Here is a 104,616-nt window from a genome sequence, read left to right as displayed (position 1 = left end):
TGTATTATTCTTTTGACATGCTTTTTTTTAAATATCTCTACTGTCAACACTCACTGTAAGGCAGGAATACAGATTGTAAATCCTCTCTGTTTGCTCAGGAGACATGTGCATTGAGTTCCCTGTACCACTCAAACGAATCCTGTAATAGATACATTGAAATGGTTTCATTTCATTTGTCTTTGATTGACCTATGTTTCCCTCTGACCCTCAGAGATTTGTGGAGAATGCCAATATGATGGCCTGCTATAATGAGCTGCTACAGTTGGAGCATGGAGAGGTGCGGGCGCAGTTCAAACTCAGGTGAGTTGTGGCAGTGTTGTACTTGCAGTATATTTTAGATCAGTTGCATACAGTACTAACTTTATTCAAAGTTGCACCTAGAGCAAAGCCTCACAAAGAGTCTCTGCTTTTAACGATTTAACTATCATGCCAATTTTAACTCTTTCTTTATAAAAGTATAAATGTATATAAATAGAAGCTGGACACTGCTTGTTGCATATGTTAACAACAATTATTCTGCTGTTGTTTCTTCACCTGCACAAGGGCTGGAAATGCTATTTTCACTGCTCTAGAACAAAGCCAAGAGGCCATAGAGATCACTTCTGAAGATCAAGTAATTCAGGTGGGCTTCTAATAAACTTGAATACTTCTAGTTGCTTTATTGTGATGGACAGTTCATCACTCTCCTTCACGGTGTCCTCCCCCTCCTCCTCTTTCGTTCTTTCTCTCTCCCTCCTTCTCTGATGTTTTAGAGCCTGCTCATGTCTTGTGATCCCAGATCTCAGTAGTGATAGCTGAGGTCTCTGTCTGTCTCAATGACTCCTTTTGTTAGCATCAAAGATGTTGTTGCGTTTATTAATTTCCCTTAAAATATGTTTCTGAGCACAACGAAACAAGCAACGAATGTGTCCGCTTCCCTGAATTGTTTTGTTCGGCAAGGTTCATGGAAAGCCATCATTCTAACTGTGTCTGAACTCACTGTGTATTTTATAAACCGTTGTCTCAGTTCAAGCCTGAACGCTGTTGTGTTCTCTCCTTCGCAGTATGTGAACCCTGCCTATGAGTCCATTATGGGCTACCAACAAGGCGAGCTAATAGGGAAGGAAATAATAGAAGTGCCTAAAAGTGAGAAGAATAAGCCTGATCTCCTTGAAACAATAAATTCCTGCATACGGAAAGGAAAGGTAAAATGCATTCATCAAATCCTCTACACTATACATTCCAGCACAAACTCAATTTTCCGTGTGGTTAATCAGTTAATTAGGAACCCATCAGAAAAATCAATCGTCAGCTTCCCTTGGTTGTTGATACTCTCGCATACATAGTTTGACATGAAGACAATCGCTTCACAATCAGATCGGTCTGCAGATATCTGCTCCTGCCTCTGTGCATGCATGCGTGCACATGCATCCATGTGTGCTGTAAGTCTGCACCGCTGGCCATCCAGCAGCTCTGTTTCATGTGCATAAGAACAGCGGTTGATGGCGGTGCAGTAAGCTTACTACACAGAGAGCGAAGGTCAGTCTCAGACAGGCTAACAGCGGGACGGGTCTTTTCTAGCTGCCACAGCAGTCTGTGGGTGGGGGGGGACATGAAACAAGCCCGCCGGACTCCAGGAGCGCTCACCCTACCCATTAAAGCACCTTGCTGCTCTCTGAACTACTATGACCCATCCCACTTCAGCAGCTAACCTACACCACGAACACTGCCATGCTACACCCAGTCCACACCCACCTTTAAGACATTTTCAAATGATTATAATTATGTTCTCAATTATGATGATGATTGGTTCTTTACATTTGGCGTCAGTATGTTTCATTCCGTCTCTCTCGGTTCTTTCCTGATATGTTCCAGGAGTGGCAGGGGATTTATTATGCCAAAAAGAAGAATGGAGACAGCATTCAGCAAAATGTGAAGATCACACCTGTAATTGGGCAGGGAGGGTAAGTGACAGGATGTTGAGGCTTGGCTCATTCAGTCTTGCTTCGTGTAAAGTACATTTCTAGTAACTGAATAACTACACTGCATGATTATGATTGTAGGCCTTTGTTTTTTTCCTGGTGTACTAATTAGCTTTTTCTTTTATTCACAGAAAAATCAGACACTATGTGTCTATCAACAGGCCTTTAAATGATAATAATAAGGTGAGCCGTGTTTTCACTTTTGCCAATTTAATAATGAATGAAAGGAGCTTTCTGGCCATCTAATCAATGTGCTTCTCTATTCTGTCCCTGCAGAGTGATAAATCCACTGAATGTGTGCAGGCAGAGTCTCAAACAGGTAAGATCCATCTGGAAAATGCTCACTCTAGTTGCAAGACTGCTCGGTCGTAACTCTACTCTGTATTAGAATAAAGTTAAAGGTGATTTATTATGCTAACGTCTTGCAGATTTGAGTAGTTCAGGTTCTCTCTGCTGGGCAGTTAGCAGCATTAGTGATGGAAGTTATTTCCATGACGTTGTCACTTGTGATCTGTCACAAGGTTCGAGGATGTGAGAGCCAACAGTGTGTTTTTCATTAGGAAGCACAACATTAGTTCCAGTTTTATACAGATGATACACTCATTTTAACTGATCAAATATCTGTAAGAAGTTTTTAACAATAAATTGGAGACACATTTGGGAACCTGAGCTTCGTGAACTCCAAATCTTTGGAAATATGTCAGCAAAATGTATTGCACCCTGCCAGAAAACCATTGTTCTCTTTAATCATGACCCAAGTTTCAAATGGAAGACTACCCAGGCCTGCTTTATCAAGCTGGCAAATACCTCAAAAGAAATTAATTCAGTCTTTTGTTGACCTCGAAAAAGTTATATCCACGTTTTTATTTCCTTTAAACTAGTCCTTGCTGTATCGTGGTATCAACCGTAAAGCCAATTCACAGCTGCAACTGATTACAAAATATAGTATAAATATAGTAGCTAACACTCCTGACAGGCCAACAAAATAGGGATCATATCTCTCCTGTGTTGGTGTCATTTCACCAGCTCACTGAAAAGGAGTGACTTGGAAATCTTGCTGTTTGTTTATCAAGCTTTGCATGGTATTACAGCACAATATATTTTACAATAACTATTATCCTATGTCCCCTATGTCTTCTGAATTAAGGGTTGACTGTGCATCTAATGTTATGGTACAACACTACCAAAGAGTTTAGTCATTTGCCATTTTGAAAAATGTATTTAAAGAGTTATTTTTCTTTTCTTTAGTCTTTCAAAGTCTCGGGCGTTTTTCAGTTATTTTCTTTTTTAATTTTCTTTTAGTTTTATCACATTTAGTGGATTTAGAAATTGCAAAGAAAAATGTAACGTCCATGTTTTTGTAAATATAATGCCTACTATTTTCTGTCTATGGATTTGACTTGTGAGGTTGACTTGGCAATCACCATTTTTCTGGAACTTTGCAATGGAGAATGCTTATCATGACGAAAAATTATTACATTTCACTCCATTGGGTGATTCATAAAGCTCACCTTTGCTCCTAGCTTTGACCAATTATTACACATTTACCGGATTAAAATCTTCAAACTTCTGTGAATAAATTGAGTTTCAATTTTAAAATTCAGACTGATTAATTCTGGTTGGGCTGATTTAATCTTGAGCCATATTTGTATGTATTGTATGTATTGTTTGCCTGTTGATGTAAGGTGTTTTATTTTCCCCAGACGTCCAATCCAGTAAGCACAAAGACCGGAGGAAAGGCTCTTTGGATGTAAGATCCACGACTTCTCGGGGGAGCGATGGTGAGAGTGAAGGGAGATAGATGATGGAAACTCTGGGCGTTACTTGTCAGCTATGAAACCTTCCCTGCTGCCTTTTTGCGTCAAGTGTTGATTGGATACACATGCAAACACACTTGTTAAATGGAAAACTTTTCTTTTCTTCTCCATCCTGCCAGGGAGCACACAGCGAAGGCACTCCTCAATGGCCCGCATCCACTCCATGACTATAGAAGCTCCTATCACCAAGGTGAGTTCCCATGATCCCCTCCAGCCTCCATCATATGATTACCATTTTGTACTGACGTTTTGTATCTCATGACTGAACTCTTGGGTTATAAAACTGCCAATAATGCCAAGAGCACTTCTTGTAAAAGCTACTAGCATCAAAGGCTAGAGGCCACGCATACCATGTCAAGTGCAGATGGGCTGATAAAATGCCACATTTAATTTCATGCATAAGACTGGAAAAAGCTGTGTGTGTGTGTGTGTGTGTGTGTGTGTGTGTGTGTGTGTGTGTGTGTGTGTGTGTGTGTGTGTGTGTGTGCGCGCGCGCTAGAGAGTTAGCTAAAACTTGTGTTCTTGCATAGTAAAAATGTAATTATCTCTGTACGTTTTCTGAAGATCACACTACTGGGCTTGTTTTTTTATCACTTCAGAAATATTTTAGAAATATGATTGCCTCTTTATTTAATAAATAGTTTAGGTTTTTAGTCCGGGCATATATTTTGAACCTGAATTGTCTTTATTTCTTTAATGTTATGTTTTGCAGAATTTGCTTTGCTTATTTCACTCTGGTCCAGTAAATGTTTTTGCTTTTATTGTAGTTTTTTTTTTTTAAAGTGCTTTACAAATAAATATTACCTTATATTTCGCCACCCAGGTAATAAACATCATCAATGCAGCGCAGGAGAGCAGTCCTATGCCCGTGGCAGAGGCCTTGGATCGGGTACTGGAGATCCTGAGGACAACTGAGCTCTACTCCCCACAGCTGGGCACCAAGGATGAAGACCCCCATACGAATGACCTCGTGGGGGGGCTGATGACGGTAAGCAGCAGGCCTTGTAGAGCATGAGGGTCCTTCGAGAAGTACGAAACACCCAAACAGCTTCCTTCCTCTACGAATGAATTGACTCCCATATGATAACACACGTCAGAGCGTTTGCTGAATTCCACAGTGATAACGTGCACGTCTACGTGAGTGGTCATTCACCATGAAAGTCCATGATAATTGTGTTGGATGAAAGAAACAGAGAGTCAGGAGTGTCCGCAGACTTTTGTTTTTGTGAGGATCTCTGTTCATATTCGGGGAAGGGAGAGAGACAGACAGACAGACAGACAGAGAGAGAGAGATTAACAGACAGCAATGGTGAAGCACAGAAGTAGAAAGAGTGCCAAGTTGGCAGTCTTGGCAACAACCCCAGAGGAAGTGTTAGATTGTCCTTTGTGCTCCTGTAGGCTGGAGAGGAAAGCCTGCCCCGCCCTCTCTTTCTCTCTCTCTCCCCCCTCTCTTCTGCCTCCCCCTCTCTCTCTCACTGCACACATGCACACGCTCACACATCACATGAACCTCTTCCTCCTGGAAACATCCTGTTCTTTGGATCAGATGAATACGCATGGCTTTACTTATACATGTACTCTCTGAATACAAAGAGGCGGGGAGGCATTACACACACAGTTCTTCTCCAGAAAGATTTGTTCTGCATGAGTGATAAAGGCTGATCAAACCAGAAAACCATGAGGCGTGAGTTGAGGTTTAGATTGTTATCTGTGTACGATCATATTGGTTTATGAGGTTCCCTGGTTGCATATGTATTTGTATGTATGTGTTAGGGTGAGGTCTGAACTCAGTGGAGGCAGTAAACATTAAGAGAAGAGCTGTCATCTTTCTGGGGAGAAAGTCTTAAAATAACCAGTGTGTACAGATGCAGTGCCACCATGAGACAATGCTGGGGTCAAAGATGAGCCACTATCCTCTTCCTTTTTCAGTTGTGAAGTAAACATTTCACTCTGCGACACCCACCCACTCAGTAACGCCCTATATATATATATATATATATATATATATATATATATATATATATATATTTCCCCAGAATGACATGACATGACATGATATCACCCAGATATAGCTGACACGTGACACAAATACACCACATAGCACATGTTAGCTTCTTGTTACAGTTATTATTTAAAAGACACATTTAAACATTATTGATGCATGTTATTAACTGTAAAGGATGCAAAACTGCTGCAGTGGTTGTTGCTAACATAAAAACAAGAGTCTAGAGTGACACTATCTCTGTGAGCTAAATGCTACTGTCAACATGCTCACTGCAGTGACGAGCTAACATGCTGATGTTTAGCAAGTATATTGTTTTTGTTCTGTTCATCATCTTACTTTAGCATGTTAACATGTGCCAGTTAGCATTAAACACAAAGTACAGTGGAGGCTGATGGCAACGTTGTTAGCTTTGCAGCTAACTAGTCATAAACCAAAGTATATTTTACCTGACTGGTGCTAGAGGAAGGGGTTAAGGGTTCAACAAAGTTTCAGTTCACTCTATACCAGATTTCATGCCATGTTGAGATATTTCACTCCAATCCACAAATGTCAGCCTCTTGGTAGCTATGGGGAAAAGGTCAGGTGACCACGTTGTCAGTAGGATCCGTCCTCAGTGGCTGATGAATGTTGATTGGTCAACCAACTGTTAATGTTTTTAGCCACACCGCTAGTGTGGCTAAAGACTATTTGTACTACAGCTGGTACAAATCACAGTCCTAGAAGACCCGGATCATATACGTCTAACCACTGAGAAGTCTTTGATTATTTGTGTGCCCCATTTGCTTCCACAGCATGTAGCACTGACCATTGGAAGACAAATGTCATAATTGAATAATTTACTATTATCTGACACGTGCACATGAATTATCATGGCGTCATTTCTGACACAACTATTGCGGTTCATAAATATGGTAATGATTTTCTAAACTGCATATTGGTTTCCATTAATAAGCTCAGCTTGGCTGCCTCATGCCTACACTCCCTCTGTGAGCTGGCGGTGTCAACATAGCATAGCTTCCAAAATATTGTGTCATGGCACAGCTGAAAGCTCACTCATAAAAGTGTTGATATCGAAGATCCGTGTCTTTGTTGGCTCCTATTGTTATACTGTCGTAATCTGTTACGCTCTCGACTTGGTCAAAATGCTTTTCCTTTTGCAACTTCGTCAAAATGACATTCAGTCACATTGACATATGAAAAACAGATCATATTTGTTCACTTTGTTGGTAAGATAATTGACCTATTGGGAACCTAGTTATGGATCAAGGATTTTAGTTGGATATGAACCTTGACCTGTCCAAAATAATACTTTTGCTCTGAGGGGTTCAAAAAGTTTAGTTTTTTTAATCTATATTTCTCAGAGGATTTCGACCTGACTTGTGGCTTTATCCAGGTGTCATTTGTCTTGTGTCAATGAAATATCAGTGATGGGTGATGGTTGATACTGTCCCAGTAACATGACTGGTCTCATCTAGCTGTCTTTACTCTATAAAGTCCTAGCTGATGTTTGTGTCTGTGTTCGTGCTCCTAACAGCTTAATTTAGCACAGAGGACTTTTGTATCAGATCTGATGTCAGAGCAAATGTCTCATAGCATCCAAACAATTTCCCTATCCAAATTTATTTTGAAGGCCCTTGCAGTGTTTTGACAGACGTGACGCTAATGCTGTTCACACTTGAGCTGAACTCCTTATGTGGATGCGCAACAAGGATGAATGATGCAGTACGTTTTTCACTCCCTGACATGTTCTGTCTTTCTTCTTTACAGGATGGTTTACGCAGATTGTCAGGAAATGAATACACTTTAGCCACAAAACGTGAGTTTACATGAAGCAGACAGGGTGGGCGACACAAAGTGCTGTGCTATGTTTTTAGCCACTCTCTTTACCTGAATGCCTCCTCTCTTGTGTCTTCGTTTGCTCACAGAGGTCCACCATATCTCCAGTCACCTGACAACTCCTCTGTCTTTAAATGACATCCCCCCTCGTATTGCCGAGACCATGGAAAACGAGGACTCATGGGATTTTGACATCGTCAACTTGGAGGCTGCAACCATGAAACGGTGAGGCAACAACAGAGTTGAGGGATACCAGAAGAACAGTGTCAAATGATTTGGGATGAGAGTTTTTGTTAAACTACCTTGCTGAATCCTCCTGCAGGCCTTTGACTTACTTGGGCATGAAGATCTTCTCCCGATTTGGGGTCTGCGAGTTCCTAAACTGCCCTGAGGCCACTTTGCGCTCCTGGCTACAAGTAATTGAAGCTAACTACCACTCCAGTAACTCCTACCACAACTCTTCTCATGCAGCTGATGTCCTGCATGCAACGGCGTACTTTCTCGGCAAGGAGAGGGTCAAGGTAAATTAATACCACTTTAAAAATACATACCGAACTTGCAAGACATATAACAACGTTTGCTTTCAGAATGTTGCTGCTGGTCCATTGCTAGCCAACAAAAATGCCAGAATTGGTTCCAGTGTATGAAATGTGTGCTTTTACGACCTTTCTTTCTTCTATGTGATACTAAATACAGCAATTCATAGTTTTTTTAAATTAGTGGACAAAACAAGCACATCAAAGATGTGGCCTTGGGTTGCCATGTTGTTGTGATTACCATGTTTCTGTTTTCAGTTAATATAAATGAATTGATTGAGAAAATGATGATAATCGCTAATGAATAAAATCAGTAATTGCTGCACCTTATTATTGCACCCATTATTAGCTTTTGTCAGGGAGGCTTTTGAAAAGTCAAGTCAAAGTTAAGGCTACATATAAAAAACATATTTCCTCCTATAAACTTGAATGTTCTGTTTGATTTGAGAGAAAAACAAGGTGTCAGAACTTGATGTGAAGCTACATGGATGTTCCTGTAAATCAACTTTGGTTCCTCGCTGCTTTGGTTGCGGGCCCAAACAACTACAGGATCTAGATGTTGGGATTTTCTACTATCAAACGCAGCTCTCGGCTCAGTCTTGAGGGTCAGATGTCCCGTCTGAGCCTGTGTTATCCAAGAGAGTCTTGATTTCAGCCCAAGTGTGCCAGTGACTCAGTAGCTAGTGGAGACTGTGCACTGTCTATTTCTGATCTCAGTGGAGGGATCTTTCATTGGCTTAGCCAGTGAACTGTGACGTTGCATCACCCAAGGTTAATGAATCCCTGGAAATCTACAGACAGGTTAGCAGGTCTGTTATGTTGCAAATTATTGTTTTGAAATGAGGAATTAGTTTGATGGTTTTACGTTTTCGATACTTGTACTGTTTAATCCATTCTATTAACTATTTCTGTTAATATTTAAGTCATTATTTTAGAAGGGAATCTTCAAAATTAGGGTCAAAATTTGATTTAAAAACCTTCACATTTTACACACATTCAATAAATGATTCTCTGTATTTGCTTAATCTAGCACTTCATTGTAGCTGCATAATGCTGTCATATTGACAAGAGAAATGATTGTAGCTCTGGATCACCTGGAGATGCAGCTAGATTAAGGTGAACATTAACTGTTATTATCTTAATTATAAGTCACAACTGCCTTTTACAATGTAGAGCTACTTCCTGGTTCAACCTGCAGGCTAAACGGGAAGCACGTCACAGCTGTGTTGATCGCGGGATGTGACAACGTAGTAGAATATTATACTGTGCCACTTTGCCCTACAGTTGTTCATTCAGAACTATAAATATATATATATATATATATATATATATATATATATATATATATATATATATATATATATATATATATATACACCTGACTTTTCCTTTAATTGCCCAACAATTCGTCCAATCTGCCCCAACAGCAAAGTTTGGATCCCATCGACGAGGTGGCTGCCCTGATTGCTGCCACTGTGCATGACGTGGACCACCCGGGACGCACCAACAGCTTCCTGTGCAACGCAGGAAGCGAGCTGGCCATCCTCTACAATGACACTGCTGTGCTGGAGAGCCACCACGCAGCTCTTGCCTTTCAGATCTCTACCAGAGATGATAAGTGCAACATCTTCAAGAACATTGAAAGGTAGGATATTCACTACACGAGGAATAGGTCACCCCCAAAGGAATTAAAGTTGTCATCATCTGCTCATGCCCAAGCTGTTCACAGGATAACCAAAGACGAAACTAAACATAGTCGTTCTCCTGAGCTATTGAAGTTACGTGGTTGGAGAAGTATGTTGCTGCAAGGCCTGAAAACCCCCCTTCGTTGCAAAGACCTCAAGTAGTCTAATCCAACTATCAAGAGATAAACTAACAGTTTTTACTGACATGTGGTTGAGAAGATGATTGCTATATGTCTGTTTTGGGCTGAACTATTTCTTTAATTTATTCAAAATTAGATGAATTTGATGACTTTTGTGTTTAGTCGTACGGACATTTTTGGCAAACTCGGCTACTGTAGAAAGAATAATTGTCTCTATCAATATATGAGATATAGAAAATGAATATTGTATGTCTTGAAATTATTTTGAAATGGTCTGTGATGCAGACATAACCTGAGGTATCATAAGGGGATAAATTAGGTCTGCATATGTGCAGATGAAAGCAGTACAGTGTGTGTATTAATGTGATTTGAGTCCCAAAGCAGAATAGCTGACATGTGCTGGTCCCCTCGGAGGGGGAAGGTGAACAAAGCATCCATTCATTGCCACTGTCACTGCAGTCAGAAGGGGAAAACTGTTCACACGGGGTTCCATGCTATTTACCACACTGTCATCTCACCCGCTCTGTTTTCTCTTCTCTCTCTCTCTCTCTCTCTCTCTCTCAAGGAATGAATATCGAACACTTCGACAGGCCATCATTGACATGGTGCTCGCAACCGAGATGACCAAACACTTCGAACACGTCAACAAATTTGTTAACAGCATCAACAAGCCACTGGCTGCTCTGGAGGAGAACGGGGTGAGATTAGATTGACTGAAACACTTACTAAATGTTTTCATATTTCAGAGCTGTGTAGAAATAGTAGTTCTAATTTTGGCGTCTTCTTTTTATAGATAAGTGTTGTGTGCATAAACACAATTATTGTAATCTCATTCTGTGGCAGAACAGTTCAACAGTATGCAAGCAACAATAGATTGCACGCTTGAGAGATGGTGATACTGGTTCAGGGGACCTGGGGCCTGTTGTTGCCTGGGCACTGATATCTTTGTGGGGAGAGAATTTTGCAACTTGGTACCATCTTTCTCGTCTGTGTGTGGAATGCTCAACACAGACATTTAAAAGTTGTCTTTCCCTTTTAAAGGCAGCAATGAGCCGAATAAATGATTTGAGGCCAATCTTTTTATACTGAACAAAGCCATTTTCAGAACATTTAAGTGTTTGATGTAAATTGTAATGGAGTTTAAGTTTAGTTGATAAAAATAAAAAAGGGTTCTTTGGTCTCTGTGTTACGTACACTTTTATTCAGTTAACCTCGAGACTCTGATAAAACAGAGACCTCACTCATCTCTGCTTAAATGAACCGTCTGTACTTTTGCTTAACATAATTGTCAGTGAATTAAATCTTGAACACAGAAGGCTGCAAATCATGTGACTGCAGGAACCATGCTCTACTCTTTTACATGTAAGTGTTGGGGGAGCCCATAATGAACATGTGCTGAAAACCTTTATCAGCTGTCAGTGCCATATTTCAACTACCCGGTTTGGTTCATGTACAGACACAGTGAGTTATTTTTAAAGTTGTGCAGCTGCTGTGTGTGCTATAAGGGGCTGTCTATTGCCACTAAAAAGTAGAACTTCAGTTGTCATTGTGCTAATAGTCTTCATCTGTGTTTTTTGTTTTGTTTTTGTGTTTTAGGGAAACAATGATGAGGAATCTGCCAAAAGCATTCTGACATCCCCTGAGAATCGCATCCTCGTCAAGCGGATGCTGATTAAGTGCGCAGACATCTCCAATCCATGCAGGCCTCAGGAGCTCTGTATAGAATGGGCCGGACGCATCTCAGAGGAGTATTTTGCACAGGTAATTAGAAGGAGAAAATAATACAGTGCTCATGTCGTCGTCCCCCCCCTCCGTAATTTATGCATTAATTGTGCGTGATGATCATTTGTGCTGTTGTCTCTGGTGCAGACGGACGAGGAGAAGAGACAAGGTCTACCGGTGGTTATGCCTGTGTTTGACAGAAACACGTGTAGCATCCCAAAGTCCCAGATTTCCTTCATAGACTACTTCATTACCGACATGTTTGATGCATGGGATGGTAAGACTGCACAGCCTGATGCAACACACTAGAGATACATTATAAATCTGCGAGATTAGCGCTAAATATTGTATATTGAGACCTGCGTACAATAGTAGCATAAACAAACACACAACGAACTGTTATGATAAGAAAACGTCTAAAAGTGTGACAAACTTTCAAACTGTGAAATCTGATATTGAACTTATTTTTTTGTCTCTCTAGCTTTCGCAGATCTCCCCAATCTTATGCAGCACATGGACAACAACTTCAAGTACTGGAAAGGCCTGGATGACAGGAAGCTGCACAGCCTGCGACCGCCTCCGGAGTAGGCCGCTGCTGTGTTCAGCCCTGGGACCTTGGGGTCCGGAGCAGCCCTCCTCCCTCCTGCTGGGGCGTCTCTCTCCCTGCCAGGCCAGCCAGACAAAAGGCCTCCTCGCCTTCACTCTCCTGATTCTGTAGCACGCCAAGTGTTCACATGTCCGTCCACACAGAAACTACAGAGGGACATCCTGACAGGCAGTTTGCAGCAGTGACACTGCTGGCTTTATGACGCTGTCGGATGAAAACTGTGACAAACAGACACACAGCCTCCTGATGAACTTCTCGTGCCTCTCGGCCATTCGCAGTGTAGCCGGTCAAGTGATATGACTGAGAGAGGGTCCTCACAGGCCTTCTGGCAAAGCATCCGTCCTCTAATTACCACACGGGCACTCCTTTCCGCCTGTGAAGTTGCTGTTTGAGTAAAAACTGCTTGTTTATTGAAGGAGCGAGCAACACTGGAGGAGTGGGTGGAAGTGTGGCCTGGATATGAAGGTGTCCAAACCACGTCAGGCCATGTAATCACCTTTGACCTCCATCACTGTGTTCGCAAAAAGGCAGAACTGCTTCCTTCTGCCCCTGGAGGCCACACCATGGAATAACACTCCACTGCTCTTTTTTTCTTTTCTTTTTTTTGGCAATATTTTCATGTGTTTTTCAGAAACAAGTTGACATGACGCTGTCATAACAGACATGTGGGAGGAGATGCTTTCTTTATGGGTCAAGGAGTGGATCTTTACTTTAAGCCACTGCTGAGAGACGAAAACCTCAACATCATGATCATGGGTAACTAATTACAGATGATTTGGTTTGTTTATTTTTCTTAGATGTTCCATACTTTCTATATTAAGATTCACAAACAAATTAGTTGATAAATAAATAAGAACAAAATTAATTTCAGAAAGAGAGCGAAAAGCCAAAGCTGATAAAGACAAATAATACTATAGCTCACAAAAATTAATAATCACAATTATTATTCATATGAAGCATTACCATAATAAACATTTTTATTTTCTTATCAAAAGTACAGTACCAGTTAAAATGAACACTTTTGTATTGCACTGTAAACAATATTACAAATGTCTACGTCTCAGTGATTTGTCCGGGGATGGGATGTTGCATTGTAGAATAAGCTGTTATTGTTGATCATCAGGAGTTTGTGTGTGTGCATGCGGGGCGGGTGTGTGGGTGTGTTTGGGTCGTAGGTGTGGGCGTGTGTGTGTGTGTGTGTGTATGTGTGTGTATGTGTGGGTGTGTTTGGGGCGTAGGTGTATTCATTGTTGCAACAGTCCCTTACTCTTGGTTTAATGCTGTAAACCGCTTGACATTTGACAACAGCAGAAATATGTGAAAAACATTTTGGACTTGAAAAATGTTTCTCCCAGAATTTTTTGTATCTGGTTTATCCTACTGAAAAGACTGCCTTATTTTATACAATATTTATACAGTACATCCCACTGTGCAACTGCAACGGACATCTGGAGTTTTTATTATGACATAGTCAGAAGGTTATGTTCAAGTAAATCTCAATATTTTTATAGACAATGAATTTTACACTGGATTTGCAGCAAATGAGATCAACCATTATAGCTATCTGAATACTTGTGAATTATATGGTCACACTCAGCATGTATACAGAGAACTAAATGGTTCGGAAGGATGTGGATCACAGAGTTGTCTATCACTGTCTTGAAGCAGTCTCCTAGAGGCCAGCTTGCATTGAGTTTTGATCAAACCCATTCGATTTTGGCCACTTGTCCAACATCCTTATGCACAGACCCAGGGAACCGCTTTATGTTCAAGGCTGGTTTCAGATTAGGATACTAATATATGTTAAAGATTGTCGCTTACTAAGAATTTAGTTAATTTCCTCTTTAAACAGTATATAAATGCCATAACAGCTAAGAAAATGATGGTCAATGAGATGTTTTGACCACGGTTATCTTTGTTTCTCTCTTATGACAGAACTGTACACTCAATCAGGGGATTGTTTGTTTCTTCTGATTCACATTTTGGTCTGAAGGCACGGGGAGGGGGGGGGGATAGAAACTATTCAATGAAAAATAAAATAATGTCAATTATCAGTTTGCAGTTTATTTCCTGCAATTATTGAGCCTGTGTCCTTCTTACTTATGTCACCTTTCTCTTTTCTTTTCTCTCTCATTCTTTATTAGACTACAATATGCCTTCTAAATGTATTTGATATTTGCACTGAGTCTGTCTAGCTATCTTCCTACCTCTTTAGGTTACTTGTTTTACTCGTTTTTAGAGCAATAAGAAAGGACCATATTTGAGTTTTTTGAATTGAGGCAAAAGATATATCTCAAACTACATGGTGGCTGGTTTGAACATCGACTGTACCTTCTGGTAAAATGGACAATAGAGAACAAAATTAAACTCATTTCCTATCACTGAGATGGCCCATTGAACAAATGTGCTTTTCTTCTTCCAGACATTAGAATACCTGATCTCAACAGGTGTAGGAACAAGTAGTATAAAGCATACTCATCTTTTTGGGGTCACTCAGTATTCATGCCTTTTTTTTTTAAGAACACATAACAGAGTGCTTAGTGTATTGAATTGATCAAGTGTGTGTTTGATTGCCTATGAAGTAAACTTTTCATTTGTAACTGTTTGTTTCTTTTAAAGGTTGCATATTCTCGCTTTAAGGTTGAGGTTAGGGAATGATCGTGGTTTGGTTTAAAAAGACTATTTGATTAACATAAGGAAATGATTGTGGTCATGGTTAAAAGAACACTATGTTGGCTGATAAAAAGAAAATGGGGAAATAAACAATGGTCTCCCATGTCTAAATCACTTTGTGGACCCATCTATCAACTGCAAACTCTTCTTTCATGTTTTTTTCAATACTAAAAATGACATCATTCAACTTCTAAATGTGTTCCTGGCAAACAAGAGTTAGTTATTCCCACTGCTGCTGGAGGTACTTGTCAGCTAAATGTAGCTAAAATTGTGAGCTTTTGAACAACCAAATGCTTTCTTTTTCATAAATGTAAAGTCATGTTTGTGTAGAATATGTGTTTGCTCATTCATTATGCACACTTTATGGCATACTATCTGCATTGTTTGATTACTCCATCGACATGGAGTGCTAAATGTGTTGGAACTAAGTCAGACCGGCTTTGCATTCAACAAAATTGCCCCACATTCAGCCCTGACAAACTGGACGTGATGTAACACCTCTGATGTAGGTAATATGTAGCCTAAATATTGATTTGAACGATTACAAACTTTACACAATCTGTAAAAGTGACGCTACAGTTTGTTGTCTCGCATGTTGTACTAATATTGCTACATTTTCTATTTCAGACAGTGAATGCCTGTCTTGATAATTTGATTACCTTGACTATTTCAAAGACAATAATTAAAACAAGTCCTGGAAGTTGTCCTATCCATGACACATTTTGACTATGTATTATTGGAATATTTCCAATGAAACAAATCAAACCAAGTAGTTGGAATAAAAGTGCACTCTGAACTGTGATCTGCTGGAGTTTGTAAGTGTAAAGTGACAGCCTTTTTAGCCCCAAGCCCCGCAGCGACCATTATCGGACAAGAAAAGAGAAAAATAAGTCAAGTAACGTTACCTAAAGGATCTCCGGAACCACAACGTTGATTAACTTCATTTAAATTGCTGAAATACAGTAAAGCCTTGTGGGGAGAGGTCTATCGGCTCAGAAACAATTAAACTTACTGTTAAGTCTATGTAATTACATAAACCCTGTAACCTCGCCGCAGCGTTTCACTAGATCATTAATAAGTCGGATTTCAATAAAAGACACCTCTTTGTAACCCTACGCGCTTCTAGGAGTCTAATAACGCAGTGTGTACTATATTAGTACCTGAAAAATCCAAATGCGGCCGGACTGTTTTTTGCCCCCTACTCTCCTTCGACATTTTCGACTGCGCTGGCTTTCATGATCGAGGGAGGTTTCTCAGAACGCGTCCCACGTCTTAAGAAAATGTATGCACAGTTAGATACCCAGCATGCCACAAACCGACCATGTTTAGGCATAACCGAACAACACAGTTTTTGGACTGAACTTCCTTCGTAACACCCCAAGGCTTTGTTTTATTGTGATTTTTCTTTACAAAGAGGGGCCTTACAACTCTGTAGGTTGTTGTTTAGGCCTTGAAGCATGCATCTGGAAAAACTCGGGCCGGCTCGAGAAGGCCTTTTTGGGAAATCTTGATAAAATTTTTCTCAGATCATGCTAGATGTTTATAGTTATGATCAAAATATGGTATAAAAGTTTCATTTTTGGAAATATACATTTTATTCAATTTGGGGCTCAGAAGCTTAATGTTGGGCCCAGATGCTCTTTATTGGCTCCACTAGCAGCTTAATCCGGCCATGACGCTCATTAAAATGGGGCCTTAAAGGGTTGGATTTTTTTATGCTGAATCATACATTTTAAATCAATTGTATGGTAACCCTGAGCCAATCTCAAACTTTATTTTCCGATGACGTCAATCAATTGTCTGACTCCAACAGATCGCGTGACAAAGCATGAAAACAGCTTAACTTCCGCCAAGTCAGACTTTGCGACACTCGTCAGAAGAAGGCGCCAGAAAGAGACCGATGGCTCCCGTCGTCCGGCGGTGACTCCATCAGAAACTGTTTTAATTTGACTGCAGAGCTAGCGGGTTGGTGCTATGTCTTCGGGAATGACTGGACACACGCCGTAAGTTAGTTTTTGTATGCACACAGAGGCTATCTAGAGTAATGGGAGATAAAAACCCACTGCATAGTAAGCTAGCTAGCCGAGCTAACTCTATCTATCGTGTTCAGCGTTAGCTTGGCGCAACCCACAAGCTAGCAGACTTGGTTGTGGCCTGCTCGTGGGGGTTTATTTAGCACGCGTGGTATCACTTGTATACCAGGATGAGGTTGACTAGAGTGCATGCTACCAAAATGCTCGAACATATATTCAACTCGTAGCGTTAGATGGATTTATTGGTGATACGATTGTCCAGAAACCGGATCGGAGGTTTAGCAGGTTAGCGCAGCATTAGCTTCAGTTAACGGCAGCGTGGCTAACGTTGGCTGTTTGTTAGCTTAGCTGACGATAAACGGTTAAGATATAACTAACTGCGCGTGTTATTCTGCGCTAAATACAAACTGCGTTTTTATCTTCTTCAAAACCTCAAATGGTTTAAACCCACAAACGAGCTTTACAACTCTTAACTTTTATCGCAACATAGTAACATCACACGATTGGCTGCAATGAACCGCCGTCTGAAATGTTGAGGTGCATGCTTTTCTTTGTGGGTCTTTTCTTAGTGTAAAGTGTTTTCGCGAACTTTAAAAGTATGGACTAATTAGTGTTAACACGTGTCCGGTCGGGACATACTTCATGGTCACCACCACAGTGTCCTTATCGGACGACTCTCATTCATCAAACTACAATTGTTACCTCAAGTATTTCGGCGAAAGCACAAAAGCTGCCATTTTAATCTTGAAGAGGTTTTGCCACTCGGCTAAGGTTCTGCACTTCAACATTACAATGGCAAGTCCATTACCCAGATGCTTTCTTGTTGTTGAAATAATTTAGTAAATGTGATTTTAGGAATGCTTATTTATTTGTTTTTAATTTTGTAGGTGCCTAACCAGCCGATGGGATAAGACGACTCAACCTAAACAAAGTGTAGATGTGAGGCAGCAGAGGAGTGAAAATGCGGCCCACACATTGCCAGGAGCCGTCGGCACCTCTGGTTCAAACAGCTCAGTTTCCCAGCCGCTCCAAACGGGAGAGAAGCCCGCACCCCAGGGTGGGGTTGAAATGGCCGCGGCTATGGCTGCTAAAATAAATGCCATGTTGATGGCAAAGGGGAAACTGTTGACTCCTCCACCGTTACTTGCAAAGGTGCACATGATTTAAACGGCTGTAGCAAATAAGTGTGTCTTGTTTGTGTCGTTATTGGAGGGGCTTACAGTTTCCTTGTTTCGTCCGTCTTGTAGACTGCCCCAAATGTGCCTATGCCAAGCGCCACAGAGGAAATGGCAATTACAGAGGTCGACATAAACAATGTGCCGATGAATTGCAGGGACCTTCTTACTAAAGGCAAAACGCAGGAGGAGGTAAGTGGACATTGGTGGTGTTGCATTAGGCAATAGGAGAATGTGAGATATGATTAAGAAGGGTCTTAAATGTCTTTAAATAACCATATTCTCTACAAATCCCTCTTAGGTCTTAATCAAATTTACTATACTTTTTTTTTTTTTTTTTCTTTTTTCAGATCCGACAGTTTAGTGGAGCGGTCGTCTCAACTAAAGGTCATTACATGCCTGATGCTACAAAGGGAAAAGCAGGGTATGTATTACAACTAGGGATATCCTCATAATACTGATCTCCTGATACAGGGTTATAATATTTACTTGTATTCACCTAAATATGTAATACATATCTATTCAAGACATGATCTTGTTCCTGCTAAAGTAATATTCCATATATTGATGTTTCATGTCACTCTTGTAAGATGGGTTAACTTGGTAGACTAGACAATATGGTATTTATTTGTTTCAATGGGGGAATTTATGTTATCATAGTTCTGACTCGTAGTCCTTCAAATCGTTGCAATTATGGCTACACTGTCTTATTGTTTCTTGCTTATTGCTCGCCAAGAACATCTCAAGAAGTGCAATGTCCATCTAATTAAAAGTGATTGGATCAGTTGCCATATAAAATAAATTCTCAAGTAAACAAGTGTTTGGCGTACAGAGGTGATTCACTGTCCATGACATTTCTTATATGCTTTCTTTTAGACAAAGAACTTTGTATTTACATGTCCAGGGAAAGAACCAGGAGCAGGTCAACAGTAAGTAGCACTTTTACCAAAATATATATAAATCTGTTTAATATGTAGAGTCTCGCATTGTCTTCATCTCATGTAATTCACAAATGTTTGTACGCTGATGTCCAAACATGGTTGGTTGTTCCATCAGAGGCTGTGCTGAGGATAAAGGAGATCATCTCAGAGGACCAGTTGAGGGCCTCGGCTATATCAGGACAAAAGGTGCCCTTTATGCCTCCGCTCACAATCTACCCCCAACCTCCTCGCCTCGTCAATACCTCAGCCGTGCCACGGATGCCCAACACCAACTCAGTGTCAGGACATCGGCCTGCCGCTCCTCATTCTGGGGTAGGAAAGACATATGGCGTCTATATCAAAGTTCGCCCCTCTACAAGTGGTGGTGCAACTTTGGCACATGACATAATTACGTGCAAAGTAAAATTGGGGTTATATTAAATGCAATTCATGAGACAGCTCAGGTATTTTGTGTTGGATATTGATTTTCTGTGAATTGGGATTGTCCCAATGGAGGTTAAGAAAGTGAGACAAATGAAGACCATGTTGCCTTCACTGATACCCACCTCCCAAATTAAGCAGCAGAGAGAACGTCCTTGGCCTGAAGGGAAAAGCCTCGTATTTCTGCATCTGCTAACAACGCTGTGCTACTTCTAGTGAAACTTATTTTCAGATATCAATATACAACCAAACATGCAGTGCATTATAATAATCACATTCCCCCCCCCCCCATCCAGAGTTTTGTGCACACAAAGATTTTTGTGGGCCTTGGCCAGACGTTCCCCTTTTTCAACGTGAACGAAAAGATTGAGGGTCCCGGAGGTTCGTACCTGAGTCACATCCAGACGGAGACGGGGGCTCGAGTCTTTCTCAGGGGAAAAGGTTCCGGCTACATTGAACAAGCATCAAAACGAGAGTCATTTGAGCCTCTTTACGTCTACATCAGGTATGTTCATTCCAAATACTCACCGTTGGCACACTTTGTTTTCAAGTTTCCTATTGTGAGTAGTTTGGCTCACTTGTGACTGGCACAGCCATGCTAGAGCCCCATTTGCATATAAATGCTAAGCATCTCTCCATTTGCTCTCCGGAACTTCTGTCCTGAGTCTGTTTAACACGCGGTGCCTTGTGTGTTACAGCCACCCAAATTCCACTGGTTTGGAGTCGGCGAAGAAACTTACTGAGAGTCTGCTGGAAACTGTAAGTTCACTATACCGTCGCCACAAACAGTTGTGAGTTTTAACTGAATTCAATGATGGAGGTTTAAGAAGGTGAAACTATTGAAGTGTATAGTTTTCACTGATACCCACCTCCTAAAGTGAAGTGGTAGCGTGAACCACCTGATCTCCAGAGATAGGTTTAGAGTGCTCTGCACCTACCCACAATGCAACTCGGCTGTCAAAAGTTAATCGGCACACTCTTTGTGGATTTGCTATCTAGCTCCTTACATTTTTTTGTTTTGCTCAGGTGAGGGATGAAAATGAGCGCATGGTGACGGTGTACACGGCCACCGGCTCAACACAACGTAAGTATTCTTTTATGTCTCTTAACTAATTCCAACAGGGTGACCAAATATCAGCTGACTGCATTCTTCTTGTGGGGATTAATCATCCCTTGACGTCTTTAGTGGCTCAACAATAGGTTGAACTAGTACCTCACAGTTATCAAAACACCGTTATTGATTCATATAATATATGCTATTAACTTCACGTTCTATACTTTCATTTCAGCATACGCAGCACATGGATTTCCACCTAATAGCAATTACTCTAGCCAGGGGTCCTGGTATAACTACCCAGCAAATGGGTATGCTGGCGGCTATTCAGCGTACTCAGGAGCCAGTGGTTATTGGAGTAATGCAAATGGTCCCTCAAGTCATTCTAACATGTCGACAAACCCTCCATCTTCTCAGGCAATGGTTCAGTATCCTGTGTGTCCTAGGAAACCACATCCCTATCTCGACCAGGTAAATGCCAAAGATGGGGGCTGCCACTTATTATGGTTTTCGGAGTTCATGTATTTGATTTAACTTGTAAAAGGCTATGCATATTTTTATTTTATCAAGCAATAACCATGTATACTCTATTTTTTTTTAGACTGAAAGCTTAAACAAAAAGTGTTCTCTGCATGGCTTTAAGTGTGCGGATATATATTCTACCAGTTTGAGCTTTTTGATTCTTCCAGCACCTTATTTTAGGTTACGCGGTGGTTATCCTGCAAATATATATTTATTTATTTATTTTTTCATCAAGAGTTTATATCGGCTCACCACAGACTTCCCTCTATGTAATGTTCCCTATTATGTTTTCAGGACACTTTGAGAAGTTTTAGCTTTTTTAAATCCTGCAGCTGCATTGGTGTGTGTCTGTTTGTTTGTCTTGCTCGACTTAAGGATCCCGACAGCAGTGACACAGTGGAGCCAAAAGGATCGTTAAACACACCCCCTGACTCGGGAAGTCCCAGGCGTCATTTCCAGGAGGCGGCTCTGGAAGAGCATGTAAGCTGTACCACTGGTTCATATCTCGGAAGGATATTTTTTTATTAAATTAATAACATTCTTCACCATTCAGAGAGAATCACTGCTAAACGACAAATCTTAGAATTGCAGTTATATATTTCAGTGCAAATCATCGAGTCAGTTTGTTTATCCTACATGCATGCTGCCTCTAGCGCTCGTCTAATTGAGTCAAACTACCGTCCAACACAAATGGCCTTTTTATACGACGCTGAACCGTGTTTTCTGACCACAGACGAGGCTTTAAGCTGGAACACTGTTGGTGTGAAAATGGATACAATGCTAGTGATTCGGACACTCTAGTCATCAGCCCTGAAAACACTTAAGGCTCTGTCAATTTCATATTTTTGTCAGTCATGAGATACATCTTTAAAGGTTTTACAGGGTTCTTACGGTCATGGAAAACCTGGGAAAGTCATGGCATTTTAAAATGGTTATTTCCAGGCCTGGAAAAGTCCTTGGAAAAAATAAAATCCCAAAAGTTTTGGAAAAGTCATAGAAATTTGGTATATTCATGGCGTTCCTTTACGCTGAGTTTGAAATAATTAATATGCTCTTTTTTTTTAAAGACACTCAAAATATAAGCAAGCAAGCATACATACAGGCATCTTTTCATGTTTATTCTTTTAATCAAACTATTGTCTTTCATTTGTCATTTAAGGTTTACTGGATGCTTTGGAATCCACATTGTTAGTTTAAATACTGCATTTTCTCACTTTCATGTATATACTGAGATTTCACAAAATGTTTGGTCATGGAAATTTGGGTTAGTCATGAGAATCCATTGGTCAAAATGTGTATGAACCCTGTTTTAATTAAAAACCTCAAGTGGTGCCGTTTAGAAATGGTTTGAATGAGGCCTTTGCTCTTATGCGACTTCTCGCCCTTTTCAGATAATTAGAAAATGTTTATTTTGAAAATAAAGCCCTAAGCATTTGGAAAGGTTTTTACATGGGGGAAATTATGTTTTTCCTGTGGGTCAAACCTTTTCATTACAACGTTTTGAATAGTCTTCAATATTTTGTACTTTTCTGTTTAGCCTCCCAGCAGATCTCCAGAGGCTCCTGCTCATCACGAGTCTGCACTTTCTGCCTCCAGTGTTGGAGACGAGAAAGTAGTACAACGGTCTGTTAATAGATCTTATTCCCCTTGTATATTCTTCATGAACATGGTGTGGTGTAGATGCTGATGTTTTTCCTCTCTCCAGGATTCTCATGCCTCCACCGCCGCCCGTCTTCGTGGCTCCTGCCCCCGTTGCCCGCAAAAGGCCGAGGGACACGGTGACAGAAGATCCAGCTGGTCTGCCTGGCAGCGCCGCGTCAAAGGGTATGCATTTCTTCATCTCTGAATATTCTGAGAGTCTTTAGTACTCAGACACGTCTGTTGCATGAAATGGCATTTTTTTTTGGCCCTTCCAGTTGTTCAGGAGGAGGAGAGCGAGAAGAAGCCCAAAGTGGACGAAGATGCATCCGGGCTTGTGCCCTACGGAGGAGATTCCTCCGACGAAGAGGAGGAGAGGACACGCAGCAGTAAGACTGATCGCTCATAACCCCTGCCCCATCCAACACCACTGGCCAGGATACCCAAAGTCTACTTTCATTAAATCAACACAATTCTTAAACCCCGTAAAAGGAAAAATCCACCCTCACACTGTCATACAGTTTCAGGACTAAACCAGTGTTTTAACCCCAATTAGTTCAAAGAACAAATCTGTTATTGCTGATTCTTTTCCAGAGCACTAGATTTTAGGACTAAAGACGGGTGACCAACTTCATACACTGTCTGGTTGACAATCAATTCAAAGGGCAGAAGATGCAAAAACACTGGTATAGTCTTTGATTTATCACTAGTTTCTGATGTTTGGTGCTTTCCTGGACTCTTAAGGGAGATTATTTGTCTTATCCTGTTGTAGCTTTTGCTTTGTCTACTTCTGTTTGTTGTAGTCCCCCACACAAACAATGGGGATGGGAAATTTAAATCTATGCCCATTTATATAGCCGCTGTAAATCTAAAGGGGCCCGTCAACGAGTTAATTGTGGAAAGATGTGTGTAGCCACATAACTTCAGATGCAGCACATCATGTGGCTTCATGCTAATTAGGAACATTTGAGGTACAAATCTTTTCAACACTTTTCTCCCTTGTGGTATTACTGATTTGGTAGCAGCTCTTTTTTTCTTAGTTTCTGACTAACATGCACTTACCAATGTCTTAAATGCAGATACATTTTCTGTTAATGTCAAACTATTCACTTTTAACAGTATTCAGGGTGGATTTTTCCTTTTTTAAGATGTGCATAAAATGGTCTAATATCTACAAATGGATTTTTTGTTCTTAAAACTTAATTTTCAAAAGCATCTTTTTGTTAATCAAAAAAAGCAAGTCTCTTATATCCTGTTTGAATTAAAACACTTGGTCTGCTGCAGTTACTGATGCTATAAATACATATTGTAAAATTCAGTGAAATGTTTTTCTCATCTTGGAAAATGGTGTATGCCTGTTCCTATGGAATACTATAATAAAAACACCTGAAATGCCCTTGTCTTTGGATCCCCCACATACTGTACTGCTAAGGTAGTTTGGCAGATGTTTTTCTTTGTATGAATTTGGGTATTCAAAGTGGGTATCACCCAGAAATTTGGTAAGTAATATTCAAAAAAACAACAATTGTCGCTTCCTTCCAGTCGTAGGTTTTATTCCATGTTAAATCTGGATCCCAGTGCTGCCGTTAGGTGAATGAATACTTGGGAGCCTCTATGCTGTTGTGTACAGTAAGAGCTCCGGGGTTGTCCAGGCCAAAGCAAGGGTGCACATCATTTCTGAAGTGGCATTGGAAGGTGTGTAGGTGTTGTTTCAGATCCACATTAAAAAAGGAGAGGGTCCCCCTCTCGTAGTCCAGTGCCACGCCTATCCGCACTGGGTTCACTGTAATCCTCAGGTCAGGACTCAAGCCATTGTGCAGGAACTCATATTTATGCCTGAAGGGAAAGAAGGGCAACTTTATGATTGTGCAAAGCAAACTAGTCCTGAACATTAAGCTCATCCTTTTGGGATAGTTTCCCCCCCTCGTAAAGCAGATGCTAAATCTTGAGCCAACAGCAGGATTTCAATTGGCTGCAGATTAAAGGAAATGAGAAATGTGGTTGTTGGCAGAATCACCAAGAAGCAGCCCACAAAAGGAACCACATTCAGGGCTTGATATATGCTGCATGAATGATTTGCTAAATGTGACAGCTCAACTGTCCTGCTTCCCAAAAAAGTTGCCATGGCAACACTTATGAAGTAACCGATATTCAACTGGGCTTGTCTACCTTCGAATGGAGCGGATGCACAATTTATTTTTTGCTTAGGAAAGGAATATTTCTGGTGGCTAAAAATAAAGTCTTGGCCCAGTTTCCATGTACTGCAATAGTATTTCCTCCGAGGATCAGCATATTAAATGTGGTATCAAATCTGCATCTACCTGGTCTGTAAAGTCCTTGGTGCATTCCTCCCAGTTTGTACATCAAATGGGATTTCAAGTGACTGAGCAGAAAACCAACATAAGAACCTTTTGTGTTTTGAGCTTTGTTTGGGATCCAAAAGACCCCACTGCTGTTTGTCTAAAATGTATAACTACAAAATCAATAGTATTTCTCTTCTGACCCTATTAAAACAAAAAAGGCATTCAATGTAGGACTAGTAACGTATTTAGTGGTAACCCTTGCCTCTGCCACAAACTGACATTAATGGAGATAACCATAAAGTAAATAGTTTGTGATTATGAGCCACAAACAAATGTCTTCCTTTTGTTTGCTGAAAAGTCACAAAGAAATTAACAGTATCTTACCTGTGACGTTGCCTTTGTTTGGGGGTCAGCTCAGACTTATAAAAAGTAAAAACATAAATCCTATAGACTTATTTGAAAGCAGTGGTGCTGCTTAAAAACTACTAATAACCGTAACCAATCACAGACATGGAGCATATGAAAATCCATTGTATTTAACTGTTTTACAGCCGGCTTGAGGACCCCAAACAGAACATTCAAGCTATTACCGTTCACAGAGATGGTGCCCCGTTACCTGGATGGAGTGAGAATGTGTCTCATGCACCAGGAGGTGTTGTTGGCTCCGAGGTACGAGTTCCTCTCCGTGTCCCCGGACGCAACTCCAATCCTAAATTCCGTCTCATCGTCCACCTCAACCTCCCAGTAATGCCGGCCTCTCACTGGGATCAGATCGCCCAGGACAGCAACACACCTGAACCCACACAGTCTTATTTTACATATCGGCATTCTCCCCCTGAATGTTCCCTTAATCTTCTGCCACACAAGCAGCCGTTGTATGCTCTACCTGGTAAAAGTGTTATCATCCAAGGCCATGGCGCTAATTGGCAGCTCCTCGTCTCCATAAAACATGGTGAAGCCGTCTTCAGAGATGGACAGGCAAGGATGGGCGGTGTCCTCCAGGAGGTAGAAGAATGTACCTGCGCAGGTAAATGGCATTAGTCATCATATGAGGGTGCAAACAGCAGTGACGGAAAGTAAGTAAGTGCATTGACTTAAGTACTTTACTTAAATACACTTTCAACGCACTTGTACTTGAGTATTTATATTTCATCCTGCTTTAAACTTCTACTCCACTGCAATTATTGAACATGATATTAAGTTAACAAAAAAAAGATCATGATAAAACCCCAAAAACTCAATATAATGAAAAAAAGGAAAATAAGTAGTGTCAAAAAGCTCATGGTATAATATGTAAAAAAAATAAGTAATAGAATAGTAGGTTGGAAGAAATGATAAGAAATATGTTAGGAAGTAGGAAATGACCACCCAATCACTTACATGCCACTTCAGTGGTTCCTGACCTGGGAACCAGGACCCACAGAGGGGTTGCCTGATACTATGAGTACTTTTACTTCAATGCTTTAAGTACATTTTGTTGCTCGTGCAAAAGTACCAGGGACAGGCCGATCCACGGTGCCTCTCACCTGTTGTGGAGACAGTAATAACTTCACTCCTGCTGCTGGGCCCGCCGATGTTGACGGCTCTCACAGAGATGAGGTAACGGCGTCCTGTCTGCAGCTGGATCAGACACTGACAGGTGGGCACGGCTACAACAGACCTGAAGGATTAACCAATGAGACTGATATCATTTCCATTTGAAATATACTAAATTCACAATGATGTCAACCTTTTGGATTGTCTTGTATTCCCATACCTCTCCCAGAGTGAAATAACATCTCGTCTCACAGCTTTTGAAACACTAGGTGGATAAATGGGGTGTTTCGCTAAGAACTGTGTCATATTTGGACCACAGACTCATTTCAGTTAATAAAGTTAACCTCCTATGTGCAAGAAAACACAGACTAACAAAAGGTTTGACTGTTCTCTGAAGTCACCCCATGAAAAATGAAAATTACCCCAAATGTGACGATATAACAGTGCTGCAGGAGCTGAGGCTAAGAATAGCTTTTCTAGGACAGAGTGATGCAGCAGCTCTAGAACCACGGGACCTCAACAACCCCAGGCAAGCACCAACACAGGCCTGTTTATGGATGAAGTAAAAGCCTTATTGAAGGACAGGCCGGTGAAGATACATATCTGGGAGGGCTGTATCTTTGAGCTTGTGTCAACGTGCAATCTATCGACTGCAGATTCACAGTTCTTACTCAGCAATGCCGCTGTCTGTGCCATCAGTGCCCATCTCGCTGAGCTCCACAGTGTACGAGTCGACAGGGTTGGTGTTGCCCGACTCCCAGCGGATCAGAGCAGCCTCTGGACAGCTAGTACACTCCCTCTGCTTGATCACTGGAGGAGACGGCACTAGAGCGAGCGAGCGAGCGAGAAATCAACCATTTATCTCTCCAACATCAATCATGTGAGGCTGGAGCGATTCGGAGACAACAGAACATTTATTTCAACCATCACGAGTTTAATAACTCCTCGTGTAGTTGCAGGAGAGCAACATTTATTACCTGTCACGTATAAAGTCTTCTCGCTCGCTGGACTGATGCCTGTGGTGTTGGTCGCAGTCACCCAGAGTTCATACTGCGCATTCGGCAGCAGATCTGTCACTGCGCAGTGGGTCTCTTTCACTTGTACCTTGCTCACTGAAAAACAAAACAACAGCAGAGATGTAAAGTGTGGCTGTCCTGATTAAAACATGTCCCCAGCTTCCTTCAGAGGAATCACACATCAGTAGAGATACCATTTCAACAGTAGATGGTGTTATCATGCAATGGGAACGTGCAGCCTCAGTGTTATACCGAGTGGTGCACAGGTGCTGTCTGCTGGCGTGTCCTCCAGCACTGGTCTGTAGTAAAGCTCATAGTACTCCACCGTGTCGTCGGAGAACAAGCTCCAGCACACACGCAGGGACGTCTGGGTGGCAGAGTTGGGAATCTGGGGGTTGATTACCGGGGCGGACGGAGCTGGTTTTATATCAGAGAAACATTGTGGACTTGTTATCAATTTAAACCATCAAAAGCATTAAGATAACGGTACATGATGATAGTTTAAATAGTAATTCTGTGTCAGTGTGCGACTCAGACCTGGGACAACGTTGATGGAGTCCATCATGGTTTTGACATCCGACAGGTCAGCAAGTGGTGTGTTAAATTCAAGACTTGTAGACAACGTGAGGTCAACCTGCTCTTTGGCAAACTCCTCTATTCTGGTTTAGGACAAGAAGAAAAAGAAGAAAAATCAAGCTTTGAATAATACAATTTATTATCAAGGGTAAAGCTGCTTGTGTCAGGTCCATTTGGATCCCTCAAAATATAGGCAGTAGTTTGACAAAAGAATCTCAGTGCTCTGCAAAATAAGCGAGTACGAGGCCCTTGAGCACAAACTTTAGAACTTTTTCCAAAGTCGAGAATTTACTTTCACGCTCAAAATGTGTCTACTTAAATAATATTAGTCTGAAACGAAAGGCAAAAAAATAAAAAATAACACACGGTTAGTCTTTTAGATCACACTGCAGTCACGGTCAGTGCAGGGTCACACCATGTGGCATACTCACTGAGCAGCTTCAGAATTACCTTTTCATGGTGGGCATAACTGCCTGTCAAAATATCAAAGAAAGCAATAAATAAATGCTAAGAAATCCAGATCCCATTTGTCATGTTTTTTTTCCTCTATGACAGGACTATGACAGCTAAATCACCTTCTGAAACCATTCATCATCACGTATACGGCTGTATTCTGCACACATTCAAGCACACAAGACCAAAATCTAGGACACCTTGAGGAAAAGCCTCTTGTCCTGGCGGCGGTAGACCTCCTGGGCCGTCTCAATGAGATCCTTGGAGGCGTCCATCGCCTGACCACAAGCCAGCAGCTGCTTGTACAGGGCCTCCAGCTTGCCCTTCTTCTCCTCCTCCAGGCCAGCCGCCCTGTCGTCATATCGCTGAGACAACGTCTGCAGCACGTCGTTGTAGTGCTGCTCCAGGTGCTGCTCCTGACGGCCAAAATTCTCCTGCAAGTGCATTTATATGATCACAGTGAGAGATTTACACGTGTTATGTGTTAAACAAATTGGGGAAATAGAAGAAAAATGAGGAGAGGATGGCGGATCAAGGGAGGCAATGAAGGAAATGTTTCACTCTTGAGATCATGCCGTCCAGGAGACGCACATGGATTTACAAAAATCATCATCTAGAACTTAATTTATAGTTTAATGAAACAAAATAATTTAAAAAAGTAAAACCAAACACTCAGAGAGAAATACAATAATAAATCAATGTCAAAAGACAATACGACAGACGATTTTCCCAAACTGTAAGTCTTTTGACGAAGACATTTACCTCCACAGTCAGAAAGATTTCCTCCAGATGACTTGCAAAGTTCTCCATCTCAGCGACCTTCCCTTGCAGACGACTATTGATAGTTACGATCTCACTCTAAAAAACAAATGAAAGTCATACTTTTATTTCAAACCAGTAATAAATAAATACAAATGTCAGCCTCTGCTGTCAGGACTTTCTACTCATGTCTGTGTTTTGGTAAAATAAATAGCTGCATCTTCTGGGAGTTAGCTACAAAGAAATCTGAAATAATATAAGTCCACATTCCTTAAGCGGAATTGCATTGCCGATTTTAGGGAAACAATAGGGTGTATAGTTGTTAAGAACTGCAGTGTTGCCATTTGCACCGAGTCCCCCTTGAAAAAGTGATTTAAACTCAAAAAACCTTTGAACAGAAAATGTTTCGTTCATGCATCAAAGCCAAGTTAGTGTCCCCACCTCAGTTTCTCCCTCCTTAAACACATCATCAAGTCCATCTTCTGCCCCAGTGGGAGATGGAAGGCTGTCCTCCCAGGGCTCAAAACAAAGGGACTCGTTGGTGTCAACAGAAAACCTCTGGAAGGTGGAAACTCCTCGGGTCGCCCTCCCTCCCCCGTCTGCCATGGTGGTCGACTGTTTGTGGTGCTCAGCTTCCTCTGAAATCACATCCAGTCTGCCTCCTCTGATCTCATTCAAGTCCATGAGGAAAGGGACTGTGGGAGGTTTACAATCCATTTATCAATCAAGTTACGGATAATAATAATTTTACTCCAGCCCTTTGTGTTCTCACCGATAACAATCTATAGGTCACTATTTAGACCACTGTTCTAAAATAATCTGCATCTAATAAATGAACAGAATGAACACAATATGACATTTCAAATCTACTCTTTTCAAACTTGAACCAAGCATCAGGTTGTTCTTATATTATCAATAATGAACGAGCAGCATTTACCTCGATAATTCAGCGACAGTCTGTTCTAAACAGCCATTTCAGGTCCGACCAACCCGCTCTGTACGCAGTCCAGCCCTCAGCCAGGAGCTGCGACACAAATAGACCGGACTCGGATTGCTCAGATGCCATAGGCATGCCAAACACTGTTGGAAGTGTGTTATTTATTGATAAATAAATAAAAAGAAACATAAGACAACAATTTATTCTAATTATATGCATCAGTTTTGTTACAGTGTAAACCTTGAAACCAGTTTCAGCTTTCATTTATCACTATAAGGAGGGGGAATTCCCCGAACATATGTTTCAAAAGGTCGAAGTTGAACACAATACAGGGGACATCATGGTGCCTTCAGGGCGCCTCGTAAACTCTAAAGTAGGTCATTCAAACGCCTTCTTGCGTCACAAGTATCTGGATGAAGCCCCCGCTTAACCTTTCAGGACCTCGTTCATCGAAATTGAAAAGATGGCACCTTTTCCAGAACCGTTGCTTTGACAGAAATTAAGCAACACTGACCCGCTGAACACGAATAAGCGAGACTGTAGCGTAATGATTCAACACTTGGAGTGGCGGTGTATATATGCCCGAGGTCCTTGAAGGCAGCTTACGTCACGCAAATGGCGGACGTTGTAAACAGAGCCAGCAGCTTCTCGGAGGCCGAAGTGAAACGTTTGTTTTCGAGATGAATAACGTAGAAATCGAGCGGATGGACAGCCTGGAGGGCTGGGTGGCCGTGAAGAGCAACATCTTCGAAGAGCCCGAGACCTTCAAGCTGGGCTTCATCGTTCAGTGGAACGTCATCGAGTGCAAGTTCGCGGTCACCTGCCACAACCGGACGCTACAGCGGCAGAGACGCAAAGCCGAAGAGGTCCCCGGGGACCCCCAGGTGAGCTGGGCTGGACTCTTCTCCGTCTGCGACCTGAAGCACGTGCACCAGCAGTTTGAGTGCGTGGCCGACGTCCTGGTGACCTGCTTCCCGGACCTGTCGCAGTTCGAAGACGGGAACATTTGGGACTTGCTCTTCCTGAACCGGAGGTCCGGCGGTCCGGAAGACGACAATCACGAGGAGAGGGACTTCGATGCGCCGTGTCGGAAACTCGAGAAGTACTTCAGCACGGCCATCGACATCTGCGGGCGGAAGATTGTGCTCGACACGTTGTTCACGCAGGATGAGCGGGACGTCGAGGAATACTTTGAAAACCTGCAGGAGTTCAGGAAGAAGACCATGCAGGAGGAGATCTCGAGGGCGAAGCGCCTCGTGCGACAGGTGAGGAGGGGTCAAGAGATCAAGGTGCTCACGTCCCGTTCACAGCATGCAGGGGCCCCTGTATTTACACTCCAGTTTATTAGGGACACCCATCAGTCCGAGACAACGACCCTGCAATAAAGACGTGCGTGGTGATGATACCTGGAGATGTTTCTAATATGTTGTCAATATATCAGTGAGGACCGACTAAATATTGTGTGACACAATAGCAACATGTTGTTGACATCCTTTGTATCCATGAGGATGGACAACAAATGTAACATTATAGCCTTTAACAAGGTACGTTTTGAAAATGCAATGGGACCAAAGACGATGGTCTGTTTTGACAATATAATATCAATAGATTTCTGCTCTTTTTCGGCCTGTGTCACCGTGTTCGTTGCCTGTTGTCCATCACAGCCATATGGCTAAAACACAAATGGGAGAATTCTATCTTTGATGCACTCAGACATACACCTGCATAAGCCAGATGCGTATTTTCAGACAGAATGCTTTACTTGAATTAACTAATAAGGATGGAGGATTTAGGTAAGCTTGGGAATCCTCCGTAGCAGGAATAGCACCACACAGTGGTGTCACAAGTCTACTATGACAAAGCAAACCTTTTGCCTGCTCACTGTGTTAAACTAAAGCTGGAGGTGTTGCAACACCGGCAGCACTGTTTGTTTTTCCAGTCAGATGTTTGCCCTTTGACACTGATTTGTACAAATCAGTCTAACTTGACAACTCCATTTGCTTGTTCCACAAGTAAATATGATGATGAGAGATACATTACAGTATGATGACGGCCATCAGCTGCACGTTTTAAAGCCCAGAGATACGAGACACTGGAGAAAAGTACATCAGTACCACCTGATGCAGCCAAATACAACCATGATGCCTTAAATACACACTTTTAGATCACGTGATGCTTTTGTTGACACTGCCAGAGCAGATTTGACACCATAGTTTGTGGCGTTATGTTTATTTTGTATTACATCTTACAGCTACACCTTGCTATTGTGCCCTTCAAATACATCACCTCCCTCTCCCCTCCACCTGACAGACAAATTAGTTTGCCTTCAGCGGCGAGTGTCAGCGAAATGACTCCGGGAATCCAGTGGTGCTGAACCACTGACCTCACTGGTCAACGCTCAGCCCTTCTGCTGGTTATGAACGTTTTATTCTGAAAGGACTTACATTATCTGTATCAGAATAAACCCAGGTAACCGTGTGTGTGTGTGTCTTCCATGTTTGCAGCTCTTACAGAGTCACGGCGGTGCCGACCGAATGGTCGCGCTGCTCAGCATCTACGAGGAAGAGGACGAGGCCTACCAGGACCTGGTCACCGTGGCCACCACCTTCTTCCACTATCTGCTGCAGCCTTTCAGGGACATGAGAGAGCTGGCCTGCCTCTACAAGATGGAGATCCTGGTAATTACAGCCTTGTCTTCAGCAGCTGTGGCCTTTTTAGGACATGGTGAATTATTGTATGCGTATTATGCAGCTTGTTTTGGTATCTGAATATTTACAACATGGTCTAGACACAAACCCATACACACATGATGGTAAAGTGATTGACACGATTCAATATTTGTATGTCTCGTTCAAGCAAACAGTGAGGTCACTTTTGATTTTCTCACCTACCAGACTTTGACTAAAAGCTGAATTTGTAATACATGCTGATCAAGTGTCTGCAGTCACTCACAGAGCCTGAAGTTGTCCACTGCTTTTCTTGCCGTGTCTGCAGAAGTCTTTGGAGTTTGAGGACTTGGGTCCTAAGAGAATTGCAGCTCTGGAGAAGGAGGCAGAGGAGTGGAGAACGAAAGCAGAAGACGCAGTCGCCTCGATTCAGGACATCACCGTCACCTACTTTGCACAGACTTCAAAGGCTCTGGCTGGTACACGTTGCTGTGTTTATTTCTCTTATTTGTGTTTGGATGAATTAATTAAGGACTTGTATCTGTCATTCCTCAGCACTTAGGACAGGAAGTGCAGTAGAGGCACAAGCTGCATTGCAACGGCAGACAAAATATATGATTTATCTTATATTGAAATCAATAGTCCATACAAAATACATTGTCATATTAATCTAAAATAGATTAGCACTTATATAATAGTACACCAGATAATTGTGCTGTGGGATAAACATCAAGCTCAAATCAAGCATTTTATATTCCTGTTGAAAGGAGATAAAAAAGGATAGTTGGCACTTGATTTAAATTGGATAAGAATTTCACTTCTTTTAAGCGGGCGTTATGTGGATTCCCACCTTGATCTGAGGGAAGACACTTAAAGAAATACACCTTTTTTGATGGATACACTCGTTCCACAATCTATATGGCTGGCATTTGTTGCTATATCTAAGTGCCTGTAACACAAATATATGCCTAAAAAATTATGTGAAGGAACAGGGACAAGGCCGTTCCATCAGTTTGGGAATTACAAAACTCACATAACAGTGTTTATAACCCCTGAAATTCTTTGAACAACTTAAATTGTGTTAAATGGTGTGTGTGTGTGTGTGTGTGTGTGTATATATATATATATATATATATATATATATATATATATATATATATATATATATATATATATATATATATATATATATATACACTCACCTAAAGGATTATTAGGAACACCTGTTTAATTTCTCATTAATGTAATAATCTAATCAACCAATCACATGGCAGTTGCTTCAATGCATTTAGGGGTGTGGTCCTGGTCAAGACAATCTCCTGAACTCCAAACTGAATGTCAGAATGGGAAAGAAAGGTGATTTAAGCAATTTTGAGCGTGGCATGGTTGTTGGTGCCAGACGGGCCGGTCTGAGTATTTCACAATCTGCTCAGTTACTGGGATTTTCACGCACAACCATTTCTAGGGTTTACAAAGAATGGTGTGAAAAGGGAAAAACATCCAGTATGCGGCAGTCCTGTGGGCGAAAATGCCTTGTTGATGCTAGAGGTCAGAGGAGAATGGGCCGACTGATTCAAGCTGATAGAAGAGCAACTTTGACTGAAATAACCACTCGTTACAACCGAGGTATGCAGCAAAGCATTTGTGAAGCCACAACACGCACAACCTTGAGGCGGATGGGCTACAACAGCAGAAGACCCCACCGGGTACCACTCATCTCCACTACAAATAGGAAAAAGAGGCTACAATTTGCAAGAGTCAGAATTTGGCGTAAACAGTGTGAGAACATGGATCCATCATGCCTTGTTACCACTGTGCAGGCTGGTGGTGGTGTAATGGTGTGGGGATGTTTTCTTGGCACACTTTAGGCCCCTTAGTGCCAATTGGGCATTGTTTAAATGCCACGGCCTACCTGAGCATTGTTTCTGACCATGTCCATCCCTTTATGGCCACCATGTACCCATCCTCTGATGGCTACTTCCAGCAGGATAATGCACCATGTCACAAAGCTTGAATCATTTCTAATTGGTTTCTTGAACATGACAATGAGTTCACTGTACTAAAATGGCCCCCACAGTCACCAGATCTCAACCCGATAGAGCATCTTTGGGATGTGGTGGAACGGGAGCTTCGTGCCTTGGATGTGCATCCCACAAATCTCCATCAACTGCAAGATGCTATCCTATCAATATGAGCCAACATTTCTAAAGAATGCTTTCAGCACCTTGTTGAATGAATGCCGCGTAGAATTAAGGCAGTTCTGAAGGCGAAAGGGGGTCAAACACAGTATTAGTATGATGTTCCTAATAATCCTTTAGGTGAGTGTGTGTGTGTGTGTGTATATATATATATACATACATATGTGCTTCATGTGATGCCTTTGTGTGTCTGTTCAGGTATGTTAAAGCAGATGGTGGATGATAAGTGTCGTTTTGGAGCTGCTGCCTGGCGGTGTGCAGCTCCCAGACTGGAGAAACTGCGCTTCCTTTTGGCCAAAGAAACGCTACAGCATATGAGAGCTGCAGAGATGTGCCTCAGCCGCAAGAAGGACAGCATCAGACAAAGGGTGTGTGCACCTTACCATTTATTTAGTTTTTCACACACACCACAGCCGTTCTAGCGATTCTGTAATTAGTCATCAGATTCTATGATGGCGTATCAAACTCTCTGGTTTTAAGGCTTTAGTTTAGAGAGTCTTTATCTCCAGTGCCAAGGCCAACGCTGCTTTTGTGGTGCTTCTGAGTGTGTAGAGATGTGACACAGTGAATCTTTCACTTGGTATTCCAGTCTGATGTAAATATCTGGCTGCTATAGCCCTTTGATCTATTTATATAGCCTCTGTAGAAGTAGAGAATCCCCTCGATACACCCAAAACTTGCATGCATGAATAAGTGAGTGCGTCTGTGTATATATCCAGACTCTAAAAGTGCCAGCTACTGTATATGCATACCTTTGAGTACAGGGGTGGGGGGGTTTTTGGGGTCAACCACAGCAAAGTATTTGCTGCTGTAGGGCGTCGAGCTGCACATTTGAGCGTTTTGGAAAACACCTTCAGCGACTTCACCTTCATGCGACTGCATTATTCATCCGATTAAACGCTTTAAAAATCAGAATGCTGGTGGTATCCACTGCTGTGAAATCAAAATGAGCCCCTTACTAGACGGCTGTGTGTGAGCAATGGAAATGAGATCAGTAAGCTACACCTACGCGACATCTCAGAGAGTCCTGTCGCTTGTGGCAACACAACTCCGTGGCTCTTTTGAGTGCACCAGTGTGCGCGTGCGTGTGATATTTTACATAATTCAAAAAGAGTTTTCAAAATAGATCAAAACTGGCGTACGGTAGGTTATCCAGCCCAGATCCTTTGTTCTTCACCTGGTAATTGAAAGCAGAGTTTACTTTGAAAGCTCTTTGTTATCGTGTTTTAGGACACTTCCAAGCAGTCTCGCAAGCAAACGTGTCAAGAAATCCAACTCGGAAGGCAAAAAAACGAAAAGAATCACAGACGTCATGAGGAGGGATGCTCTTTCACTGAACATGTTTCATTTTGACTCTAAGGTAGATCATTCAAGGTCGCTTTGAACACAACACGAACAGTGTTGTTGTTTTTAACTGCTTGCAAATGCCTCGCCTTTTCTCCGAGAGAGGTTAGCGTATCAAGTTCATTGCATACTGAGACTAGAAAGGAGCAATCGGCAGAGAGCAGCTGTGGCGACCACTGCCCTGTAGACGGAGCCTTTTCATAGCAGCTGTGTGTCCTTGCAGGGTAAACACAGGTGTAATTAATACCATTATAATTATGGTGAATAAGAAAGGTGCCATGATAAATTATATTTAATTACACCTGTTATGTTATGTCAAAATGACTGAATGAATAGAAGCCATGCTTGACTAGACACTAAATGGGCTCTTTGTAAAACACACTTAATTCAAAACCAAAAACAAGGTGCGATGCATGAAGGTCGTCGTGTGAGACTGTACGGCGTAAGACACGTCTTAGAATATTGTCCATAAAATAAATTACTCACCACGCTGCCTGGCACCACAGCAACGTGTTTACTTGTAGTTCTGTTGGCTGTTGGATAAACACTCCGTCCTAAACAGCGCAAGAGAGGCGGCTCGCGGCCGTGAGGTCAGCCGCCGAGTGTTAGTTCAGTCACGCTCGCCGCCCCTGAAAATGAAGTCGAGGGCGACAGACGCACAAGCTGCCACTGCGCCTGCACACGGGGCTTCTCAGACGTGACTTTCACAAGAAGTTTACTGATAAAAGGGTGAATATCTTGTCTGAGGGTTTTTGCAAAGAAGACCAATTATTGCTAAAAGCCTTTAGCAATAGGTCTTGAAATTTGACATTTCAGTGAATATTTTGCTTGTTAAATAAACTAGTTTTCAGGATAGTCAACCTTTTTGTTTCCTTTTATAATAAGTTTAAAACTTGAATTTTATCCGTATTGTATAAAGGCAAAGTCCATGAGTATGAGATACGAGTTTATTACAATTCCCCCTCTGCATTGAGGAGGGTGGTTTGTGGAGTGGCACAGGGAAGCGGTAAACAACTTGTCGACTTCTTGCTTCTTTGGAGAGCATTTTGTGATGATGTAACGAAACAGCGCGCCGACCGTAAACGCTAAATGTGCGTCCTCGTAGCTCACGCGCCATCCGTGGAGGCCCGCTCAAAGGTGCCTCGCAAAGCTTTAGCCAAACACACTGGCTGTTATAGCTGTTAGTTCGTCCTCCGATAACATAACAATTATATGTTTGCTTCAGCAGAATGAGTTTAGCTGTGGACAGACACAGAGGTGCACGCCCACTCACGAACGTATACATGCGCATGACCTGCGGGGGGGGAGAAAAGTAAAAAGAATGGAAACCACCAGCAGCTAATTCAATCAATGCGTATGGTATTCTCACAGGTGTGACCTCTTTGGGCTGCGATGTGCAAAGCCAGAAGTATGATCCTATGATATGTTTCTGTCGCGGTGCAGTTGGGCAGCCTGTCTGGAGGAGTCAAGAGCCACAGAACTGATTCCAGGTCTGAGGACGACGAGCAGCAGGACACTGTGGACCAGCTGGAGCTGAAATTCTATGAAACCCAACTAGAACTGTACGACACCAAGTTTGAGATCCTGAAGAACGAGGAGCAGCTGCTGGTGGCTCAGATAGACACGGTGCGGCGGCAGATCAAAGGTACACGACACACGACCAGCAGACGGGCGCGCGCTGCTACTTCCTCTTGAGAGGAATGGAATCATTGCGAAAGACCGTGGTGTCCTTACGGCTCACTTTAAAACACTCAAGCAGTATTGATTCAAAGATATATGAATGAGTCTGTATTTAATAGCTCGTCCTTTTAATGAAAGCATAATACCAGAAGCTGCAAGTACAAAATACTGTCGCCAACCAGAGAGAAAAGGCTCAAGGTCGCCTCCCACTGTGAAACTTATTGGAATCCTGACACAAATTGCTATCTTTTCCCTGAACACTGTGTTTAAATGACTGCAGTAACCGCAAACACATTAACACTTGACCTTTGTGATCAATATTGGCTCACCTAGAGGATAAGGTTCCAGTTTTCACTGTAACCATGGACATGTTTTCCTTTTATAGTTTCATTTTAGTGAAGGGGCCCTTTTTAAAAACATCTTTAGCGTGGTTTTATTGGACTGCGTTACATTGTAATGATGTAATGACATAATGCTACACTACACTTCCACCTTCCTGACACAGTGCAGTTAGAGTTGCACAATGTTGCACATGTTCATCAAACAACCGATGTATTGAATTGCATTTTGATATTCAAGGGTTTCTGTTTTTCTGGTCACTCGGTGTCTTGTGCACAGGGTTTACTCTGGGGAAATATTTTGTGCATGTAAATATTTCCCTAATTGCGCCTCCTGGGACCAGCGATGGTCGCTTCCCAGTGGTGTGTACGTGTGTACATGCTGTTCGTCTGCCTGTCTGCTGCTTTGGCTGCTTCCAGGTGTATTTTCTACCCAACCAAAAAGCAGGAAGGTGTCCTCTACCAGTTGCTGCTCGGTAAAGAAAGAAAGAAAAAAATACGACTGCTGCAGAGTTTATGAGGCCTTTCAAAAGAGTTAAAAGTTTATACTGTTAATAAAATACCCATCATTGGGGCAAGGGTTTTCCCCAATGCCCTTGTTGGAATATATAAATAATAAAAAAACGGCTAATATGCAGATCGCCCGGTTTCTTGTATGCATGTGCATGCAAAAAAGAGCTGTTGTAGTCAGATTACTCCAACATTTCCAATTTAGATGCAGCTGGTCAACAATGAAGTTTCTCCCTGAATACTTACCATAATGCTGCATCAGTACTTGCTCTGAAAATACATATTTGTCATGCAAAAACCTTTGAAAACTCTGCTCAGTGGCTCTGGAATCTGATAAACCTGCTGACATGGTTTTGCATCAGTAAGTTTCCCACCAAAACAATAATTGTGCATCATTTTAAATGCATGTCCAGTCAACCAGCTGTGGTTGGCGTCCCACCTCCTCGGCTTGCTTCGTAGTGCACGTTTGTGTAGTTGAGACGAGCTCATTACCAAAATGATCCCCGAAGCATCACGCCCTCACTGCTGAATACAGAATGGGCAGCGACGACGTCAGACCTGCACTTGTTGTGAATCGACAGGGCGGCTTTTGAAACGGGTGACGGGGGAGTTTTGAGTGATCGGACCTTATTTGTGTTGCAGAGCTGAAGGAGGAGGTGGTGTACTATGATGTGTGTGAGGATCCGGAGGAGCTGCAGAGCTTGGGCCACGCAGGTGTTCAGCAAACCGACCCTCCGGCTGTCAGTACGCTCAAAAGACGCCTGCAGACCTTGGAGACCAAAAGAGGCAACATCTGTGCCCGCCGGGCTTATCTGCGCAACAAAAAGGTGAGTGGGCGATCAGAATGCCATTAGAAATTATCCTTAGTTTCAAGGGGTGAAGGTGTTTTGCTCACTCCACCCCCTTCTTGCCTTAAAAAAAGGGTGTTCACTGTACTGTTTTATTTTTAGCCGACAGACTAATTGTATTGAGAAGGTACAGTTGGCATTTACTCCCGCTGCTGGCTGCATCTTCATTTGTCTGATTACATGAAAGCATTTTACTGCTCAGAACAAAGTGGAAACAGAGGCGCTCACGATTCATTCAAAATGAGGTAAACAAAGAGGAACATTGTTAAAAAACTAAACACCTTTCTAAGTAACTGAGGTGTTCTTTTTCCTTGTTATCAGTTTTACTGTACGTTTCTATGGTAATTTGTTTGTACATTTGAGTGTACAAGTGTTGATATCCGTGTCTGTCTTTAGGATCAGTGCATGGAGGCCAACGAGCAGAAGCAGCTTCCCGCCAAGCAGAGCTCCGTACTCTTCAACCAGCATCATCAGGTCCACCTGGTACGTCGCCACGGCAACAAGACAACCCCCCACCCCGACACCAGCAGAAGCCACAAATGAAACCGGGTCCAATCCTTTGACTCCTAATGCCCCTTGGCTGTCTCCCTCTGTTGTCCGTAGAAACGAGAGAAGAGGAAGGAGGAGGACGAGAGGAGGAAACAGTGGGTGGACGAGGAGCGAGAGAAGACTCTGAGCAGATTACGGTCCTTCAGAGAGGTCAGGCTCGCTCACGGGCTTCGCGCCGCCTTCCGCCCTGCAGCTTCTTCTTCTGTTCGAAAAAAAAACTCCAGTGCCTTCTAATTCAATAGTTCACCTCGAAATTAAAACTTTGACATTGCATTAAAATGTCAATTTGAAATTTTGAAAATACTGATCCAACTCGAACAGTGTGTGTGTGTGTGTGTGTGTGTTCTAACTTCTGGTTAAACTCAATGTATAGAACATTAGCGTGAATGCTCTCTCTTCTCTCTCTACGTTGGACATGATAATGTCTGTTTTTCTAAAAAACATTTTCTGCCATCTTTTCCAAGAGGCGACCGGGCCAGTTCATCCTGAAGACTCCTCAGTCCAGGATGTCTCTTTCGGAAGTGCCGTGTCCCTCCCAGCCGCTGTCCATCATCAGCCTCGGCCCCCCCGGAGGACCGCCCTCCATCCGCCCGGCACCCAGACGCAGTAAAACGCCCAAGAAGCAGCAGCCGAAAGACATCCCCGTCCAAATCTACTCCGCACCGCCACCTCCGACTGCACCCCCTCCACCTCCTCCTCCTCCTCCCCCACCACCACCACCACTACCCCTTTCCATGCCTCCTCCGCCTGTCCAAGCGTCGCCTTCCTCTGAAGACACACCAAGGCCTCTCAGCGAAAAAGAGGACCCTCCTTTTCCAGCCAAGAACATGCTCAAACAAAATATAGGTGAGATTCCTGCACTGTACACTTTTTATCTATCTATAATACAGTAGACACAGGGATTTTCTATTTTACCAAATCCTCCTGGTGGATTGAGAAAAAAATGTGTGAATCTGTCAGACTGCAGGGAAGGTTGTTTTGTTTGTGCCAGAGAAAAGTGTGTGTGCGTGTGTGTTTGCGTGCGTGCATGGTGTGCTGTCCTGAATTTCCCTTCATCCCCCATGAGGCCAGAGGAGGCATTTTACCTCAGTTGTGGCCCTGCTGATGCTCACTCTCAGCTCCAGGGGAGACTGCAACGTCTAGCACAACTTGATATTTTCTGAGCTTCTGTGAAATGGAGGTCATTCAAAGGGAAGCGGCTGTTAAAAATGAGGTGGAACCTCTGTGCCGTCCGCTTCGTGTGGTGAAAATATGAAGATGCAAGATGACAAGGCGATGCATTCTTTCTCTCTCGTGCAGCTTCTTCCATCGTTTTTGAACGTGTCCGTTTTCCTTTTATTGTCGTTTCACTGCAGGAACAATGGATGAAGTGTTGGCCTCGTTGCAGCGTGGGAAGATTCAGCTTCGGAAGGCCCCCGCTCCCAGGGCGGCGGCCCCTGATGGGGGCTCGAGGAGCGGTCTGATGTCTGCCATCCGACAGGGAGTCACCCTGAAGAAGGTGAGACGTTCTACCGCCGATGGACATGTTGTATCTGTGCGTGCGTCAGCCAATGAGAACATTTCAGTCAGCGCTGCAGTTTGCACCGTCACACCCACACGGAACAGAGCCGTCGCTATTAGTTCCACCTGTGCTTTCAAAATGAGTACAAACATATCTGCATGAATGTAGTTCAAAGGCACAGCAGGAGGTATTGTTGAACCTGAATGCAAAGTGGTATTGAATTGCCTCTCGTCGCGCCGTAGATGGTTCCTGCGCACGCAGACCTGAACAGCGGAGACAACGATCTGGAGCGCAGCATCAAAGCCGCCATGATGAGGATGAAGAAGGTGGCAGCGGATTCTGACGACGACAGAGGAGACGACGACGAGACGCACAATACAGACTGGGACAGCTGAGAAACGTGTGTATATATATATATATATATATATATATATATATATGAAGCTGTTCTCCTCCATTACCCACGCTCTGTTTTCTTCACGGTTCTGAGCGACAGCTTACGTTGCTTCCAAATGTTCAGCGAAAAGGCACAGCTGGGATTATGCCTCTTCCTCACGTAAACATTGCAGTTTTCAAAATAGCCCTGATATGTTGTAATACATCCCAATCCAACCAACCAGTTTGTGGCTGCTGCTCTTTTTCTTTTTTTTAAATCCCAAACTGAGCGAATGAGGCATTACGCTCCAACGCTCGTTAAGAAGAAAAGCCAATCAGCAGTGCTGTATGTAGAACAGCATGGAAATGATTACAATGTCGCCCAACTCGCCATATGAAGGCCTTTTTGAGAGACTGTCACACAGCTGGGGAGCCTGAGAGACGGCCACTCGACTCCGATGTCTCGAAGTCGAAGCTCGGCTGACTTCTCTTATTTTGAATGTAATCAGATTTTTTTATTTAACTTGACTTCACCCCAATCAGGGCTCAAGCACACTGAGGTTTTTTTGTCTTGCATTTTATTACTAAACAAAGGAAGAGTTGTGTGCTGAAGTGCAGCAGTGTTAATTATTTGCAGCCTACATGTTTTAAAGTCTACGTCACTGTTTGTATTACAGGTTTGATGCACTGACCCTCTGTGCCTGTCTTTCTCCGTGTGAATGTGTTAGGTGGTGCAATTTATACGTGTGTTTCTTCCTCTGTGATGCCATGGCGAATGAAGTGACAAGTTAAGAACACTAGATTTATTTTTTCCTTCAGATAACCAACAATGTACACAGCTGTGTTTAGTTGTGACACAAAGCACTTACCTGAACAGACAAGGCTAGGATGTATTATGTGCAAAAAAAAAAATACAATACTTTGGCAAACGGTAATAAACGGTTTGCAGAAGAAATGATTCATTGATCGAAGATATGAAACTTGATCCGGTTTCAGCTGATGATGTCTGCGGCCGAGACGCACTTAAACGGCTGTGTTTTAATAATAAATGAAGACACGTTGGATCATAAACACGATTGCTCTGTTGGGTCAGATCTTTCCTTGTGGATTGCTCGCGGCGTGGGGTCCGCTGTGCCTGTGTCGTAATGAGCGACCGCGTCCTTTAAATGAGTCACGCATCATCTGAAGAGGTGTCTTATTGACCTCTCCCGGTGAGTGCACTTTGGCAGATTTGTCGCCCACCTGAGGATGACGAATCACAAATATGTACTATCCATCCAGCAGCCATCGTCCTCTCACATACCTCTCTCTCACATCTCTCCCGCGGTGACGGCTCACTTGTGATTGGGTTTATTCAGCGCTGCGTACTTTAAAGTGCGTGCGATCGGTATCATCCAGGTGATATTGGGGAGTCATGCAGCTCGGGGAAGGCGCGCGCGCGCACACACACACACAAGGCATTTAGACGAAACCCGTCGACGGAGCGTCAACCTGAAATTCCGCAGCCTGTTACTATGGCAACAGGAAGTCTCAGTGGTAGTGGCCTGCAGTACCATATCTCTCTTTCTCTCTCTCTCTCCCCCGGACACACGCACAGAGCAGCATAGTCTCTTAATGATGTTTCACCAACTCGCCCACTCATCCCCGGTCGCACAATGAGCCTCGCTCAGTTCCGCAGCCGTGAGCAGCAGAGACGCTGCATCACTGCTGCGTGTCGATTTGAGTTTGATCGATACAAGAGAGGGTTATTTTAGTTATTCATCTTTCACTTATTTTTCATTATAATTATTCATAGTTTAGTCTCTTAAAAAGTCAGAAAAGTGACTATCCAGCCCACAATTAGTTTTTGTTTCGTTTTGTTGCCCGAACAAGACGCACCAAGAGGAAATGTCAGGGGGATCACCAGCATCATTAGGATCCGTCCTCTGGGGAACATGAATGGCAATCCATCCAACAGTTGAGATACTGAAGTCTGGACCAAAGTGGGGGAACAACAGACATCCCTGGGGAAAAGTCCTAAAAGTGACAAGATCCAGAGCTTCCAGTAACGTACTTTTTTTTGTTTTTGTTGTCAGTTTTGTCCATAAAACGTCTTAAACCTAAAGGTATTTAGTTTACTGTTGTGTAAAAACATCTCTACATTAGAGAAGCCGGAGCATTTTTTGGCTTTTTTTAATTAATGTATTAATCAATAGTTGATTTATCAATTGACAAAAAACTAATGTATTTACCACACAGCGTTTCAGCTCAGTATGAGCATGTGAGCAGCTGGAACCAGAAAAGATTGATGTCACGCAGTGTCCATGATCAATCGGTTGTTCAGTCGTAAAGCTTCTGTGACTTTGTGTCAGTTTGATATCATTTATACATTAAATATCTTCAGATTCTGCACTACTGATCAGACAAAAAAAAGAAGCAATTTCAATAATCCATTATTATCCACATTATGCTTGGCAGGGGCATTTTTTTTCTTCATTTAGACTTTTACATACGCAGTTTGTTTAAAAAACAAACAATTCGTGCAAATAGTTGACTGCAGTCCTACAACAGTTCATTTTCCCTCAACTGACTTAATTGGTTAATCACTGCTGCCCTAAATGAGTGCTTACTCTGCATATTAATAAGTCGTCCACCCAGATGCAGCTGGTGAGTGAGGAAAGTCGGCCTTAGCTAGAGCTCAATATCCAGGAGCCTCATTGGCTGAGGAAGATGGCCGACTGTTGTGTAATAAAAAGAGTAATCGTTGGAAGGTTGCGTTGGATCTATACTTCTCATTGTCAATCACTCAAACTGTTATTCATAACAAAAAAACAGGAGGGAGTGAGATTAAGTTGCCACGGAAACATGTCCCCTGATCCACCCCTGCAGTACTTCCTCAGCGCTGCGATGACGTTGGAGTTTAAGGCATTTTCCATCCCTCAAACAAGCTCATGTCTGTGCGCTGCTTTATTTGTTCTGATCTAAAAAAAAAAAAAAAGATACGTGTCACCGACTGAATAAATCCCACTTCTTTGGCTGCGGTTGTGTGCGTCTGTTAGGATTACAGCTATATTTAGTGCTATGTAAATCAACATCAGAGACGCAGACGTGCGGTGGCGGAGCTTCTGTACTCGAAGCCTCAATGGGATGCAGCTCTGGCGCTGGAGGTTCATCCACCTCCTCCTCTGAGCTCATCCAGGAAGAAATGCCTCACGACTTTAATTGCAGCACATTAGCAGGCGTTGACAGCATCTCCGTCTCCTCCACAGAACCCGCAATACTGATTTGGGACTAAATGGGGATTAGGCAAACCTCATCGCTTAAACTTCAAAAGAAGACACCACACTCAGCGTTGTAATTAAACTAAATTTTTAACAATTGTCAGTTCTATTGTACAATATTGAACAGGAGTCACAAAAGTGCACAAGAGGCATTGGTTTTAAAAGAACGGTTCATACTTTGTGTTCCAGGTTCAGGAGACTTATGAACGGTGGGGTTAAACAGAGAGAAGCAAAATGTCCCTTCGTAGATCAAAACAGTGATGAAAAAATATAGACTTATAACATCATAGCATTCCCCCGTAAATATGCCACGACAACATACGCCTGTGATTTCAAATGTACCAGGTTTCAAGATGGACTTCCCCAAAAGCAGCTGCGACACCATCCCGCAAACAAATCCTCAATATTATAAAACCTCTAAATCCTGACAGTTTGGTATGTTTGATATATTATCGTACATCTAAAGACATTAGGTGAAGGTTGATTTACTTGGTTTGTTCTAGAAACACTGGTTGCAAAGAGGCACCAAAAATAAATATGTAAAACAGAAACCAAGAATCTGACGGTGCCAAACCGACAGTCATCAGTGAAGTACACTTTCACATTATTCACCACCGAGTCCCCTCGCCCACAAATAACCACCCCCATAACAAGAACTAGTGTGGAAGAAGTACATCCACGGCCTCGGAGACATCTTTGTTCTACACATGGACAAAAAAAAATAGATACTATTGCGCACACAAAGTCCTCTGAACACAACACTACACTCACGGGAAAAGGGGGGGGACCCATTATTGTTTTGGGATGTCTCTGAAGGAAAGGAAATCACCCACAAGAGAGCTGATGACTTCCTGCTGCGGTCTCTCCTCGGACTAACACCATTTTTGTCCGTTGAGTTTATCCCCGAGGTAACACCCATTTACATCCTCGGGACGGGCTTCTCGTCTCATTTTGCAAGCGGATGTTCGTCAGATTTTCTGACAAAAATCGTTAAGTTAATATTATGGCGATGGTCATCACTTGGCCAGTTCTCCTCGCCGGGTAGGTCTGGACTCACCTGGAGGCACTTTGTGTCACGGCCGTTTGTCATGTATGTGCATATGATCCAATGAGTACAAACTGTCTTCTGACACACCTGAGATAGACGAGAGGCAACGGCGAGGACAGTCTGGAGAAATATTTCATCTCTAATCGTCTGAGGGGGCCACAAGGATTAACACCAATTATTACTAGTGATGCTGATCAGCATCGCCTTTGTGTGTTCTTCATTTTAGCCCTTTAAGTCCTCTCTTCTACTCTAAGCTGCCTATAAAGAAGTGCTGCAGCCTTCAAAACAAAAAGACAGATGGAGAGAATCTAAGAACCCACCACCAGCTTTTTAAAGCAGTTTCCCCCTCCCTCCTCAACAGATAAGTAAGCTCAATTTGTGACTCTTGATTTAGTTTCAGAATGCCAGCGCACAAAATGGAGCATTTGGTGGAGCATGCTGGCCTTCCTCCTGCCAGTCTCTCTCTCCGAAAAACATCTTTCTCACAGGGTAGTGTTTATTAGAAGCCAAAGCTGATAGTGTCTGAGTGGACGTCACCTTGGGGGGAGTAGGTGCCGCATAGTTTCTGCCCTGAAGACACACTGTAGTGAATCCCTCGTACCTGACCTCTGACCCTTTCAGCTCAGTGCCACTTTACTCAGTTATCAACACCCAGTTTGGAGAGCCCCTGCCTGAACTCATGCAGCTCGTCTATCTTTCCATCCAGCATATCCATGAACTTCTTCAGCTCGCCCTTCATGTTGCCCTGCTTCTGTTGACTGTCTTCTATGTCCAGCTGAAGACCCTCTATGCTGCCCTCCAGGTCTTTGTTCCTCGTCTCAGCAGTCTGTGGACGGAGATTAAGGAAAAACAAAACAATAGTTACATTACAGCAGACGGTGAATACAGGGAAATCAAATTCATGTCTTAAGAGAGATGTCAGATGGTTTGATCTTTTGGGCGCATCTTAGTTGAGGAGCCAACCCAAAGATAAAGCTTTTTACAGCTACTATCAGAAATGAGTCATTTCAACTCAGCATTCAACTCCTTTGCATTGAGCAAGTGTTTCAGACTAGCAGGTGACACGATTGGCACATTAATGCCAAAGATACTATTGAAGGGAGGGGTTTAAAATAGGAGTGCTAAATGGGTGTTGCGCCTGCATGTCTCCTCTAGCGGACTCCTGGAACCTGATCTCCACGCGGGGTGTCGTCTTTAAATAGAGAGGAGCCATGACCACATACAGGGGTAAAATAAGTGGATTATTTTTCTTAAAGAACTAAAATCACAGAAAAAAAACCCCACACATTAGCAGTTTTACTTCACCCATTCACTTTCATCTGAACGAACTGTGGCTGCGTTTTCATTTTGGGCCTCGTGGATAAATGGAGGTATTCGAGAAATCCCATTGTCTATGCTTCTGCTCCGCTTGGGTGGCTGGCTAGATAAACCCCTGCTCTAGCCGGTTCTGTTCTCACTGTCATTCATCCAGCTGGCTGTTGCAGAAACAAACCAGGCGGTCGAGCTTTGTGAAGCACAGGAACTTCAGGCATGCCACTGTTGGTTTTATTCTCCTCCATGCCCTGGCTGGATAACCCAACACATGCATGACAGCTCGGATGATTAAATCCTGCTCGGAGTCAGTCAGAACAGGGCGAGATGAGCGTCGCTTTCCATGCAGCTCAAGTCAGACTTGGCACGAACGGGGCGTACAGTCATGCAGCAAGCCTGGCACTTCCGTTTTCACAGAGTCTGATATTACTCAATAAGGAATCAGACTTGTTGGACAGGTACTCTTTGTTACGAGGAAGACGGGAGATGATGGGCGTGAATCTTTATTGTTTTTGGCAGCAGCAGATACTCACACCCAACAACCCACACACCTACAGAGATGTTACCAGACTTGGTCATTAAAGCTCTCATTCTACTTCAGCTGTTTCTGCAGTTGGCAAAACAAATTAAATCTGCACCACTGTGAAACTAATAAGCCATGCCAGAGATGTAGCATCTCACAGATGAGGAAGAGGAAAACTTTTCAAAAGGAGCAATAATCCACTCAGTGTTGCGCTGGGGATGGACCTTTATTAATAGATACATTAACCACAATGTGCGTTAGTAAACACGTGATGGAAAGGTTGTGTCACCAGCCTTCAGGCAGAATAGTGAATAGGAACTCTCACGCCTCAGAGCCTGCGTGTAACCTCGCTGTGGCAGACAGCATGTACTCGCATGTGCTGTGAGCTCGAGCTTTTATACTCTGCTGTACTTCACAACAGAGAGACAAGTGTTGGGTTTCCTGGGTGCTTTGAACGTACCTGCAGTTTTGCAGTGACGCTCTCGCACTCCGCCATGAGCTGAGGGATTATCTCTGCCTGCTTCCTCAGGTTCTCCAATTCCTGGGGAAAATAGATACGGAAACTGGTTATACAAAAGCCAACAAAACGTCAACATCAGGTTGATTCTCTCTACGTCGTTTTCTTAAGAACGCAATAGGTCATTTAACAAAAGAAGCCAAACTTTTCAAATGTTCAAGAAATTGTTCAATATTTTGGCAGACTCCTATGCTTTCTCGCAGAGTTTGATGATAATATTGAGACCACTCTCGCGTCAGTCTGTTGTTTCTCCAGTCTTTATGCGAAGCTAAGCTAAATGTCTTCTGGCTTCAGCTTCACATGTCGTACAGAGTGTGGTATCGATTTGCTCATCAAATAAGTTAGCTTATAACTAATAAGTTTAATTTCACAAAATGTCAAACTAATCCGTTTAATGTTGTGCAGCAGCTCAACAAGAAACTGTGTCTCAATAAAATATTAGATTGATATTATTTCAATCAATCTGATCAAAGAGTAAAAATAAAAAGGGTCCAAGTCGTGGACTTGATGCCAGCTTCTCGATACACGGTGCTACAGACACATTTCAGGAGGACACAAACAAAGATGGAAGCAGTACAAAGCAGGTACGGAACAACGGAAAGCCAGGTAACAGAAAGAAAAACAGACTAGAATGAATACGGCGGCCTTATGCGTTTATACATGTTTACATGCCTTATGCGTTTATACATGTTTGTTTTCCTTTTAATCAAAACATTTATTACTATTGCTCTGAAAGGCCCATCCCTCTGACACACACACACACACACACGACTGGCCAGCGGTGGGGTCAACACCACGTGAACGCTTAATAATTCATAGGCTCGTTTTTAATTGGAGGAGTGAAGCGTGTGCATTTCTAGACGGGGTGAGTCACTCGGCAGATGAGCCTCTGTGGGTCGCCTTCTGGATCAGTGCTCTGCAAACAACGAGACTTCCTTCTGCAGGCCAATCGGTCACTGTTAAGAGCAATAAGGCTGATACACAGGACTGTGGAAACACTGAAGCCCCCGAAGGACACGACTCTTTGCTTATAATTTTTCAAATATCAGAACTAGCTCTTTGAACTACTTCCTTCCTGTTGTTGTGTAAGATATACAGCCCTCCGAGGAAAGATGTATATGCTATAGTAATACTCAGGCTGCCAGGTGCTAAAAGAGAAAATAGAGATTAATCGATTAACCTTTCAAAAATCCCACACATTTGAAGCTTCAAGTTACTCGTATGTGAGAGTTTCGTAATAGTACATTTGTAGAGTCTGGAAATAGAACGAGACATTGCATGAAATCAACTCACCGTTTCCTGGCATATTGTATACAAAATATTCTACAGATGAATCGATAATGAAAATAATTGTTCGTTGAAGCCTTGATGAAGATGTCACCTTGGGCTTCTGGAAATTGGGACAGATTATTTTTTCTGCCCCTTATTTAAAAAAAGATGTGATTGACACAAACATCATGTACATTATAAGAGCTTCATCTGCCGCAGTGTCCAGGTTTATAGCCTGCTGGTTTGTGTGCCCCTTTTTTCGTGATCAAAGTATAAAATATCTAAAAGAATGAAAATAAATAAATAAATAAATATATCTATATATATATATATCTATATATATATCTATATCTATATCTATATATATCTATATATATCTATATATATATATATATATATATATATATATATATAGATATATATATATATAGATATATATATACACACACACACACACTAATACTTATACTAAAAATATTTTGCTGTAGAAACAGAAATATAGAAACACCTCATCAACTATTTTCCTCTTATCGGAAGTGAATTTGTTTCGTTCATCTTTCACTCTGCTACACACGCGGCCGACTGCATCTCCCTTTTATGACGTTGATGGGGAGACACAATCACTATCGAAAAAAGAAAAAAAAGGCAGCCAGACTTAAACATTGCCACAATTCAGTCCCAATCATTTGTCTGCAGACAGAAACAGCATTTAACCAGCAACGAGCAAAGGTCAAAAGACCGCGTGGGGCTCATCCTCATTAGCAATAACAGCACCATTAGGCTCGGCTGAGCTGACAGTCAGCTAGTTTGTATTATAGATGACTGAAGCAGTACATACAGGGTGATGCCGCTAATGGCATTTGTGCCCAAATTCCCTGCTGCTCTGACTACAGACAAAGTCAGTGGATGCATTACATACTCCCAGTCTGACTATTTTCACAGTGAATTTCAAGTGTACCAAAACAGAACTGATATCAAGTAAACTCCTTTAGAAAACAAGCAACAAAGAAAGTAAGATAAAAGGAAATTGAGAAAAACGTCGGGCAGTAGAATTATCTGGGTTTAGCTGGGTAGGCGAAAGCAACAACACCGATCCATAAAGAGTGATACTGAGTAAGAACACGAGGTGAAGGGCTTGTGTACAGTGAACACACACGCACACACGATCTGCAACTTCAGACAAGGGGGGACTCTTATTTTTGTGATGAATGGGACTGAGTGAATTATAAACTGCCAAGGTAAAATACCACCGCTATTACAAAAAAGCATTGCTATCCAAACTCTTACAGACACCCCTGTATTCAACAGTGGCCCTGTTGTTGCAAGACAAATGTATTGCAGACGTCTCACCTGCTCTTTTTCGTGCAGCTCCATCTCTAGCTCCTGCACTCGCACAGACAGTTGGGAGTTTTTCTGTTTCTCCTGATCGGCTTCGTTACACTGAGCTTCTAGTTCTGCAATCTGCAAAAACAACGAAAAAGGAGACGTTTTGTGAAAAGTAGTCAATGTAGACAACGGGTCATCAAAACATATTCCCATTTTGTTGACCTATAATATTTGTTCATTTGTATTTGAAGAATCCTAAATATGCTGCATTTTATAAGCGATGTCTTGAGAACTGACAGTGGAAATTAGACACAAAAAAAAACGTTACAAAATGAATGAATGCAACCCCAGCTCAGCTGCAGCATTATGAAACTAAAGTAATTCTATTCATAGTGGACTCTGGTGCAGGAAACATAGAACTAAGACAATATATTGTACTTTGCTCACTCGGATTGAAGAAACTCTAGATTTATCAAAAATGTGCTGTCCTAGTTAGATTAACCGGCCACTTTAAATCTATAGTTTACTAATTTCGTGACAGTTTGCAGTGCAGTTTTGTTCCTTCTATAAAAAGAGGCAACCGTGTTTCTGACCTGCCGCATTGTCTGCTAGCAGGATTAATGTGTTATTTAACTCCCCTCACTGACTGTATTACCTTTTCCCTGAGCGCGTCACTCTCTTCCTTGCAGGCAGCAAGTTGTTTCTTCCAGCTCTCGACATTAGCCGAGGACTCCTGCAGTGCGTCCACCAGCCTGGCATTATTTTCTCTTAAAGTCTGCAGCTCTGTTTCCCACTTCTTGGCGTTGGTGTTGCTGTCAGACAGGAGAGACGGAGAGAGAGATCCAGGAGGAGCGTTATTAATGGAAGTAAAATGTAGACAGGTTAGAGCTGAAATGCCTGAGGCTTGTGCACACCGACATGGCACATAATGCTACAAAATCCTTCTAGTCATGACTATTTAATTAGACGTGATGTACATAACGCTGTCAAGAGATATATAAATCATAAAAAAAGAAGAAATAAGTGGGAAAAGTCTCAAAAGGGCTAATGAGCTGCTGATATGCTCCAACATACAGTTTGTTATCTTTTCATGCCACAGAATGTGTGTTTCTGTCTCATCAATAAGGTCCAAGAGGTTGTGATGTATATTTAGTATGCATCACTGTTCCCTTCCTTATGCATGGCTGGTTTGAAGTGTGCTGCTCTCCATCAAAAGCGGACAGACTTGCATCGCAGCATTCTGCAGTCCTCGGCTGTTTCACTGCTGTGACACATTTCCAGAAAACTAAATCTCAAGGCCTTGTGAAGGCACGAAAAAAGGGCAAACAAAGCAAATGGTGGACAAACTGTGTTTTACAACAACAAGATGGAGAAGTTTAAAGATGCATGTAGGCTTGATGCACTCGTTTGAAACAAATGTTTCTCATTTGCCAAAGTTTTGTTGAGAATCAGTGTTTACACACACACACACACACACACACACACACACACACACACACACACACACACACACACACACACACACACACACACACACACTTTATTTTACTGTTTATACACTTTCCGAAGATGTTTCCTGGAAAGAACTTTCCAATCTGGTACATAATATTAGAGGCAGATGTTTTAGTTTAGTTAGGTGTCCAAAGAAATTTCTTTAACTGCACTCGTCATACATACATGTTATGCTACATACCAACCAAAATAATCTACTGATTACATTTGCAACATTCCATATACTTACATTGTCCTTTTATGAATGTATGATTACGTACCAGTTCCTTTTAGAAGATGATTTAGAAGTACTGGTAAATAATGCTTGAACACACTCCTCATGCAGGGATGTTCATTTAATACATATTTTCTTGTGTGAGTAAAGTCTGAAGTATTATCAGGGAAGGTCTGCTAGTGGGTCTTTAAAAAAAAAGAAATGTTTATACCTCAGAGCCTTTTATCCCATCTGGCTCAAATATGTCAGTCATTTTTGTTGTGTTACTATCCAGTACAAATTCTGGCTAAATGTATGTACTGTAGTTTTAGTTGACTCAGATGCCCTTGGGCCATTCTAATCCCATCTGGTGTTTCATGCAATTAGTGATTTATACACACAGCATCTGGATTATAAAAGGCCATATAACCAAATGGTGGAGTCGAGCAGCTTCACTTTTTAGATTAGAGCAGATGATTTCGGAGCCCTTAGGGGCCATGATATCATCCCAGTAGCAATAAAATGGAGAGGGAAAACATTTGAGCACAGCTTGGTGCAGAGACAAATAGAAGATAAAAAAAGAAGAAATAACATGAGAGCGATCAGGAGCTGCTGTGAGTTAAAATGATGCGATGCCCCTTGAAGAGAGTGTTGCTGTAATGTGAGATGATGTGGCATGTGATGATACCATGAAGGTGGAAATACATTTAGATTCATTTCTCCTTCATGAGGTTGTTCTAAGGTGTCCGTGAAAGGAACCCGTACCTCTGTTCTACAGCACTCTTGAGATGTTCATTCTCCGTTTGCAGCACAGCGGCCTCCGGACCGACATGAGAGATTTTCTCATCATCCGTTCCGTTAATGCTGGACGCCTGGTTGGTTGTGGGCGTCTCACGTCCAGACTCCTGGTAAGGGAGGGACAGAGGGGACGCGTTATGGTTCAGGGCAGGTTTTGATTCGTCTACCTGCAGCTTTTTAAAAGTTCTGATGGCTTAAAATCCACAAATGCGTCTCATAAATCATGCACCGACTGTGGAAAAGGGTCCTGGGCTTCTTTTGGTAAAACGCTGAAAACACTGTGGACAGCAGGGGGGTGGCAAAAAAATTATGCCAGTATTTATCATGTCATATGGCCCAGCAGCGTTGTGTCTCAGAGCCGAGTTTGATCCCTGCATCTGGAGTCAGATCAGGCAGGGAGCAGGCAGACTGCTGGATCTACCTCCAGCCAATGCGGTTTACTCACTGACGGAACATTAATTGGATATAATTTGTGTTGAACTGAGAAACTTGTATTGTTTTATGACTCACACTGGTTTCCTGGTCCTCTTAATTGCTGTGGTGCCTTCCAGGCTGTAAAGTATCTTAGGGTGACCTTTGACCTCTCTTTATGGCAATTGCAGTTCATGAATGATTGCTGTTGTGTTGACATGGTATATTCAACACAAGCCTCATAGGCCTCTATTCATTTAAATATTTAACTTAACTATTTGAATACTTGATCCTGCCAGGAGCTTTTTCTAAAACACAGAATCAGAAACACACAACACCTACCTGATGGTGTTTAAAAAAAAATAAAAAAAAAAAAAGCTTTTTTTTTTTCTCTGTGTTACCAGTTTTCTGGCCAACGGTGCCTGTGGAGAAGACAGCATTTCAGACAGCAGAGAGATATAATTTACCTGGGAGTGATTACTCAATGTCTCCGCCTTGTCTTGAGATTTGTCCCTTGCCAGCTTGGCCGCTTCTTTTACCTCCTGGAACTTCTCAGAAAACTGTACATTTGAGAGAGACGTGAAAGAGCTGTGACGATAATACAAACTGAAATGTCAAACGCAGTGTGGCTCATTGAAACACATTTTGGGAGATCATGGAGCCAATTATCTAGTGATAAACCCCAAAATACTTCTCGGGTTGCTTCATTTCCCCAGCTGGCATCTCAATAATAACAAAATTGTGCACCAATGCACTCCAGTTTTAGGACAAATACATCAAATCAACTGTCTCCAAGCTTTTTGTGATGCTGCAGAAGTGTGTCCTCTCACCTTGGCCAGTTGCTGCTCAGAAGCGAAGCCCAGTCCGAACACGGTGTTGGCCCTGCTGTCCGCCCACTGGCCAAACTTCTGCGATGTCTTGGTGAATGTCATGTTGGGCGTGATGGTACTGTTGATAATCACCTGTTAGGACAAATAACATATGGTAATCATTACACAGAATTCCAGCATAGATCTCAAGTCCATCTGACGGGCAAATCCCGGTCATAATGCCTGCTGTTGGGTTGTGAAAATTGTGGATCTCGTTCAAGACACAATAAAGGAGCTCCAGCATCTGCTTATACATGATGAATCGTGAACAATCCCCTATTGTAGCTCCATTCATACGGAGTAAATCTGTAACACCGTGCTGAAGTCTTTCACCATGCCCACACTGTTTGACTACAATTGGCATATTTATCTTTTTTCTTAGAATGATCCACTTCATAAATACAGTATGATTCATGTACCTTTTTGGGAACGTCTCTACAATACAGAGTTATTTTGTATACAAAGCAATCTTTGGAAGCACTCCAGCCATGATGCTGGATGGCGAGCGCCTCACAATGTCTTGTGAATCAAAGCATCCATCTTCAATCCACTGACACACTCCAAGAAGCCAACCATCACATCACTCATTTTATGTTCATTACAGAATTTATCCTGCAGGTTTCATATCAGACAAGACTTGTAAAAGGTGCCAACCTCATTCATTGGAAAGCATTAACACACGAGCATCTAAAGTTTTGTCTGAATTGACAAATAATAACTAACTCCACACAAAAAGACTTTGCTCCTACTTTAATGGTAAGTCGGAGTCAAGTGAAAGACGGATTCTGTTCCACAATTGCTTGCAAATACTCAATAAATAAAAAGATAGATCAACAGAAACAAACACATACTATGCAGTGATGACCCACTGACCTCTAAGAAGTCAAATTACAGTCTCCGTATCGGTAGCAGTAGAGGTTCACCTGTCGTTGTAGCTATGCAGTAAACCATCTGGTGGGAAATATCTGCTGCGTTTCTAAAATTGGAACCAATGGCGAGGCAGCGACAGCAGAAACCAAGAGATTCCTAAAGATACTGTCTCAAATTGTGTGTGTTTACCGCAACACTGTAGCTGTAAACACTTCTAATCAATATATGAACAGCTAGATGTAAACACAAGCAGCTTGAACTTACTTCTGTGCATGTACACTCACCCAAGCACACAACCAAGATACAAGACAACTTAAACAGAGCACATGCAAATTACCCCAACAATTAAGAAACAATAGAAGACAGTTTAATCACAGTGCAGCCCTCGTTTCATAGCAACATGGCTCTGATCACAGGATTCAAGAATACAAATGGCTGACCGACTCGTGTCCTTTTCTACGCCTCCACAGTCTCCATCACCATCTTTTCAGTAGCTGAGGTGTTAAAACACTTTACCCTGCATCATTACTGGACACAGGCACCCAAAAAGCAGAGACTGAGCCAACAGAAAACAGAATGAGGACACTAGCAGGCAGTCAATGCCCTCTCAGACATTTCTGATCCATACAGAACAATGCTAATGGGTCCTGAGGAGAGGGATAACTGCACAGAGACAGAAAAAGACCTTCATCAGTGTCATATACTGCAACGATTACAGTCACAGCCTCCGATTCAGGCTTTATTCCCACATCAAGGGTTTTTAAGTGGCAAAAAGCCAAGGCGCCGGTAATCTGATATGAAAAGCATCACTGTTTCAGAAGAGTTATCAAAACAGAGGTTACCTAATTTCTCCCGAAAGGGAACCTGAGCAAAGCCGGAACGGTCTGAATATTTAACTGAGCTCGTCGCGTTGGCTCAAAGAGAAGTGTTAAGATTAGATGAAACTTTAACGATCAGTGAGGAAACTGGGCCGTTGCTGAAGAATTAAGCAAAAGAAACCAAAAGGAACCAATGAGGTAACCACACGGTAAAATAACAAACCTTTTATATGCGATATGTCAAAAACAAATATATGACTCAAAATACATTGCTTCCTTTTGAAAACCTGGACAACTTTGAGGGTAATCTGCTTTATCAATTTATCCTATGTTATGAATCAGCCAATTAGAGTCTAAATGTCTTCTCAGTTTCATCTCCTTGGTTTGTGTGAGTCCCTGTCAGAGCCTCAGAGATCATGTTCAGAACTTCAGGTTGAAGTTGTACCTCTTCAAAGTGACAGCTAAATTCAACGTAACATTGAACTGACGTAGTTAAACCTTCGGTCCTTTGCTTGGCTGATATGCCTGAGCTGCTAGATTGTATGATGTGTAACTGGCTCTTGATCCAAGAATAGAAATTAGGCATTTAAGAATCAGTTAAATTGGTCAAATGAGACAAGATCAGCCTGTTTTTTTCCACATTACCTTTGGGTGGAAAGGAATAAAAGTAAAGCAACACATCCTGCTGTTTGTGGCGTGTAACAGGATAAACTCATGTTTATTGAAACAAAGTGAATCAAGTGAAAATGACCCTACCTCCCAAGTGAGAGTTAGGGTCATGTTCTTATAAACTTCTATACAATAGGACTTAATTAGCAACCAGAGAAGTTGCTCCTTGATAGAGAAGGAACGCAAGTTTAAAAAGGAAGCTCTGCATTGGCTTCACTTTTCATACCCGCAGGATGCCACCTGGACAAAACAAGCCATATTGCCAAACCACTAATTCATTAATCGAAAGTCAATGATTTTTTTCTTCAAATGTTACATTGAATTCAACCATATCGCACAAGCATTATGCATAACAAATCTTTAAACAGTTTATTGATCCTGTAGAAACATGAGTACCAACAGAAAAAGGCATACTCTCAACTAATTATTGCAAGTTAATATACAAGACTACCTGGTTGCCCCCATCTCTGTGGGCCCTGTGACTGTATGCCGTCATCTATGAGTGTACAATGAGTGAGAGTGGGAGGGTGAGAAAGAGGGAGGTAGAGCGGAGTGACGCTGGCAGCTGTGCCGGGTTGCGGATCAAGTGGCACAGGAGGAACAGAGCGAAGCTGGGCTGGCCAATGGCCCGAGGATCAGGGAGAAACTTAGGAGACAGCCAGGAGGATATAGGAGACATCTTCCTCGGCTGATTATGTGTCTGCGGAGTGCGCAGAATCTGCAAAGTCAGGAAAAAAGGAAAAGATGTAGAACGTGGAAGAGGAGTCTATGCGAGGGAAAGAGCTTTGATCACTTGTCAAGAATCAAGAGACTTCGTCATAGCTGGAGAAAAAGGACACCCTCTACAGAGCGGTGGCTTTGTTAAGATGGCAGAAACTTAAATATATTTTTATCGAAAGAGCTAAAACCCATGTGACTCCACGCCACATATTATACAATGGGTTTTGTCTAAAAACTAAAATGTGATACCTTTTTTAATTGTGCTTGCTCAAAACATAGCTCACTAATTTGACAAATTGTTAGACAGTGAGTTGCAGCTGAATGTGTGGCACATAGCCTAGTTTATGAAGGATGTATCAAAAATAATGGTGACAATTGGGCAGCAATGATGGTCATGGTGATGATGAACAGGCGGAACTGGCAGCGGTGTTATAACTGAAACACAGCCAAAGAAAGACGAGACGATGGTCACATGTCCTCTCATCAAAGCAGACAGCAAAATGGAAAAATTGGGACTGCTTATCAAGCTGAGATGTGATGTAGATGAAGTGAAATGTTAAATATTTGTGTGCGTATGCCAACCGCTTTAATGACCTGATGCATTTCATCTCATCATATATTAAGGACTGCAAAAACAAGCTGTCCCCTGGTGCCCATGACGCAGGTTTGGTTTCTGAGGGAGGAGCGAGGTTAACTTAGTTCAAGTCAGGTGTGCGCCGCCACATTAAGACCTTCAAGTGAAGGCTGTGTTATGCATTTCTACATACACTTGTGAAGATTTACTGACTAACATACTATGAATGAGCGAGCCCCTTATGCTTTAGTGGGAGCCTAATTTAAAAATTAGAAATTATGTGGGGATTTTCTGTATTATTAAAGCTCTTAAATTGCGTAAAAAACATAAAATGTAGAACTAAGGGCTGGAACTTGCTTCTCCAGACTGCACATACGTGGACATGCACAGGTAATGTGAATATGAAGGTATTGCAGAAGTTGGATCAATCAAATTTCAACAATGGTTTTAAAATGGGGGGGTGTGAAGGTCATTGATCAATGGTCACTTTGAGACTGTCGGCAGATGAACAGCATCCTTTTCATTGGAAGAAGTTCATAAATACATATGCTTTAGAGGACAGTCGTGTTTAAAAAAAAAAAATTGTTCTGGTTTTTTTTGGGGACAAAATAGTGATGTGCAATGTTGTTTACAATACTGAACTTCCTGATATTCAGATTCACTTTAGCTCATGCCAGCTTTGGTGAGAGTGCACTATAATCCTAATGGATGATTGTTTTGGGACTTGTATCAACCCAGTGCATTCTCTCATCATGATGGCTGGGAATACAGTAAAGTACCCAATCCAACTGGATTTTAATCATTCATCCAAACTCCAAGTTAAAAGTGTGGGGGCGGAGCAAATACAGGCGTCTGGAGCAAGGCACACATGCTCCTTTCATCCCCAGTGGAAATGATGCTTTTACGTGGTGGAAAGGACACTTTTTGACACAGGTAGATAACCTATATGGTGTAATTGGGGTGCAGCCACACTTTTATAGGAGAGCAAGGTGTTGGTCATCATCATCACCAGCCTACAGGGAAATTGCCTGTTGATTGTAATATTTGCATATACATGAAACTAGTTAAAAACTGACATCTGGCACATTTAACAAGCTCAGTTAGAGGAATTGAAATGATTATTCTTGGAAACACGTCTTCTAGCTCACCAGGCTGTGGTACATGAGCCAACATGTACATTTTGGACACTAGCTGTAAGAGAAGTAGTAAGAAATACAATTTAAAAAAGGGAGACTAGGATGTTAGAGAATAATATACGAGGCAAAAAGCATAGAACATATTAGGTTAGCTCGGAAAGTAATCATACTTGGAATAATTCATAGAGTACAGTAAGAACCCCTCACTGCGTTGTCATACGGGTACATCGCTGGATGAGAAGTGCGATTCAGGATGAGCAAGAGACAAAAGGGCTGATGTGCTCCTCTACTTGCAATATCATCATCAGCGAGTTGCCCGGCCATCACGGATGGACGAATAGAAGCTGACGGTCCGTCACAGTTACTGTGTGCAGCAGCACAGACTATTCCTCTCGACAGACCCGTCTCCCTCGCAGCTAGTGTACAGAACACAAAATATATTTAACATTTATTTGATACGACTCAACATTTCCTCGCTTTCGGTTACTTTGCTCATACCAACATCCCTTTGATTAATCTCTCCAATTATATATTTAACACATGTTCCTCTTCATACCTCACATATAGCTGCTGCATGCAGACATTATATGACACGTACTCCTCCGTTACAGGAGAGTATGTGCCATCAACACACACACACACACACACACACACACACACACTTTTACAAACGCACACAAACGGAGCAATGGTTCATTATTTCTGCTATTGTCTTGATTTTATTAATTGAACCTTTTTCTTTATAATATTATTACCTCCTGCTTTGGCAAGATTGTCATTGTTACACTCATACTAATAAGGCATTTTAAATTGAATAGAGAGACAAGAAAAGAGGGAGGGAGACAGGAATAGGAGAGCAGAGAGATGACTCCTGGCCTTGAGGATATACAAACATATATGCGTATAACAGAACAAGATTCTTCTGGAAACAGATTTGATATCTTTCTTACAAGAAAACAGACCTTTTTTTTATAAAAGCATGCAATTATTGACAGCACTGAAGCTGCATAAATGCTGCTCGATGACATAACAGATTAGAGTCTTGCCTCTGGTTTCCAGCTGTGGGAAGAGAGCTATTTTATATTGTCTAACAACAACAATGCTATGCAGGAATAGAGAAATAATGCATTTTATTTTAAAGAATCATTTATACAGGAAAATGGGTCCCTAATCTCAAATCTCATCTGCCGTTTGCATCTATTTGTCACTTTTAAGAAGTTATGTCTGATGTTGCAGAAAATGCTTGCTATGCAAATACTCTACATTCACATATATCTATGTTGAGGTCCTTGAGACCCACCCTTCAGCTGTTGGGTTGGTAATCCCAACACTGAGCTCAACAGGCCTTTCACCCACACAGAGACGTCCAGGGTAAAAAGAAACGGATTAAATCAGCCGTCAACCCGCTCGTGCTCTAAAGTGGCTCTGCAGGTAATCTGTGTGATTTGAGATTGTGCGAAAGGTGACAATATCTGCAGAGGGATACCACTGTCACAACTCTCCTCCGGTTTTCACACACGGAGAAGTATCCGATTGCCATGGAAACACATAATCTACTCTTCAGACGGTGTGAATATGGTACACAAGCAGACTCGCATGGTGTCTGATCACATGCAGGATTTAATCTCAACATCATTGTCTTGTGAAAACCAATCACATTTTGGGGAAATGGGCTCAACGTTCACATGTATGCCATGTAACCAAGCAACACACATGGGTGAAGCTGAAATCAAAAGAAAAACATAAATTCAGGTCAAAGATCTGGGCAGAGGGATTTGACTGGAAAAAAAGAAGCGCTATTTAAAAGCTCTGTGGTCCGATTGTAGATGACAGTAAATTACAGATCATTTTGTTTAATTGCAGCTCAACAGGTGTGCAGCTCTTGGCTGTGTATTTGTTAAAGGGGAGGTTTGCTCTCTCAGACTTTGAGTTCCACCTACATGTTACTTGTTTGTGCCGAACAATTAACATGCCTTACATAACCATCTTAATAACACCAATTTAGCAAAGCTGGCAGGCACAATCACATTTAAAGTGATGCCCTGTGAGCCTGGACATACATATGTGTAGTTGTGTTTCAAATCTGAGATCATAAACTTGATATCAAGTTTGGTGTGTATGCTCTAGTGTCTCTATTATTATTTATGCTTCTCAATACATACAGCACATACTCACAATGCACAACGTATTCTTGTTTTTCAAGTTTTGCTGCTCCGACTACAATTCTCCTGCTTGGGAATAACTTTAATCTTTCATGATAAACATTTATATTAGTTAAATTATCTTTTAGCGACTTAATGAATTGGAAAAATGGTCACCAGATTAATCAACAGTGAAAAAAATAATGAATTGCTGCACTAGTTCAAATCATGATTCATAGCATAAGTAGAAGAGAATGTGTTTGTGTCATCCGGCATACTTTCAGCAGGACATCGTTCATTTGCAGATACCACCCACATCGCAACGAAACAAAGATGGTTGAAAATCTGCAAAGCTTTCCTTTCAGTTTGACACCTATGAAGATTTTATTGTGTGTATATATATATATATATATATATATATATATATATATATATATATATATATATATAACATAATATTGATTTAATTAAATGTTTTCCCCAATGATCTAATGAGTCAGATGTTTGGAGGGAAATTACATATTAAAATACATATTAAATGGTGAACAGTTAGGTTGTTGTCGATCAGTGGGAGGTGCAGATGTCAAATTTATCACTTTTTTTAATTCCAGTCAATCTTTGAGTGCTCTTCCTCAGCCTTGACCATCTCTCCTGAGAGCAGTTAAATGTTCCCCTTCATCCCTTTATCATATGGTTACGCACAGAGACACACACACACACACACACACACACACACACACACACAGAGATAGACAGACAGAACGCACACACACATACATACCTTGGATCCATCCACGCTGATGATGCGGTAGCTGTTGCGCGTGCTGTCGTAAAAATAGGAGACGGTGACGGCCTGCTTGCTGGCAGGGACCCAGTTCTTCTTGGTGGTTGGGTCAATTTGGAAGACATGGGCCCTGGTGGTGTAGATCGGCTGCTCCCTGGAACGCAGAGGACAGGGACGATATGAGGGAAAGACCACTGCAGATAGGATCCATCATATGCAAGTTATGTAACTAAAAGAGACAGGGGCACTGTTCTCCGTCTCCAGAGATGGAGAGTCCTGAGAGTCGGGCAGACAGGTGTTTACCACAAACCAAAGCCAGTTGCACATCAACACAGCCTCCCTTCAGTAACACATATCCAAGTGTTTGTGTGAGACTGCACTGGTGTGTATCTGTATGCACTCACATCTATCGTCGGTTGGAAGATTTCCCCGGTGCACCAAATACATGAGACAATTGTCTACTTAACACAAGTCAAAGAAGAAAAGACTCACGGTTGTCAAAAAAAGAGGAAAACAAAACAAACAAACATTTTTAAGTAAAGTCTGTCAGAACAATTGGTCTGACACACACAGCCCTATTAGAAATAATTACTTCACAATGCTTCTCATCTCTTTAGCCTGAAGCACTCTGTAAATATGTTTGTTCAACTTCGGAAAAATCTTTTAGCACAGCTGATACACATCAGCTATTAACCGCTTCAGCAATGTTTTATCTTTTTTTTTTCTTCTTTGGCTGACACCGATTGCCTTGCATCAGCCACTCAGGGCTGAGTGGCGACTTCATCGGAGGAGCAAGTTAAACCATGACAATTACAGCCAGCAGGAGCAATGAATTATATGAGCAAAGCTATTAACAGCAATTGTAAAATAATATTTTTCAATAAAAACCCTTAAATTAAAGCTGCAATAAAAGCAACGGTCAGTCAGTTCTATAGAGCAAACAACAACTATATTGGGAAACATTGTGAACACGACTTCCACCCGTCATGAAACAATAAGTAAATTAAGACAATACAATAACATGTTTTCACATTAGTTAAAAAAAAAAAAGCTTTCAAATCTGGGAATTTTGCACCGAATCCAAAATGGCAAAACAAAAAAGCTTTCAAAGCCCACTCCAACAATGACCGTAGTGGGGGAATAGTTCAATATCATCTATCCTTGAGAGCGAGAAGCGATCTGCCTCCCGGCAATGAGCAGGTCGCTGCCTGTGAGATTCAGAAGAGCATCAACAGGCTGATGAAGGAGCGGGATCAGAAAGCCTGTTAAACGTGAATGACTGCACACTGAAAAAGAAAAAAATACAGTGGAAATGTTTCTCCTCTTTATGGCATTCAGAAACGCACAGACATCTCTCTCGCTCTAGAACACACGTACCGACTGAAGCAGGCACGCAAATGACTTACTGACTGGGACGTTGAGTTGAAATCAAAATATGAAATATGTTCAGAAAGTCCTCTTTTCCTCTGTTTAGGTTTTCTGTTCAAGGCATTAAAGCAAACGTCCTACTACACAGACATCTTTACACTGGTATAGTGTACAATTATGTAGGTGAGAATATTTAGAATCTATGACTGGGAAAGCTACACGTTTTATCCAATCTAGAGAAATGTCACATGTCTGCTCTTTACACCTGCTATTTGGTTAGTTTTGATTCATTTTTAAATAACATTAGTGAAACATATGTACATGCTATTACCATTAGACATTTGAAAGAATTGAAAGAATTTACTGCATCATACTTTTCTTGCTTTACCGGTTTCAACCGCAACTCCATCCAAGAATATTTCTAGAATGTTGTAGTGCAGCTTGTCACTGACTAATAGTACACTCATATTGTCAGTTCCATACGCCACTGCTGCGAGTGAAGAAAACAGTTGCACTTTTTAAAATGGTGGTGCTTTACAGGGACTGGATCCAGCAAGTTTACAATGTCCACCGGAAGCTCTTATTTTGAAAAGGGGAGTGAAGGTGGTTGTGATGCTCGTCTGATCAATCCCAAGAGCGAGTAATAATTAGGTGGAGTGGCTGGATGAGAGGGATCAGAGGACACCTCAAGAACTCAATAATGGATGAAGCTGAAGAATATGGGGGAGACAGATGGGAATTACTTATCCTGCTGGAAGTCAAAATGTGAAAGTGAATGCGTGTCTTTCAGACAGGGCGAAGTTTACTGGGTTCTCACTGCCTCACGCTTATCTTTATAGCCTACTTGAATGCGTTGGTATATCACCTCTGTTTCTGTCTCACTGTGCCTTCTTATATTTTATTGGTTTGTCCTTGCATCTTCTGCATCTCCACTCGGCCCAATAACTTATTATTCTTAAAAATGTGTTCTTGGATGTTCTTCCTGGTCTTCTCCATGGGTCTAAGTGCACGTGGTCACACCAGAAACTGTCACGCAATACACAAGTAGTGGTGGAAGCTTCACGGCGTATCGACTGCATGCACCCGTGATTGCTAAGCGAGCTTTAAGTTAAGGTGCCCTGTGATGTTTTGATGAGGTCTAAAACAAGTGTTTCCTTGGTGAAACTGAACGTTTGTCTGCTGGCAGTCTTCGTCCTCACTGTGCATTACTCTGTCTTTTGGTTCTTTAACCCCATCAACTATTGAATAGTAGGACAATGATTGTGTGAATGTAGATGGCGACACGTGCATGTGAATGTATATACAATTTTCCAGAGAAGATTTGTGTGTTAAACAACATTAAAGTTGTCACTTATGACCACTGCACATGGTCTTCCCACTTGGTTACAAACATGGTCCCAGGAGAGAGCTATTCTAGCTTTCCATTGTTGAAATCCTGATCCTCTATCCTCATTCCTCTATTTGCTTTCCCTTCATGGCCTGCCATTTACTTTAATGACATGAAGGATTTCAGTTGAATGTGTGAAGGTTGTTGAACCTTTACTCAGTGGCACCGCCACACTGCTTGGTGCAACATTCAGGCAGGGCAAAAACCATCATAAATATTACATGTTTTAAAGAGCACAGGGATGTGATAAAAAAAAAAAAAAACACTTGAGAGAATGTTCTTAAAAAGTCACTTGAAATTATTCTTACAAATAACAAAAAGCTGCTAAAGCTATCAGAAATATAATCACATCTCCTGTAGGCCAGACTAGAGGTTTCATTCACAGGGTAGAGATGGTGCCGTTGCTGTTGCAATGCTATACAACAACTGGCCAAAGCGAGTTGTCAAGAGGAAAGTCAGTTCAGTATTACTTCAACGGACGATGATAAAGGTCCCGGTGAAAATAATGTCGGCGAAACAGCAGCGATAATTCATGAGCTAATAAAGCTTTTACTGTCATTGGGATTATGGTTCTCACAGAAATTAAAGCCTAATAAATTCACTGTCCTTTTTAAGCCTAATCTCAATTTTCATCTGCTTTGGGAACAACAAAAACCCATTATACAGATCACTGTTGTCGCTTTTCATACACACGAACACACACAAACACACACATGCTGACCTTTGCAGCGGCAGTGTCTACAGCCAGCTCACACTGGCAGGGGAAGAGAAGTGAAAGGCCACTGCTGAACACATGGATGCACCCAAACAACTGTTGGTGGAATCCAGTGATCTGCTTTTCTGAGATAAAAAGCATTAGGTTGATTGATTAAACTGGATATAAAAAAAAATATATAAAAAAAAATGATGTTGACATTTGGGACTTTGTGACCGCTGGATTTTGTCTCTCACTGACTGTCGGGTGCTCTGTCCCCATCTGCTGCTTTAAATAATTTACAGGTGTGTGTGTGTGTGTGTGTGTGTGTGTGTGTGTGTGTGTGTTTCTGTGTGGGGAGAGCAGGTTTGAACAAGTGCTGCACCGTCAATGCCTACATACACCTACGCACCCACAGAATAAATTAAAACCAAGGAGCTGAGTGCTGATCCAGATACCTGAGGATGAAGTCAAACTGTACAAGTGTGAATATTTTAACATGAATCATTTTCACACAAATGGAGGTTCGGACACCCAAAAATTATAGTTTCAATTCTGAGGAAGAAAGGTTTTGCAAAAGGCTGCCATGTCTAAATAATTGCATGGTAATAACTTTGAGCAGCAATATTGTGAGTGATGCACCACTAAGCCCATTGCCTGTAGTTCTCTTAAATCCTTTTAAATGTTTGATTTACACACCTGTGTTTTACCCAAACCCCGCGCTCCCCAGAGATTAAGTGAAGTTTGCTGAGAGAGGGATAATCCTGCTTAAAGACGACATTTTAAGACGATGCAGGATGACAGTGCCCTAAAAGAGAAAGTGTGAATACAAGCAGGCAACTTCCATCTTTGACTAAGAGTTTGGATGGTGATTTTAATGGAGTTGCATTCAGGTTCTGCTGCAGATGTAGAATTCAGGTACAATGTTTTGTTGTTGAGAAAATGGCCTCGTCCAGATTCCTGAGTGTAAGAATTCACTCCAGGCTCCAGTCCCCAAACAAGCTTTCCCCATCGATCACAGACATCTACTTTTCTGTCCAAACAAAAGTGCCACATGTCAGCTGTTTAGATTATTGATCAGGTAGTCTCAGGCCAAACACAGAACAGACTACGAAGCCTGTTTGACAGAAACCAGCACTCTCAGCAGCTTCAGATACGTGCATTGCAACATTTAACTAAATTAACTAAATGTTACTTTACCAGCTCCACCACCCACAAAGTTGAGGGTTGTCCACTGCGCGATGAAACTTTTGTTTATTTTCTTAACTGCCAGTGTTGTTGTAGAGATGTCCCTCTGAACGGGTCAGCAGAGACAGCGACAGCATCAACACATGACATCTGGGTTTTACACAAGGTTTGGAGCGTGAAATGAACTGAGAAGGAACAAACTAGTCAACTGTACATCCAGGTACTATTACAGACCCACAGGCATAACTATATGAATGAGCCTGTGAGGCTTTAAAAGGATCTCTTCATTATCGAGACAACATTACTCTTCCTTTGAATCCTCCAGAGGCAAAACAATAAGCTGGACAGACACTTTGAGTTAAAGGCACCACATAATTGCCGGTAAGCTGATGTAAACATAGTCCATGCAGCAAACAGCCTGAATAACAAACAGCTTTTGTGAGCATTAAATTTTTCTTTTTAGCATGCTGATCTAATGTGCAGGCAGTAAACACATAACATTACACCACTTCAGGGGCTGAATGGTCAAATTCCCCGATGGCCAAGTTATATCAATAAGACAGACAGTAAAGCAGGAAAAAGATCATCAGGCTACATCAAATACTTCAGATAATATTACAGACAAAACATGCTTGAAATGCTGTCCTTGAATCTAAGTAGTCTGACTAATACAAGGCATTTCTCTCTGTTCAAATAATTTTAGTGACAAACGCTGCATTACTCACTTGTCAAATATCTACAGTACATTAGGGGGAGAAACACGGAGTTAGAGCACTTATTCATCCTCACCTTCTAGGGAATAAACTAAGTTACAATTGGCTTTTCTGTCGCAGAACATCTTCTCTCAAATCTTTCAGAGGGAGAAAATGAGAAATCTGAAAAGCATCTGGGCCACAAGGTGCACAGATCTGGTGACTCTGGCTATATTAAAATAGCAAATTAGTGCAGCATCCATTCATGGCCATAAAAGAAAATGTAATAACTTGGATTCTCATTAGCCGTTGTAATCTTGCTCCTATCAGATGAACACAGTTGAGGCCCTCTGTCATGTTTACCTGCGAGGCCAGAGCTGCCTTATTAGTGAGAGCCGTGTTTTGTCTGAGTGAGTGAGCACAGTAGCTCTGTGGGATCATCAACACCACCTGGGCTTTTATCGCAATAAACACAGAGCTCTACTAATGAGGTCAGAAAAGGCAGGTTTGCCTGAAGTAGTGCGCAGTAACCTGGACTTCAAGATCCCTGCTGAGTGAGACGAATACCTAATACTGCGGTTAAAAGAGAACGATGACAGCGCTACATAGCGCTTTTATCTTCTGACATTTACATAAAAAAGGAGCCCGTTTGTCTTAACAGCAACTCAAGGTGAATATTTTGAGCGTAAGTTTTTTTTTTCCATCTATTCAAAGGATAGTTTAAAAAGGTAATGTACAAAGAGCAACACATGTTGGAAGGGAGGGACAACAAAAACCATCTTAATGCTACTACATTTGTTTGTTTTGATTGCTTTCATTGTGTCCTCTGTCATTTTTTAACAGATTGTTATTTTACTCAAATATCTGCCATTACCAGAATTACTGATTTCCAACAAGCTTGGGTAAAATACAAACTGTAATATATATATATAAAAAATATTTTTTCATGACTGGTTTTCTTAATGATTTAAAATGCTTTTTCAAATTTAGTTTAGCTTCATTCTGTGACAAAAAAAACATCTTTGCCGTTATATTGCATTTATTGCTTGTAGATTAGTCGATAATCAGTTAGTTTACTGACATTAATTAACAACAATTTCGATCACTGATTAGTCACTTCAGCAATTGATAAAGCAAACATGTCAAACATTTGCTGCTTTTTGTGATGGGATATTTTACAGACTAAACCAGTGGTAAAACATGCAGTAGATCACACGAAAAAGGCAAAATTATGTTTTTTTAATTAATATTAACGGACATTTTAATATTGCGAAATGAATCAATAATGAATCCATCAAATCATAAGATTCAGTCTAATTAGCCTAATTGTCATTGTATTATACTTTCCATTTGTAAAACAGTTTTAATCTTTCTCTCTGTTTCAAATAGATTTTTCTGTCACTGTTTCTAATCTATAAAAATGACCTTCATTATTATACCGATGTTTTGGCAGCATCCAGTTTAATGAACTGTACCTCATGCCAGTACAGTTCATTAAACTGAGAGAGAGACAGAACTGCATGCAACAAAGGCAGCAGGCCAAATTCAAACCAGCAGCCGCAGCAGGTCCTGCTCCACCACACGCTCAGTGTTTGACTATACAGGCTCACGATAGGATGCAGAGCAGAGCCCATCATAATCTGAGCGCTCCGAGGAAAAGGAAGTCTCCACAGAAGCACAGCGTGGCGGCAGATGGCCTCCTAGGCCTGAACCATCTGGTGAAGAGACGTCCAATCCTCCGTCAGTATGTCCCCTTCCATTTACCCATGATTCTTAATAACAGCCAGACCTGCTCCCCTACTACACCTCTACAACCCTCCCCTCAGGTCTTCAACCACAGTCGGGGAACCCGCCCTCTGAGCAGGCTTACGCTCCACACTTCCTGCTCGGGCAGCAAAGAGACCCACAACCACGTCACATGTCACACAGCCTAATCAATGAGTGTTAAGCCTTTAGCCGCCACTCTCTGGCCAGCCAGCAGATTATCAGCTATCTGTGTGTTAGTGCTGCTCCCCGCATGGCTTATTTGAAATAGCAATACACTAATTGCATTGCTGTCTGAGAGACGACTTACTCATTAGGAAAGGGCTTTCGGGCAATTTGAGATGCACTTAAGCTGGGAAACTGTACTTAAAAATCACTTTCTATCTGTTATTATCCGCATTTACTCCACCTCTTGAAGTGCAGCAACCATGAACTACATATATTTGATTTATTGGGAACGCTGCACATATACAATGTTAATCCATACACTATTGTGCTTTACAAATCATGTGGAAATGATATGATCAATAACAAATGTGTCAAGGTCAACAGGATACAGATGGATCACATGACCAAATACCTTGGAAGGGGCTAAAGGAAGATAGATGTTATTATGTGTGTGTTGTCCGACTTATAGTTAATCTTTAACTCCATTTAGGACCAAAGAGCAGGGGCAAAATTACAAAATCCTGCAAAAACAAAAGTTCTGATATTGATTGACACATTGTATCATTACCAAATGTAATCAGGATGAAATGTATTGCACATGAACTCAATCTTGATTTTCACTTCACAAATGCTGAATTGTTGATTGGTTGACAGAATAATAATAGGCAACTATTTAAAGTTGTTTTTTGCTTCAACTTCTCAATATTGAGAATGTGTTGCTTTCCTTTGCTTATTCAATGAGAGATGAGCTTTTTTAAAAATGAAAAGAGACTGAAAAAACAATTAACCCATAATTAAAATGATTGTCATTTGCTGCCGTAGCAGTGATTTGTTGACCAAACTATTTATTTATTGTTTAAGTAATTTATCAACCAAAAATGCCAAACATCTGCTGCTTCCAGCTTCAAATCAGTTTATGACCCAGTGGCTTTAGGGAATGAGTGGACAGATGAAATTTCCTGGGAGCTATTTGTGACCGCCTTCCCAAAAATTCCACTGTAAAATGATACTACTGGTTGGCACCGACTGAAACCACAGAGCTGGACAAAAGGAAACGTATTGCCTTGTCTCTGCCAGTAGGTCCGACCTCCTGTCTTGCTGCTGCTGGTCCACTGGGTCAGTTGTCATGAAATACCACGACCGACTCCTCTATCTTTCAAGCCTGTTGGGTGAGTCTGTTTACATAAAGTACTCAGAGGCAGGTTTGATTCTGAAATAAATTAAATTACACTGAGCTGATATTAACAGCAAAGCAAACAGGAGTAGGTACTCCAGAAATAAAAAAATTAAATAAAAAAAAATCTGCAATATATGCAGATGTGAAGCAAGCTAGTGATTGCATAACTATGGCACTGAGCCTCAACATTCACACACCACAGCAGGCTATGAAGGCAAAATAATGCACTGTAAACACACACACACACGCGCACACACACGTAGGCGTTGAAGTATTCAAAGAGGAACAAGACTGGTTCATCAAAAACGTTCTGCTAGAAAATAAGACCATAATTAGACATATTTCACTCACGAAATAATAAATAAAAATCACGCAGATCACGAAGACCAGATGAAGTCACCTCTTAAATTACCAACATTGCCTAATAATCTGGCTGGTGGCCATATGAGTAAATTGGGGTCTCTCTCTCTCTCCGTGTTCCAAACAAGCACGGGTAAGCTTTGGGTTACTACAGCAATGATGATCAAATGTATTCAGAGCTTTACAGGTAAACTACCGTTACTTGTAGACATGTTTGGTCGTATTTGCCACACACACCTATACATACATAGCATTACAGTCCGTGCAGGTGTCATGAGCAGCGCGCTCTGAAGGGCAGCGCTCTCTGGATTACTCACCCCATTGCCGCGGACTTGAGGAACAACTCCTTTTAAATAAATAGGCTCTATTGACTGCGGGGTTGAGAGGGAAACTGTGTTTTTTAAAGCGCAGTCAAAGTCCACCGATGATTAGCGGTCCAAAGAGTCCACCAGCTTCGAACGAGTCCTCTTGCTGCCGAGAGACAGCTGAAATATGAGAGCACTTCTTCGCAAACTCGACTCACCGGGTTGTGTCTCTCTCTCGCTCTCTCTCTCTCGCTCGCTCTCTCTCTCTCGCTCTCTCACAGAACCCCCAGTCATTACAGGAAGTTTTTTCTCTTGGCTTGTTTGGGTTTCCTCTTCAGGTATGCGACAAAATAAATCACACGTCCGAATGGTCCCTTTCTTGCCGTTGTGACGCTCGGCACTGGTGAATTAAGTTACATATTCGCATTTCCCTGCGCAGAGTTTCTATCTCCCCCAACGGGATTGTGTTTGATACGAAAGGGCCGCAGCAGCGACACGGAGCGGCTTCCACCTGCTCGCGCTTCGGCCTGACACCCACACTTTTAACCTGCGCTATATGGTTCGCGACCGCAGTTTCAGTCCAAACTGTGGTCCGAAACCACGAATGAATTTTAAACCGACAATGAATTAACATGCTGTCAAAAAAGAACCAACAACGATGGCTGAATTAAAGACCACTTACATGTTTTAGGGACAACGATGGCTTTTCAGCAGTTGTCACTTTCTCCTCAATTAAGCGGTGCAACGTTAAGGGTGGACGCTAATTTAAATGAGCTCATTAACGTCTCCAAGTCAAAATATGTCTTAATAACTTCGTTTTTAGGTTAACAGACTTCAAGCAACTTGTTACTGACCGTTGGTCCTGTTTCTAACTTGCAGGTGACAGCTATCAATCAATTGCTGACAGGTGCGCCCGCGCGCTACCGGAACCATTGAAATGTAATCATCTCTTTCGGGGGAAGCGTTTCAGCGACGTACTCGGACGAGAAGTCGCTTCCGGACAAGTTAGTTTGTTGCGACGCAAGCTAGGTTCGAGTCGCGTGGAGGTGAAATGCTTTTATTGTGATTTTCGTTGTCGTGGAGATCTGCAGTTAACGCGAGCTAATCATCTGCAGATCATTCTAGTTGTTATTGTTCCGCATAAAGGATTATATAGTCCAGACACGTCAGAACACACATCCGCCGGATTAAAATGTGACGTTAACCGCGTCATTAGCGGTGTTGTGATATTCAGTGCTTCTGTGGCGTTTCTCCTTTTGTTGCAGTATGGCCGAAAACACGGAAAGCCAGCAGAACTATGAGGAGATGTTCGCCCACAGATTCTCATCGGACGACAAAGAGTACCAAGAGTACGTGAACCGTCCAGCGGACCCTCCACCCATTGTGGAGGACTGGAGGAGTCGTGGAGGTGGAAACCGAGGCAGGGACAGGTAATGTAACGTCAGTTCATCATTCATAACCTGTGATCTACACATGTGGTGCATGGTTGGGGTTAATGCTGTATGCATCATGACAATGAGACTGACAGTATGCGTTGTGATGCTGATAATAGCAACACTGTAATGTATCTTTCAGGTGTTAATAGCTAAATTAAAGTCATTTATATTGCACCATGACGTTGAGGGACCTGTGAGAGACCAGACATGCAGTTTAGCCGCTCTCATTCCATAGTTTGTGGATGTGCATTTTTTGTTGTTGCTGTTTTACATCGGCCAGTTTAGGGTTTACTTATACAGCTTGCTTTTGTTTTCTGTTCTAAAAATAAATCTTCATGTTACAACCTGTGTGGTTGTCTGACTGCTTGTGCATTCACAGATGTAATAATTTAGTTTTTTTGTTTTGTTTACTCAACGCTACAGTCGCACTTTTTTAAAACTAATTCTTAGGTCTTTCCTTTCCAAAAACGCTTTTTCTCTAATGATTGTCCCGTATTGTCTTTGTCATCTAACCTGCTTTCTTAATTATCATATTATGGTTAAATCGGGTGTTTTAAATCTGGGAGAGACATTTGGGAAACTTGGTCACAGCTGGATTTACTCTGCGGATATGTTGGCCATTTAGATGCGTAACTGAGTTGTTCTATGTAATGCAGGTGTAAGAACCGGTTTCTGGGGCTTAATTGTTCATTTCTAATGTTCTCCATTTAGGTACCAGGACCGTCGAGGCCGAGGTTGGGGAGGAGGTCGAGGTTGGGGAGGGGACCAGCGTAGACAGCAAAGCTGGCATGACCGGGACCGAGACAGGAGCCGGGACCGAGACAGGGACCGGGACCGAGACAGGTACTCGGGGCATGGAAGTGGTCGTCAATCAGGCCCTCCAAGCAACAACCAAGGGTATAACTCTTATCAGAGACCACAATATGACCGCTACTGATCTCTACTCTATTCTCTCAGGTGTTGTCAGCGTTTATAGTATTCAGTCTTACAACTGTCATTGCAATACCATTATGTGGTAATGTTTAACCATTTGTTTTGTTTGTGACTGTCATTAACAGTCTTCTAAGCATGGGCTTAGCACTATATAAATATTAACATTTTACAGTTAATCATTGAAATGGTGTGGAACATTGTTTTATTAATTGTTAAATACAGATTCATTGTCTGACTTGAAAATGCAAAGCAAATACCTACTCCGGTTTTTCTCCACAAACTATTTCTGAAATGTGACAGCAGAAAAGTACAAATCCTGTTTGATTTCCACTTACCGTTTTCATACCTCAACAGTTTTTCTTTCCTATATTCGTGTATACTGCTTTGACTTGCATTCCCATTAAATCTTCATACTCCATTTTTGGGAATGATAACAAGGACATACTTGCAGATTTCAATGCTGGAACTCATTAACAATGACGCATGTATTCTTTATTGAATATTTCAGATATGTGGACTGTTCTTAATATCTGTTGCTTTGTGTTCAAATAGTTTTGTGGCTATACATCTATACATGCTTTGATATTGTAGTATTGCTGATTATACAGTACAGTATGGTTGCACACTGTGAATCAGAATTCCATGAGAAAATCTGTTTGTAATGCAGCTTTATTTTTCTGTGTCCCGTTAAGTCAGGATACTGATTAACTGTTTTCATTAAACATGTATTTTCTTAATTAGTGTGTTTTTGTTTATTTTTAGTTCATGGGGCTCAACGTCTAACATCATTTGGACGGTGTCAGTCTTAGTTAGCGCTGCGCTGTAATTAAATGTGTTGGATCATGTCTGTCTTAGAAGTGAGAATGAAGGGTCCCATTTCAAATATCCAAGTCGTCCCCACTGAAGAGAATAACCTGACCTTTGTCATCCAAGTACCTACCGCTGTTGAGATGGTACGATGCACACACTCAAGTCCAGTCACTTTATTTATAAATCGCATTTAGACCACCTTCGCTTGCAATGGCTTCACTGCACCCTCTCAAAGTATCTTCTTTCCTAAATGATGTTCTTGCCCTTGGTCACTTCAGGCTCAGAAACAAAGGATACCCTGAAGCCACACGTCGCCAGTCCCAGCCTTTAATGATCGTCTCGTGGATGGCACATCAAACTAAATGGCCTGAACAACTGCGATGGGTGTAAAAGGAAAGCGGCATTCGCAGTAAATGGCTCAGCACAAGCCCCAGACCAATAGTTCACACACTGAAAAGCAACTAAAATATTTATATGCATCATTAATGCATTATTGCTACATGCATCATTGGCTATGGCATATGTAGCTCATTGCCTAAAGATGTCGGCTCTTGTGTGTTCCAAGTCCTTTCACAGCAGATCTTAAATTAAGTAACAAATTGTGACTTTGGTCACATTAGTCCACTCCACTGATCCACAACACCATGCAGACCCACTATGCATTGTGTAATCGCTGCCTGAATGCCATTCTGTGGTTTCTATTTATGGCTGTGGTGAAGACGGGGTTAACCGTTCATTTGGACTTCAGCAGTGCAATCAGCTGTGATGATAAGGGAGGGAGGAGGTTAGGGAAAAGTGTGTGGGGGGAGATGTGCTAAAACTGGCACAACAAGGAAGGCTGCAATCAGTTTAGATTAGAGAGACTTCACCCCAGATGGCTGCGTCTTCACAAAGCAGGGATTTGCTGGACGGAAATGGTAAAAGTGTAACCGATTTATTCGCAAAGAAATATCAAAATTCAACTGTGGTGCTGTGGAGAGACGGAAAACAAATGTCCAGGAAACAAATATAGGAAATAAATATGTGGAACATTTTTATTGGACATCTGTCCGTTATATGTAAGTCTATAGGCTGCAGCTAATTAGCTTAGCATAAATACTACAAATGGGGGGAGGAGCTAGCCTGGAAATAAAATGAGCATATCGACACCTCTAAAGCTCACTATGTCATATCTCGTCTGTTAAATCTTTAAACACAATTTTCCACTTCACTCTGTTTTACTTCCAATTATCTGCTAAAATAATACAACGCCTTAGCTGTACTTTGTGTTTAGTGCTAATTGGCAATCCTGTGGAGCTGATTCCTGTGTAAAATTCACCAAAACTAATCCAGAGGTCAACATGTTAATCTGGTCCTTTGGGGTGCCACAGAGAAGTAAGCACTCTTACTTCATTCATGGCACCCATCTTGTTAATACAGCATTTAGGATTTGAGGGTGAGAACATGTAATTAATGCAACAGCAAAACAAATCAGCACTACAACATTGTTATTTAACTATTTGCATTCAATTCAATTTATTTTATATAGCCCAACATCACAAATACAAGTTTGCCTCGGAGGGCTTTACAATCTGTACACATGACATCCCTGTCCTGGGACCTAACATCGGATCAGGAAAAACTCCCCCAATAAAGATAGTAAAAATTCTTTCACAGGGAAAAAAGGGGAAGAAACATGAGGGAGAGCAACAGAGGAGGATCCCTCTCCCCGGATGGACAGAAGCAATAGATGTCATGTGGCCAGAATGAATAACGTAACGGAGTTACAGCACATTCAATGAATATGACAGAAATTATTCATATGAGTAGTATGCATGGTCCATGATCCAGATAGCCACGATCCATTAAGCAGAAGGAGGTAGAGAGGAGGGGCATCCCAGGGGCAGTGGGAGGAGAAAGCAGGGCCATGGCAGCTGGCAGGACCGGCTCCAGGGGGAGGACCGTGGGTTCCAGGCAGCCACGAATCCATGGAAAAAGAAAGTAGAGTTAGTAATATGCATTGAAGAGACAATCATTTATCCAGAAGAAGAGAAAGAAGAGGTGAAGAGGAGAGGAGGAGCGAAAGAGGAAGAGAAGAAGCACTATAAGGTCCTTAAGATATGATGGTGCATCACCAGTTAAGGCTTTGTAGGTAAGGAGAAGGATTTTAAATATGATTCTCGATCTTACAGGAAGCCAGTGGAGAGCAGCTAGTACAGGAGTAATGTGATCTCTCTTCCGCGTCCTTGTTAGTACACGAGCTGCAGCATTCTGGATCAGTTGGAGAGATCCAAGGGATTTACCGGAGCAGCCTGATAATACGGAGTTACAGTAATCCAGTCTTGAGGTAACAAATGCGTGAATCAATGTTTCTGAATCGCGTTGAGACAGGAGATTACCGATCCTGTCTCTAATAGCCAGAATCTTACCATTGAAGAAGTTCATGAAGTCATCACTACTAAGGTCTATAGGAATACACGTATCCACCGAGCTATGACTCTCAGCCAGCCTGGCCACAGTGCTAAAGAGAAACCTAGGGTTGCCCTTGTTTTTCTCTATTAGTGATGAGTAGTAGGCTCCTCTGGCATTACGGAGGGCCTTCTTATATGTTCTCAGACTATCCCGCCAAACCAACCGGGACTCCTCCAGACCGTTGGAACGCCATATGCCCTCAAGCTTCCGTGATGCTTGCTTCAATATGCGGGTCTGAGGGTTGTACCATGGAGCGAGCCTCCTTTGCTTAATGATCCTCTTTTTTAGAGGGGCTATCGAGTCCAGTGTCACTCTCAATGAGCCAGTAGCACCATTGACGAGCTGATCAATCTGGGAGGGAGTAGAGTTAGCACAGGAGTCATCTGTTATATTGAGACATGGTAATGAATCAAATACAGAAGGAATCGCTTCCTTAAATCTAGCAACAGCACCGTCAGTTAGACATCTGGTGTAAAAACTCTTGCCTAACGCTGTACAATCCGGTAGTATAAACTCAAAAGTTACAAGGCAATGGTCTGATAAAAGAGGGTTCTGTGGAAACACTACTAAATGCTCCACGTCAATGCCATATGTAAGAACAAGGTCGAGGGTGTAAAATGCATGGGTGTGATTATAGCGCCCCCTATAATCACATCCATGCATTTTAATTACAGTAATAAGCTGTTAATGTAAAGTGAGGCTTGGAGAGCGTCAGCGATGGAGAACAATGGAGAGAGCATCAGTGAGGGACCAGAGTGTCCCGGATCTGTTCTGCCGGGCTGTCAGGCTTCATGAGGCCTGTTTGGGACGATGCAATGTGACAGCAATGGGGACAGAGTGCTGGGGGCCATGTCCTTGATGATGAACTCATCCACTACAATCATCACTCTATCTCCCCCCTTTTGTAAGTGCATGCAGACATACACGCGTGTGCATCCACAACACACACACACACACATACACATCGCATCCCCCAGCCCCTGCAGCACTCGGCGACCTACATCTGGTGTTGGAGAGTGCATGGGGCTAAGGTTGGCCCAGGCCAGCCAACCCCCAGCAGACAGTGGGGAGTGTGTGAATGGCGGAGTCATCTCTCTGTTGAAACAAACGCCCCCAGCTTTGTACCGTACAGATCTCTGCACGATTGCGCGCCGTCACATGGACGCACACGTGCAGATAGAGAGCAAGCCCTGATACATGCGCTTAGACCCTAATAATTGCTGCTGCAGATCAGGTTTGACGGCAACTTGTCCCCTGCTCATCCAACTGCGTGCTCTCGGAGTTAATCATGCAGCTGCTCAGGTCATCCATTTAAAGACAGTGGCCTCTGTTGCCAAGGCAAGCTTGTTAGTCTGATTGAATCCCGCGAAGAAGTACTCATCCTTTACTTAAGGATGAGTACCAATACAACAATGTGCAAGCGGAAGTGTATTCAAAATCAAGTAAAAGTACAAGCATTTTCCTTAAACATTTTCTTAAAGTATAAAAAAAAATGAAAGTATCCGTAATTGTTTTATCTACTGTATTTACAGGTAGTTAAGTCCAGTGGTAACAAAACTGGGGGTCAGATCCTGTCAAAAGAGCCTCAAGATACCTGAGGGCTTATGAGAGGATTAATGGGAGAGGAAATAAGAAAAAACAAAGTTCTGCTTTGTTAAATCTGTATTAAACTTTTGAGGTATTCTTGGGCCCTAAACAGTTATTTAAATATTGAGTCCATGTGTTTAGCGGACACATCTAACTTTGGTGGAACTTTGCTAGCGACTCATAGACATCTGAAATGTGACAAAGGGACAGCACTAGACATTTCTATTTCACTAGTCCAACGGCTGGGAACCAGACCATTTTGATCAAGATGTGGTAATTTACAAGTTGATGATATTTTTGTAATATATAATTTTAGTGTGGGAGGTAACTAGGATCTTTAGCTGTTCAATAAATGTAGTGGAATGTCGCTCCACTGTTCAGTCCATCCCCGTCATCCTCACTCTGCCCCAGGAACAGGCTGACTTGGCCTCTGAATTACCCACAACACTTAGGGCGCTCACTGCAGACATGATGCTGGTTTGTGACTATCAGATATGTAATGTCTCAGCCCTCTTTTTCTTCTTCTCGATGTGTTAAATGTAAATGTGGTTTCCATTCTTCAGACTGCTCTGTGCTTATTGCCAACAAGGCTGCAATTAGACTTCAGGATGACGAGCATCACCCCCTGCAGAGCGCCGCGTCGGTCCACTGCTGGAAATTGACATTGTAGCATGTTAATGGAAGTCACACTCGAAGGGCACAGACGCACGTTCTCTTTGAATAGAACAAGTGCTCCTTTTTTATTTGAAACTACTGGCTCAAAATAGGTGAGTCGAGGCCATGGCGTCTCAGGCGTGGTAACACCTGATCGTACCTTTCCTTGTGTTAAAGAAGGTCTCAACTCCGACTCACTTTAATCAGTTGGAATTGAGACATGTGACTCAGTAGCTCTTCATTTGGATTTATCTCATCATATTGTTTTTATATTATTCACAAATTACTTATTTTTGTTATAATCCGAGCGTAAGCGGGATCCAAAAGTGTAAAATAAAATAAAATTGAATGAAAATAGAAGACGGATAAGTAAATTCAACCACTGAAGTTCAAATTGACAAAGTTCTGAAAAACCTCAAAGGAAAATAAATACTAAATTATAATTTTTCAAAAGAGTACTAATGACGACAGATACAACAATGTGATCAATTACCATTTAGGAAATATGATGTACATTGTATAATATTACACAATATATGTCTGTTGTGTATTTAATGCATGTCTCCCAGGTCATCATACTTCATTATATGCATGTTTATGCATGACTACCTTCTTATGCCTTGTGTTGACAGTGTGGGTGTTCCATAAATTGGTCTTTGAATTGTGAGAAAGGTGGGCGTAATGAGCTGCAACCTACATCTGTTCAGTTATTGCTGTAATGTGTCAGATATGTACTCATTCGTTTGTGGCTGTAAGCTGTTTTTTTCACGATCAAATATTATCTATATTTTTCTATAGTGGTTTTCCAACATACAACAACATAATCAAACACAATACCAAAGCACAGGCATGAAGGCTCAAACCAAGAAAGACAGCCCATTCTGCTGCTATCTGCAACCACACACACACACACACACACACACACACACACACACAGAGAGAGAGAGAAAACCACAGTTCCCTGTGGTGGATTTGTAATCTAATAGCTGTAAGAAACACTTGAGTTTTACTCCATAAGCTTCACATTTGCCTCTTTAATGCTTCAGGAAACTTCCCTCTGATAACAAGGAGCTCTCATGAATTTTGTTTTTCTTCACATCCCAGGTCTGAGCTGAGGACTCTATTGTCCACCTGGTTTCTTGAGCATTTTGTGCCTGGTGGGTGGTGAAAAACGATTTTCATGTTATTTTTTTTTCTTCTAGTATGGAGGCTGTCTAAGTGGGCAGTCATCTGGGAAAAGCTCTCAGGTCCCGATGACTCACCTGACAGCCTCTGTGGATCATTCTCCTCATCAAAGCCCACTCAAAGCTGTCTAAAGTGGACTCCTTTCCACTGGCGTTCTCACATGAATGTACAGATTGTGAAATTTAAGAGGGCTTCATGGGCTTTAGACACGGCATTCAGCCGACAGCACGGATTTATGTTATTGTTACCGGCAGCATAAGAACAGAGCACATCAAATAATAAATAATCTCATGTTGATTCATCTATGAACACTATTTTCTTATAGTAGTTATAGTCTTATTTGAGGGACAGGATATTTCTTTTATCAGCTTACACTCTTAACATCTTTAATTTACTTTTAATTGATGAAAATATCAAGATATGTATACTGGCTATTTCTACCTGCATCCTCTCTTCACATAATGCATTTCCAGTGGTGGAAAATACTTTTTCTTAAGTACTACTTCAATACAGTTTTGAGGTACTTGCGCTTGAGTTTTTCCATGCAATTTGATGTCCATCCATCCATCCATTATCAGCCGCTTATCCGGGGTCGGGTCGCGGTGGCAGCAGGTTCAGCAGGCCGACCCAGGCTTCCCTCTCACCCGCAACACTTTCCAGCTCATTCTGGGGGACCCCGAGGCGTTCCAAGGCCAGCCGGGAGATATAATCCCTCCAGCGTGTCCTCGGTCTTCCCCGGGGTCTCCTACCAGTTGGACGTGCCTGGAAAACCTCTAATGGGAGGCGTCCAGGAGGCATCCTGACTAGATGCCCGAACCACCTCAGCTGACTCCTTTCGACACGAAGGAGCAGCGACTCGACTCCAAGCTCCCTCCTGATGTCCGAGCTCCTTACCCTATCTCTAAGGCTGAGCCCGGCCACCCTGCGGAGGAAGCTCATTTCGGCCGCTTGTATTCGAGATCTCGTTCTTTCGGTCACGACCCAGAGTTCGTGACCATAGGTGAGGGTTGGAACATAGACCGACCAGTAAATGGAGAGCTTCGCCTTCCGGCTCAGCTCCCTCTTCACCAGGACGGACCGGTACAGCGCCTGTTTTATTGCTGCAGCCGCACCGATCCGTCTGTCGATCTCCCGCTCCACCTTACCCTCACTCGTGAACAAGACCCCGAGATACTTGAACTCCTTCGCTTGGGGTAGGCAGTTTGTCCCCACCTGGAGGGAGCAATCCACCGGTTTCCGGCAGAGCACCATGGCCTCAGATTTGGAGGCGCTAACTCTCATCCCTGCCGCTTCACACTCGGCTGCAAAACGCCCCAGTGAATGCTGGAGGTCACAATCCGAGGAGGCAAACAGGACCACATCATCCGCGAACAGCAGAGAGGCGATCCCGAGACTCCCGAACCGGATCCTCTCCGCCCCCTGGCTGCGCCTAGATATCCTGTCCATGAAGGTCACGAACAGGACCGGTGATAAAGGGCAGCCCTGGCGGAGGCCAACACCCACCGGGAACGTGTCTGACTTACTACCGAGGATACGAACACAGCTCCTACTGCAGGCGTACAAAGACCGGATAGCCCGTGCCAACGGGTCCGGCACCCCATACTCCCGCAGCACCCCCCACAAAAACCCCCGAGGGACCCGGTCGAAAGCCTTCTCCAAGTCCACAAAGCACATGTAGACTGGTTGGGCAAACTCCCAGGACCCCTCCAGTAGTCTTGCAAGGGTAAAGAGCTGGTCCACTGTTCCACGACCGGGACGGAATCCGCACTGCTCGTCTTGAATCTGAGGTTCGACAAGCGGTCGGAGCCTCCCTTCCAGCACCCTGGCATAAGCTTTTCCCGGGAGGCTGAGCAGTGTGATGCCATTTGATGTCTTGAAGTTAAAAAAAAAAAAATACATTTACGCCACTTTATATTTTTCAGCTATAGTTACACCTTTCATATTAATATTTTAAATAAAACATGATAATCTTTTGGGAACCACTAGACTAAACTGACTCCACCTCGACCAGCTATAACATTTTTTCTGTCGAACCGCTGCTTTTGATAAAGTAGATTTTGCTGATGATACTAAAACATCTGAATACTTCCTTTATTGCTGCGTTTGTCTGCGACTTGTACACTTAAACCAGTTACTTTCTGCCTCTTGTTACATAATAATTAAAAGGGATGTGGAGGCTAATTAAATGTTTGTTTAGCATGTTCGGCATTCCTATCCCCTTGATCTCCTCACAACCCCCTCAGATTTAACTGCCATGCTGGGAACCACAGATAAATCCCTCCTTCTCTCAGTTATGAATATGTTTAGGTGTTTGATAGTTGGCTGTCTGGAGCATCTGGCATCCCCTAGTGACAGAAAGAGGAATGCTACATTAATCAAAGACACACTGTGCAGAGTCGATTGAAGGAAACTATTTTACAACATTTTAATGGCAAAAAGCTAAAAAATAAAATGTTGTTTATTTCACCATAACAGTCCTGTAGTATTTTGTTTCTGCTTTTAATGTAGTGCTAGGCAGACATGAAGTCATAAATTACAGCATGTACCACTGGCAAGATTACGTAACACACATGGATCCTTAATACAATGCAAAAACAAAGTACTTGAAGACACCAGCTGAATAACTGATAAACAGTGCACAATAAAAAAAAATATGCAAATAATATACTTTCAGTAAATGCGACAACAAAAAATGAGAAAATAGAATGAAATGGCGCCAACCAACAAATAGCAGCTGTCTCTCTAGTTTCACTCGTGCAGGTTTAACCCCTGCAGTGACAGCCTACTGACAACAACACACAGACGGGACACCATTATTAAGATCATTTACAACTGATGGTACAATTTATGCCCAAAAAGCTTGTTTCTCCACACAACTCCACTTGTTTGCCCATTCTAGGTCATGTCCATACAGCATTATTGTACAGACAGATTACATACGCACACACTCACACTCGCAAACACCCACACATTCTATATTCCAAGGGATTATGAGGCACTACATTATCTCCAGCAGTCTAGTCTTCGCAGCAGTCTGAGGTCTCCCTGGTTTCGTGTACCAGCATGACACCGTGTTAAGTCTAGGTGTAGTAGATTATCTCTGGGATCTGCCCGTCCTCCACTGATGTACCGTTGTTATTTCCTGGTGAGCTAAAAAACAAAAACGTCGTCTTGGTCCCCGTCGCTGATTCCTGGGTCACTTTCTTTAACCCCTTTGTGCCATAATGGGAGTCTGGGCCCTGGGGGTGTAAAAATGAAAACGCAGATAATATGTTAATCATAAATCAGGTCAGTTAAAACAAACAAACAAAAACTCATATTCATTTATGCAGCAGTACATATTTTAAAAACGGCAAGTTCAGACTGACTTTTAAGGTGGCACATGCAGTGTAGCTGACATTGGGTAGGATTTCCACAGGCTCTTTGAACATCACTCTGAACGTGTTCGCTGTGCCGTCACAGTTGAAGCCTGTGTCGTTCTGCCCCAGTGTAATGCGCTTGTCGCTCTCTAAGATCTGCAGAACAGGACAATGTCGTTAGTGAAGAAACAACAGTGTGCAAAAAGAAAGCTTCAAATGTTAAAACACAGCTACAGTAACAGCAGGTTACTCTGTCTGGGTTCATCTGCTTGGTGGTGTATTTTCCTGGTTGGTAAATGGAAGCATTGGCTGTGGCCACAAAAAAAAAATTATATCCACAAAACATTTGTGTCTATTTTCACATCTGGCAAATACTGTGACATTTTAGGCTTTCAATTAAAAGAGTTAAAGTGTCTGTACATTTACAGTGAGCTTTAACAAATCACACAGGGGAAAGATCCACTGTGAAAGAGGCAGAGAGAGATGTCTCCATCAGCAGTATTCATCTGCAGATCAGAGTGTAATGCTGATACAAGCTTTGTCACACTCGTTCTCCAAGTTAGTGGACATTAGCTGTGTGCATTGCAGGAAAACGCTAACTGGAGTGGAGAGGAATTACAAAACATACAGGAGGAGGGGAAGTGGGTTCACCACACAGCCTTGGAAGGAATCTGCACGCAATGTATAAAAACCTGTCAAGTGGCACTGATGTGAAATGGATCCCCCGATTTTTTTATTTTGCCATTTTTAAACCCTTTAAGTGATTGCATTGCTGCTTGTGTGAACACAACATAGTACTTTTGAGAAGATTGATTTTTTTTGTGGTCAAATTAAAAAAAAGAAATCTGTTCATCTTCCTCAAACTGGTGTAATGCATCAGTACTAATATGAAAGAAGAATACACAGCCCTTCACATAACATCATTATGCCTTGATGGCAGAAGTTACCTGTATGTTGACCTGATAGTCAGTGGGTCCATGTATTGAACCATACAGGCCAAAACCCACTATGGATATTCTTTTGTTAACATTAAATCTGTAGAGGGAGAAAGGCAGACAGAAAAAGAAAATTAGACCAAATAAAACAAACAAAAAAAACTAAATACAACTTCAACTCAGTTTGTTTAAATTTCCAACTGTTGGTCATCTCACCTGATTCTGTCACTGGTACCACTGTACCCCCATCGACTCTCAACCTGCTGGAATCTATTAATGCTGTACTCCTCCCCCCTGAGGCAGCATCGGGGCCTGTCGATGTAGTCGACCCGTGGTTTGGGGTTTACTGTAAAGTGTAAAAACAGATTTACCACCTCCCGATCGAACAATATTCCAGACTGGGCAGGCCCTGTTGCACAAGAAAGAATATCAAGCTGGTTTCTGTGGTTTGAGCTGTATGGACACATCAGGAACATGATGAAAATGTTTGGCTGAAATGGTCAGAATAGTGTTGAAAAGAACAAAAACAATTGCAATAGGAAGAGAAACAAATTATATATTTTTGGTGCGCTTACCTGCAGCAAACTCCTCAACGGTCATGAGCGGGAAGCGGATGAGCGGGATGGCTTTGCCCAGAACCTTCTGTTTGTTTTCAGAGGTTTGGGGAAGCTGTTGTCTGTAACACTCGGCCTCTGCCCAGCGTACCACCGCCCCGAACAAGCGGTTCTCCCTGATGCTGAGTGTGTCTCTTTGTAGCACTGCACATAACGTGTCTACATGCACAAATGCAGAGTAGTCGTCAGTTTACATCCAAATGAGAAAATAAAATCATTTTTGACAAGAAGACTCACATACCAAGGTCAATATCTGTAAACCCCTCTGCGTTTATTGCATCTGCAGTGCTTTTGTCTATGGTGTCCAAGCAGAGACTGGCAAGTTGAGGCTCATCAAATAGCCTTGCCTGTAATCAAAGCACACAATAAGCCACATTAGTATCTATTCGTAGATACCGGTTACTTATTTTCATGCACCAAGGGATTTTTAAAAAGCTGTCTCCTTTATATACTACATATTGTGTGAGGTTCACCAAAAGATGTTGGGGGAAATAAAGCAGTCAGCAGATTCTAACACCACCTGATTGTGGAAATCCAATACTTAAAGTCTGATAAATTAGACTGTTTGGCCAAAATAATCACTTAAATCTTCATAAAATGTTAATGAACTTAAAATGAGTAACCGAGCGATGACACTGGTAATTAAAAGTACACTGCTGGAGATGAGGCTCTTTTGCTGCAGTGTAGGAAAATAAAAAAAGTGTTTTTTTTTTATAAGCAGCTGCGCATGCAGCCTGACGGCGTAGCAGCCAGCATCAGACAAAATGCTGAACCAAAACAAAAACGGCAGCATGAACCAAAAATAGCACAAGCTAATGTCATAAAAACTCAACCATCGATGGCTGCAAGATGGTCCTGTGGGGATACACAGAAAGAAAAATTGCTTCATCCTCCACCGGAAAGGCCGCTGTCTGACAGTTTCCAGCAGATGGAATGAACAAGGCAAAATTGTTATTACATGATTTCCTATTTGGCCCCAGGAGACAGCCGTAAAGATCTGATCACGCCATTATTAAAACCTTCTGCTCGGCTTTAAAATTTGTATTTATTTTTTGTGTCTCGTGTAGGGTGGATTCACTTAAAATACTGTGAACATATTTTCTCACTTTCTCCTGGTGGTTTCTGACCAAGCGGTTTCTGCTGCCACTCCCATAAAGTGGGAGGTTAACTGCATAAGATTGTGCTGCCCAAAGCATCAAAATAGTACATGTAGAAAACTCAACAGCAAAGTGTGTTTCCAGAAGTAATGTCCCAGCTGATACCACCATTTCTAGAAAGACATGTTGCCACTTTAACACTTTTGATCACCTCAAATTAAATCTCAAAGACAAATAACTCCAAACACGGGAAAGCATGCGGAAACCGTACAAATATCTGAATATGTCTGTGTGCAACATATGAATATGTCTGGGTCTAACAAGATGAAGAGGAATTTTGTAATTTGGCTAGACGGAAATGCAAGGTGTCAAACTAGAGGTTAATGCCAGAGAGTTTAGAGTTAAGTATGTAGCTGTGACAATAACCTGAGTGAGGAGCATGAACGCGTTGTCGGCTCTGAGGTGCTTGGTGAGGAACTCCACACAGTGGCTCTCCAGAGCAGGGACCGCGTACTTCTTCGCCGTATACAGAGTCGTCATCACAGTCTCAGGACCAATGTGGACCTCGTCAGAATACAAGAACCTGTGCAGAGAAACCGGGTAGCAGAACAATGGTCAAGGTCAGGCATTCATGTTATTATCCACCAAAGAATTCAGGAAATGTATCATGTTTTAGCCTCTTGACTAGAAATTCATTTGCAGTTTGTAGATGGTGTCCAGCCAGATAGTGTTCCTGAAAAAAAAAAAAGCCACTATGTCTGAGTAAGAAACCTCAGTACTTCTTTGCTCGCAGCAGAAATCTATCCGCAGCGCAGAATTGAAAAACTCAACAAGAGATGGCATCAAGTCAAATGTATAGGCTTAATGTTTACTTTTTCTTTTATCAGACAGAACCGGACGTAAATCATCCTTTTACCATTTTTTTTGGGGGGGGGGGTACAGCAGCTGGTCTTTGCAGCATGTGATGTCTTAAATGTTGTACATACCAACTTAATTTAATAGAAAAATAACTTCTGTAGAAAAAAACGTTTTAATTTCATGAAGTAAGGCATCTATAAAAGCATTGGAGGCCATTATAAATGCACAAAAACATCCCCAAGGATACCCAGCTCGACAAAGCATGCGTGATTACTATTCTGTTAACGGTGTACAATACCCAGCACACGTGCAATTATAAAGACACGAAAGAAATACACAAGTAAATAAAAACACCGCCCGCAAGTGTTGATACATTTGTCAGACATGAACACTACATTTCAAACAAAAAGCTCTGTCTCGTCTACAACTACAACTCAAATCCAGACACACAAAAATGGTTCCCTTCCTAAAAACACAGCTCAAGTGTCTTTATCCATAATAATTCATCCATAGGAAGAACTCATCACAATTTACGGTCTATGAGCAATTAAACATGAAATGGACTTCATCTTTCGTCTCACTTTAATCACATGGCAAAACAAAATGTTTTCTCTTCAGTTTCTATAACTTCTGGCAGTGTGTCTGAACCTGACTGTGCACAGAGATCTTTGACATAAGGACCCATGTCTCTACAGTAGTCTATACTTGGCACTGTTGTTACACCTGGGCTACTGATCTGAGAGTCATGCTGTCATATTGACCCTCTGCTCCGGTCATGGTCCTCCCAGCTAGCTCTTCCCAGTGTGCAGTGCAAGAACCATCTCAGGCCCCACATCTTCCTGTAGACCTGACTGGAGCTGCATGCTACACACGTTGCATGTTGACAGGTGGGCTTTAACGTGCAGCCTGTGGGAGCACCTGTCCTACCTGAGCAGAGCGAGGAAGGCTGCAGGCTCCACGTCCGGTAGCTCTATTTCAGTCGAGGTCGTGGCCATGCCCCCGTTGAACATGGCATCAAACACGGCACTGCCGGCGGCCAGGACGAATTTATGAGCCGGTATCCTCTGGGCCTGTCTGCCTTTCCCCACGATGAACCGCACGTCGCTGAGCAGCTCATTGTTGAAGAGGAAGGCGAAGCGCTCCTTCAGGGAGCTTTTCGTCGCCTGCCAGTTGTACATGGGCTCCCGGTGGAGGCCGAGGACGGACGGGGAGGCGGACCGGGCAGAACCGGAGGCTGGCACGTTGGAGAGCACCGCCGCAGAACCGGACTGAACCGAGTTGGACGCCGCTGCCTCCTGGCCGTCATGGTTTGACGCTAAGCCGCTGCCGCTCCCGGTCGCCATAACGACACGTTTCTAATTCGTATGCAGCGTGTAGAAAGCGCCGTTAATGTCACCGGAGAACACACCGACCGGACCGTGCGTGCGTCGGTTCTTATTTACGTGGTATCCATCGCGGCGGACGCCATCGTCCTTTGATGTGGAGCGAGCTAACGTTATCTGCTAGCTTGCTGCGCTCCTCCAGAAATGACGCAGACGCACACTTCCTTCAAAACACGCTCAACTTTATTGCTGAGTTCACGAGCGACAAAACAATCACGAAGGGACGAGAAAAGGAGCAAAAAAAGAATATATTGATACGAAGTCGAGACTAATAAAAGACGAATGAATAAAACTAACTATTCTCGCTATGTATGTTGATGTCGATGTGATATATTACAAATATATAGTTGCTGATTAAGTGTTTTGTTAGTAAATTAGCATTTGTTAAAAGACTATTTTGCCCTAATACAAAATGAAGTCATAAAGGAGGAATGAGGAGGATAAACAGTGGTAATACATTTAAACATCAGCAATTACCATATGAATCCAGTTTTTTCTTCAGGGGTTTATTTCTATTATAATTATTTATAAATCAGATGACAAGCATATTCATATTTAATTGTTTATATATATATATATATATATATATATATATATATTATCCATAAATGTACATATATACATTTATAAACAAACACATTTATACATTTATTTGTATACTTTGTATAAAAAAAGTATTTCCAACCGACCACTAGATGTCAGATTCTGCTCCTTTACGTTAACACACCTTCGTACCCTTTTAATGGATGATAATGATGAAAATAAATAAACACATTTGAGTTACTCTGCTAATAACGCAAGCTCGTCTACTGAATAAAGCTGCAATTTACAATCAAATCATTCTCTGTCATGGTGAACAGCTCTCTCTCTCTCTCTCTCTCTCTCTCTCTCTCTCTCTCTCTCTCTCTCATGATGCTCTCACACACACCCAAAGAGAGAGAGAAAGACCAGAAAAACATGACATAGCTGGATTGGAACTCTGTGCTTTGTTTGTTTGTCACATCGTGACTTTTCTCAAATTCCTTGAAACATGCCTTGCAGACTAAACAGGAGGGTCTAAGCGGCTGAGTTATAATAAACTCTCAATTCTCCCACGAGATAAGTAAGTCGCTTAACCCTGGTACGCAATGAGCGCTTCTGCAGGGACGGGAGTGTTTGTGCTGTCCTTGGTGTCCATCCCCATCTGCTATTTATTTAATTCCCTCATTTACAACAACAGGTGAGTGAGAAGCAGCAACTATTTAACTTAAGAAACTCTTGCCTGTAGAGCACTAGTTAGCATAATTTGAAAATGTTTACAATAAAAAAACAGATGATTCTACGTTGCATTTAGTGCTGAAGCTTTCTTCTTCGCCGGGTGTTCAACAGTCCTCCTGTCCATTTCTGCCCGTGTTATGATCAAGAAGAAGGCTCCAGTAGATCCTCTTTTCTATGGTATGAATTACACAGATGCATGTTACCTTGAGAACAAGGCATTTTTACATGTTTATAGTTTTTGGAGAGAAATATGGATAACACCAAGTCACGTAAAAGGAATGACAAGGTTCTGTCTGACTTATACATACAAATAGAGGGAGTTATTGGGGTGTCTATAATCCTGCAGTAAACCTGAATTATGCATCTCTCTGTCCAGTGTTTGCGGTGTGCGCATTCCTCAGTGTGGTGAATCTGATCATCGGGCTGGAGCAGGACAACATCATTGATGGATTTGTGACGTTTTACCTCAGAGAGGCAAGTGTTGGAGTGCTGCGAGTCCCGTTTGTGAGTCGTCTGTTTGTATACTTACTGACAGATCAACCCTGTGTTTCAGGCAGATCCACATATTAATACAGCACATGGGCACATGATCTCCTATTGGGACGGCTGTGTGCACTATCTCATGTATCTGGTCATGATCGCTGCCATTACTTGGGGGTAATAGCGGTCTGTCTGTATCTGTCCATCTGTTTGTCTGTCTCTATCAACCCATCTATCCATCCAAGTCTCTTGGAAGTATAATGTGATCATTTGACTTTTGGTGGTTTGCACACGCAGGGACAGTTACCGAGACATAGGACTCTACTGGGTGGGATCTTTTCTCATGCGCGCCATAGTCTACATTCTTGGGAATGCTGTGGGTAAGTACACTAAAAATAATAGTATGCTTTTAGACGGCTAGTGTAGAGTAGCCTGTGTGACCCCCCTTCACACACCTCCCCGGAGAATTTGAAAAAGATGTCCATTTTTACTGTACTGCTGCGTTCAGGGCTTTGGTCTGTGTCTTTCCCACAATGAGATATTATCTTGGTCTGTCCTTTCTCAGGTAAATATGGGACCCACGTTAGCCCTCTCTTCCTCCTCCACATGTTCTATGTCTCTGTGTCCATCTGGGCCTGCTTCCGAATCTTCAGTCAGCCCTCTACTAGGGACGTTCAGTTGACAGTAAGTCAGCATCAAAACACGGCCGTTATAACAATAAAGGATATTATTGGAATATTCCCAGCATATATATATAGTGTGTGTGACAGAATACATGTGACAGACAGCACTGTTCTAATATCCTGTTGTTGCGTTCTCTCAGAGCATCGAAGAGGCCGAAAGAACAAGTTTACTCGACAGACCTCTGGACCTGTTGTTCATCATCTACCTCGCTCCTGCTTTTGCCTTCTGCGTCTTCAGAGGCCTGGTAAGGAACCGCAAGACGATCACCTGCCCAATGCTCACACATAGTGGTGGAATTTGACAGACGCATTTCTTCATGCGTCTGCCAGATTGTTCTGGACTGTTCCAGCGAATGGTGTCAAGCCTACACGCGGCAGTATGAGCCTTACCTCAAAGACCCTTCAGCCTATCCTAAAATACAGGTAACTCAGTAAAGCTCTGAACCCCACACGCTCATCCCGATTCTGTCGTTGCACTTATTTTCTAAAGAAGTAAACTGTGTCTGTATTTGCCAGATGCTGCTGAGCATGCTGTACTCTGGACCATACTACCTAATTACTCTCTACGGGCTGATGGTCCCAGGATGTGAGTGGATGACGGATCTGACTCTGGTGCACTCCGGAGCACTGGCACAGGTACGCCCTGCGGGTTATTCCTCACTCTTGGCTGGTGGACGAGGAATAACAATTAAAGATCCTGCACTAGCAGATTTTCACTTAATCTGGCTGCATGGACTGCAACAAGTGCTCCAATTATACGAGGGTCAAAGCCAATGTCTATAGGCCCTTTTCACAGCTGTCATGCCATAGCAGGGTAAATGCAGGTGTAATTGATCAAATCAATAATGGTCCCATTCTTTTTAGTGTGTCACAAAGATTCCAATGAAACAGCATGTGTAATACCAAGGCTCTGGTACACTGCATGGAACAAGGCCATACTTACTGATATTGATTGCACCTGTGTTTACCCTGCAAAGGGCCTAACAATTCCAGAGAACAGGTCCACGTCTGTGTTCATGTCATATTGGAGTTATTGTATTTACAAGTTTCCAACTTGTAAACAGTTTTCACATCAACATCCAGTAGTTATGACTGGGAAATACCTACTTTTTTGAAAGCTCCGATATATCTGACTTCACAAGATGTAAGGTGCCTAGAAAATCAAGTAAACATGGACACCTCTCCAAAACCAAATCTAATGGATATAAGTGCATATAATGTCAATTTAAATGAATAGTTATAATAATAATAATAATAATTATAATGTACACGGTCAATTATCCAGACATTGTAGTGGTCTTTATCATTTACAGTCACACAAAGGTCGTCCATATGAAAGAGCAACAAATCTTTTCCCACATGACATCATCATTCCAGGTAGATTAGGCAATGCAGTTCCCAAACTCCCCTCTCTATCCCAGTGGTCACACACTGGTCTCTGTTTAGGTTTTTATTCCGCACAGTAAAACACACTCTGAATCGGCACCACATACACTCTCATCTGAAGACGCAAACTCTGTTGAGTTGTGGGAGCAACTTGTGTGACAATCACAACGCAACAGGACAAAGCAACTGATGCGTCTGAGCTGCCGCACCACTCATCGGTGGGATAAAGGGAGAGGCTGACTTCAGACCAAGGGGAATGGTGGTATTGGTGGCGTTCACTTAAATGTCAGCTGTTTGACTCGGCTATAAATAGGAAAGCTGATGCTCCGACAGCCGTAGTTGCTATGAGATATCAGTCAGACATCTTCATGCAATTTCATGCAAACAAGTGAACTATTTATAAGCAATTGGTATAAGAAGCTTTCAGTCATCGCTGTCATTTCCCCTCCCTGCTTCACTCCGCAGGCCCAGTTCGCTCATATTGGAGCGTCACTTCACACACGGACGCCGTTCTCCTACAGAGTGCCTGCTGGCGGCCAGCTTGTCTTCTTGCTGGTCAATATCCTGTACGCTCTGGTGCCTCAGGCTCTGTGCTACCGCTGCTGCAGCAGGCCGGCCTTCTTCCTCAGGCCAAAGCCAGACAAGAAGACTGAATGACTGCCAGAGATAGTGTGCCATGCAGGGATGTCGAGGATGCCTAAATACAAGGCTGAAGTGCTTACAAAGGACCGCCCTGTTTGCAGTTATTAGCTGTTGCTATTGTTGGAGGGGGAGCTTCCACCTTTATCCTGAATGAGGTTTTGGAAACGTGACAAAATACTCCAGTGTCAAACAGAGTTTTGACACTCAGTGTGTCACAGCACAGATAATAGTGTGCTGTTAGACTTGTGTGCGTGATTCAAACTACTTTACAGTCATTATTATTTTTCCATTTTTCCAAGTTTTTGGGGGTTGTAAAAAACTGCTTTCTTGTTGACACTTGAGGTTTCTGTGCCTTTTTGCTAGTAGATTTTATTAAATAAATAAATAACTCACGTGTCTATGCTTTTCATACTATATAGTATAATGTATACAGGGATAAATACACAGATATTCAAATATTTGAGTAACAAAAATGTTGTTAAATGTATTTTTAACAGTATTTTTTTAAAACCGGAAGTACTTTGCGTTCGCACTACCGCTTCCGCTGCCACTTATTGGCTAAACAACTCCGCATGCGAGCGAACATGCGCAAGTTTACAGCAAAAGAAAAGTATCTAGACATATCACGTATCTTATAAACCAAGTCCACGTGGGAAACAACCCGTCCAGCCAGCGCACAGGCAGACTAATGTGTGTTTCACCTGGAGGCGGAGGAAAAGAAACAACCTGGGCTAACGTTAGCTGGACATGCTAACTAGCTGTGATGGCAGCACCGACGCCTCTGAGTTCTGCTCCTGCGTTCAGGTCGGTTTCTCTCTCTTTACAGCCATCTATACATGTTTGGGAGTGGTGGACCGAAATAACATAAAGTAACGACGTAAACTGCATTATAACGTTGAACCACATTTGTTTATACTTGCGTTATTCCTCTAGTAGTAATTTACCCTGCATGCAGAGACGTTTCTAGTCCTCTGATGTGATTAGTGTTTCAAATGCCATCTTTTCTTTAGTCAAAAGCTACGCAAGGCTGCTCTGAGGAAGGAAAGGAGGAAGAAGAAACGCCAAGCTCTCGCCCAAGTTAGAGAATGTGGTACGAAGAAAGCTGTTTTTATTTGTGTGATCTCTACAGTTGTTGCTGCACCGTTAAACCAGATTAACCACAAAATCGGCCCTGTTACAGGTGTAAAAGATGGACCAAGCTATGTACCTGAAGAAATACATGATGAATATGATGAGGATGGCGATGTTGCAGAGGAGGAAAGGTAGGTTAATACTGACGTCACTCTTCTGTCCTACATATGCTCATTCAGTCACATGCAATGACACACAGCAGCACAGAGACCTTGGTTTGCGTTTACTTGTTTCCTCAGACTGCGGCTGCACGAGGAGTGGTTGGAAAAAGAGAGGTGTGCCCAGGAGGAGTTCAGGCTGAGGGCTGAGAGGGAGGATGCTGCGAGGAAAAGAAAAGAGGATGAGGAGGTGATCTACTGTTTGTATTCCTTGTGTACACTTTGGCAAACATAAAAACACGTTGTGGAAACATGAATCGAGCTGATCGCGATAATTTACCCCCAAATAGTATTAATGATTGGAGTCTGACACCGGAGATTACTTGATTACCTGGCTAATTGATGAGCACAAGTGAGCGTGATTGACCTGCCATTCTAAATAAAATATTAATACTTACTGTATTTTTGTTTTGTTCCCAGCGGATGATAAAGGAGGAATGGGAGGCCCAGCAGAAGAAAGAACAGGAAGAAAAAGAGCAGAAGCAGCAGGACAAGCGAGACAGAGAGGTGAAACGGGCCCCAGGAGGATAGAAACAAAAAGAAACATATCCTCTTCTACTTAATCACCAGTGTTTATGTTACCCAACCAAAAGGGGAGATTCAGACAATCATACAGTAATCATGTTTCTCTTGTAAAACAATGTTTTTTGCTTTGTACATGGTTCTATTTAAACATTTCCTTGACTGAGTAGCACAAGCAACCGTCCACCTCCTCCACTAAGATACACACAAAGAGAAAAAACCCTAACAGCAACTTCAGCCCTCACAAGGATGTATCTTTTGCTTTGTGTGAAAAGCGTGTGTGAAATGGCTTTCTAAAACGTCCAGATGTTTACATGCCAGTCCCTCCTGAGTGTGATCTTAACACACAGTAACAGATCTGCTGCAGTATGTTGACCTCTACACATTTTCACCAGCCGTGTCTTTACACCATTTGTAGGAGGCCGTTCAGAAAATGTTGGATGAAGCTGAAAATCAGGTATAAACACAAATGAAATCCACGGGTCAAAAAACTGTCAAGAAGCATTATTTGCGTCACTAAAGTACTTATGTAGTTCATAGTCTGTTTGTTTTTGCTTTACCTTAGTTTAATATATATGTAATAATATATACTCAGGAAAAAGGCTGTGAACATGGCTATAGAAATAACCGATGTATTGGACGATATTAGCTCATCGCAGATATAGCATCGGCCTGCAGAAGATTTAGTTTCTTGCTGATCAGAAATGTCAAATATAAGTTTGCACTGATTTTGAAATAGTTTCTCTTTTCATAGTTTTTTCCACCAGAGGACATTATTTTTTAATGTAAAATATCCTACTTTGTTATTAATTTAGTCACAAATCTTTAATAACCAATTTATCTTACAAATGCTTAGTTATGTGACAATTTATTGGTTATCTATTATTTATTTTATAAAGCTAAGAGGTAAATTAAATGTATAATTTCCACAATATCTCTTGACGTGTGGGAATTGGCTACATTTTTGTTTAATTTCTCACTTGCAGCTAGAGAACGGACAACCGTGGATGAACCCAGAGGCTCCAGTGAAGAACTGCGAGAACTTTGGAACAGAGCGCGACGTCGCCAACTGTCCGTTCTTCCTGAAGACCGGCGCATGCCGGTTCGGAGACAGGTACAGTTTCTTTCTCTTCTGACGTGACTTGTGACTGAGAACGGCTGTACAGACGCATTAAAGAAGTGCTTTTCTTTTTTTAATTTCTGTATATTCTCCCCTCTGCTGTCTTTTTGAGTCCAGATGTTCCCGGAAGCACGTTTATCCCACAGCCAGCCCGACTCTGATGATCCGCGCTATGTTCACAACGTTTGGCATGGAGCAGTCACGCCGCGATGATTACGACGTCGATGCTTGTTTGGAGCACAGCGAGGAGGAGCTGCAGGAGTCTTTCCTCGATTTCTACCACGACGTCCTGCCAGAGTTAAAGAGCATCGGCAAGGTCGTGCAATTCAAGGTAAGATGCCGTTGGGACAGTCGGTGTGTTTGCACTGAAGTACCCAAAGCAGTCAGCTTTCTGAAGTAATCCATATTGGTAAACTAATACACTTAAATAAGTAAGACAGAGATTTCAGTATAAGTTAAGGGTTGAGGAGAAATCTGGTCCACCACTTATTTAAGTTGCTTTATCTGTATAAAGTAAGATTTGTTTTTCATTTACCAGGGAAGTGATGCAAAATTATAGTAAAAATAAAAACTATGAAATAGTCTAAATAATGTGTCACTAGATCTTACTGATGTGAAGAATTCGCCGTCGCATGATTCAATTATTACCACTAAAAATACACATTTGGTTTCATTGACGTCTTCTTTTAGGTCAGCTGCAATTATGAGCCACATCTGAGAGGAAATGTTTACATTCAGTTTGACACGTAAGTTTTGGTGCAGCCGTTCCACAACCTTTTTTTCCAAATAAATAAACTGTATGTTGTTTGAAAGCTCATCTTTTTTTCTGTCTGTTCAGAGAGGAGCAGTGTAAAGATGCCATCATCAAATTCAATGGCAGGTTTTACGCAGGCCGGCAGCTTCAATGTGAGATGTGTCCCGTTACAAGGTGGAAGAACGCTATATGTGGTGAGTTATTCTGACTGATTGGAGAGCGGCACTTTGACTTGCTGCAGAGACACAGGATTCAAGCTCTCTCCTGCCTCGTTTGTGTCTTTCCCAGGATTGTTTGACAGACAGAGGTGCCCCAAAGGGAAGCACTGCAACTTCCTGCACGTGTTCCGAAACCCTAGCAACGAATTCTGGGAGGCGGACAGGGACCTGCATATGTCGCCGGACCGCAGCGTCAGGGGGAGCCGCAGAGACGGGTGGCACTCGGAGCGATACGGAGACCGCTCGTGGAGGCAGCGCCAGTGCAGCAGAAGCCCACCGAGGTCCGAGAGGTCCCACAGCAGACGAGACAGCGACCGGCAGAGGAGCAGGAGCAGAGAGAGGAGGGCCTCCCAGCGGTCATCCAGACACAGTGACCGGGCGAAAGATTGGTATCTGAGCAGGAGCAGGGACAGGTCGAGGAGCAGGAGTAGAGACAGGGAGCAAGACAGGCCGAGAAACCGGAGTAGAGAGAAAGACAGGGAGCACAAGTCCAGGAATAGGAGTGAGGAGAGAGACTGTAGAGACAAAGATGCAGACACGAGAGACCGGTCCAGAAGCGCAAGCAGAGAGAGGAAGAAAGAGAAGAGACCCCAGAAACCCGATAAGAATGAGAAGCCCCTTAACGAGGACACCAACACACGCCGGCGCCACAAACAATCCAAGAAGAGCAAGAAGAAAAGCAAAAAGAAGCACAAGAAGAAAAGCCATTCGCCTGGAGGGACGGCCTCGTCGGGAGAGTCGGAAAAGGAGAAAGAGTCGGAGGAAGAGACGCCGGCAAATCTCGTGGTGATGAGTCCCGGTCAGGAGATGAATGAAACGGAGCCAATTCAGAAAAACAATGACTTGGATGAGGGGCCGTGTGTCGTCGGTGAGAGGTTCAGTCCCGAGGGGGAAAGTTAACAGTCAGAAATACCCGGTGAGCCGCTGGAAAAGGTGACATGAGTCGTCGGTTTTAGTGGCGCTTACATTTCAGAAGCTGTGAGTTTGTTTTGGCTTTTTAACTGTGTGAATGTGCAGGAGAAGCAAATGACAGGATTTGAGCCCTAGTGCAGTAAGATAGCACCAGTTACCAGTATGTACTGTACATATGTGAATATTTAGCTTTTGGAAAAAGGTTCATGTTGCTTAAATAATTGAACACTTGATCACTGGAGCTGCGGCACTACTTGGTTGTTGCTATATAAAAACAAAAGATCGACAAACAGGGATTTCTTTTTTTTTTTGGTAGACATTTATTGTTAATAACTTTCAAATAAAAAAAAGATGTTGGCAAATGTGTCGGCAGTGTTTAATACAAAAAGTTATCTCTTATGCACAAATCAAAGATGAACTTTAATAGTAATAATTCATATTTGCTAATGAATGTTCAACAGAAACACTTTGTGGTTTTAAGAATGCTGATTTAAAAAGTTTGGATGAGCATCTATTCATCTCTTGTTGGGCTTGTTCTCCTGCAATCCTACGGATAAGTGAACAAGCCGACAGTGATGAATAACTATGTATCCTGTTATGTGCAGCTCGTAGCCTTTCGTTCTGCCCCCATGAAGAATCTGGAGATAGACCTGTCCGTTAACGGGTAGGAATAATTTCATAATACTGGTATATTGTGGCCGAATGATCCCTGCATACATGTTCTGTCCAACATCTTGCAGTTTAAATCCCTTTTCTGTCTAGTTAACGTTCCTTAGAAACCATTGAGATGTTAAAACACAGTGTTCTTTGGTCATGTGTTAGTCTTTGATCCAACGTATCATAATACATAAAATAGTTTTTTTTATTTGGATCACTACCTATTCCTGACTTAAGACTAAGCGAGAAACTGACGTAAGATTTATCTTCAGTGGCCATTAAGATCTTGAATGTTTTTTTGCCAGGAAAATAAGTCAATTGACAGAAATTTACGACAGACAATTTTAACAAAAATTACAAACGACTCACGTTTATCAAAAGGTAAACATTTTAGTTTTGAAAAGGAAACATGAAATGGTTAATTTCTGGAGGGGAATCACCAGAACAGAAACTTGTACAAACATGTATGCTGATTTTGATCATGGGTAATGGTTTAATTTCAATTTTCAAGTGGTGGGTTGAGTTGACCCGTGTGATAGTTGTGATTGTAAACGTGTCAGTGATTCCCACAACAACACTAGGCCCCGCTGGCGCTCCTCACGTTTTACTGTTACATCTGAGTCTCGACTGAGCAAAAAATAAATATACAATGATGGTTTGAAAGAAGAAAAAATTGTAATTTAGTAACACTTCTGCTGTTCTGAAGGTATTTCTAGAGTCCTCTACTAAGCATCTGGATAAAACAAATATTCCATCCAATGCATAATAAGTACAAATAACACAATTCCCCAAACTGTGCCTCTTTCCAAAACAGTGCAAAATGAAACAAATCTTCTTGCTTAAATTGGAAATTAACTAAACTTGAACCATATATTAGTTATTGTTACTATTGATGGTTCTTTGTCAGATTTATATTAAAAAAATATGCTTTAATATTTTGCTCTTGACAAACAAGGTAAAAACCTGTTTTTGTATGCAGAGCCCCGAGTGTCAGTTAATAATTCTATATTAAATGACCCTCACTGAGTATTTGTTTTTCATGAATTGGGATGCTTAGCTCAGACTCAAATGAGAAGGTTTTACACACAGAAGCACCGTCTGCGGCTTCAACAGCACCTTAAAAACGCCTTGTCCAAACGGCACATACAACCCCGCAATCAGGGATGATAGATGATCCTAATGTGACGCTGCAGTTTTCATGTCGTCGCTACATTGTACGGTGTGGATTTTGTGAAGTTACGCTAATAGTACTGCAGAATACAGCAAGGGAGATTGTACATAGGAGACACATGCAAACCACAGTTGGCACCACATTAAAAAAAAAGGACATTACTTGATATTACAGGATATAGGTGGAAATTATATACATACAACACTGACACAGGGGACAACAGAAGAAGACGGGATAGAGACGTGGAGGGTTGCCAGATCTGCAGCCGGGAGAAGGAGCATGATGATTTATGTCAGCCCAATTTCCTCTAGAACGCTTCGTGGTGCCTCGGCCTCCTGCGGACGGAGAAAGAGAAAGAAATGTTCTTTGCCGTTGTACATTTTGCCGTGCAAGGTGCCCCTACAAATGTAAAATTCATACACGAGTCAAAAGGGAAAGTTACTAAATGTATGACAGGTACCTTTTACAGGCCGTGCCGTTATAACAACAGCGCTGCATGCTTCGCTGAAAAGAACTCATTATGTCTGCTGACTGCAAATGACTGCAGCAAGACAAAAACGCAAACATGCAGAGAGAGAGGTATTAATGAGCGGGTGACGTCAGGTGACAAAAGAAACACACCAACATCTTAGATCCACCCTGCCGTGTTCAACATTAGGATCTTTGAGAGAAAGGAATTAATTTACGCCAACGATTGCTTGAATTTACAGAAAGTGCATTTGCAGCAATTTTGATAAACGATGAGTTCAAATAATTTTTCACACTAAAATGTCATCAATTTGATCGTTCCGGTCTCTCAGATGTCAATATTTGCTGATTTTTGCTTTAAAATGACAGTAAAGTGAATATTTATTTGGGGTTTTGAGTGTTGGACGACCAAAACAAGTAATTTGAAGACATCAGCTTGGGCTCTGGAAACATGTGAGGGGCATTTTCCCTCAATCGTCCGGTATTTTTACAGACCAAACGCAGCAGGTTAATGGCAGATGCTGGTCTGCCTCGTGGGTTCAACTATCCGCTGATTAAGAAGAGTGAGTACCTCCTGTAGCAGGTCGGCCTGCTCGATGGCCTTCAGCACGTTCTTCTTGGACGTCTCCTGGGCCTCTCCGCCCAGCAGGAACTCATCCAGGATGAAGTAGGCCTTCTCAAAGTTGAAGATAATATCCAACTCGCACACCTGTGAGGCCACAACACCACAAACAGCAGCAGATCAGAGGAGATCCTGACTAAAAGACTGACAACCTTGGATTCCTGCGGTACCATCACTCAGCATGTTACGTGTGGTGTTTGAGAGACTCACACTGCCAAAATATTTGTCCAGCAGCTCCACGTATCTGTGGATGATCTCCAGGGTGATCAGCTCATTATCCTGATCCTCGACTGCGCAGCAGAAATACAGGCTCGCGTATCTACAACATCAAGTACGGAAGTAAAAGATTAACAAGGCGGTGATGAGTACAGACATTAGTGCTTCCGCTCTCGCAGCAGAAATGCAATCAATTAGTGTGTTTAATTTAGGTTGAGGTAGTTTAGCTGTAATCAGTGTCCACAATGTATCGTATGCATGTATGTGGCCTTTAAAAAGGGAAAATATTTCTGCATTCAAGTGTTTGTTCTGTATCACAGAAAGTCACATTAAAACAAAATAAGAAATCAAATCACATCAAATAGACCTAAAATAAATAACAAAACATGAGCAAAAACAAAACATTGTAACCTTTACACAAAGCATTTATTTTACTGCATTTGATTTTTTTGGTCATATATATACCAAATAAACAGGTAATTATGTGTATATCATCACGAGGCGAGAACGCACCTCTCCCAGTATGGTAGCACGCTGTCATTATATTGAACCCATGACGATGTGTCTTCTGTTTTTTCAAGACTCAGCTGTCATCATCCAGGACAAACCAGGCCCTCTTTCTGTGTTTGGGTCAGTCCTCCATTGTTTGGCAGTCGTTATAAGAGGGGGTGTTTTCTGGCTTTCATCACACACCAGAAGGTGAGATCTAAATGCCAGAAATCTCTGTGCTTGACAAAATAGTCACTGAAACGTTGGTTTTATACCACCACTGAAAATCTATACTTAAGTCCCATTACTATTATTATTATTAACTAAGCTAGCAACACAACAACTGAGCAAACTCAGATCATGAGATGCAGACGAAAGCTCTGGAAACCGGTAGTAAGTGAAGTTAAAAGTTATTATCCCAAACTACAATTTCCGTAGTCAAGGATGAACTTTAAATGGCCAACGTGTTAAACGGTAGCTGCAATATTTCATGATGAGCAACTGGTCAGCTTTCAGGATGGATGTGGTTTGAATAGATGTGATGCTCACCAGCCATACATTAAACTTCTCTTACTCCCTTACCTCTTGTACACAATCTTGAGGTCCCTCCACTCCAAGAAGCTGCACATTTTGGGCTTCCGGGCCAGAATGGTCTGGACCAGGTCCCTGGAGATCTTCTTCCTCTCCTTGTCGGACAGGGGCACGTACCATTTCTGGAGCCGCAGCTTTCCCTGCCGGCTGAACAACAGCATGAACTGCATCTGAGGGAGGAAGTTCAAGTCAAAGTCAGCCATGGTCGAGAGGAGACCAACAATGTACAGTGTGTACAGAGACAGAGGGAGGAGAGACGCGTTAGAGCAGAAGTTGTCGGTGGTACGAAACCAGCGCTCGTTACATTTATGCTGTTTTGATACGTTTCAAGAAAGTTAATCCAGCAAATCTAACGTGAACAGAATAACCAATAAGTAACGGCCGAACAGGAAACACATGCCATTACTATCAGTGGATGATACGAAATACTCGTCTGCTCACGTGTATTTTTCTATTTTCTCAACTGTACGTGCAGGGAGCTTTGGCACAAACTTCCATTAGCTTACGTTAGCGGTCCTCCCAACCGCCACACACTAACGTTACACGGTGAGGGTCCTCGCGCCCCCTCCCGCGACGCCCAGCTAGCTACACGGACACGAGACGTAAACACGACTCTTTACCTTTCGACCGGGCCTCCGGTTGAGTCACTCGGACGACTGTTGTCTTCAGTAAATTCAGGAGGAACACATAACCAGAAAGAGACGAACAGATGTGTCGGTGTCTCTGTAGCTTAGCCGCTCATCCAGACGGATGCTAAACTAGCTAGCGGATGGTCGTTGCTGGTGAGACGTCGATGGAGTCAGCGGCGCTGTGATTGGCTGAGAAGGCCACAGTTGCGCGATGTGATTGGCTTAAAGATTCCGTTATTCGATACACTGTGCCTTCTTGTAGCGGAAACTTTACCAGTCATGTTCACTTCTATTTAGCAATAATCTGAGTGAATCGGAATGTAATGTTACTTTGTACTATATGGTGTGGAACTCTACTGCATTCATTTAACAGCTAAATAATTTGCTTGTAAATATATTTTTTAAACTCATAATAATAATAATAATAATAATAATAAGATATGATGCATTGCTGTAGAATGCATAAACCACCCAACGTTGATATCAATTAGATTATAATCGCTCCACCACAGCAAGCTACTACATCGAAATACTTACTTTATTTACATCTGTAAATACATGTACTTGTATCATGTGTTTATTTATGTTTCCACCTCCCACTTATTGCTCTTATCCTAATTATAAGTATACATGTATTTATACAGCATTTTTGAAAACAGTAAAATAGTACGAGAATCAAGTAGAGACAAAAGATAAATTATACATTTAAAAGTAACATAGTTAAGTGGTACAACAAGGTCATACATACAAATACGTATATATACAAATGTGTATGAAACAATACACATATGTGTGCATACTCAAATAGCACTCGGACAATATACAAATACCGTCCCAAAATAAGTAAATATCTCTTAAATACAATACAGTTTTAACGTTTGTCCTGTTTCCCCCTTTGCTTTCTTGTAGCACCTGATTTGTATGAAATGTGGTGCACAAATAAGCCTTTTGGGAAAGTTGCGCCCTGATACACTGGAAATGAACGAAACGGCGCCCCCTGTCG

The 104,616-nt window shown here is 42.2% G+C and overlaps 10 protein-coding genes across 12 annotated transcripts in view; 6 read left to right on the top strand and 4 right to left on the bottom strand.

The window, feature by feature from the left end:
• The window catches only part of pde8a (phosphodiesterase 8A), a 38,019-nt gene extending 25,656 nt beyond the window's left edge, over positions 1-12,363 (top strand). For both annotated transcript variants that reach the window (XM_079217559.1, XM_079217558.1), the window contains exons 6-22: positions 212-300; positions 544-622; positions 1,044-1,184; positions 1,855-1,943; positions 2,093-2,144; positions 2,238-2,280; positions 3,665-3,742; positions 3,898-3,968; positions 4,602-4,766; positions 7,551-7,599; positions 7,709-7,844; positions 7,942-8,140; positions 9,583-9,800; positions 10,546-10,678; positions 11,577-11,741; positions 11,850-11,979; positions 12,184-12,363. In XM_079217559.1, coding sequence (XP_079073685.1) covers positions 212-300; positions 544-622; positions 1,044-1,184; positions 1,855-1,943; positions 2,093-2,144; positions 2,238-2,280; positions 3,665-3,742; positions 3,898-3,968; positions 4,602-4,766; positions 7,551-7,599; positions 7,709-7,844; positions 7,942-8,140; positions 9,583-9,800; positions 10,546-10,678; positions 11,577-11,741; positions 11,850-11,979; positions 12,184-12,290 — 1,944 coding nt within the window. In that variant the 3' untranslated portion in view covers positions 12,291-12,363. The remainder of the gene's footprint in view (positions 1-211; positions 301-543; positions 623-1,043; positions 1,185-1,854; positions 1,944-2,092; positions 2,145-2,237; positions 2,281-3,664; positions 3,743-3,897; positions 3,969-4,601; positions 4,767-7,550; positions 7,600-7,708; positions 7,845-7,941; positions 8,141-9,582; positions 9,801-10,545; positions 10,679-11,576; positions 11,742-11,849; positions 11,980-12,183) is intronic.
• A 4,504-nt stretch (positions 12,364-16,867) lies between these two features.
• Positions 16,868-24,161, top strand: LOC306735544 (KH homology domain-containing protein 4-like). Its single transcript, XM_079217026.1, has 14 exons — positions 16,868-16,985; positions 17,903-18,167; positions 18,263-18,382; positions 18,541-18,614; positions 19,067-19,119; positions 19,247-19,443; positions 19,848-20,056; positions 20,250-20,310; positions 20,578-20,635; positions 20,841-21,076; positions 21,503-21,607; positions 22,665-22,750; positions 22,833-22,951; positions 23,044-24,161. Exons 1-14 carry the CDS (start codon positions 16,957-16,959, stop codon positions 23,172-23,174), a joined length of 1,743 nt encoding a protein of 580 aa, XP_079073152.1. The 5' UTR covers positions 16,868-16,956; the 3' UTR covers positions 23,175-24,161.
• Positions 24,162-24,298: 137 nt separating this feature from the next.
• On the bottom strand, positions 24,299-30,412 carry fsd2 (fibronectin type III and SPRY domain containing 2). The gene is made up of 13 exons (XM_079217278.1): positions 30,346-30,412; positions 29,850-30,103; positions 29,412-29,507; positions 28,850-29,083; positions 28,647-28,669; positions 28,158-28,279; positions 27,873-28,037; positions 27,582-27,716; positions 27,276-27,429; positions 26,595-26,728; positions 25,955-26,087; positions 25,685-25,861; positions 24,299-24,601 (listed from the first exon to the last, which is right to left on the bottom strand). The coding sequence occupies exons 2-13, from the start codon at positions 30,090-30,092 to the stop codon at positions 24,352-24,354; spliced, it is 1,866 nt and encodes a 621-aa protein (XP_079073404.1). The 5' UTR covers positions 30,093-30,103; positions 30,346-30,412; the 3' UTR covers positions 24,299-24,351.
• Positions 30,413-31,025: 613 nt separating this feature from the next.
• Positions 31,026-43,421, top strand: whamm (WASP homolog associated with actin, golgi membranes and microtubules; the record flags this gene model as incomplete). Its single annotated transcript, XM_079217085.1, has 11 exons — positions 31,026-31,610; positions 32,850-33,023; positions 33,340-33,490; positions 35,408-35,577; positions 37,997-38,198; positions 39,724-39,908; positions 40,326-40,412; positions 40,533-40,628; positions 40,943-41,324; positions 41,834-41,976; positions 42,222-43,421. 11 exons carry the CDS (start codon positions 31,026-31,028, stop codon positions 42,372-42,374), a joined length of 2,328 nt encoding a protein of 775 aa, XP_079073211.1. The 3' UTR covers positions 42,375-43,421.
• A 2,264-nt stretch (positions 43,422-45,685) lies between these two features.
• homer2 (homer scaffold protein 2) lies at positions 45,686-72,405 on the bottom strand. 2 transcript variants are annotated; one of them, XM_079217015.1, is made up of 9 exons: positions 72,219-72,405; positions 63,101-63,257; positions 55,353-55,484; positions 54,990-55,082; positions 54,079-54,218; positions 52,264-52,420; positions 51,633-51,743; positions 48,957-49,037; positions 45,686-47,488 (listed from the first exon to the last, which is right to left on the bottom strand). In XM_079217015.1, the coding sequence occupies exons 1-9, from the start codon at positions 72,221-72,223 to the stop codon at positions 47,300-47,302; spliced, it is 1,065 nt and encodes a 354-aa protein (XP_079073141.1). In that variant the 5' UTR covers positions 72,224-72,405; the 3' UTR covers positions 45,686-47,299. The 2 variants fall into 2 exon arrangements, with proteins under 2 accessions (XP_079073141.1, XP_079073142.1); XM_079217016.1 differs by lacking the exon at positions 72,219-72,405 and adding an exon at positions 67,753-67,885.
• Positions 72,406-73,437: 1,032 nt separating this feature from the next.
• LOC306735172 (RNA guanine-N7 methyltransferase activating subunit-like) lies at positions 73,438-75,298 on the top strand. Its single transcript, XM_079216620.1, has 2 exons — positions 73,438-73,636; positions 74,354-75,298. The coding sequence occupies exons 1-2, from the start codon at positions 73,473-73,475 to the stop codon at positions 74,577-74,579; spliced, it is 390 nt and encodes a 129-aa protein (XP_079072746.1). The 5' UTR covers positions 73,438-73,472; the 3' UTR covers positions 74,580-75,298.
• Positions 75,299-83,732: 8,434 nt separating this feature from the next.
• Positions 83,733-89,468, bottom strand: LOC306735274 (BTB/POZ domain-containing protein 1-like; the record flags this gene model as incomplete). Its single annotated transcript, XM_079216729.1, has 8 exons — positions 83,733-84,501; positions 84,631-84,777; positions 85,569-85,656; positions 85,773-85,965; positions 86,132-86,329; positions 86,412-86,517; positions 87,694-87,850; positions 89,053-89,468. 8 exons carry the CDS (start codon positions 89,466-89,468, stop codon positions 84,343-84,345), a joined length of 1,464 nt encoding a protein of 487 aa, XP_079072855.1. The 3' UTR covers positions 83,733-84,342.
• A 1,166-nt stretch (positions 89,469-90,634) lies between these two features.
• LOC306735276 (transmembrane 6 superfamily member 1-like) lies at positions 90,635-94,221 on the top strand (the record flags this gene model as incomplete). The annotated part of the gene is made up of 10 exons (XM_079216731.1): positions 90,635-90,726; positions 90,841-90,941; positions 91,141-91,242; positions 91,322-91,421; positions 91,542-91,624; positions 91,810-91,928; positions 92,068-92,172; positions 92,258-92,350; positions 92,444-92,563; positions 93,779-94,221. 10 exons carry the CDS (start codon positions 90,635-90,637, stop codon positions 93,968-93,970), a joined length of 1,107 nt encoding a protein of 368 aa, XP_079072857.1. The 3' UTR covers positions 93,971-94,221.
• Positions 94,222-94,588: 367 nt separating this feature from the next.
• Positions 94,589-98,767, top strand: zrsr2 (zinc finger (CCCH type), RNA-binding motif and serine/arginine rich 2). The gene is made up of 11 exons (XM_079216728.1): positions 94,589-94,759; positions 94,966-95,045; positions 95,136-95,217; positions 95,326-95,434; positions 95,665-95,751; positions 96,185-96,223; positions 96,753-96,880; positions 97,004-97,217; positions 97,577-97,632; positions 97,725-97,834; positions 97,929-98,767. The coding sequence occupies exons 1-11, from the start codon at positions 94,719-94,721 to the stop codon at positions 98,756-98,758; spliced, it is 1,776 nt and encodes a 591-aa protein (XP_079072854.1). The 5' UTR covers positions 94,589-94,718; the 3' UTR covers positions 98,759-98,767.
• A 2,040-nt stretch (positions 98,768-100,807) lies between these two features.
• LOC306735278 (AP-1 complex subunit sigma-2) lies at positions 100,808-103,720 on the bottom strand. The gene is made up of 5 exons (XM_079216733.1): positions 103,605-103,720; positions 102,976-103,154; positions 101,899-102,007; positions 101,638-101,775; positions 100,808-100,933 (listed from the first exon to the last, which is right to left on the bottom strand). Exons 2-5 carry the CDS (start codon positions 103,152-103,154, stop codon positions 100,886-100,888), a joined length of 474 nt encoding a protein of 157 aa, XP_079072859.1. The 5' UTR covers positions 103,605-103,720; the 3' UTR covers positions 100,808-100,885.
• Between the last annotated feature and the right edge of the window lie 896 nt (positions 103,721-104,616).

The sequence above is a fragment of the Taurulus bubalis genome (assembly GCF_910589615.1).
Source record: "Taurulus bubalis genome assembly, chromosome: 4".
Lineage (NCBI taxonomy): Eukaryota > Metazoa > Chordata > Actinopteri > Perciformes > Cottidae > Taurulus > Taurulus bubalis.
Note: the sequence above shows the minus strand (reverse complement) of the source record. Positions and strands in the feature narration are given on the sequence as shown.

Excerpts from the sequence above, each read along its gene's own strand:
- LOC306735544 (XM_079217026.1), top strand. The coding sequence starts at position 16,957 with ATGTCTTCGGGAATGACTGGACACACGCC. Across the intron at positions 16,986-17,902 it reads GGAATGACTGGACACACGCC|GTGCCTAACCAGCCGATGGG; the intron begins GTAAGTTAGTTT and ends TTAATTTTGTAG. Across the intron at positions 20,636-20,840 it reads GGCCACCGGCTCAACACAAC|CATACGCAGCACATGGATTT; the intron begins GTAAGTATTCTT and ends CTTTCATTTCAG.
- fsd2 (XM_079217278.1), bottom strand. The coding sequence starts at position 30,092 with ATGGACTTGAATGAGATCAGAGGAGGCAGACTGGATGTGATTTCAGAG. Across the intron at positions 28,670-28,849 it reads ACAAGAGGCTTTTCCTCAAG|GCAGTTATGCCCACCATGAA; the intron begins GTGTCCTAGATT and ends ATATTTTGACAG. Across the intron at positions 28,038-28,157 it reads CTCCATCAACGTTGTCCCAG|CTCCGTCCGCCCCGGTAATC; the intron begins GTCTGAGTCGCA and ends ATATAAAACCAG.
- homer2 (XM_079217015.1), bottom strand. Across the intron at positions 54,219-54,989 it reads CATTGAGTAATCACTCCCAG|GAGTCTGGACGTGAGACGCC; the intron begins GTAAATTATATC and ends CTCCCTTACCAG. Across the intron at positions 52,421-54,078 it reads AAGAGTGCTGTAGAACAGAG|CAACACCAACGCCAAGAAGT; the intron begins GTACGGGTTCCT and ends CCTGTCTGACAG.
- LOC306735172 (XM_079216620.1), top strand. The coding sequence starts at position 73,473 with ATGGCCGAAAACACGGAAAGCCAGCAGAACTATGAGGAGATGTTCGCC. Across the intron at positions 73,637-74,353 it reads GGAAACCGAGGCAGGGACAG|GTACCAGGACCGTCGAGGCC; the intron begins GTAATGTAACGT and ends TTCTCCATTTAG.
- zrsr2 (XM_079216728.1), top strand. The coding sequence starts at position 94,719 with ATGGCAGCACCGACGCCTCTGAGTTCTGCTCCTGCGTTCAG. Across the intron at positions 96,224-96,752 it reads TGGATGAAGCTGAAAATCAG|CTAGAGAACGGACAACCGTG; the intron begins GTATAAACACAA and ends TCTCACTTGCAG. Across the intron at positions 96,881-97,003 it reads GCATGCCGGTTCGGAGACAG|ATGTTCCCGGAAGCACGTTT; the intron begins GTACAGTTTCTT and ends TTTTGAGTCCAG.
- LOC306735278 (XM_079216733.1), bottom strand. The coding sequence starts at position 103,154 with ATGCAGTTCATGCTGTTGTTCAGCCGGCAGGGAAAGCTGCGGCTCCAG. Across the intron at positions 102,008-102,975 it reads CTCAAGATTGTGTACAAGAG|ATACGCGAGCCTGTATTTCT; the intron begins GTAAGGGAGTAA and ends TTGATGTTGTAG. Across the intron at positions 100,934-101,637 it reads AGGCCGACCTGCTACAGGAG|GAGGCCGAGGCACCACGAAG; the intron begins GTACTCACTCTT and ends CTCCGTCCGCAG.